Genomic DNA, 121,896 nt, shown 5'->3' with positions numbered 1-121,896 from the left:
CTTATTAACATCTTTTTATGTTTCATGAAACATGATAGGTAAACATATGGACTCCACTCCTTAAACACTGCCAGATTTTAACAGGACTGTCTATAAATAAATAGATAAAATAAGATATGAAAGCAATATTAACTGATCAGTTGCATCACACAAAAGTTGCGAACTGCTCCTTTTTGGCGCCAGACCTTCAGTTGTGTCGGTTTTTGTCGCGTCTGAGGCCATTGTTCAGCAGGTTACTCGCATACGAGAATCAACTTTCCCTCCGTGCTACTTCGATAGAATGTCACCTCCTATCACGTGACCCGTCAAATCAGGGCCTTTGCGTTTAGAAAATCTCGCCTTACCCTATCGTGATACAGTATCATTGCAAATGCAATTAATCGTTCAGCCCTATAGGTAATTCTTAGATTTCTGCCATTTTTCACAGCTACCAGCTGGAAGAGTTAACCCTCTCAGGCTCAAATTAAGTTGTAGTCGCAGGAAAAATCTGATATTTGGAGAAAATGATCATATGGGGTAGTAATATACAATTCAGACTTTTTTTTGAGAGAGAGACTTTCACATGCAGTGAATTCTGGGATGTTGCAGATTTGCAACAGTGGCCCGGAGTGTTAAATTAACACTGAAGACTGAATCTGATATGAACGTTAACTTTATTTAAAGGTCGCAAACAAAATTTTAAATTTTCTCTCACAAAATTAGAGACAACTTTCTCTCAAACTTTTTCTCCACCGACATCTCAAAACCTCTTTGGAAGGTTGTTTCTGTTAAACTGTTGCTCAAAATATAGGCAAACTAGTAGATAAAGCATGTAGCATCCATTGGTACCTGTTTGGGCACACGTTGCAAATCCACAACAATGAAATCGAGATGCCTCTGGTGAAAAACCCAGAGGAGATAAAATCTACTAATTGTCATGTGCCATATCTGCAACATCTGCCTGGAGAGGGTTAAGGGTTTAAGTCTGCAGCCTTAAAATAAAGCATTTTTTCCCTTGTTTTAAGAATTTCTATGTTTTGTTTATAGATTGGATCATTATTATTAGAGACCCGGTAAAAAACATTTTCAGTTTCCTAAGTGACCAGACTAATATGTAGAATTTCCTGGTGTTTCCAGGACTTTTTTTTCCTTTTGCCTTTAGACGGGAAACAGCCGAGCCACATCTTAGATGTGGTACTCAGTAATAGACAAAGAGGTGGTTTCCCATCATGTTTGTGTTTTTATTTTGCAGTTCAGTTCAAGACTCTGAGTTTTGAAATCATTTTAAAAAATGGCTAAAATCCTAGTCAGGTCATAATTATCTCCCAGAGAAAAGGGAAGTCAGGTTTTATTAATAAATACAAATACTAGCAAACACTGGCAGCCATGATTTTTATTAACAAAAGTTACTAATGTGGGTGTTTTGGATACTCCCTGAATATATTTATTTTAAATTAAATGTTCTTTTTTTATTTTATAGTGTCAGTTAATGCTACCGCATCAACAGATAAAGGTTTCTCACGATTTTTTTACACATGTAAAGCAAGAAGTCAGAGTTGGATTTTTTGGCCTAAAATCTAAATATTCTTTTAAGATTAGCTTATTTTAACACCTTTAAAAAAAAAAATATATATATATATGTGTGTATAAAAAATATAGATATATTTTTTTTATTTAAAAGGTGTTAAAATAAGCAATTTCATATATATATATATATATATATATATATATATATATATATATATATATATATATATATATATATATATATATATATATATATATATATATATACACATATATACACACCGGTATATTTTTTTTTTTTTTTGCTGTTCTGTTTTATTAAACCACATTACTGAAATCCACCATAAAATATTCACAGATTTATTTACCCGTCAGCGTCAAAGGGAGCAGTTTGTCCCAATCCTGTTTCTTGAGGTGTCTAACCCTAACCATTTGTATAGAGGAGGAGCAACTTTTTATGCAGCTTAAATATAAGAAATGAGAAGGGAAAAACCGTATAGCAGAGAGCTAGTTTGGAAACTTTCAACGTAAAACAAAAGAACAATAGAAAAAAATTATTTTTTAATGGGACATAAAAAAACGCAGGTACTTCTGACTCATATAGCCTTTTGTTTGATAAAAAACAATGCCTCATAACATATCCAAGTAATAAAAAAAAAACTTTTGTTTTCCTCTCCATGGTGTACAGACAACTACAGAGTCCAGCTTTTCTTTTTAAGTTTTCATCCTTCACCAAAAGCAATGTATCTTTGTGTGTTTTGCAGCATTTATCCATAAAAGAAACGGTCTGAGCCATATTTAAGAAAATATGAAAAGACGAGGTCTTTTTTTTTTTTTTGCTGGGGGGAATTTCTCTGTTCTTTGTTTACATTACATTAATGTTTTAACCTAGGCGAGCGTTAAGCGCTGAGGATTATTGAATGTGCAATGTTTCTTCAGTGCACTTTGAGTTTGTTTGCTTATGTACTTCAGAGCACTCACTCTGCAATGTCTTCTCTATTAAACTTTAGTAAAGATGAAAGTTGTTCATTGACAACAGGGATACGTATCTTGAAAGTCACAAAAAGTTAATTCGACTTAGAAATCCAGATTCCTTCTCTTAATCCTCCACATTATTCCAAATGTTTTTACCGAGAAAACTTCTAAGTAAAACTGGACCTCTTCAATTCATTTAAAATTTAGATCTTTTTTTTTTGTAATGTGATTTATGCTGAAATGTGGAAATGATTTGCGCTGCCCTCCACAATCTGCCATTACACTAGCTTTCTAATTGCTTATATTTATTATTCCAATATGTATTATCCTAACAGTGACCTAGAAGGGTATTGCTTAATAAAACAGTACATTGTGTTGCTGTTAAATCATTTCTCAACTAAATTCAGCTCATGTGATGTGGTTATAACAAAAAGCAGAACTTCTCCGATGTCTACAGGTATCAGATATCAAACATCAGAGCTTCCTTTTGTTTTGCTTAAAATAAAATTGAAAGTACTTGTGATGAGTTTTATGTGAATGTTAATCCTGTTTAAAAGGCAACTGTGTGAAAACATCAGGCTTGTTCTGAATCCACAAACACTTCCTATCAGTCTTTCCTTTCTCATTAGAGGGGCGTTTGCATGACATTTTCTTACCACTTTTTGGTTTGTTTTTCTGGTTAAAAACATAAAAAGAAGCATAATTGTTTTTTTTAAATATAAAATTATTCTAGTTTTGTTAATTTATGCCAAGGTTTCATTTAGGTTTGGGCATGTTTTCAGTGTTTTTGTTAAAGATTTCATTTACCTGCTGCTGATGATGATAATGAGATTACTTGAGGTTCAGAAGTTCTGATGCTTCTTATTTTCATTTCTGACCTCTTTGCTGTTTAAGTGAATGTTGGAGGACATTTTAATGGTTTCCTTCTCGACCTGCAACAGAATTTCTTGTTTTGTTTTTCAGATATTTAGAGACAGAAAGTGGCTCAGAAGGGGGGGCTCCACAGTTCCTGATTTCTGTTTTTATTTATCAAAAAAGGAGCTGAATAAACCACACATGTATTTGAGTTGTACAGTTAGTATGTGTACATTATATATGTAAAGATCGTCATTACAGTAAAAAGTCCATATTTTGTCAAATAAAGTACATCAAATTTATCTCCAGCTCACTGTTTATGCAGATATTTGGTTAAAAAAAAGGTTGAAATTGTGCTCTATAGATGTAATGTGAATATGCTTTGGTTTAGCTTTAGCATTAAGAGGGTAAAAAACACAATAGACTTGGTATAAAAATGTTTTAGCTCTGTTCGCTCCCTGTCTAAACTTAACATTAACATTGTCGCAGTTAGCATGGCGTGCTACTTTTAGCATTCCCCGCTTACAAATACTCCAAAAGCGCAAAACACATATTAGTTGTATTTTATGTGGATAGTTAACACCAAAGTTGTGACATAAAAATGTTTTATGAATTAAAATCTCAAATAATATCATATCGCAAAAAATAAATAAATATTTATATGGCATGCTAACTGAAGCTAGCATAGTCATCATGTTAGCATCATTAACAAAACCTTACATTTTTCAAATGCCCATCTACTGAAAAGTTTTCAACTTTCACTCAACATGCTCAATGTATTTTTTTATTGTTATCTTTTGATTATTTTACAACAGGAAATAATTTCACGACAAAATATTGCATTTATGGTGGATTCTCTCTAATTAATAGTGTCAAAATGCTAAAATGCTCAAACAACTGGGTATTATTATGGCTCAATAATCCAGCGCTCCTCTGGACGAAATTGTTAGAGTGAATTTATGTTTTTGGTGTGATAACACAAACCTGGTCCTCCAGCTAAAAAAAAAAAGGTTTCAGAATCATACACACCCACAGCATGATGCTGCTACTACCCTGCTTCTACAGTGTTCATCTTTGATGACTGAAATATTCAGTATAGGCGCTTTTAAGTAAAGATTATAATGGTACAGATCCGGCATGAGGAATGACTGTAAAGATACTGAGCTCTATTTCTGAAAATATATCTTTTTTGTCCATAAAAAAAATGTTATTTGCTAAAGCTTATTCATTGAATCTAAAAGAGATAGACTGATACACGGGGAGTTGTTTTTGGCCAATATTAGTGTTTATTAACCATAACTTTTCCTTCGTAAGCGCACACAAGGTGCATGCTTTACCGCTCTCTCCATTGTTAAAGCTTTCACTAATTGTTTTTGTGAGTTTCTAAATATACCTTTGTATTTTACATTTACCATTGTGTAATTTTTATCTTGTTTACAGAGGACGAGAAAGTAATATTGTGATAAAGAATTGGCAAAAAAAAGAAGTACATTAAAAAAAAAGTCTAGAATTAATCATTGTGACTCCAACAGTTTCCATCTGATTGGTGAATTAGGAAAAAAATAACCAAAAAAATCTGATAATATTCTGTTAAGACCTGCAGCTTTGATAATTTGACCAACATGGTTTGTTGTGCAACTTGTACTGTAAGTGCAGTGATCATATTGAAAACTCCTGACATGTGGTGAAAATCCAACGCTCTAATCAGAATGGAATGCCTCACAGAGTCCTATAGAGTTAGAGAATGGTTTCTTTCTTTATTTTCTTCTTAAGCAACCCAGAATCAGGGACTTGGAAAACCCAAAGTAAAATGTAGGACTTTCCTGGAGCCTTTATATCTCTACCCTGGCAATAGGCTTTTTTATTGAATGTTCCTTTTTGTAAAACCCCAAAACTGTATGGAAACATTTACAAACAAAATAGTAATGATTAAAATACACATTCAGAATATGTCACAATCCTATGGATTTTAGTTTAGGTTTTGTATTGCATATTTACCGAGCCCATGGTGGGTTAAGAATCTTACGATGTGGAGATTTTATCAGTGTTGCTGATGGAGATGAAGAAGTCAAGATTCACAGGAACATCAGTGGCTTCAGCTTCGGCTTTTAAAGTGGTTTTGAGCCACCATGCACCCTGGCACTTCTTTAGAATCTTTACCACAAGATGGGTTCAGTGACGCACCTAATCTTCTGTCCTGGAGTTCAAACTAAGAAACTCAGGTGGGTCCATCTAATGTTCCACTGCCTGTGTCCAGACAGGGAGTCAGTCTCACCTCACCTGTCATGGTTTTCGTCTAAAGAAAGAGGGATTATGATGACATGCTTTACCCTGCTCTTGGCTCTAGTAGCACCAAACTGGTGACATTAAAACTGGCGGTGTTATATCCGTGGTTAGAGGACTGAAGATCCACCTTAATGCTTACAAATCAGGTGAGATCTTTTTCTAATTCCTAACAATTCTCTTACATTTTGCTTTTCTCCTGAGTTTCAGCATTAACCTGTGACCTTCTAGGCTCCAATATGTAGCAACCGAAATTATTTGCGCTTTAAATTTTGTAACTAATGTGTTGATTTTATAAACTGTAATGCTATAATGCTTCTAGGTTCATTGTTCTGTCCTGGCGAACTGTCCTTTAAGACCAATAAAAACTCCCTAAGAACTGGGAAATCTGTCCTCTTCAGGAGGTGGGATAAGGTATTTTCTTTTTGGTCAGAACATTTTACACATTACAAGAACCTAAACAACACTTCTGAAACTGTGGTTTGTGAACTAACCACACTGAATTCCAGTTGTATTACTAGAAACAAGAAAGTTCCCCTTAGAGTTTTTGCTCAGATGACAAGGCTCAATTTTATTCCTGCAGACCCAGGAGGACAAAGAGGCTGTGAGATCCTCTGTTTTCTCCTGAGCTCTTCTTCTTCTTCTGGTGTTTTATGGTGGTTAACAAACTAATTAGTGCATTACCGCCTTAATAAAGGACAAATTCTAAATCAAATTGGTCCTCAGAGTTCCTAATTGCTCTTTTTTATTGTCACTCTGCCAGTTCCTAATGGTCCTACTCATTTTCCCGTCATATTTTCAACTGTTTTCCAGTTTAAATCTATCACCTCAATGTACTTTTCTGTCGCTTTCTTTATTTCATTGTTGTCTGAGGTGTACGATTGATAACCTCGAGCATAAAAAGTACAAAATTCTTTTGTACAATCAATAAGTTTGTTGCAGTTTTTGCAAAAAACTATTTGATTTGTCTCTTTCTGAATGAGCTGGGATTATTATTGCAGTTTCAGCATAAAGATATTTCTAGCTAGTTTCACTTTTGGTATTTATTCAGATCTTTTGTTTACTTCACATCCTCAATATGCAGCAGTAATCTCCCCTCCACGCTTACAGCTTTACACCTTCCACATCACTTTTTGCCCTCAAATACATACACACACACACAGCTATATGATCGAATTTCTGGCACACCTCAGAGGTAAAGGTTTGTACAGTTTCACATTATAACTCATATATCCAATAAACTTTACTCAGCGAATGCCCCTCTTCGAATTTGATTAATACTTATAAACTATCACACCTTTCTCAATTTCTTGTTGCTTTTAACCATCTAACTTCTTTTATTTTTGCATCACTTATATTCTCTAGATTTTCTTTGTCAGTTACTTTGAGCGTCACTCCTCCAATGACTCCTCGACTAATCCTCTGTTATCCAACAAAAAACATTGAACTATTTTCTCCTCAATCGTGTTAATGTGTATAGCTATTCCCTGTTGAGTGCTGCCTCTAGTCTCCACTAGATGTTGGCACTTCGGACTTCTTGCAGTTGGTTTATGTTCGTTAACTGAACTGGACTCAAATTCTTAAAAGAGTCTCCGTGAGTGACTAGTTTGAAAATTACTTTATAATCTTCATTTTATTTTTCAGTAGCATTCTAATATTGTTCATCATTTGATTACCCTGTGTTCAACTCCTCTTCAACTGGCTTGGCTTTTTCCATTTTTTCTCTTTTTTCATCTCTGCTGTATTCATTTTCACTATTTCCATTTTCCATCCCACCCTCCCACTGCAGAGGGTCCACCTAATTAAGTGCCATCCCAAACACCATACAGTGGTTAGGGCCAGTGGAACGTTCAGCCCTTAAATAGCAAGCCTGCATCAGTTGCAGGTTCGCTGCAGCGGGTGTAACAGCGACCTTATAGTGGAGTAAACATGTGCATTCAGATGTAATTCCGCTGGTTTGCTGCATCTTCATCACACTGATAGATTTATTTTTTTTAAATGACTTCATTAGGTAATTAAAGTTTAGGTTGCGTACGTAGGTTAGTGTTCCTGATAGATTTTAGGCCAGCACTGAAGACCTTGAAGGCCTTCACCACCTACCACTGTTATAATGTTAAATTGTTTTGTTTTTTTCCTTTTGAAGACTCCAAGACTCCTTCTCAGGCTGGGCTGTAAAGCTGACTGTGTAGGACGGTTCTAACTGTGTCCCTGTATTCTGACCCAGTGGTTGAATAAAAGCTGAAATCTTCTTAATGCAAACAGCATTTCACCAACCTCTAAATGTAAAGCAGAGATTTGAGTTGTTCTAATTGCTCCCGTAATTATTCACAAAGCCTGATGTAAGATGATATCTAGTTTTTTAAGCTCTGTCTCAGATGCTGACTCATAAATGTTACAACCATAATCATCATTAACTCTAATCGGGCTAATTAATGTAGATCATTTTCAGAGAACAAACCTTGTTTGTAGAAAAGCTGTTTCTTAAACCTGCTGGTTTTCCTGTCGCCTCAGCATTTATCTGTAGGTTTCTGGACCTGTTATCAATGTTTTCTGGTTCATTACCGGTATTAGACTCCCCTTTTTTCTTTGCAACTTTAGGTCCCACATAGACACAAAACAAATATAGATAAGCTTTTCTTTACGTCAAAAACGAAGAAGTTGTGGGTTTGAAAAAAAAGGATGCTTGTGACTCAGTCTTAAGTTTCGGCATATGAGGAGCTCATGATGTTGCCATTAGTTGATATTTAATTATATGCAATGTCATGGTAAAAAAAAAAAAAAAAAGTGCACAGAGAAACATGGTTTACCAGGGTTTACTTTTTGGTTTTCTTTTAAACAAAATTAAGATAAAGGGTTAAAAAAAAACGCCTTTAAGTCAGAGTCACCCCGACTCAGTAAGTTTTGTTTATTATATAGCATGTTGATATGAAGCCAAAGAAATGGGTTTTTGCTCGTATGATTTTTAAAAATACTATTCTGCCACCTGCCTCTTAGTCATCCTGTGATTCAAAAAAAAAAAGCTCCCATTTTACCATCTCACACAAGTTCTCATGTTTCAGTTGTACTTGTGTGCTGTTCAAATTGATTCACATAACCCATAACCCTGTTTTGTTTTTGGTTAAGTTTAAGGAAACATTTCTTTTGTTGTTTAATTGTAGATTGTATGTGATCTAAACTTTATACTCAAACTGACTTCCTAATTTTATAGGAAAAGGGAACAAGACTATTTCAGCTTTAGTATTTCTCTATTGCACCCTAGATAGAAATGATATACTTAGTTTATGCCAATCATTACCCTGTAACACCAACATTTTAAATTAAATCACACTCATGTTCAGATTAATAATGTTGACAAATTACTTCAGTTCAGATTTTCTTTTTTATGTGTTTTGTTACTTTATATGAATTCAGACGTTTTCAGACATCAAGGGCCGGATCTATCAAAGGTTTGCGTGTATTAAAACGTGAGCTATTTCACTGCGCACGCTAAAAAATGTACAAACTGATCTATCAACAGCGTGCTAAAAGCATTTGGTCTTTAAAACGTGCTAAATAGCGCCTCTGATCCATTTAGTACTTTTTCTGCAATGAATATGCAATATGGGGCGTTTACACGCTAAAGTGCGTCTTGTGGGAGGAGAACATGTAAATATATTAATTTAGCACTCGCAAAGTGATTTATCAAACTTGAACGCAATTTTGCTAACGGTATCTGACTCTATATTTAACACGTTTCAAAAGAAGGTGCAAATGGTCTGTATGCGTAATTGCGCACACATGGCAGCGGTTATTGTCGCAAGAAGGAGACATGGAAATAAAGCAATGAGACGCAGAGAACGCATTTTTTCACTCCGTGTGAATATTTTTGCAATGAACGAGGAAACGATCATCAAAACATATCGTTTATCCAGCATTGCCATTTTGGAGCTGTTGGGGGAACTCCGAATGGATTTGGAGCCAGCCGCAAGGAGGACCCACGCAATACCAGATATCACAAAACTCCTTGCAACATTGCACTTTTTTGCATCTGGGTCATTCCAGCGTACGGTTGGAGCGAGAGCTGGGATCTCCCAATCTCGTTTTTTCAGAAGTGCTGTCCGACGGGGTCGGGGTTCTCCCCCTGCGCCCGTGGAGCAACGTGCCAAATGCTGCGGGGATCTCATCCACAGTCACAGGCCAATACAAAACACCTGTTTTTTTTTTTGTTTTTTTTTACTGCAGCACATACCACCTTAGGGAATAAAGGTTGCCAATTTATAAATATATATATATATATATATATATATATTTACTTATTTTTTTTTTTGTTGGGGGTCACTGTAATATTTAAATTTCTTAATGCACTAGTTTGTACAGACTACAAACTACTTTGCCGCAAACCACAAAACGCGCAAAACCATCATTTAAATAGGGCGTCTCCAACAGTTTTGCACCTTCCACCAGTTACGCAATCACTCTTGTTAAATCACCCGCAAACCATGGTTCAGCCCCTCGCGCAAAATTCCAGTTTGCGAGCGCAAATTACTGCACGCAAAATTGGATCTTGATAAATCCGGCCCCAAGAGTAGTCCTTTCCGTTTGGGTTCATTATATTTAGATGAAACTAGTGTTATTTAAGGAGCATATTTTCAACAAACAATCTAGGTTTGAGTAAGTCTTTACCTGAAACTTTTTTGTCTAAAAGAAAGATAAACATGGGCTGATTCATTTCTTTTTTCAGCATATCAACAACATATTTGTCTAAAGGATATTTAAGTTCAGTGATGGTCTGGTACATCTCTTTTTCTAAACCTGACAGGAAATATGTTGGATTTATTCAAGAGGATTTTTGTTCTCAAAAATCTGATCACTTTTAGAGCTATTTTAAGGTAGAAGCCATTAAACCCTGAAAAATATATATAGATTTTTATTATTATTATTGTTGTTTTTTTTGGAGGGATTATTAGAATAACATTCTTGATGATTCACATGTATGTTTGTATTTATGTTAACAGAGGATCTGTTTTGTTGCCACGGCACTGATCCTGTGACTAACTGTGGTCTCTTCTTTTGTTTTGTCACTTTCACTTTCAGTTTATTTCAAACGTTTCGGTATAAATATATATTTAAAACATCTGTATATTTAAAAATAGGTAAATATTTGTTGAAAAAGAAATTTTATACATTCATGTTTTAACTGTAATTTTAGAAATTTACTTCTTCTAAATGCATAAACAATATTTGACATTACACTAAAGTCAAGAACATTGACAGTGACATTCCTAATTATATATATATAGGTGGTATCAAACTTGTACTCCTAGCTGAGTTCGATATCCATAAATTGCCCATTAAACTATCAGAGTTCCATAAACAAGTGTTACTATACTAGAAAATGATATATGTTCATAAGTACTCCCCACACTCCTCTATCATATGGAATAATAGATTCATATTACATCACAATAAATCCTTATTTTACAAAGAGTGGATGGAGAAAAATAATTTAGGCTATTATAGGATGGATACTAATGTTTGCATGTTAAATTACGAACAATTTTGTGCAAAATATGAATTCTTCCCTCCAAAAGCTGAATTTACCAGATTATTAATGTTGCCTTACCAAAACAATTTATTAATCAGATTAAAAATATAACATGTTATCCAATGACCCCAGAAATACCCAATTTATCTATTAATGGAACATCCATCACTGACCTAAATTCAGTAAATGGCCTAAATGGCACTTACTGAATCTATTTCTAGAAATATGGTAACTTTTGGAAACAATAGAACTCTGTTGTTACCTAATTTTGTGTTTAGCTAAATTCTTTATTCATAAACAAAGAGTGTTGAGATCATTCCCCATCTTTAAAGTTTTTAAATCTGAATTCAAGTTATATTGGGAATCTCTTAAATGTATCAAATCATAAGAACACCTGACTGAAATACTGATAGGTTTGCCCACCGATTCATCAAGCCTAACATGAATCCCCTTGTTACCATGGTAGCAATTATTTTATTATTATCAGACATTCCTTTTATTTTTTATTTCTTATCAATAATGCCTTGTATTTCCATTTTTAAAATCTGCCTCTACTCTGCTTTCCACAGACTTTGTACTGTTGGTATTGCCTTTGTTTAAATAAAGTTTAAATTTTTTTTTATAAATAAAAAAAAATTGACAGCGACATAGATAAAAAAATAACCAGAAAAAAAATAATAAACGTACAAAATATTTTAGAACAGAGCAATAATAATTCAACGGGGCTCCAGTTCATAAACGTAAAACATTGCTTTTACTTTAAAATTCACAGCAGAATTTACTTCCGTGTTTGACGTCATATGCGTAGCGGGGGACGCCCTGATTTACGTCATTCCGTATAATCTATATATCAAGCGTAGTCGCGCAACAGTTGGTACGAACTTGGAAGTCAAACAGAGGACTGTGTTAGATCCACAAGAAGGTTTCCTTCACCTGTCAGACTGTAAGTAGTATTGTTTTTTGGTTTCTTTAAACTTTAAGAAATTTATTCGTTTTAAACTCGATGGTTTAGTTCTATTTTCTACGTAAAAGTATGAAACTGTACAACCGGAACATGACAGCTGAACAAACGAAACTGACATTTGTTTCTGTGGTGGAAACACGTAACCTTCCTGTGGGTAAAAGCAGATTTAATTTAGTGGGTATTTTCTGTTGCCTCTAAACTGTTCTGTAAACATGTCAGGAAGCTTTCGGAAATGTATCAGACGAACCACAAGAGACTTTTAAGCAGTTTTTTAATGTTTCTCTTTAATATGTTTGATTAAAAATGATAAGTAGTTTCTAAAATGGCTGTTTATGGTCTAAAATGTTCTGATTGCTCAAACCTAGACCTGGTTTTTTCAATCAGGATTTAAAACATGGATTATATATATTTTTTTATAGCTTCTCTTGGAAAACTAAGAAATAAATTGTTGGGTTTTATTATCTTAGGGTCTAACGAAAGTTCAGATATTATGTTATTTGTTTATTTAAATGAGTGTATTTGTTTTTTGTTTTTTTTAAGACTTTAGACTGAGGTCACAATATTTTTTGACCTTAATTGGAACATTTAACAGTTTGCTTTACAAAAATTCTTGTTTCTGGGGGAGAATCTACTATAAATCAGAAATACTATTAAAAAATAGTTCAAGAGGACATAAAAACGTATTTTTTGTTTCTTTGCATCTTTTCTGATCATTTCTTTGATTTTATGAGTCATGAAGAATGTATTTTTTTCTTTTAATTGGCAAGCAAAGGGAAAACTTGTTTTGCATCTGAAATAAAGAAGTTGAAACATGCATGTTGGAAGATGAACATTTAACTGGAGGAAAGGTTCTTCCCTGTATATTATGACTAAAATATCTGGTTAGTCAACAAATCTTCACATCTACAACTAGAAATAGTTCTCCTTCATTTTTTGAAGGGCCTCTACAAGTTGTTTTTCTTTCCATATAAAACCATTTACTTATTCCCTGGCATCATACTTTGTATACGTGATCAACCGTTTCTTGTATTTGCAGAGAAAAAAAATAAGGATGGAGGATGGACAGGTTGAAAACCATGTCCCCAAACCAGCCAATGGGATGGAAGTTAACACACACATGGACTCTAAGCTGAACTCTGATGTAGAGAACATAGAGGACACAGTGGAGTTCAAGCTGATGAGGGCCTACGCTCAGAGGAGAAGGCCCAAGAAGGTTGACCCACACAAGGAAAACGGCAAGGCTTTAACAGACTATAGCAATGATGCAGACCCCACACCAGGTCAGACGACAGAAAAGACTGGGAAAGAGGAGGGGAAGAAAAAGAGGAAGAAAAAAACAATATGGAGGCATCTAAAACCTATCCTGAAGTGTGTTAGGCCTCAGACTGATGAGATGGAAACGACACCAACACCAGCAACACCAACATCAGACGAGACACAAGACGATCCCACTCTACGATGTTTTCCTATGGCTTTCACTCTGGATGGTGATCACGGTACGACCCCATGTTCAATAAATAACATTCAGTTGTTACAGAAGCTTGCGTGCTTTTCCAGGTAGAAAGGGATGTTTTTGTTCAGTCCAGAACCAAACATGTCCCAAAGCTGCTGGAAATTATGTTTTTTATAAAGGCAGGAAAATCATGCTTAATTAGAGCTTATTAAAGTTGGTTTAATTTTAGGTCTTCTAATGCTGAGTTAAACGGCTTTAAAGGCTAACCTGCCCTACTAAATTATTTTTGAATTTACAAACATTAATAAACAAATATATCAAACACAGTAACTCCTATTGAGAGAAGAATTATGTAAATCTACTAACAGAATTGTTATAAATGCTGCTGAAACATGTCCAGTTAAGCAAAAATACATTAAAATGTTTTATTTTCTGTAAAATCACAGACTTTTACAGCAGTGTGACTACTTTTGAGATTTGATGACGGATGACAAAAAGTAGTGTATGTTTGTGAAGCGGAGGGAAATGATATGTAGGGGTGTCTAAACTCTTCTGGGACCAAGTGCTTTAGTTAATGCAATAAACATAAGGTTTTGGTACGAAACAATGAGGAAAATCCCCTAGTGCCCACTGTGAAGCACAGTAAGGATCAATGATACTGTGGGCCTGTAGAGAACCTTGGCATTAATGGTGTCATAAACTCCTCCAAAGGCATAATGCGCCATTTTTTGTGTGTAAATGATTTATTTTTCCCATATCCAATCATGCTGGAGTTAAAAAATGACTATTTTTAATGTAAGATTTTGATGCTGCCGTATAAGGAAAGTCTTTCTGGTCTTTTTAAAGGCCGCCATAGATGTGAGAAGTTATGCTGTTAGATTAGTTACTTTTACAAAATTAAAAGACATTTCTTTGACTTATACTTCAATTTAAATCTAATAATTTGTCACATTAGTCTAGATATACTGAAACTACTGTAATCAGCAAAAACAAACAGATTTAGTTGAACTAATTTCTCTTTATTAGCACACATGCCTCCCAAATTACAAGAATGTAAATAAACTGTTGAGCTTTGGTGACTGTTGGTAATAAATAGATGGAGCGTTTTTCCGCACTGGAAACCATCAAGGCTTTGAAACCAGACTTACTTGATCTGCAGGGGATGTTCTCCATGCCTCCTTCAGTCCATGCTCTTTGTTTGCAGTCTCACCCCCTGCTTTATTTAGTCATATTTCTCTCTTTCTTTCAGATTCGTCCAAAGATGAGGATGAGCTAGGGGAGGTGGCGTCCCGTGTGATCGGGCTCGCCGACGAACTTGAGTTAACCGAACCCCCCTCAGAACTGGAGGCGGACTGTCCAGAGGATGCGCTCTCTAAAGGTGCTTTCACACCATATGAGAAAACTGCAAAACTATCCGCTGTTTTACTCGCCTTGAAATTCCTCTGGCCACTGAAAGCAATTCATAGTCCCTGATTTGATTTTGTGATGCGAATGTAAAAAGTTTTAAAACGTTGCAAAAAATTGTCATTTGCCTTGCTAAGTTCACCACCTTCAACTTGCTCAGCTTTGCCCCACCATCTACATTGAGCTATTCGGTGTGAACGTGCCTTACTTAAACCCTTACGGGTTTCACTTTAGTTTGTGGCTTAAAACATTATTTTGTCATTTAAACAATCGTTTCCTCTTTTTAGATGATTTGGAAAAGACTATCGGTCTCCTGCTGAGGTGCAAGGGAGACGACTTAAACAAAAAGGTATGAACCCAAATGAATGGAGCTTTGCTGTGATAGGATAACCTGTCTTTCCTTTAAACTGCTTATATGATGCAATAGGGTTTGCTGTAGAAGTGAATAATAAAACACAGACAGGTCCAGAGTTCAAATGGTTTGCTTTTTTTTTAACAGCTTGTTATGAAACTTGGAAGAACTTTTTTTTTTTTTTTTTTCACCTGAAATTACTTTTTTAAGAAAGGAAATAAGGATTGGATTGTTTGTTTTGTATAAAACTAACCAGAGTTTGTTTGGCTCCCTCCACAGTTTGATGAATTACACATAGCTGCAGACCTTTTCTTGAACTACAACTTCTTCTCTAAGCTTCTCAACGCATTCTTTGTAAGAATCGGATTCAGGAACTCGCAGTCGGACGCCCTGGGACCCCAAGCAGGAAACAAAACCCAGGTCGCCGCCACCTTGGAGGTGAGAGCATCTTTTTGCTGTAGTATTAACAGATTGGTGCTACAATCTATTGGCTGTTTTTTTCCCCTTATATTAATGGTTTCTCCTTTATCAGATAACAAGTCGTCTTTCCTCTGTGGAGGGGCTGCCCAGGAGCCGGCTATTTGAACACGGAGCCCGGTATCTGCAGGAATATTATTCCTCATGGGCTCAGCAGCAGGGCGGATACGTACGTACACCCCCACTTCCTGCTTTTAATAACCAGCTCTTCGCTCTAAAACGTATTTAAAATGTTCCCCTTTTTCTCTCACAGGAGGCGATTTTTCAGGATGACGAGGAAGTTGACTGATACGGACGCAGAAATCGAGCATCACTAAAAGTTTTCAAAGAAACAAATTGGACTCAGGACCTTCATTCTTTGAAATTCTCAAATCAGTTTTCAAGAATGTCTTGAAAGCTCATGGTTTATAAACCTACTGTGATCCAAAGATCTGTTGCAGCCAGCAGTCGGTTTGTCTCTGCAGGGATCAACAAAAAAGAAGAAATCATTTTTATGGAAAATTATTCGTAAAGCTTTTGTTTACTTTGTAAAGTTCTAATTATGTTTTCTTTTCTTTGTACTTCTAAAGGCATTAAATGTCTTATCTCACTAGCACTTTTAGAAAAAAGAGTGGGGGAGAGGGAAAACTTGAGCTTTTTCAATGATGGTATCATTTTAATTTATTTTGTTAAAATATCAATTTTCTAATTTTGTTAAATTTTTATTATAATTTTTTTTATATATCATTTTTAGATGCGCTTGTTATATTTCAATGGTTTTTTTTTTTTTACCCTTTTTAATATGACCTGTGCATCTGATGTTTGAAGTCACAAACTTCAATATATTGTAACTGGTTTAAAATGTTCCAAAGTTAGATATTGTTTTATAAACCAAACCTGCTTTTAGACCGGCACAAAAGAAAACTGACATGTCTGAGATGTTCCTCTGTCTCCACTTTTCTCTCACTATCATTCAAAACTGTAAGTCCTTTACAGAAAAGGTAATGTGCCAAAATAATGAAAGTGGACTCAGAGGTTGTTTCTTAAGGCGGGTAGTTCGGCTTGAATTTATTTAAGGATGTAATCGTGAACTGGACTGATTTTAAAAGAATTATCTTCAAATGAAGGACAGTTTTTAACTCGTATGGTGTTTTTTTTTTGTTTTTTTTTATTGGACCATCATTTTATTAGATGTAGCACAAGTCCTTTTAATGAAAAGGAGCCCAAACTGAAGTAGTTTAAGCTTCAAGCTTTTAAAACATGCATTTTATTTTTGCTCCAGATTCAGTGCACTGCCAAAATGTTGTATTTTTTGTTTTCTGCATATTCTACGAGTTTAAGTCTTAATTACACATATATGATTATAGTAAATTATAGGATAATGTGTATGAAATTCTCATTGAAAGCTTTTAAACTTGTTTTACTTTAATTTGTTTCTCTGAACAACAGCAGCCCCATGTGGTCACAAGAGGAACTGCATGTCCAAATTTGCTCAATTGATACATGATGTACTGTAATTTGTCATGTTAAAAGAGTAATTTGCAATTCAACTGTGAATAAAATAATGTTTGGCCTACCTTTAAAAGATTTTAACAAGGAATTTACCTTTCCTTATTATTTGGAAGTCTACAACTGAAACTACCTAAAGACTACACCCTGAGTTTAAGAGAAGAAAAGATATCTCAATGTTTCAAAATGTATTTTTAAAGATGTTTAGAATATATAAAATATTTAAAATGTGTATTGTTATGAAAATAAAAAATCAAAGTTTCTATACCAGAGGATGGATTTTGATTTCATACGTTTATGTGAAAGCAAACGGCATTAGAGGCACACGTCACCATAGTAACAAATATTTGGTCATGCACAAAAATTCTCACAATATTTTGAAAGATTAGAAGGGGATATTTGGATATATAAATAGTGTACCGTATTTTCTAGACTATAAGCTGCTACTTTTTTCCAGTGTATAAGTTGAGCTATGCTGCCTCTGTGGTCTGGGAATGATAATCCTTTCCACTTCTACTGTGGAAATTACCAGCAGATTGTTTTCCAATGTATTTGTTGTGATGCAGCAGAGAAAGACGTTGAATGCAAAGATTACCCTGACCTGCTACTTGGTTTGGTAGGGGACAGTTCATCAGATAGTGGCTCACATAAGATGTGCTCTGTGGTCTAGAAAATAAGTTATTTAAAAAAAAGAAGCTATGATTCAGATAAATTCAACAAATTTTTTTGCAAAGCTTCTTTTAATGTAAGGAATGTGCCATTTACATAACAATCTGGTATATAAGACATAAAGCTCTAAGCATATATATTCAAGGTATAACATTATAGAGATAAGAAGTTTGGTATTTACGAGTTTGAATGGAAAAAGATGAAAAAGAATTTTACAAGTAAGGTTTTAATCTAAAAATGTAAACAAAAACTTTACATTTTGAAGTAAATATAAAAATGATTCATTTGATTTTCTTTTATTTTGTATTATTGATAGAATGATTGACCCTTTCTTGATGCTACACAACAAAATGTATTTACATTTCAACAACGCTATCATTTTATTATGTTGGGATCAAACTACTTTGAATAAATATCATTTAAATTTTCATTATTTACATGTAGTTTTTTTACGACTTATTTTGTGATTATCAGGTGTTTCCCTGAGAAACGTGTATTAACTCAGTTGGATCTTTAAAAAACATATCGTGAAATAGAGTTTATTTAGAAGTTGTCATAAATAACTTGCATTTGGATTTAGGTAGGTTAAAGGAATAGTACACCCAAAACATGATTAGCCTTCATTTTCTACTCACCTCCATGCTGAACAACACTCTGGAGTACTTTTTTGATATCTCAAATGCATCTGGAGATCTGGGAGGCTTCTTGCTGTCTGCTGACATTCAAATAATGGAGGTCCATGGCGCCCGAGACAGAAAGGTCCATAAAAGTCCACAAAAACGTGTCAATATTCCTCCATACTGCTCGTCCAATGTAATCCAAGTGTCCTGAGTGGGTAGCATCCAGAATTTACTCGAAACGAAGTCATTTAGAATGTTTTTAGAGCATAAACAGTAGTGTATAGGATTTCCTAATAGCGCCCCCATGCGCGCTCACGATTCTACGGAAGCCGGCAGACCAAACCGGAAGGAAGTGCGCATTCAGCGTCTGGTCTGCCGATAATGCAAGCGTAGAAGAAGAAATGTGCTGTTTACCTGTGCAAAGAAAGAAACAACGAAAGAAAAATGTCTGAGGACTTCAGTGTTGAGGAAGAGCATGAGTTCTTTGCCGAGCTGAATGCGCTGGTTTGGTCTGCCGGCTTCCGTAGAATCGTGAGCGCGCATGGGGGCGCTATTAGGAAATCCTATAAACTACTGTTTAGGCTCTAAAACGTTCTAAATGACTTCGTTTCGAGTAAATTCTGGATGCTACCCACTCAGGACACTTGGATTACATTGGACGAGCAGTATGGAGGAATATTGACAAGTTTTTGTGGACTTTTGTGGACCTTTCTGTCTCGGGCGCCATAGACCTCCATTATTTGAATGTCAGCAGACAGCAAGAAGTCTCCCAGATCTCCAGATGCATTTGAGATATCAAAAAAGTACTCCAGAGTGTTGTTCAGCATGGGGGTGAGTAGAAAATGAAGGCTAATCATGTTTTGGGTGTACTATTCCTTTAACAAAAGAACATATTTCAATGGGGAAATAGCTCCCTCATGTGATCAATATAGGAACTACAATCGCTTAAAACCTAATTCAACTTTGAAACAAGTACTGAGATTTTTTTTAAATCTTTTTTTTGGTGGACTCCTTTTGTTAAAAAAAAAAAAGAAATATTTTTTGTTTAGCTGTAAGATTATGTATTGCCTACTTTATTTTTTAAAAAAGTATTCAAAAGAGAGAACGGTTTAAACTAAGAATAAAAGAATGTTAATTATATCAGTTGCCTTTTAAATTGACATCGTTGGTGAATAAAGTTGAGTTTTTTTTTACTTTATAGTCATTGTAAGGAAGTTTCAATTTGCAGGAGATTTTGGAGCACTTCATGCTTCCATCTGCTGAAAAGATTTGTGGAGATGAAGATTTCCTTTTTCAGCACAACCTGGCACCTTCTCACAGTGCCAAAACCACTGGTAAATGGTTTACTGACCATGGTATCACTGTGCTCAATTGGCCTGCCAACTCTCCAGACCTGAACCCCATAGAGAATCTGTGGGATATTGTGAAGTAGAAGTTGAGAGACACAAGACCAAACACTGTGGATGAGCTAAAGGCCGCTATGGAAGCATCCTGGGCCTCCATAACACCTCAGCAGTGCCACAGGCTGATTGCCTCCATGCCACACCGCATTAAAGCAGTCATTTATTCAAAAGGATTCCCAACAAAGTATTGAATGCATAACTGTACATAATTATTTGAAGGATGACTTTTTTTTGTATTAAGAGCACTCTTCTTTTATTGGTCGGATGGAATGTGCTAATTTTGTGAGATAGAAATTTGGAGTTATGATTAGCTGAATGCCAAAATCATCTGTATTAAGACAATAAAACACCTGAAATATTTCAGTTAGTGTGCAATGAATCTAAAATATATGAATGTTCAAGTTTTATCATTACATTATGGAAAATAATGAACTTTATCACAATATGCTAATATTTTGAGAAGGAGCTGTATTTCAATGGGGAAACAGCACCCTCATGTGATCAATACAGGACCTACAATCACTTTAAACTTGATTCAACTTTGAAAAAAAGTTAGATTTTTTAAAAATCTTTTTTGTGGACTCCTTTTGTTTATAAAAAGGAATAAAAAAATATATATTTTTTGTTTAGCAGTAAGATTATGTATTGCCTACTTTATTTTTAAAAAGTATTAAAAGAGAGAGAACGGTTTAAACTATGAATACGTGATTTTGTGTTCATTATGTTGCCTTTCAAATTGACATAGTTTGTGAATAAAGTTAAGTTTGTTACATTTGCATTTTTTGGAAGCGGAGCGTGTCATGCTGCCCGCTGTGGAGTCTGAAATGAGATCCAACCCGTTCTCCAGCAGATCAACCTGCTCTCTGACAGCTGCCGCAGACTTTAAGCGGCATTACCAGGCTCAGCATGAAGGGAGTAATGTTTAACCCCGCACCCAGGATCCGTGAGATCGCCTCCAAGGACTCCCTGGCAATGGATGACTCAGCTGTGGAGCCTGTTCGCATTAAAACATCCCGGCTGACCCAGACGACCGCCGAGGCTCATCTGGAAACGACGTGGCCGCCGCCCGGAGCCAAGGTGCGCATCAAGGCCAACAAGGGCGCGGTGGTGAGGGTGGCCCGGCGGTGTTCCAACCCCCAAGCGTCCAGTTTGGTAGAGGTGTGGGCACCGAGAGAGGAGCCGGAGGAGAAACCTCAGAGCCCTGAAACGAGAAAACCGCCTGAAGCCATGAAAAACGGGGTAGAAGGACACGGAGGAGCGCCACCCAGGAGCCGGAAGAACCGCTTCAGGGCCCCCGATGTGAGGACCATCTTCTCTCCCAGCGAGAAGGACCCCAGAGTGAAGGAGGAGACCGGGGAGGGACACACCTTTGAGCCCGGAGGCGAGAACAACTGGTGTGATGTGTGCTGCAATTATATCCTCCAACACGGTCTCACCTGTGCAGGTATGAAGGAGAAGGTCAAGATAAAATACTAGAAGTTTTAAATATATTGAAATGCAGAGGCGTAGCCAGAAAATCCTAATAGGGGTGACCGAAAGGCACCAGAACCTCAGGGTCATCTAAACTGTTCCAACTTCTATATTTTCTAAATAATGACAAACTATACTTTCCTGCAGCCTTTGCTAACAAATAGACACATATATTTAAACATAAATGCTGTGTAAATAAAAGGTAAAGTGGGACAAAATTCTTTTAGGTTTGAGACAATGTCTTTTATTATCAATCATTCTGCAAAAAATTATATGTTAATCTACTAATATCCACATTTAAGGATTTTTTGAGTTATTATTAAAGTAGTTATCTATGATTTCACTGAAGACTCCTAGATGACGTGCAGAGGTACATAATTTAATATTTAGCCCAAATAATTCAAAATTTAGTTCTGAAAAGAGCATCAATGTATTATCTATCATCTTTAAAGTGCATAATTAACAGCAGTGTTTCTGTTTGTCAAGTACTTGTTAATATATATATAAAAAATATAAATGTTTAATAAGTTTGAACATTCCCCTTCAGAATATTACTGCTGCCACAGTCTGTATTAGAGGGGGAAAATGGTAGGGGTGGCCAATGATTGGCTAAGGGTGGCCATGGCCAATGGAAATGATAGATTGGCTTAAATAAAGCTATTAATCCAAAACCCAGTATGTTTTCATTTTATGAAATATAACCAAAAATAGAGTAACTCTGAAATAGAAGAAAAAATGCACATAAAATATGCATAAACTTCAAAAGATATGCATATATATTAAATTAAAAATTCAAATGTTCATTTATGTGAGGACTCCAGGTCAGTGCTATGTAAAATCACTTTTTACTGCATCCTGAAGGGTCTTTGGATGAGACTTAGAAATGTTGCTTATTCTTCCTTGGTTCAAACTCTAGCAGCCAATTAAATTGGAATTAGGTTTTTACAAATCAGCATGTTAAGTGATCTTGGCTTCTAGCAAACTTTAAACAAACAGAACAGGATTTGTCCTTTCCTCAAAAATACCCCCCTCCCATTATAGATCTGTGTAAAGAGCAAAGACTTTTATTAATCCCACCTGAGTTGTGTTTTTTTGCAACTCCTCCACCATTAGCACAGCCCCAATGGCTACCTCTCCTATTAATACTGCCACAACCCTCTTTATCTTCATGATTATGACTGATGTTGTTTTCCTAATGTGCCTAACAGACCTCTTAGGTGTCCAAATATTAGCTGCAGAGGAGTAGCCAGAAAATCTTTATAAGGTTGGCCATGGGATAACCAATGTACACTGAGGGGTGGCTGAAAGTGGATAGGCGCCAGAACCTCAGGGTCAATCTAAAGTGTTCTAACAGGAAAAATAATGAGCAAAACATCCATATTTTCTAAACAAAGACAAACTATACTTACTCCTACAGCCTTTGCTAACAAAAGGACATATATATTTAAACATTCATGCTTTCTAAATAAAAGGTATAGTGGATAAAATTCTTTCAGGTCACCCCTGGCCCCCTATCTAGCTCCGCCCCTGATCAGCTGCACTTAGATTACATATTAATTTATTATAGAGTCACACTCAGGTGCACTCTGTTTACTCTCCAGGTCTGTTATGAAGCAAATGGTTACTTTAGATTTAAAGGTATTGGTGTAAAAAGGACATTCGTCAGGTTTATATTTAAAGTAAGTCCCAACACCACACAATTATGCTCCACTTTGCATTTATCTACTACACAGAATCACTTTAAAATACATAAAAGCTGGTAAGCCACAGTGTTCTGCTAATGGTATATAAAGTGCAATTAGCTGCAATTTGTATTTTCCACAAGGGGAAAATATCTTCTGAAAAAGAAGAAAACTTGTTTTGTTGCCTAAACAGTTGCTATTTTAGTTGCCAACTAATATAAAACTTATTGTATTAATTCTTTTAAGAAATCTCTCCAGGGTTTTAAAAACCAAAAGGTGTTAACAAATTTTTTTTGGTGTGAGTTTAAAAACAAAATAAGATTACATCAGAAGTTTTCCTAAAAAATAAGTATTACATAATTTGTTGATCTGTGGGAGCCACTTATTTTCATATCCTTTGAAAGAAATGTTTGTTGTAGATGGAACTCATCCTGATGACATCCCAGCCAGTTAGTCTGATTGTTTTAACCACTGCTTGTTCACATAGTTGGAAATGTTAATGGGCAGGGCTGTGAAACACCTCGGAATGTAGACGGTATGCAGACGAACTAGTTCAGCCAACAAGTTTGACTTACTCCTCAACAGAGTACATCCTTCTGCTAATGATGTTATCTGAGAAACAATAGAAGGAAGTTATGTAAAATGTAAAAGAAGTCTTTCCTGATGTCCATATTCCTGTTTTCCTGTCCTATTCTTATCTTTACTTTCAATATATATATATATATATATATATATGCAGAGGCGTAGCCAGAAAATCCTAATAGGGGTGGCCAAAAGGAACCAGAACCTCAGAGTCAATCTACACTGTTCCAACAGGAACATGCACAACATCCATATTTTCTAAATAAAGACAAACTATACTTTCCTGCAGCCTTTGCTAGCCAATAGACACATATATTTAAACATCTATGCTGTGTAAATAAAAGGTATAGTGGACAAAATCCTTTCAGGTTTGAGACATGTCTTTTATCAATAATCATTCTGCAAAAAACTATATGTGAATCTACTAATATCCACATTTAATGACGTTTTTAGTTATTATTAAGGTAGTTATTTATCTATGATAAATATGATTTCATATTTATATGATTTCACACGTTCAAAAGTGTGGGGTCACATTGAAATGTCCTTATTTTTGAAGGAAAAACACTTTACTTTCTTAATGTAGATAACTTTAAAATAGTCTTAACTATAAAGAAATACACTCTATACATTGCTAATGTGGTAAACGACTATTCTAGCTGCAAATGTCTGGTTTTTGGTGCAATATCTACATAGGTGTAAAGAGGCCCATTTCCAGCAACTATCACTCCAGTGTTCTAATGGTACAATGTGTTTGCTCATTGGCTCAGAAGGCTAATTGATGATTAGAAAACCCTTGTGCAATCATGTTCACACATCTGAAAACAGTTTAGCTCGTTACAGAAGCTACAAAACTGACCTTCCTTTGAGCAGATTGAGTTTCTGGAGCATCACATTTGTGGGGTCAATTAAACGCTCAAAATGGCCAGAAAAAGAGAACTTTCATCTGAAACTCGACAGTCTATTCTTGTTCTTAGAAATTAAGGCTATTCCATGCGAGGAAATGCTAAGAAATTGAAGATTTCTTACAACGGTGTGTAGGCTACTACTTCCTTCAGAGGACAGCACAAACAGGCTGTAACCAGAGTAGAAAAAGAAGTGGGAGGCCGCGTTGCACAACTGAGCAAGAAGATAAGTAGATTAGATTCTCTAGTTTGAGAAACAGACGCCTCACAGGTCCCCAACTGGAATCTTTATCAAATAGTTCTGGTTCGTAAGTTTGCTAATGTTTGTTTGCTAGTTTTAGCTGTAACTTGTTGCTGTCAAAAAAAGAAGCATATATTTTATTTCATTAACAATGAATTCAGTGAATCTTTGCTGCCAAAAAATATTTTTCAGTAGGTTTTCTTCTTTATACCATAAAAGGCAGGGATTTCTAAAGACAAGCCCTGCTGTACTACCATCTTTAAGCAGAGTTAGCTAATGATATACAGACAATTAAATTCTGTTTTCTCTGTATAAACCAAATTATATTTTGGATTAATCATATTTAGCTAACTCGATTACGTCCAGATGCAGCAGATGTCTCTGTCCACATCTGGACACAGCCTGAGCAGACAGCTCTGCTGTGAAACAAAATAAGCACATTTGCTCTGTTGAAAGCTGACATGTTTTTCTTTTCTTTTTACAAAAAGATTAATTTACATACATCTGACATATTCATACAGTTTTCCTGTATGCTGTAAGTGTTTGAAACTAAAGTAAAATTCCTCGTTTGTCTAAAGTCAGGCCCAAAAAGAAGAAAATAGGATAGAAAATCATTTTATTTTCCCACAATGGGTAAATTCTGGTTAAAGGCTGATTCAGATTTAAATACTAGCTGAAGTTGTCTTATGTTTTCTGTAATCAATTAATATATGTGTTTTTTTTTTATTTATCTTATTTTACCCTTATTTAAAGACACAGATAAAAGGATATCAGAAATAAATGTGTATTTTCTTTCCAAAGGAAACTTTAGGATTAAATGTAGAATAAGCATCTTCTTTTTATGTGTTAAATGACAGCAGCATAAGGGCAAAAAGCAACAAGAAAGGAAAACACTTTGAGCAAATTCTTTCCACTGGAATATTGATGTTAACACTGGTCACTCATTCATTGGGCATCGCACAGAAATGGTCACCTATAAACCAGATGGTGTTGCAGGTTTTTCTGCAGTTGAACATTAATTTCGACTGAAGAGCAGGTGTTTGATTAATCAAAATATTTTCAAGCAGGTTGTATTTTCAAAGGAATTTAATGTTTAAAATCTAAATGGGGGGAGACTTTTAGAGGCTTTATGATTTTTATTTATGAACATCAACAAAAGGGATAAGAATTCAAAATTAAACTGATTATTTTGATAAAATAAGACATTTTAATCGTTAATGCAAAAATACTCTAGTGAGGCAAGGCAAAGGCAAGGCAAATTTATTTGTATAGAACAATTCAGTACAAAGACAATGCAAAGTGCTTGACATGATTAAAATATAGGAAAATAAAACAGAATCAAAGCAAGTAGAAAAAAAATAAAATAAAAAATTCAGAAACATAAAAGAGTTGGACTAAAGAAAATAAAAAGTTGAACTAATGATGTTGAACTGTTTAACTAGAACAGTCGAAGGCAATCCTAAACAAATGTGTTTTTAGTCTTGATTTAAAGGAACTCAGGCTTTCCGCACTTTTACAGTTTTCTGGAAGTTTGTTCCAGATAAGTGGAGCATAGGAACTAAATGCTGCTTCTCCATGTTTAGTTCTGGTTCTAGGTATGCAGAGCAGGCTGGAGCCAGAAGACCTGAGTGGTCTGGAGGGTTGATACACTGATAGCAAGTCTGTGATGTATTTAGGTGCTAAGCCATTCAGAGATTTATAGACTAACAGAAGTATTTTAAAGTCTATTCTCTGAGATACAGGGAGCCAGGGGAAGGATTTTAGAACTGGGGTGATGTGCTCTACTTTCTTAGTCTTAGTGAGGACACGAGCAGCAGCGTTCTGGATCAGCTGCAGCTGTCTGATCCACTTTTTAGGCAGACCTGTGAAAACACCGTTGCAGTAATCAATTCGACTAAAAATAAACGCATGGATTAGTTTTTCCAGATCATGCTGAGACATTAGTCCTTTAATCCTGGAAATGTTCTTCAGGTGATAGAAAGCCGACCTTGTAATTGTCTTTAAATGCTTTGGGAGGTTTGAGTCTGAATCCAGCACTACACCTAGATTTGGGGCCTGATCAGTGGTTACTAGCTGAAGCGACTGAAGCTGTGTGCTAACTTTAGATCTCTATTGGTCCAAAGATTATTACTTCAGTTTTGTTTTTATTCAGTTGAAGAAAATTATGGCACATCCAGGCATTGATTTCTTCCAAGCATTTCCTCAGTGCTTGAATTGGTTCATAGTCACCTGGTGACATGGTGATGTAAAGCTGTGTGTCGTCTGCATAGTTATGGTAGCTGATGTTGTTTTTTTATTAACTGAGCAAGAGGGAGCATGTAGATATTGAATAAGAGGGGGCCCAGGATGGACCCTTGGGGAACCCCACATGTGATTTTTGTCATCTCTGATGAGAAGTTGCCTACTGATACAAGAAAGTCCATGTCCTTTCAGTGGGATTTAAACCAATTAAGAGCTGTACCAGAGAGGCCGACCCAGTTTTCCCGGCACTATAACATAGTACAGTCTAGTGCAGGGGTCACCAACCTTTTTAAGGCTGAGGGCCACTTCAAGGGTACCGAAACTTAGGAAGGGCGACCATTACTGACCCATGAGCTGCAAGGGTTAGCTTTAGCCTAAACTTTGTCCATTATCAACATATTTTTATTGTTTCTGTTAATTTCTAAGTTTATTTAGACATTGTCATTTTGAAATCTCTATAAATTATTAAAAAGAAGAGCAGCAGAATAAAATAAAATTTCAGACTTAGCCCACTGGTGGGTTGTTCTTTATTTAGAAATCTCTGAGGGCCCCCCATGTGGTCCTTGAGGGCACTGTGTTGGTGACCCCTGGTCTAGTGCAACTGTATTCTGCTACTGTATCTATGCACCAAACAGAGGCATGAATATACACAATCTTAGGTAGGGTTGAGTAAAACCTCTTTATATGAATCTCCCAGTAAAAATGAGAACTACAGTAACTTCTGTTGAAAAGGTGCAGGACAAGATGAAGAGATGGAAATCTCCAGGGTGATTATATAAAAGGTTATTATTACTGTGCTAATTTAGAGCCTTACAAATGTCACAAAATGGAACCAGACTAGAAAACTGATTAGTGAATCCATTTAGACTATTTTCTTTTTTTTAGGATTAGATGCATGAGTTTGTTTTATTGGTTGACTTCAGATGTTTGTGCCTGAGTGTCTTGACTAATGGACTCTGTCCGCGTGGGTCTCATGTCTTTTGTCTGTTTCTCAATGAAGCGCAGTAACAGAAACCAGCAAACAGAGCAGGGGATCTTTGTTTGATTGGCTTTAATGTTGCATTAGAGTGTGCATTCATTAGCCGAGAGGTTTTTGTGAGGCATTTGTGCTGGGAGCTGGAGTTTTATTTCACTCTATCTGTTCTTATATTGATGGTACAACCTTGTAATGAAGCAATTAATCCGTTTGAATTTACTCTCAGCAATAGTTTGAATACTCAACTATTATCAGGACTTTAAGTGATTATTCTGCAATGTTTATTGTTCAGAGTAGAACTATTCAACCAACAACTTTAATCTTTCTGATCTTTAGTTGGACAAAAGTCTCATCTATATATCCACACTCTATAAGTGTTTTTTTGTTTGCAACTTATACCGAAATTGAAGCCATCCTCCAGCTTCTGGCATCTTTCTGACTGGATGGCTTTCCACTCAGAAATGGAAGGGTGTATTTAAAGGCATTCAGTTTCCTCAAACAAAACTGGCTTTGAAGTATCCTCCATTCATTTTCATTGTAGTTAAAGTTAAGATTAGACCTGAATTGTTTTTCCAAAAATCAAAATGGTACATTTTTTTGAACCAAAATTACCCGGTACTATTTTTTTCAAGTTTTGCACCAGGGTTTCATTGTTTTCATGACCTTTAAAGCTTGCTTATCCAGAGTCTACAGCCACTGTTTTGGCTGGAGGGAGAATATCGGTAATAAATGTTAGGTGACCAAAATTAAGTTCCTCTGCGATTTTAAAAATTGTGTTGTGCTAAACTGTATTTATATTGCATATGCAATTAATTGTTCAGCGATAGTTAAGACTTTGGAAAGAATTTTCCTACCCTTATTATTTGCTGTTTTTTTCCACCTTAAACCAGCATTTATATTACTCCTTCCCCACTGGGGGAAAAACCCATTTATACCCAGCAACATTCGGCTTTTAGTGGGAGTGGGAACAGCTCATTGGTGTGTGTCAAAATTGGTCAAACGACTCGGCAAGCGAAGCATGTTAAATTGCCTCGGTTCTGCTCGGCATCCCGTGGGAACACTGCAGCCATTTTTACCGGCTAAAGTAAATTTCTCCACTGTGAGATCAATGAAGTAAATCAATCAATCAATTAAATTAAGTGACATTATTGAACGCAACATACTAATGTCAGAACTACGCGCCAGCCACGCCTGGTCTAACATGCCGAAACAACTCTATTTATGTTCGTTAAACATGGCGCAGTACTGGTAAGATGGATTTGGAAAGATAACAGAGCGAAACAACAAAGCACACAGACTAAGCCCTGGCTTCCTAACATGTTGCTCTCCATTGTTTACTTTCCTGATTTCTGTTGCACTGGTGTCATCATTAAAGTTAAGCCAGCGTGATGATGTCACCAGACATGCAGCCACAGGGGACAGAGGCCACGCAGCTGCCAGCGAGGGGTTAGACATGTTTTTTGTTTTTTTTGCCAATGGGAAGGGAGCCAAATGCTGATTGTTAGTGTTGAAAAACACGCGTTAACCCGGTATTTTCAGTGGGAAAGAGGCTTATGTTGACACTATATACTCTTAGAACAGCTACGCTTCAGCTGTTGATTTGGGATATGGTTTAAGAAACTGGAAATAGTCCTTCTTTAGATCATTATATCACAAAACTTTCCCACAGCATAATAATGCCAACACCATACCTGACAGTTGTGTCGGGGTTTCTTAATTTAAAAGAGTCACACTGACTGATCCATTCATACAGTACTTATTGTAATTAGAGCTAAATAACTCTGTTTTTGCCTTGTCTGACCATAAAACCTTTCAGGAGCAGCCATTTGAGTTTTCAAGGTTGTTTGCTGCTCCTCAAGCTCTTCATCGTGTAAAAACAATTTCACTTAAAATTTCAATACTTCCCAGGTTCTCTGGGAGGGGTGATTGCAAAAACATCAGAGCTGATATTTAGAAAGCTTCCACAACCTCAGTTTTGTTGAGAATTTGATGGAAAATGGTGGAAAACCGCATAATTAAATTCTATTAATTCTTTAAATTTATTTAATCCAAAAGAATAAAAAAAAAGTTTTTTTTAAAGACTTTGTATTGATACGGTTGTATGTATAATTTTTTTTACTTTGTTAGAAAAAAATCTATTATTAATTCAGACTCTGGGATAAATTTGTTGACGTGTAACATTCTACACCAGAGTTAGAATAGTTCAATGAAATAAATAAACAATATTATCCCTAAACAGAGATAGTGAGGACGTCCCACGTCGTAAAAACTCATTTTGAACCCTTGTGAGAAATTCTGAGGCGGATTGTCTGAACCTTTTCAGTAGAATCTGACTCCACCAACTCTTAGTGGGCGTCTGTCAGCTGCCGTCCTTTTGTTTGTTCAGTCACTCTGACAGTTTGGCTCCACAGCATTCACTCAGCCATTGGCAGCTAAAGACCCACATCTATGCCACAAACGTTGGAGGGGGGCAGTGGTCAGTGTGGAGCACAGCACAGGCCGAGGAACATCTAAGGGATGACGGTGGAGGATGATTCTCTGGATCAGGTTGCCTGTCGATGGGAATTATCAACCGGAGGCTAATAGATCACAGCAGGGATTAGTACTGATGGGGTTTGTGGAATATGTTGGGAGAAGGTTGGAGAGAATGTCCAGATTTTTCTGTCGTTTTCCGGAAGCTGTGCGACGCTCCGGACGTCTGGAAGTTGGTCCGATCTGGAGAAAGTCTGGTGAGTTTAGACACTTGATAACCCATATAATCGCCTAAAGATTTCAACGTTTTAGATCTTAACTGGTCTTGTCAGTGTCCAAACTAATTTTTTTTGGCTAAAGGTTAAAAAATGTTTATTTACATGTATTTAATTCTTTAACATTACACCTCCTGTTGCTTTTCTCCTCTTTATCCTGGGCAACTTGAGGTTTATTTGCACGCTTAGATCATCAGAACACATGTACAGGCAAGTAGAAAGCAAGAAAGGAAAAGCAGGAAAGGACATTAGAAAGAGACTTTAGACAAAGCAGATGGCTGCAGCATTTATTCACCTGCTCACACGCGTCTTTTGTCCTTCTAACAAAAACGTGTTGAATTTCTACGCGCTGCCGTGTGCATACAGTAAGATTCCAACAATAAGAACCCGGCTTCCTATTTCAGTGAGCTTAACTTTGGGCGGATGTGTAAAACTACCTCCTTTTTGTATTAGGATTTAGGATGTTTCTGAGCATTTGATTCCCTGAAGAATAAAACAGGTTAAATCCAGTCTAATTTTCCTTCGTTTACCAATTGAATCAGAAACTACAGAATTTCTTTAAGGTGCCTTATAACTTCAGGATCCTCTCAGGTTCCCTAGTTTCAAATGATGAAATAATGCAAAAAAGAGGATCCAACCTTTATGTACATATAAAGAAAGAAAATTAAGCCTCCAAACAATTTTAGAGAATTAAATATTGTTTTTTTTTTCTATTTATTTAGATATTTTATACGGAAAATATATTTTAAGCTCAAAGAAAGGCCACCTGTCGACAATCTCAGCTTAGTTCCCACCCTTCAACAATAAACACTGATTGCATTAATGCATTTTTAATTATTAAAATATTTAAATCCTAAAATGTGTCAATTGTTAGTTTTAAAAGCATTTTTTTGCCTATGTATTTTAGTTTTACATCAAGTTTAGCATTTTTGAGTTGATGCTGTGAAATCATACAACTAGAGGTCATTATAGCATGAATGTCTCATACCTGTAAGTCTTTAGAATCTAATCTTTATTTGGTTATTTTACTAAAAAAGATAAAAGTTCACTGTTCTAATTAGTTTAAAACAGGAACTTTTTGTCTGTTTAATGACAGTGAAGAAAAAGGGTTGTTCTTCATGATAAACTGATGGAGAAGATAAAAACTTGTTTTTTCCCCTCACATTCCTTGTCACTTTTGTTTAATGAGGAATCTGTTTTGTGTTTATGGTCACTCGTTGTTAGGCTTTGAAATGTTAAAACTCATATAATATTTCCATCTCCTGGAATATGAAATCTTAAACTTTGCAGATGGAGTACTTTATTGTTGAAATTGTGTTATCAATAAGTCAATACTTTACATTAAAGGTCGGAGGATGTATTTGGCCGATTCTAGTGTCTTTTTTCTTTTATAGGTCGACACATGCAAGCCAATTCATTCACCCAGATAATCTCCATTTGCCATCTATTGCTCATAATTTTTCTTTTTTTTATTTCACTTGGGACTTATTGTAATATTGTTATTTTCTCCTATTTTTAATAATGTAAATTGGGGAAGAAAGAGCATTATCTGCATAAAATAGTGGCCCAAAAAAAATCAGCAACACGCATGGGGGATTGGTTAGACCAGCCGTCTGTGACCTTTAAAATCCAGAGCAATTTTAGCTTAAGTCCAGCTAAAGAAAAGTCATTTATAGCTTTAAATATTTATTAACCTTTTAATAAAACACAAACTATTTGTGTTAAATACCCGCAACAGGAATCAATAAAGAGGAAGCCTGGGTTTTCTTCTGTAGATTATTTAATGTCAATAATAGTTTTCTTCCCTTTCTAAGCTAACGATGAGAAGAATAGATTAAAAAACGTATTTGTGTTTCTTATGATGTTGTTCTGTTGTAAAAATTGAATTCAAATTTTATTTTAAAAATGTTATGCTTCTAAGACTGTTATAATTCAGAACCATTGGTTAGTTTTCTTTATTATTTTAAGCTGCTATTAAAGCCCATTGAAGAGGGTCCAAAGAGCCAATTGCATCTCCGAAGCCGCAGGTTGCAGACTGATGTCATAAAAATCGGTATCAATATCGGCTTTAACAAACCTTCCTCAGTAGACCTCTATTTTACATGAAAGTAATCATAAAAAAACACTTGTATTTGATATGATTATTTCTGACTTACATATTGGGAATGTTCCAAATTTTATTAAACAAATAGACAGTAAAAGGTCAAAAATCTTTCCCCATTTTTCTTTTTTTGGACTCTGTTCTCTGGATGATCTCCCAAATAGTTTGAGGTCAGAAATGTTTCAGCAGATCCTTGTTAAAGGAGCTGACTCCTGAATGCTCCCCTCTCTGCAAACACAGACTCGATTAGTGACCTGCTGTCAAAAAAAACAGTTTGACACGTGATGATGGGAAAAAAATCTGTCCTGTTTTACAGGTTTATCCATTGTGATCTCTGAGCTGATAGGTGTTTATTTTTGTTGCTGTGTGTAGTAATACAGGAAATGGTCAGGAGGAACAGGTGATGCTTTCATTGATAGAGTATTTTACAAGTTTATCTCAGCATTGATGATTTTTTGCTATATTTGCTGAAATTGTGTTTTGGCCTTCGAGGTTCTGTTCTTCAGTGGTTTTGGACGTACCTATCTGAAAGGAGGTTTTATCTAAACACAGCCCCACTTAGGCCCTGTATTCACTTGATCCAGCGCTCTGGTAGACCAAAAAAAGAAAAACTTTAAAATTAGGTACCAGAGTAGATAGATTTAAATGCCAGTGTGTTTCTCTGTCTGCATGTGAGCCGAACTGTTTTATAAGTTATGATGATGTAGGTCCGGCTGCACGCGCCTCTTTGTCAACCTGTTGATTTAATCTGATCGATTTGCAGCATCAGGAAGTGCTTTCAGCTGAGACAGCTGTCGCTCCGTAAGAGAGAAGAAGAGGGTAAGGAAGAGCAGGAGAGATTAATATGCATGCATCTTAAATTTAGATACACAGAACATTATAGCATAGTATTTATGCATGTAAAAACGATAAACGACACATTTACAGATTAACAATATGACATTTTTTTAAGGTTACAGTTAGGGATGCACGATATAATCGGCCCCCTATCGGTATCGGCCTGTATCGGCCTTAAAACTGAATATCGGACATCGGCCACCCCACCGATATTTAACCCGATATTTGATCAGCTTCTGATTTTCTAAAGTCTAAAAAAAAAAAAAAATACTACTTCTTCCTCTTCCTGAAAAAACTTCTTTTTTACAGACTTAAAAACTTCTAAAGACGAGGGAAAAATATTGATACATTAAAATATCACAATATCTTCATATGCTGATATATTGCCATTTAAAAACACCATATCAATCTCTTTAACTAATGAAATATTGCTATATGTCATCGTTATGCTACGAAATCCCCCGAAAATTCACGAAATCTTGCCATATTTTTATAATTTGATATATTGACGCGGTATCGGTCTATTTTACTAACAAAATCTCACAAGAATTTGCAAAATATCACGAGAGTTTTTAACAGAATGATGAAATTTCACGAGATTTTGAAAGTAAAATAGATCGATACCGCGTTTTTAAAAATCAATTTGATATCAGCATATGAAAATATATTTGAGTATATTATTTTTCAAAGTGTCAGAAATGAATAACAAAACTGCTATTTTCAATGACTACTTATTTTTGTCCAGCTTTAACATCGGTATCGGTTATCGGCTACATGAGTTTTAAAATATCGGCATATCGGATATCGGCCAAAATCCCAATATCGTGCATCCCTAGTTACAGTATTAGAGGCAGTTTTAGGTAATTGGTCAAAAACTGGAACCTTTACAGGCCAGTTTCTGGCCAATAATAGTTTGGTTTAAACTTTGATGGGAAGATGCATTTGGAGAGAGATTAATACAATGTCAGAGAATCATTCTGCCTAATTACTTTAGGCAAAAGTAATTTATACCTCACATCCAGTCAGGTGCTAAAGCTTAGTGACATGATGGCGAAGCACAAACCTACATTTATCTATTTGTCTGGACTGTGCCAGAAAAATAAATTACCTACAAAAAGACAATGGAGAAAAAAATCTTTCATTTTGTTAAAATATAGAAAATGTTTGGTTGTTTGTTTTTAGCACAAAAAAAAGCATATATACTACAGAAAAACTTAGTTTTTCTTTAGTCTGTAGAAATACAATTCTACAAATTTAGAGTTTGATTAAAAGCCACAAATTCAGAACAGTGTGCTAAAATTACATTTGTAATTTGATGTAATTCGAAGTAATTTCTTTTGCTTGCCTTTAATAGAAGTAGTTTTTTTTCACTCTCTCTGCCTGAACTTAAAGTGTAACTCACCCCATGTAAAAGTATAACCCCGCCTCTAAACGAATTTTGAAAAATGCCATCAAAGTGGTCCGTGCTAAGAAACCCAGAGAGGCAGGGCTACTTTTGGGATGAACAGTGCGGGTTTAGTGGGGGTGTGGTGAGGACAACAGATAGAGGTAGTTAGCTTAGCCTATCATAATCCAGCTCAGAAGTCAACATACACTAAGGTTATAATGCCTTTACGTGACTTGGAAAAGCCCAAATGATGATGATGATGAGGTTTTTCATGCTAGATTGATGAAGAAATGACCTTCAAATTTGTTGGGTACCTCTTTAAACCAACACAATGCTGCTTTTGTGACTTCATAATAACATTTAAAGAAATGGTACAAATATCACGGAAAGAAACGTGGACTTCCACTGTTTAATCCTTGGATATAATAGCCGTATTCCTGAAGGAATAACAATTCCTCTATTTAAACAATTAGAAGTAATTATAAACACCATGGTGATTTCCAGATATGACATCAGCAGGGATAAAGGTACTCTGGTTTAAAATTGATTCACCAACCCCAGAACAAAAGGAAACGACAGAGGAGGTAGCAGCTGAAACAAGAGAAACACGAGTCAACAGAGACTGAGAGCCACTTAGAAGGGAAGAAGTCATTACTTTAAAAGCAACATAAAAAGCCTGAATACAGTTTGCAAATATACCCACTGAAAATGACCCTGATTTTTGGAGATATGAGAAGAATAACAAAAACCTCTAAATTCTGAGAGGATTTAGACAGTTTAGAAGAGAACTTCTTTTTTTTTTTATTTAGCACAAAGAAATAATGGTATTAATCCTAACTGACCAAAAACAGAGAGTTTTTTCTGACTTCATGTCAGTCTGATGTGAAATGTGGTTTTGAAAATGAACTTCACAATGAGCTAAATTTCAAGAGTTTGGATAAAGAGTTTTGTTTGTTTTCCTCCATGGATTACTCTCATTGTCAAGAAGGATCTATGATGTTTAGATGAATGGATGGATAGGAAGCCGGGTAGTCAGACATGGTTTAGTTATAACAAACATCTGTGTAAGTGAGGAGAGATGAGAGGAGAGGGTGGCTGGAGATGCCTGAGTCAGCAGTCCTGTGTCCATCCACCACCTCCTCCCTCCTCTCCTCTCCTCTCCTGTCTGTCGCGCTGTGGCCTCCATTTGACTGGTAAATCACCCACTCAGCACAACAACCCAGGGAGGAAGGGAAAGAATGGCAGCTGAGCACATCTGAGCTTTGAGCAGAGGCAGACAGCAGAGTCAGGAGAGCGAGCAGGCACTGGTTTCTCTGCATGAACAGTGATGGTGAGCTTTAGGAGAGGCTAAGATGAAGATGGGAGATGGGAGCAGCCATGTGCAAACTGTCGGATAAAGTTGGACAGCACATGAGGAAAAAGTCGCCGGGTAGGACTGAGGGAGGAACTATGGGATTAATTGTTTAAAGCAGTTTGTTTATTCAAGGGATGTGACTGAAAAAGATTTTCTTTATCATGTATTTCATTTATTAATAATGCTATTCTTTCAGTTTGCATTTATAAAGTAAGAAAATAACTTGTTAATGCTAATTTACAATTTATTTGATTTAGAATTTTGCACTTTAGTTGTAAAATTTCTTTAACAAGTATTTATTTAATGTTTATTTCACCAAATAATACCGAGTATTGTATTTAAATGTGCTTATGCATTGAAGTACATTTTTTTAAACACATTTTTATTTTTTATTTTGTCCCTTTCCAATGCCATTATTTGCTTATGAGCTTATTTTTTATTTGTGTTGATTTATTTTTACAGCTTTTTTCATATTTTTATTTAAATTAGTGATCAGCAGGTTTTGTTTTTTTTCATGCCATGTAAAATAAATATAAAAAACCTCGTAAATCTGTACGGGACTTAAGCTCTCAGAGTCGACTTTTATTTCTAAGCAGAATGTTAGCCATCATTAGGTAAGTTGAGACCATTAGTTTCAATTATGTGTTTGTCTTCCAGATCACTTTATATTCATTCATTTTATTTGTTCGTTAATATTTAAATGTCGTTGTGTCCTGCTGGATTTTATTTTGAAATCTTTCCATCTTCATACTTTGCTTATCTCAGATTTTGCATAACGTTGGTTTAATTTGCAAAATGGGATCTCTGAGCTGAACCGGCAAGGCGGAGATATTAGAGGAAGATTTGCATAAGAGTTGTTTCCACCTGTCTTACTTTCACAAATATTTCCTCCCTCATTGTTTTGAGTCTCTTGTTACTATTGGTTAATCTATCTTATTTCTAAATGTTTCTCTGCAGGTTGTAAATATGCATGTCATGCTGAGTGTCGAGAGAGCGTGTCGCTTGACTGTCATCCTGCTGCGTCGCCCCTCAGTCAAGACAAGCTGAACAACAACACGCCGCTCCATGTGAGTAAAAAATGCACCTTACATGAAGTCCCGTCTGTTTACGTCAGCAGCTGTCCATGTGAACATATTTAAGGTTGTTTCTCTTCAGAGTAGCTACACTATTTCATCCAAATAAACCTTATGCATTTCATGTTCTTTTTACTGGATTCTTGAAAGCATTTTTAAATCAGACTCTTTATTAGTCACTCTGATGTTTTAATGTCTATTTATAGCAGCTCTAAAATGAAACTCTGCAGATGTGAGCTATCACATGCACAGACCTTAAAAAGTAGATGACCTTTGCTCTTCAGGCAAGGGATTTATATTTGTGTAGCACAATTCAGTACATGGACAATTCATAGTTCTTTACATGAATAAGATAATAAAATAGAAGAAAAATAAAAGCAATTTTTTAAAACAATTGAACCACAAAAAAACAAGAATAAATGAATAAAAGCAAGTAAAAAAAGGCTTAAAGATTAGATTTTAGACTTCACATTGTGCAATCACTGCTCATGAGCATAGGGATTGGATGTTCAATAGATTGGATGAATTGGGTGTGAGAATGGAGCTCTGAGGAACCCCATAAGTGATTAGTGTTTGCTTACACGTTTTAATTAAAGTCGTCACCATCTGCCTGGTTCTTAATGTGATCGGAACCAACTAATAACTAAATAAACTTTTCCAATCTATCAATACTTCTAATTTTGATCAGCTGTCTTAAATACAGCATAGTAATTCATACTTTTTAAATTTATTTTATACATTATTTCTAGCTTTACAGTGAGATTATTTCATATAAAATTAGCTGTTAAACTGCCTTTTCAGTAATGTTATCCAACAATGGACCTGTCCTTTTTTAACTCATCATCTAATTATTCAGATTACATGCTTAAATATGTTTGAATGCTGCAAATTCCAGGCAGTGGATTTAGGTTTGCCTTTTGACAAAGATGGTATGTAAACCATCTGTATTCATCAACTTATATTTAAACTACAAGCCTGCTGGGATACATGTTTTATCTCTAATTGTGTAATAATTGTGCAAAACCACAAGGTGGTGCTGTAGTGCAACATTACAGCTTTGACTTTAATTTAAGCAATACAGACATTATACATTACAGAGAGGAAAACATTATTATCATAAATCAAAAAGCAATCTAGGAGGTTTTATTCTTGAACATGATTTGTGGCCAAATTATGTTGCATTGAAGGCTGAAATATGTCAACTTTTTTGAAAACTATTGGTTCTTTTTGGTGTTTTTTGTAGACCCTTAGTTGTTCTTGAATTAATTGAGAGAAACAAAACTACAAAATGGTAATTATAAATGCATTTAAGATAAATAAGCAGAAATCTGGATATGATATCATTGCTTTGCCTTCTGATTTTCCCCCGAGTTTGACATAGATATTATAAAGTCAGAGAAAAGTCGGTTTTACACGAAGGAAATAGTAGAGCCTGACTCATCAAGATGCATGACACAACAAGAATGGTGTTTAATTCCAGGAGGACAGCTGGGCGTGCATCAGTCCTGATTTATCATTGAGTGCTTCAGGAGCCCACACCATATCCAATTGCAGCTTTGTCCTGTAGACGTGTATTTCAATCCGTTTTTCCTCATTTTGACCATTTTTTATGGGTCCGTGCTCTTATATAACCACCTGCTTTCCTTTCAGGAAACAGTTAAAGGATGTGTGACACTGGACAGAATCGCCAACTTTCAAGCAACCATTTAGATGATTATACAACTTCTCTTCCTGTGTGCTTTTGCTCTGCTGACACTACTATTCATATATCAGCTGTTGAGTCCAGATTTATGGTGTCACACTGATAACACTGCTGTCAAGCATCTTCATTTACAATGTATATACAACAAAACGTGGGATTTTTAAAAATCAATTTTTACCTGCTATTAGATGTCCAATTTCAGTTAAATCATTAATTTACCAGCATTACACTTCAGCTCAGACTTAAAGGTTCTGTTTTGTTTCATTTCCTTATTTAAACTCAATAGTTTCACAGGATTTGCATTTGAATCCACCAGTAATTTCAGCAACTTAGTTAGAAATGTCTTTTGCTAGGACAAATGGGTTTTAAAAGCAAATGTTTGAGGCTTAAATTCTGGTAGAATTGACCTTTTCCATGTCTGACTTACATTTTGATTCCCTTTTCAGAAAATCACAAAATATATATCTATTTTTTTCTTAACCTCAAACTAAAAATCTTGTTTTCTTTTGGGACATTAGGGAGATTTTGCAAGGCAGCAGAAGAAAATTGCTTATCCCATCTATATTTTATGGGAAACTTCAACAAACTCTTACATTTCACGCATTACCTTGTTATGTTAGGATTTATCGCCTTAGAAACCAAAACTTGACCTTTGTGTTTACATCCCAGCTGCCCCTTGAATACTTACAATCCGCCTGCGGTTTTGGCTCTGGTGCCGATCAACACCGACATGGTTTTATTCCTCCTGCAGAAGGAGGATCATCTCAGCACATTTCAAACCAATGCTGAACACATGAATAAACCCTAATAGTGCCGAGTAATGCTGAGTGCAGCATTGTGGGCTTTGGGGCGTCAGTCAGCGCATAGAAATATGTTTTTTGTGAAGTGGGTGTGTGTGGTTACAGAGAGCTGTGTAAGATCCATGGATGCCAATGTTTTGTAAAGCTGATCTGCTGCGTAGATGTGCTGTAGAACAGCAAACATTGTGTTTCATCATCGCTAAAATGATTGAAAAATACACTTCTTGAACTTAAAACCTCAAAAAATGTACAGGATTCCTGATGATAGTGTATCATGTCCTTATTTCTAATGATCTCTATTATTTTTTTGTCTATAAAGACTGAAAGCAATGAGCAGCTTACTAAAAAAGATTGATAGGATGCAGTTTGGGGATTTCAGATGAGTAAATCAGCTGTGCTCTCTGAGGTACGCAGACTTCTGTCATCGCTTGAGTATTTAAACATACATGTACCCGCCTCAGTTTACAATGTGATCTACTGTGTCTGTATATGAAACCCTAACCCTGTCTTGGCGCATTCACTACTATGTGGCTCTCACCAATATACCACAGCGTAAGAAAACATCCTTAAAGTCAGGTTAACAGGTTAGATCCTTCCGCTGTGACTAAATACATAGAACTGCTACTGTAGGAACCAAAAACAGCCGCTGTGACAGATAAGGTTTAAACTTTGACGTCATGAAACCTTGTTAGGGACAAATGTCTGCTTAGTATAAACCACTAACTCACAAATAGAATTAGCAGCCAATTGAATCATCCGCCTTAAATGTGCAGCACATGAAACCTGAACACAATCACAACTCAGTGCTCAAGAAGTGATGGATGCTTTGATTGCTTCTGAACTGTAATATGCTGGGAATTAATTCATATTCTGATTATAACTCTTTCTATGGTTTATCTCCCTTAAAAGTATGGGAAGCACATACATAAGGTGTATTATTTAGTTTAAGGATGCCTTAGTAAAACTAATGACTGTACAGCATTGTACATTCCTCTACTGCGGTGTGATTGGTTTAACCAGAGGGAGAGGCTGGAAATGATTGACAAGGAGCAAAACGAGTAAAAATTACTTCCTGTGATTTGGGAAAAACAAACATATGGAGGCCTAATAGGAAGCACATCAGCACATTGAGAAAGGCCCATGAGTCAAAGCGAAGAAGGATTTCAATGAGTTTATTTTTCAGACCTTTTTCTATAAGAAACTCATTAACACTACCTCACTGAAGGTGCTGTTAATTTCTCTGAGTAAGGAAGTGATTAAACAATAGTAAATTCAGGAATGAACAGAAAATTGTACTTTTATTGTAGCTAAACAGCTGCTGTTTAAAAATCAAAACAATGGTTTGTAAGGTCATCACTGCGATAACTTCTGATAAAATAAGCTGGTTGCTGTCGGGTTGCCTTTAATGTCTCGTTAGACCTCACCTAAACTTTATTGCCCGTAATCCTGAGTTCTTTTCATGTGGGAAATAAGCTAATGGTGGGAAAGTAATGTTTATGACTTAATTGCTCGCAGCTTTGACAACGGAGCATTTGGTTGGTTTTGTGTTGAAAATTCTTCCTAGACAACAACACTTTCTTGAAAGTTGAGGTTTCATTTCTCATCAGACTGCTGGATTAAAATAACAGGGATTGCATGAATGTTGATTGAGTAACTTTTACAAACAAGAAAGCTGAAAACAGCCTAAAGATACAACAAAGAAGCTATATTTGTTAAACATTGACAAACTGTATAACTTGATTTGCAAATTATCTCACGATTCAATGCATTTCTTCTATTATGTGACAGTATTTTTTTTTTTTTTGTAAAACTCACTATTATGGTCTTGGCTTAAACAGCTTCTGTTTTCTGCTACGTTCACGCCTAACGTGATTTCAGCAGCAAAAAACCGCCTGCTGCTTCATTTTTGATGCTTGTCCACATTAAGGTCAGACGCGCCTAAAGCGTGTCCAGATGCGTCTGATGCTTCTGCTGCTCCTGCATTTAGTGGCAGAGAGCGGCTTTGCTATATGTGCTGTTATACGTGGGTTGAAAGTAGTTTTAATATATTTTCAAGTGAGAAAGTCCTCCTCAAAACATAATTTGGGAAGTCAGTTCATCAACATTACAATCTTGCTTTCAAATATACACCGGCGGTGCTCTTACACTTGAAATCCCCAGCAACAGCAGCCTCTGACCCGGTCTCCTTTTGGGGGTTTTCTGCTACTGTTCATGGCAGCAGAAAGGAAATGTTAGCCATTTTCATGTACTTAATCCAAACTGCAGGTATCAGAATAATAAAAGCAAACATATTTTGCTGGCAGGTTTTTACATTTTAAGTTAAGTTATGCATTCATAAACTGTTTCAGGGGATTGGTCTTAGCAATCTGCATCAGCAGCGTTGCTCCAGTCTCCCTGGGTGATCCCAGATCAGCTTTTCTGAATGGTTGATGTGACGCGTCCAGCAGCAAAATCCATTTTTCCGACTCTAGCAGCTGCTGTTTGTGCAGCAAGCTCTGAAGCTCATGATCTGCACTTCTTTATCTGCTCGGATGCATTAAGATGCGCTGCTCTTGTGCTCTACACATGCTGCAGGACCTTTTGATGAACCTTGATGCACGTCAACCATTGAGTTTGCATGTAAACCTGCTACTTATGTAAACCTGCTGCTTTGAATCGCGTGCGGTCTGAACGTAGCATTAACCTATATTACATTTCATTTTTGCTTTAGGAGTATTTTTGAAACAAATTAAAAGTTAATTTCAAAATAATCAACAAGAATACTAGGATATATCCTTATTTAAAACTTGAAAAAAATGTATTAATATGTCAGTAAATTCTCTCCTTTTGCATTTTAAAGCTCAACCTACGTCTTGGTTGTGATGCAGCAGTGTAAATGCGAATACTTGTAACTTCCTTCTTACATTTTCAAAAGATTTTAATCAGCAGTATTTATCTAATGATGCTGAAAACAAGTATAATGGGCTTCACCATGAGCTTGTCACAACAGGAGCTTTAATTTAATTACTTTAATTACCTCTAATTTCTCGAAACAGTAAAGTCCCACATATATTGTACACCTGCTTGATGATAATGATAGTAACTCGGTGGCAACCAGCAGAAAAATAAACATTACAGTCTCAGGTTCCTGTGTATCCCTTCATTATCTCTGCCCTTCTCTATCAAACATCTAGATTCAAACAGTTGTCCCTGTAAACAAACCATCACCATGTGATTATCATGCTGCTCTTCCTTTTAGTATCTCTAGCAAATCTTCCCCTTCCTCCTGTCTTCTGATCAGCCACCTATTGTGTCGCACAAAGACAAACAAGCTAGTATTACCTTCTGAACAGGGGCTCTAGTATAACATTTTGCTTTGGTTACACCGGTGCGTCTGACATCTTGTTCTTAGTTGCACTAGCACAGACATTGGGTTCATCCAAATCACTTTTACAGCAGTTTAACAGGTTCTCCTTTTGTTTAACTGCTTCAATGTAGACAATATTGAGCTGTAAATAACTATTTAACGTTCTGGTTGAGATTCAAATTCTTTATTAAGAGCAGAAATTTACAAAACCTGTTGAAAATGTGTCAATAATTAAAGTTAATCTGTAATGTCAAACTGGACATATAAATGCATTGTCCAATTAGCTATCCTCCATTAAAGTTACATGTCATTCACATGTAGTTTGGCCTCATTAATCTCTGGCCTTGGCTAAACCAAATTGTCCCACTCTCTGTAGCATTAGCATTGGCCATTACACTCAGAAGTGTATGTATATCTATACATTAATTAAGAAAAATATTAGACAGCTCTCTTTTTCTTTTTCTGAAAGTATACCATATAATAATAGAGTGGGGAAAAAAACAAACACAGACGGTCTAAATTCTGTCATAATTCGGTCATTTAAGGAAATATTCTTTATTTATCCCTGTGGGATAAATGAATGGGACAGCTAAAGCTTCTCTACCACTGAAAATACCGGGTTAACGCAGGTTTTTCAAGCATGGATGGACCAGCTAACAATTTTGCTTCCTTCCCACTGGCAAAGAAAGCTGGCAGCTGTGTGACCTCTGCCGCCACTGAGTGTCTGGTGACACCATCACGCTGGGTTAGCGTTGATGATGTCACCAGTGGGACAAGAATCAGGAAAGTAAACAATGGAGATTAACATGTAAGTAAGCCAGGGCGTAATCAGTTTGCTTTACTGTTTCGCTCTTTTATCCGTCTGAATCCCTCTCACCAGCTCTGTGCCATGTTTAACGAACGTAAACAGAGTTGTTTCGGCTTGTTAGATCAGACGTGGCTGGCGCAGTGTGTTGACGTCCGTACGTTGCGTTCAATTGTATTATGTGATTTAGCAGGTCAACCCGGTTCTTGTGTTCCCACATGCCGATCAGAGTCACGGCGATTTTAAAAGTGGGTTTCATTTCTGAGTTCTTTACCCGGAAAGACACGCATCAATGAGCTTTTCCTACTGCCACTAAAAGCCGATTGTTTCTGAGTTTAAAAAGGTTCTTGAGTCAGAGAGAAAGGGGTATTACAGGGTGTTCTTAAAAAGATTCAACAAAGATTTATAAATTAAAGCAGAGCAGGAGCAGATTTATAACAGTAATTGTAGTAAAGAGAGTAAAGGATCAAAAACATTGTATATAAGAGACAATATTCAGATCAGTTTGTGAAATGCTTACTCCTAGGCTCAGATACTCTCCTGGAGTTTCCTTAGATTATTATGACATATGAGATAAGTACCACAGAATTATATTTTGTAATAAACACACATCTTTAGAACAAGGGTCATATTGAATGCCTGTCTCTCATCTCTGCTCACATATGTCGCTGATGACTGTAATGGTTGCATGTCTCTGAAGAACTTGGTGTGTTTCGTTTCAGGAACAAACCCATTCTGATTACACAAACTGTTTAAATGAATTTTGCTTCAGGTTTTTTCGATTTTCATAGACAGATTTTTTTCTCTCCAGGACATGAAAGTCTCCCTGTGGCGACATTAATAAACAACACGAGACTAAAATAGTTGTGGTTTTATTTGTGAATTTTTTCTTTTGAATTGCAGGTTGCATTGGTGCAGATTTATTTTCTTTTAACTTCTCCATTGCAAAATAGGTTGACCTCTCTAGAGCCCTGCAAACATAGATTAGGAAATGGAAGAAGAAACTCAAAGAAGTGAGGCTGGTTGAGATAAAGCATGTTTATAGACTGCACAGGTTTCAGATCGGTAGAGAGCGAGACTTAGAGGAGTGTCTTGTAGATCTCTACTCTTAATTTCATTTAACCAAGCAGCATTTCAACTGTAAATCAGATCCCTTGTTTACTTTGTTGCAGGGAAAAGCATTCCATATGCCACACATTATTATTTTTAAACTGAAGCAAACATCAAGACCCCAACATTTCCACAGAAACCAAATAAGCTCTGTCATTAGGAGAGAGCTGGGCTGTTTGGAAATGTTCAAACGGCATCATGCTGGCCTCCTTAAAGGAACCCGTTTCTGTTTTATTAGCTGTTTGAATAGAAGCGGTGTTTCAGCTTGACAGCGTTCTAGTGAGAAAGGTCAAGTTAATTTAAGCCTAGTATTTTATAAATATAGAAATAAGAAAAGTGTTTTGCTAGCATACCACCATGTGTTCTATTTATTCTAACCTTCTGTTACTTTAGCCTGTATTCCTCAGCAGGACTGTTTTTTTGCTGATGCATTTAGTTGTTTTTTTTATGGGACTGACAATAAAACAGAGTAAATCATTAAACTGCAGAACCAGAGTTCTTCATAGAAACATTTTCCGTAATTGCTGATTTCTAAGAGCTGCGTAAAGCTGAATCATAAGCACAACCAAGAGTGATAGAGGGATGAAATATAACACTCACTTTTGAAGTATAATCTTTTATGGATTGTCTGGGATTAAGTTCTCAGTCAAACAGTCAAAGTAGTAGCATCATCAGCTGCTTGGTGTGGAAACAAGACACCAGTCTGCAGCTTAGAGAGCGACCAACAGATGGGTCCCTCTGATTTCTATCAGATGTCGGCAAACATGTAGCAATAGGGCCAACTGTTACTCTGATAATACTGATACTAAGAAAGGACTTGTTTTTTCTGAGACATTTTATTGCAGTTATATACCCACTTTCAACTATGAATAATATTTTGTTGGTTTCAGAAGACGGCACAGTGGCGAAGTGGGTAGCACTGCTGCCTTGCAGGAAGAGGATTATGGGTTCAATACCCAGCCTGGATTCTTTCTGCATGGAATACAGTATGAGTTCTCTCCGCATACTCCAGCTGCCTCCCACAGTGCAAAAACTTGACTGACTGACTTAATTGGCTTCTCTAAATTGTCCTTAGGTGTGAGTGTGTGTGCATGGTTGTCTGTTGCAACTCTGACAATGACTAAGCTGGAGAAAATGGATGGATGGTTTCGTATTTCTGTTTTCTCCAAGTTGCATTGTAACATTCCCCCATATTTATTCTATCTTTGCATATTATAGTTTTTAATCAAACGGTTTCAAATGGTTTCAAATTTAAACAGTTTCAAAGCTACAGGGTAATTGGTGTACTAGTGCAAGATGCTCGATGATAAGATCCCTTATGCCCCCCCAAGTTTGGCATGGTTCACTATTTTCAATGATGGCGTATTTTACTGTTTCATGATTGTAAAGCAAACCACTGACATTTATTTGGGTATAGGAGTAAAGCTGATGGACAAATGCTTGGTGGCCTCATTGCGTCAAGCATTATTTGTTTTGGAAAGGGTTTTTATCATCATACTGTCATGTGTCATTGGAGCGAATTTGTATTTAAGAATCTAAGAATATTAGCTCAAAATTTCTCAGATTCACGTCACTGTACTTGACCTAAATAATTTAAGTCCTTCAGTTAAGTTTGAGGTATGTAAAACACAATCGACTCTAAAGCAAATGACAAATAATTAGTTGAATTGATTTGTAAAACAAACTAAACAGGGTTACATAAAAGCTTTCATAGCAGCTTTACATTTATAAAGCCCTTTATATATATATATAAAATTTCATTTTACCCATCTATAGTAAAAATGTTTGATATTTAAAAAAATAGAAAGATATAATAGAACAAAGAGAGTATAGTAGAATACACAATAGAAAACCATGCAATAGAAATGAATATTTTAGACTTATTTTCTTTAGCCCTTTCGCAGTACTGTATCTTTCTGCTTCCCTTAATCTTATTGGCTTGATGATCCTTTTTCTTGAATTTCTTAAGAATTTCTGTTTATGATGGAAACATACCAGCTAGCATTAACATGGGGCAGCTGCTACAGGAAGCTGTAAAAAAATTTGAAATTAGAAATAAAAAGGAAACTGTTTCTTTCTCTGCTTAATGGACAAAAAATTGCATAAATTATGCTTTTTGATTATGTTGCCTTCAGTATTTATTGTTGATTAGTCAAAATCAGTAATGGCCCAGTATGAGTAACCGTGTTTACATAAATTAATTGCACATTTTCTCAGAGATTCAATAGAATTTGTTTGTCTCAGAAAACCTAGTTATTGGGAATGAACAAACTCAAAAGATCTTTTCGTTTGTGTTTTACTTGCACATGATCACAGTCTAAAATAGGTCTACAGATCTGTCACCACATTTCCGTGGCCAAAACAAAACTCTAACCAGTTCAATCTTTTTCATGTGTTTGGAAGAATTATTTTCTCCCTTTTTTTGCTGGTGGTTGAAAGGAAAACCTAGATACTTATCAGGGTGGGACTCCCCAGTGAACTGCCATCTATTTTGCTGCTTAGCATTTGTTTGTTTAGGTTTATCTCAGCTCCTGTCCTTATCTTTTTGAACGATCTCTATCTGAAAATACCGACCAACTTGGATAAGAGGGCACTGTAAATGACACACTTTCAGCTTTCATTCAGCCTTATTACTCAGTGACCCTCCTGTCAACACCATAAACTGCTGAAAGGACGCTAAGAGGCTTTAAACTGAAGCAACAGGATTTTGATTGACAAAGAAATCGTTGTTTTGTAATAAAAAATGAAGAAAAACAGAACCATAAATTATTCCAAAGATTTTCACTTATAAGGTAATTTTAAAAAGTAGTATTTTAACCTAATTCTTACTGAAGAGCCTTTGGCACTGATAGTAAAACAAAATAGTTTTGGAAGAGTTGGCAATAAATCACTGAGTTAAACAGGGAGTCTGTGTTTGAAATGGGACTTACAGTTATGCTATTTTGCTGTTACCACAGAAAGACTCCCTTATGCTGTTTGAGGTCAAACCAGCAGCTTTTACTCATCTTGTTTGATTGGAAATCAGTGTAAAGTAAAAAAAAAGAAATTAGATGTAGTACATCTACTGTAGACTGTAAAAAAAAAAGTCTGGGTGTTTACAAAGAATAACTAGAACATCTCGGAAGTTTTTTTTTTTTTAAGATTTAGATACAGTCCCACTTTACAAGCTTTTTTTCCAAACAAAATTAAGTTATTTTCAAATCAAATAATACATATAATAAAAGCACCACTTTTTAATGCAAAATGCAGAGAGAAACACCAAAGAAGAAAAGTTTTAGAGTTATAAACATCCGTTGGCCTTTGAATTTGTTGGTTCCAGTCCTTCCATCTGACCAGAAGACATCCAGCACCTCGGCATGCCTACTGAGAAGTTGCTTTTGAGGCATTGCATTACTGAGTTCAATGCAAAGCATTGGATCAAGTGGTGTTAAACATCTGTGCATTTAAGAGTAGAGGAGATATTCTACTGTGATCATATCTTTCACTGACTCTCTTTACGTCTGGAAATCAGATGGATGAATCTGAGTTTAGCAGCTGCAAGGAGATCAAACACCTGCTTTACTGCAATTTGTTAGGTTTAAAGATTGATGGAAAGAGAGATTATAGAAAGTATGGTTTGGGTTCTTGATCTGAACCTATATGAGCTTAGGCCAGATGAGCAAATACATGAGCTTTATTCTCTAGTTAAAACTCTACCCTTCTTCATGTTGTTGAAGGTTGTTCCACTTTGTTTAAAGTTAGCTATCAGTTCATGACTCGTTTCTGATAACGGTAAAAAGTCTCATCACTTTCTGGCATATTTACTCCCTTGTTAGTTAACAATCCATCTTCTTCTCCAGAAGCTGCCGGGGTAACCTACCCGACTCTAATGTTTGTGTTTAATCCCTCATCCCTGCTCTTGCTGTCTGTCTGCGATTATGTGATACACCGGGGCCTGCATGTGATCCTCCGGCAGCATTCTTCTGCTCTTTGATCATGAGACACTCTGTGTTTTGTCTGTCAGGGTAAAACACGGGGCTGCACACCCTGCAGTAGACAGCAGTACACCGGGACACGTTCTGAGGAACCCTCAGAAATCATCATCTGCATCCAATTTCATCTGCTGCACCTCATATCTTCTCATGTTGGACTCACCATAAGCATTTTTCTTTATTTCAGCTTTTCCTTGATCTGTTTTAGTGATTAGTGATCAATTAAGCTTTAAGGCTGTGAAAGCCTCACTGAGAGCTGCTGCTTCCTGTTGTTATTTTCTCCCAGAATGTCAGCCAATAGTAATAATCCTGGGCATGTGCCTCTAAGTCCTGCAGAGGGGTCAGGGAGCAGGCTTATCTAGAAAATAAAAAAAAGAAATTTGTTAATTTCACAAACTGAAGCTATTTTGAGACATTTGTTTCAGAATCGTCTAAATCTTAAAGTGCAGCGCATTTAACCTTGAAAAAAAGCTTGACCCACTTTCAGTTCCTCAGGATGATGGAATACAGTCATATTGGCAAACTTTTAAAACAGGTTTTAGTAACACTTTAAAGATATTCAACTTCAGAAGTCAATATTTTGTCTATCTGACCTATTTTCAGTAGTAGGTTGTTCTTTTAAAAGAAGAATAAGGAAGGATGACCACAGCCTTTTAAACAGTTTTAGGCTGATTTCCCCTTGGAGATCTTTATGCAATTTTCTTATTTTCAGCTATTTAAATAGGGCTTAATTTCATTTAGTTTGTCTTTAATAAATAAAACAATTAATTAAGAAATAAATGACAGAAAAATACAGAAAAGTTTTAAAAGCAATCTTGTTTGCTTTTGATTTTCAAATCTTTTAAATAATATCCCTTTTTAAAAGTTAAAAATTAAACTATTAACTATTAATTGAACTATTTCTAGTTAACAAAGAAATAGGGAATATGAAAAAATATTTATTTAAAACAATGCAATTAAAAGAAGAAGCAAACTTAGAACTGCTTTTAAATGCCGCTTTCAACTGATGAAAAGCTTCATTTTCAGAAGGTTTTATGCAAAAACTCTTTTATCACTGCACCCGTTTAGTGGAGCTTTAAACAAATCAGGTTCAGACTTAAATTTAGGGGGGAAATAATTATTGTTTTGGCTCTATCTCTGTGAGGCTCCTCCCCTGGAGGCCTATAGCCATTATCATAAAAACTTAACCCCAGCTGTTATAATAAAAACCTATATTTATGATATATGATTACATGCTGTTTGTTTTAAATTGTAGAAAATAAATGGCAACATTTTAATTATTGACAAAAAAAATATATGTTTAAGGGACTTCCCTTAATAAAACCCTCCTGTGTTTTTTTCTACCTTCAAAGAAGCTGTGAGGAGCTCTTACCTGTTAATTAGACCAGAGAAACGCCCTCCTGCAGAAAAAAGGAACCACTCCTCACTAATAAATACTCCTGTACACATATACAGCCTTCATGAGGTCACCTACTAATTCCTAGGGGTGTAAATCACATCCATCATGGCGATTCGATTCAGTATCGATTTCCTGACCCAACGATTCGATTATTTTCGATACTTAAGAATACACCACGATTCGATTCGATCCGATTAATCGATTAATCGGTTAATTTTTTTTTTATTATTATTTATTTTTATTTTTATTTTTACACCTTACAGGCTAAACAAAGTTTCAAGTTTGAAATAAATCAATGAAAGCTGTAATATCATTATGCATTTTCTTTAGAAACAACAGCAAATAACAGAAGTAGAAAAGTTGCATCAAAAAATACTGCAAAAATACTGCACAATATCAGTGTAATGAGTTCAATGCAATACCTCGGCTCCAGAGAAACTGTCCAACATATTTTTTTAGAATGTAATAAATATATTCAGGAAAGAGAGATGTTGTGTAGAGAGTTAGACAGGAATAAAAATAAACTACATATAAGGGAATTGTTTCAAAGGTCATCTGGGGATGTAGTTTTTGGGGGTATTTTTAATTTTCTAAGAAGAACGGGTATTTTAGGGAGAATATAATAGTTTGTCTGGTCCATACTCCATTCTGGAAGGTGGCGGTAATGCACCTATAAGTTGTTTGCCAACCGCCATTAAAAAAAAGAAGAAGAAGAAGAAGGCTCCAGAGTGTTGACGTCACCGCCCCTTGAGAGACGCTCCGCTGCACCTCTCCCAGATTGTAGCTGACCGCAAACAGTGCACCAGACAGGAGGCCGGCTAGTTTTGTTTTTATGACCGAAATTGCGGAAAACAACTCGTGAAGTCTGACCCGCTAGAAGAGCGAGGTGCGCGAGAACGCTGGGAGCCTTTTTCCAGCTGAATCTCCGCTCTTTTTGCCCCATTGTCCCTCCGTCGTCGGACTAAACTCGCCCCCACTTCCTCATCGCCTCGGCCGTATCTAGACCCACAGCGTGTAGCCCAGACCACGCTTCAATACTGAGCATAATTTAAAAATGTCTGTGTGAAGCTTGCTGCAACAAACTGCTGTAATGCTGCGTTCACACCGGGGGCAGCTGGCGCGACAGAAGCAGCGAGTTTACATGCAAAGTCAATGTTGACGCGCGTCAAGGCGCAGCAAAATGTCCCGCGGCGCGTTTCGAGCAGCAAGCGCAGCGCGTCTGAGCAGCCGAAGCAGCGCGTCGGGCGATTTTGGCATCTGACGCGCGCGACGCGCCGCAAACGCGCTGCTGCTCGAGATGGAAAAATTGAATTTTTGCTGCTCGACGCGCCGCGTCAACCAATCAGAGAAGCTGATCTGGGAGCTGGCTGGGAGAGAGACACAGCGCTGATGACACAGACTGCTCTGATCACTTCTCTTAAACAGTTTATTAAAGCATAATTAACTTAAAATATATACATCTGCCGGCAGAATATGTTCGCTTTTATTATTCTGGTGCCTGCAGACCGGATTATTTAGATGAAAAACACCTACCAGCCACAGCGGTAAACCGCGAGGAGGCGACCCGGCCAGAGGCTGCTGATGAATGGATTCCTTCTGTCGGCGCACCGCTGGTATGTGGGGGTCTGAGCGGCTCCGACAGAAATAATATTGGGAGGCAGGATTGTAATCTGGATGAACTGACTGCACTGATGAAGTTTTCAGGTGTATTTTCTCACTTAAAAACATATTAAAACTACTTTATTCCCACTGATCACAGCAAATATACACTATATTGCCAAAAGTATTTGCTCACCTGCCTTGACTCACATATGAGCTTAAGTGACATCCCGTTCCTAATCCATAGGGTTCAATATGACGTCGGTCCACCCTTTGCAGCTAGAACAGCTTCAACTCTTCTGGGAAGGCTGTCCACAAGGTTTAGGAGTGTGTTTATGGGAATTTTTGACCATTCTTCCAGAAGCGCATTTGTGAGGTCGCACACTGATGTTGGACGAGAAGGCCTGGCTCTCAGTCTCCGCTCTAATTCATCCCAAAGGTGTTCTATCGGGTTGAGGTCAGGACTCTGTGCAGGCCAGTCAAGTTCATCCACACCAGACTCTGTCATCCATGTCTTTATGGACCTTGCTTTGTGCACTGGTGCACAGTCATGTTGGAAGAGGAAGGGGCCAGCTCCAAACTGTTCCCACAAAGTTGGGAGCATGGAATTGTCCAAAATGTCTTGGTATGCTGAAGCATTCAGAGTTCCTTTCACTGGAACTAAGGGGCCAAGCCCAGCTCCTGAAAAACAACCTCACACCATAATCCCCCCTCCACCAAACTTTACACTTGGCACAATGCAGTCAGACAAGTACCGTTCTCCTGGCAACCGCCAAACCCAGACCCGTCCATCAGATTGCCAGATGGAGAAGCGCGATTCGTCACTCCAGAGAACGCGTCTCCACTGCTCTAGAGTCCAGTGGCGGCGTGCTTTACACCACCGCATCCGACGCTTTGCATTGCACTTGGTGATGTATGGCTTGGATGCAGCTGCTCGACCATGGAAACCCATTCCATGAAGCTCTCTGCGCACTGTTCTTGAGCTAATCTGAAGGCCACATGAAGTTTGGAGGTCTGTAGTGATTGACTCTGCAGAAAGTTGGCGACCTCTTCGCACTATGCGCTTCAGCATCCGCTGACCCCGCTCCGTCAGTTTACGTGGCCTACCACTTCGTGGCTGAGTTGCTGTCGTTCCCAAACACTTCCATTTTCTTATAATACAGCTGACAGTTGACTGTGGAATATTTAGGAGCGAGGAAATTTCACGACTGGATTTGTTGCACAGGTGGCATCCTATCACAGTTCCACGCTGGAATTCACTGAGCTCCTGAGAGCGACCCATTCTTTCACAAATGTTTGTAAAAACAGTCTGCATGCCTAGGTGCTTGAATTTATACACCTGTGGCCATGGAAGTGATTGGAACACCTGATTCCAATAATTTGGATGGGTGAGCAAATACTTTTGGCAATATAGTGTAGCTGCAAGGCAGAGAAAAGGATAGTGAAGCTCTGCCCAACGCGCGTCAGAGCCACTTTTGGACCGCGCAGCGAGAGCAGCAAAGCTGCTTCAGACGCGCGTCAGAATTCACTGGTACAAGCAGCAAAAATGAAGCAGCAGACGCGATTTTGCTGCTTTTGCTGCCCCCGGTGTGAACGCAGCATAAGAGTATAACCAGGAAGCGCGGTAGGAGGGGAAAATAGGTTTAGCGCCACCGCAGCACGGGAGGAAGAATTACGCCCAGGAGCAAATGGATAAAAATAGACCGGAGGGAAAAAAAAAAACATTAATCGATTATCTTGCGGACGTGTCGATGCATCGGATCGTCGGCTTTTGGATCGATGCATCGATACAAAACGATTATTATTTACAACCCTACTAATTCCCCTGTTTGTGTGTAAATGTGGCCAAACCATTGATAGGGTTCAGGTATTTCTAGAAGTTTAATATTAGCCGACCTCAAGCCTTTTTTTTGTTTGTGTTTTTTATTAAATAATTTTGCTTGCTGGAATTAGCTCAACTAACCTCACAGAAATCCTCAAATTTACCCCATGCAGCCAAACCAACCTCTAAATCCTAAGTTGTACTGGCATCTGCAGGAAAAATAGTTGAAGATCAGGTAATACATGATATAATCTCCTACATTTTTAATCAATCCATAAATTCAATGCATAAATATTAGAATGCATTCATTGTAAGACATGTTTTTTGTTTAATCTACACATGCATTTGATGATTATATGTTGCATTCTGTCCCATCACAGGGGACACAGTGAGGTCTGTTGCACAGCGTCTCTGCTTTTAAACTGGATTAATTTTTAACCAGACATTCAGCTGCTGTCTGCTTTTCCCACAGGACCCGCTTTTATAACCATGCAAAAGCAGAATCTGTACTCTTTTACTCAAATAAAATCCAAACTAAAGCTTTTAGAACAAGTTTTAAAAGTTTTTTTTTGTCTACTTGCTCCATATTAACCCAACCAGAGTAATTTAATCAGGCAGCAGATGCAGCAGACTAGATAAACTTAATTTAGAAGCACCCAAATACAGTTAGTGACCTCCATCTGCTCCTGCAGCCTGAACAACCTTCTGTGCTTCGGATTATTTAGATTTTTCTTTTGTCCTCTGACGTGTTTGAATTTTCGGAGGCCTACATTTAAAAAGTTTAAGAGAGAAAATAACACTAAGTAGATTTTAACATTGTGTAGTGGAAAAAAATTTTCTTTTGTGTGTTTACATACATTACATTTTTCACTAATAGGAATAAATTGATGTTTTCCAAATATGCCTGCACACAGTGAATGTCTTTTAAGCTCAGCCAGTTTCAGGACAAAGATTAATAGTGACAGCAAACCTTGAGGAAGTGATTGGTTAGTGACTCACATGTAGCTCTGGTGACCCTCCTGGTTTCACCATCAGTCGCCGTGATCGGAGCCTCAGGCTGGGTTGGAAACACTATAGGTTGTGTCACCAGTGGAATGTGTGTAATGTGTAACTGGTGGAGCTACAGATCATCCATCTCACCCTAACAGCATTCTTATGTCCAAACCTCTTCATCGCCACGTCTCTGTATATGTGGCTGAAGCAATGTTAAGCATGTGCAGAAGTCATGTGTCCTTTCTCAATGGCACCTCAGACTGCATGAAGGTCTTTCATAGATTGTATTTAAAAGTATGGAAAACTGTTGATTTGTGTTTAAATAACTTCTTTTGAGAAATCCAAAGGTGACTTCAGGCCAGATGTTCGACACCTGGATCTTTCTATCTGTTTCTCCTTACTTCTCTATGGCTAAAGCAACCTTATTTTAGCCCTCTCTGTCCAATTTATTTTATATTGTTCAAGATTCAGAATGCTAAAAAAAAAAAAAAAACTGACCAAGAGAGTGAAAACAACTATTTAAAACAGCTTTTTCTTCACGCAGCCCAAAGTAAAGCCTTCAGTGCTGCAGATTTAGCCTTGGTAACAAGATACTCGATCTCTGGGTGAGCCAGACTGGAAGGTTGAAACGGCCTCAGACTCAGAGGAGCTGACTCACATCCCAGCCAGCTTCATGCTTGGCTGAAGTGGCCGCCGAAGGTCGATGCCTGAAGATGCCAATAGAACCATATCATCTGCTAAAAGCCACACGGACTCCTTGTTTTATTACATCCCACACCCTGCTAATCTATACTTTAATATCCAGGATAATAATACTGGATATTAACGTACAATTATGCAAACTCATAGGTAACATAAGGTTCAGTGTCTTTCAAATGGCACATTGACATGCAGCTGCTAAAAGCTGTAATCAAACCCTTAACTTTCTGACTACAAGATGACCCCTATTTCCACTAATCAACAGTAAACTCTTTAGATTGCTATCTTGGAAGAGTTTAGAAGCGTTACCGGTAGTTCTTTTTCTGCCTTAAAACTGTTGTCAGATTATTAGGTCTTCACCAGGACTCTGCAGTAAAGGGAAGTTTGCTGAGGTAGTAATTCTGCACAATTAGAATCAGGTAAGTTGGATCTGGGGTTTCTCTAATAGTTGCAGGACGCTGACCCACAATGGCTGGAGTTTGAAACACCTGCTGTAGTCTGAAACCCAAGTTTTGCTACATTTATATAATTCTTTTCCCCCTCTTTAATCCTGCAAAGTGTCAGAAAGGTCTAGGATTAGTAGGTCCCTAGATAGGAAAGGTCTGTTAAGCCATAATTACTTTGCTGTTCCCTTTTTATGTAAAATAAGCCCCCAATCTGAGGGTTACATGAAGATTAATGGGTTTTGCAGAGGTTAGCCACATGTGGGAAAAGTTTAAATTGAGATTTAAGAGGTAAGTCAACATTTTCAAGCCACTAAAGAGTATTTAATAACTAGATATGGTTTGACAAAATGACTGAGAGGCCACAATAAATACCAGAGAGGTCATTTTCTTCTTATACTGCTTGCATCATTTGTATATTGTAAGAAAATAAGTTAGTTTAATCAAAATCTCACTTATTTTAATAGTTCAGGTGGTAATTATGTTTCCAGCCATCCATCCATGAATGCAGTTTTTGCAAGACTAACCAATAAGCAAATAAGTATAGTATATACACTCACCGGCCACTTTATTAGGTACCCCATGCTAGTAACGGGTTGGATCCCGTTTTGCCTTCAGAACTGCCTCAATTCTTCGTGGCATAGATTCAACAAGGTGCTGGAAGCATTCCTCAGGGAGTTTGGTCCATATTGACATGATGGCATCACACAGTTGCCGCAGATTTGACGGCTGCACATCCATGATGCGAATCTCCCGTTCCACCACATCCCAAAGATGCTCTATTGGATTGAGATCTGGTGACTGTGGAGGCCATTTGAGTACAGTGAACTCATTGTCATGTTCAAGAAACCAGTCTGAGATGATTCCAGCTTTATGACATGGCGCATTATCCTGCTGAAAGTAGCCATCAGAAGTTGGGTACATTGTGGTCATAAAGGGATGGACATGGTCAGCAACAATACTCAGGTAGGCTGTGGCGTTGCAGCGATGCTCAATTGGTACCAAGGGGCCCAAAGAGTGCCAAGAAAATATTCCCCACACCATGACACCACCACCACCAGCCTGAACCGTTGATACAAGGCAGGATGGATCCATGCTTTCATGTTGTAGACGCCAAATTCTGACCCTACCATCCGAATGTTGTAGCAGAAATCGAGACTCATCAGAACAGGCAACGTTTTTCCAATCTTCTATTGTCCAATTTCGATGAGCTTGTGCAAATTGTAGCCTCAGTTTCCTGTTCTTAGCTGAAAGGAGTGGCACCCGGTGTGGTCTTCTGCTGCTGTAGCCCATATGCCTCAAAGTTCGACGTACTGTGCGTTCAGAGATGCTCTTCTGCCCACCTTGGTTGTAACGGGTGGTTATTTGAGTCACTGTTGCCCTTCTATATGCTCGGTTTGAACTGCAGGAGATTGTCTTGACCATGTCTACATGCCTAAATGCACTGAGTTGCCGCCATGTGATTGGCTGCTAAGAAATTAAGTGTTAACGAGCAGTTGGACAGGTGTACCTAATGAAGTGGCCGGTGAGTGTATGTTAATAAACTATTGTGATTTTTCTTCAGAATTAAGGACATGAATTAATGGTTCAATGAAAATGTGCCAGGAAAAGTGAAGTTTTTACACAAAATGTAATAAAGTTCACCAATTTTTATCACATATTTGTAAAACCTGGATTTTCTGATACTAATTTTAGCCCATTCTAATTTCTTTTTAAAAATTACAGTAGTTATATGATGTCAGATGGTGTTTGTTCAAGCATTTTTTTTTATTTTACAAGTACATGATTGTTTACAGACATAAGTTTTTAGATGAGCAGAAGGCAAATACGTCTTGTCATTTACATCTTAAATATTAACAAAAATAAATTGAATACATATATAATAAATTATTTCTAATATCTTCTCCATATAAAAATGAGGTATGAATACATACAGCAGCAATCTAACATGTTTTATTTGTAGTCTTTCGTAGGTTGTCAAAGAGTCAAATGAAACTGCATCCAAAATAAACACATAGCAGCATTTCTGTTTGTTCCTTTTACCCTGAATGGTCCAAAAAAGATAAATATCATCATTTCCAAATCCAGCATTTAGCATAAAAGACAGGCTCAAAGCTCTGAAGGATAAATTTAGAAAACTTGCTGTAATACAACCAACCTTCCTGTTAGCATCTGGTGGTCTTGCTCTCTCTAGCACCATAAATGAACCACAGAACTCCCCCAAAATGTATATAATATATTTTTTAAAGCTTTTTCCATATCTTCCATAACTTTATCTGACTTAATTATTTTAAATACCTTTCTGGTACTAAAAGGAGCTTTTCCTCAGAGTCACCTCTAGACAGCCTGGTGGCGCTAAATGTAGGGCTGAAACTATTAATTGTAATTAATTATTTATTTGAATAATTTTAATCTAAATTTGCCAACCAATTAATTAAGTGGAGCATAAAAACATGCAGTTTGATAGAGTAACAAGCAATTCAGCGCATTAATTAAGCCAAAACTGTACACAATACCTATACAACTTATAAAATGAGAAACCTTGTTTGTCTGTATATATGCTCCATTCAGAACCCTTTAAGCAGTTTCATTTTACCTTCAACTAGTTGAAAATCTGTAACAAATCTACACCCAGAACGTTTTATTATGATATTATTAATAGATTAATTGAGAAAAAATATAATTGCGTTAATCTACTAACAAAATGATTGTTAGTTGCAGCTCTTGTTGAGTGTCTAAGAAAAAAACAACTTTTTTTTGTTTTCTGAATGATATTGGGTTTAGAGATGGAGTTTTCTAGTGTGTTCTAGTTTAAAGCTGTCTTTACAGGAATTGAGTTAATATTTAACCTGACTGGCTCCAAGCCAAAAATCATTGGCCGACCGATTAACATAAGTGATCGCACACATACTATTACTATTAATCTCAGTGTGTGTTTGTTGTTTTTGCATCTCTAGTTTATTTGTGTAAAATCTGACTTGTGATGAAACACTAGCAGATTTATTTCATGCACTTGAGGGCTTCCTCCAGGAATAAGAGCCAGAATCGTAACGTTTTGTGGTATTGCAGTTTTGTGCACAATTTCCATATCAAACAGGAGAAATATGTTCATAATTGCATTACAGTTGTGACTTTAATTAATGTTTGATTATAAATGAATCTTTAATGAGAGTTTCATAGACTGATGCACACTGATGATTGTATCCCAGTTTAGATGAAAAACTATCTATAAAGCTCTATAAATGTGTTAAACTCCTGGATTAAATTCCTAAAAGTTATGAATTATTAGATTTTTTTTTTATTCCATTAACAGGAAGAATTTCAGCATAGTTTAATGTCCCACAGGACTATGGACAGTCCAGTAAAGCAGTGCTGATCCGTGCACTCTGATTGTTTTGAAAGGCTCTCTGCTGTGTTGTATTTCAAAATATCAGATTTTGGTTTGGCTGACCCGCATGTGGCATATTTATTTTGGTCTCTTCTTTTTATTTTTTTCCCCTCCCTGGTTTGAAATTAGTGCTCTTATACATATAACTCTCCCTCTGCTATCTGTGTGTGAGTGTGTATATGTGTGAGGCTGTGTTAGGCTTGATTTAATGCAGATGTAGCATAGGTTCCACTCTGCAGCGGAACCTGCTTTACTGATTTTTGTGGCTTTTTTGCAGCTGGGTGGGCTATTTCATGACCAGTTTAACACGAAGAACCTTTAACATCACTTTCTGTAGTGAATGAAAGTAACTGAACACAGAAACACTTTAATTTACCTCAGTTTGGATCATGTTTACCAACTTGCTTTATGAAAGTGTTATATAAGAAGCTTTAACTCAACCTGCTTAGTCATAAATAAATCTTTTGTGTGTTTTATAGCCATATAAACTCGACAGTAAACCTTTCACTACATTTGATGTACCTTTTCCCTGCAAATTCAACAAAAAATATATCCCAGCAGAAGCTTAGAAAGCCATAACCTCATCTTTTAGGGCTTTCCAAAACAACTGTAACTAAGGAAAGTAATAAAGTAAATAATAAAGAAGTTTGGTTACCCTAACTGATCTAAAGCAGACAATGTTTTTTCTTTTTTTTAGTTTTGATGTCAATCAGCTATGAATAAATGGAATTTATTTCAGACAGTTTTGACAAACAACAATAAAAAAAAAAATCAATGAATCAACAAAATACACACAAAAGAGACGAGTTAACATCAACCAAATAAAACACCAATTTTCAAACATAAATAGAAACAAAACCCTAAACCAAATAAACCTGTCGTTATATACAGAGAAGTGAAATCAATTAATGGAAATTGTCTGAAAAGGTGTTAAACGTTTTAGAAAGTGTAGATATTTGTTCTTCATATCGTCTAGCTGCAAGTCTTGAAAAGCAGCAGCTTTTCATTCAGAGATTCTATTTCTGTAAAGAAAACCTTTTCAGGGTCACATAACATCCCAGAGACACAGCCTTATGAAATGTAACGACCCTGTAATAGAGATACAATCATGGCTTTTATCTTTTGTTGTCAGCCTTTCGTCCTGTGAAGTCTACTTATAAAGGACAACTCAAATGATGGTAAGATGGACATGAAAGCTGTTTGAGTGCCTCTCAGTGCCTGCAGGCCTTCTTCTCAGGTTTGCAGATTAAATTAGAGACAGAGGAGAGACTAACTGAACGTTAGAAAAAAACCTTAAAGGCTAAAGGGAAAGAAAGATGTTCTTACCTGCGTAAAGCCAAACAAATAAATATTTGGGTTTTTAAAATGGTTTCAAAATCATCCATATGACCTTGGAATCCAAAGAGCGATTATAGATTGTGTCATAATTGGTTTTAAGCGATCTGATCCACATGCAGAGAACCACTAAGAGACCAAGGGAAAAAGTTTAACAGGTTTATTGAATGTTGATGAAACACAGAATTAGGAGCTGGAACTCAGTGGACTGGTGAACTGGAACTGGAAAGTCTGAAGGAGAGGTCACAGTGATCAGTTCAGGGACCGTAGGAAAATTGACTGAGGCTTGCATATAGCTGGAGAGAAACTCACGTTTGAGGGGGCTCTTGTTAATCCTTGAATCCAGTTTGTGGGGAATTAATCCAGAGGAGAGGGAACTCGTTGGAGAGCGGACAGGTAGACTTACGTTGGACCCAGAGGAGTAAAGGAGCGGACTGTCACTTGGTTTTCCGATGAGGACTTGAACGTATCATGTGGAGGTCTACCCCTGCTCAGTGTGTACTCAGTAATCCTTCCAGGGGGAGAAGGTCCAGGTTATCCAGTTACACAGGAAGGCTTCCTGCCGAAGAGCAAAGACAAAAACAAGATTAGACTCAGAGAAACAAAGCTTTGGTTAGACTCTGCTAATCTCAGCTTTGCTAGAGTACCCAAAACTGGCAAACACTCTGGCGTCGAGCTAGTGACAGCCCACTGCTCAAATACTCCTCCGGTAATGATCCAACGAGCCGCAGGTGTGCAGGGAGGCCCAACGAGGAACAGGGCACCACCTGGTGGTGGAGGGAGAAAAACACAAAAACAACCCACACAATCTGGATTCCTTACAGATTGAGAGTTTTAAATTTGTACATTTTAAACAATAAGGGGATTAACATAGCTTGCTTCAGAAAGAAAAAGAACAAAAATCAATGTAAAGATGCAATGGAGGCAAAATGAAACAAGATTTTTACTATTATTTTTCCACACATTAGTCTTCCGGCTGCAGCATCCTTCTTATATGTCCTGCCTCTTTTTTTTTGTGGGGTTGGTAACTTTATACTCTGTTGCAAACCATATGTTGGCTTTACTGAGGTCTCAGTGAACCTGTTGAAATGAGCAGAAGTAAACTGCTTTTTTCTTTTGCATCTGAGTGCAATTCCCTCACATACAGAAAGAAAAAAAAAACATGAGCAATGGATGTCTTTTGGTTTACAGTTCTGCTTTTAGCAGATGGTTTGCATTGATGTCTAGTCATTTCTTCATAACAGTGTGGTTGTGGCTTCAATATGGTGTAATGATTTAATCTTTGTGGGCAAATGTTTTATGTCTTCATCTACTTTTTTGCAGATTAGACCATTTTTGCAATTTATAGTCCCAATAGTTTATAATTATAAGCTTTACAGCTGCAATGCTTTAGAAGAGTACTGATTTCTTTTTATTTTTTTTTTTACGTATTTTAACTTTTTATTTCTCACATCTACATGTTTGATTGGAGTTCTGAGCTTAAAAGCAAAGTTTAGGCAAAATTGTAGGCAGCATTTCAACATTTGTTACAAGTTTAATTTGTGATTGAGTAAAGTGTGGCATGTTTTGTACTCATCTCCCCCGAGTCAGTGCTTTGTAAAACTACATTGCTGCATTTACTATACAGCTGCAAATGTTTTTGGGTGTGTCTTTACCAGCTTTACACATCTGCTGAATAATGACTTTATAGCTCTTGCCATAGGATTACTGTCCTGCTTGAAGATGAACCTCTGCAATCTCCAGCTTTTTACATCCTCTACCAATATTTAGATATGAAGTGCCTCCCTGAAAGTTCGTTGATGGCCTGATACTTCCCCTACTATGTTTATGTGGGTGTTGAGTGATGTTATCCTACATAGGGCTACAGTGTTCAGTGCTGCTCACATCAGACTGGATTTTTTTTTTATACATTTGTCATGTGACATACAGGTGCTGGTCATAAAATTAGAATATCATGAAAAAGTAGATTGATTTCAGTAATTCCATTTAAAAAGCGAAACTTGTATATTATATTCATACATTACATACAAACTCATATATTTCAGATGTTTATTTTGTTTAATTTTGATGATTACAAATGACAACAAATGAAAATCTCAAATTCATCATATCAGAAAATTAGAATATTGTGAAAAGGTTCAAAATTGATGGCCCCTGGTGCCACACTCTAATCAGCTAATTAACTCAAACCACCTGCAAAAGCCTTTAAATGGTCTTTCAGTCTAGTTCTATAGGCTACACAATCATGGGGAAGACTGCTGACTTGACAGTTGTCCAAAAGACGACCATCGACACCTTGCACAAGGAGGGCAAGACACAAAAGGTCATCGCTAAAGAGGCTGGCTGTTCACAGAGCTCAGTGTCCAAGCACATTAATAGAGAGGCGAAGGGAAGGAAAAGATGTGGTCGAAAAAAGTGTACAAGCAAGAGAGATAACCGCACCCTGGAGAGGATTGTGAAACAAAACCCATTCAAAAATGTGGGGGAGATTCACAAAGAGTGGACTGCAGCTGGAGTGAGTGCTTCAAGAACCACCACACACAGACGTATGAAAGACATGGGTTTCTGCTGTCGCATTCCTTGTGTCAAGCCACTCTTGAACCACAGACAGCGTCAGAAGCGTCTTGCCTGGGCTAAAGAGAAACAGGACTGGACTGCTGGTGAGTGGTCCAAAGTCATGTTCTCTGATTAAAGTAAATTTTGCATTTCCTTTGGAAATCAAGGTCCCAGAGTCTGGAGGAAAAGAAGAGAGGCACTTCATCCACGTTGCTTGAAGTCCAGTGTAAAGTTTCCACAGTCAGTGATGGTTTGGGGTGCCATGTCATCTGCTGGTGTTGGTCCATTGTGTTTTCTGAGGTCCAGGGTCAACGCAGCCACATACCAGGAAGTTTTAGAGCACTTCATGCTTCCTGCAGCTGACCAACTTTTTGGAGATGCAGATTTCATTTTCCAACAGGACTTGGCACCTGCACACAGTGCCAAAGCTACCAGTACCTGGTTGAAGGACCATGGTATCCCTGTTCTTAATTGGCCAGCAAACTCTCCTGACCTTAACCCCATAGAAAATCTATGGGGTATTGTGAAGAAGAAGATGCAATACACCAGACCCAACAATTCAGAAGAGCTAAAAGCCACTATTAGAGCAACCTGGGCTATCATAACACCTGAGCAGTGCCACAGACTGATCGACTCCATGCCACGCCGCATTGCTGCAGTAATACAGGCCAAAGGAGGCCCAACTAAATACTGAGTGCTGTACATGCTCATACTTTTCATGTTCATACTTTTCAGTTGGCCAACATTTCTATAAATCCTTTGTTTTTATTGGTCTTCAGTAATATTCTAATTTTCTGATATGATGAATTTGAGATTTTCATTTGTTGTCATTTGTAATCATCAAAATTAAACAAAATAAACATCTGAAATATATGAGTTTGTATGTAATGTATGAATATAATATACAAGTTTCACTTTTTAAATGGAATTACTGAAATCAATCTACTTTTTCATGATATTCTAATTTTATGACCAGCACCTGTATATGCCGTATGGCAAATTGTAAAAATAATTTCTCATTATATTCTTTTAAAGATGACATCCTTCTTGGTATGAGATGATGTTCTCTAACAAAGCAGCTAGGTCTTCACAGAGCAGTTCTAATCATATTTAAAATGAATTCCTATTCCTATTCCTATTCCTATTTAAGTTGAATTCCTAAGGCCCTTTGTTATCCCAGATGTTTTATTAGAGATTATCTGAGTGAAAGAGGCCGAATAAAGATATATTGGGGACAATCTTCAGTTTATAAGCTAAAGAATGACTGCACCCAACAAAAGGTTTGTGATGTTTATGCTATGCCAGCAGGGGCAGAGCTAGATGGGGGGCTAGGGGGGGCCATGGCCACCCTTAGACAATCAATGGCCACACCTACCATTTTTTCCCCTCTAGTACAGATGGTGGCAACAGTAATACTCTGAAGTTGAATATTCAAAACATTTTATTTTTTCATATATTAACATTTACTTAACAACAAAAAACACTGTGAATAATTATGCACATCAATATACTGACATTAAAGATGATAACTAAAGAATCCATGCTCTTTTCAGAACTAGATTTTGTGTTATATGGGGTAAAGAGAAAATTATTTGTCTCTGCAAGTCATATAGGAGTATTCAGTGAGATCATAGTTAAATATTTTTAATAAAAATTTATTAAATAATAAATTTATGTAGATATTAGTACTTGCTAATGTATTTTTTTTTTGCAGACTGATTATTGGTAAAAGTAACTAATGAAAAGGAAAGATGATCGCCCCAGAACTCAAACCTGAAAGAATTGTATCCACTATACCTTTTATCTAGGAAGATGTTTAAAAATATGTGTCTATTTTTTAGCAAAGGCTTTAGAAAAGGATATTTTGTCTTTATTTAGAAAATATGGATGTTGTGCTCATTAATTTTCCTGTTGGAACAGTGTAGAGTGACCCAGAGGTTCTGGCACCTATCAACTTTCGGCCACCCCTCAGTATACATTGGTTATTTCCTGGCCACCCTTGTAAAAATTTTCTGACTACGCCCCTGTATGCCAGCAATTTATCTAATGCTTTATCTTAATACAATGGTTATGGTTATTTCTCTCTTTTTTTGTTTTTGTCAAGTATTGCTCTCTTTATGGTTTCTAAATAATATCGGAATTAGGCTGCTGAAATAAACTCTTGGAAATTAAAATAACATAAAGATCAGAGGTGTCAAGTAACGAAGTACAAATACTTCGTTACTATACTTAAGTACACTTTTTAGGTATTTACACTTTACTCCATTACTTTTTTTTTTCCTACTTCTGACTTCTACTCATTACATTTTCACATAAGTATCTGTATTTTCTATTCCTTACATTTTTAAAACAAACGTTACTCGTTATTCTTTGCTTCAGTTTAGTGAAAACTAGTGTCTTTGGATGAGTCATATAACGCAAACACTCATTGGTTAGCCAATGGAAATCATCGAAAGCAAGCAGGTTTTCTTAAAAACTGCAAAAGCGAATTGTCCATGCCATGCTACAATGTCAGATTCAGAAAAAGATGTTGAAATGTCTGAAAGGTCGGACACAGGCGAGAGCGTATCGGGAGATGGAGACGGAGACCAACAAGACCTCCCTCATCCTTGGCCCTGTCTCAAAGAATTATACAAAATAGTCAAGAAATAATACAAAAATTGAGCTTTCAATTCATATAGTGGCATCTGGCTGTTTTTTTTTTAAAGATTACTTTATACTTTTATACTTTATGTAGTTTTTGGAGCAAACACTTTTTAACTTTTACATGAGTAAAGAGGTCAAGTTGAAACTTCAACTTTTACCAGAGTGTTTTTTAAACTGCAGTATCCATACTTCTACTTAAGTGACAAATGAGTGTAGTTTTGACACCACTGATAAAGATTAAGGAATTAGTTTTGAAGGAATAGCCTTAATTGTGGGATATTTCTACAGGCTTTTGGGTTTAATTTTTAACCAAACTTAGAAAATCGTAATTAAATATCTGATTGGCTGCTGATTATACAGGGTGGGCGTACTTAAAATTTGAAGACAGATGATTGGTTAATTTCTTGTAGTGGGAGGGGCTTCACTGTAGCTCGCCTGCTGTCACAGAGGAGCCACACATTGAACCGTGGGGCAGAGGCGTCGACTGACTTGTGGACCTAGAGGGATATATTTCGGTTATTTCAATTAATTCATTAGACTTAATTTAACCAACAAAATATACTTTTTTTTCTTTAAGAAGTAAGTGGGGTTATTTACATTTTAAAATGGAGCAATTTAAACGAGTTTCAGCCATACCGGTGGACTTATTCCAGTAAACCAAGAAGAGGAAGGGAGACAGTTGAGCGGATTTGAAAGAGGGAATCACCGGATAACAAAGACTCCGGCGGGGTAATCTCCGTGTCTGGCCTGTTTTTATTACGTCAGCTGCATACATATATATTATTTATTTTCGGAGGAGGAGGGGGGATTTAATGCGACCGGGTCCGCGTCGGGAAGTTTGTCCGCAAATGACGTGGAATAGCACGATGAGCAGCGGCTACAGCAGCTTGGAGGAGGACTCCGAGGAGTACTTTTTCACAGCCAGGACCTCTTTCTTCAAAAAACCTTCCGGGAAACTTACAGACAGCAAGGTAACCACTAAGAAAATAATACAACTTTTATCAGATACATGTAAAAAAAACTTGTTTTAAATGAAACAAATGATATCCATGTTAAGTGTCCACCCACCTGTTGTGTAAGATTTGTTTCACCTGACAGTCAGGTGGGAACCATCTTTAAGGTTTTAAAACAATTTCTTTTTAAGACAAAACGGTTTTATGCTTTTAAATTCTAACATTTTCATACAGAGTGGGGTTTGGCAGCTGTTGGAGCGAGTTTTACTAGAACATTAGTCACAAGAACACAGTTTTTCAAGTTTCACCAGGAATTTGACAAGAGGTCCAGTTTGGCAGGAATTTGACTCTTTAAAAATCCTGAATGTTAACAAGGGGGAGAAAAGCTCTAGAATGAATGGGCCACAATTAACATGCATTGAGAAATAATTATAAACCTTTTTGCTTTTTTATTTATTTTTTTACAAAGACTGCAGCATGGTGGTGGCAACATTATGCTGTGGGATGAGTTGGAAAGATTAATGGTGTTAATTATAAGGTAGTCGGTAAAGAAACCTCCTTAATTTTGCTGTGGAAGAATGGACAGAAAACAACCCTAAATATCTTTGTTCTAAAGGTTATATTTTCAGTCCTAAAGCCTTTAAGTATCTGAGGCAAGACTTGTAAATTAAAGTTTGCAGAAGCTTTCCATCTAAACTGATCAAACTTTAACTCTTTACATAGAAAAAATGACAATATTTTCAGTTTAATTGTGAGAAAAGCTGCTTAATTGTCTTTACAACTGTTGCAAAAGTTGTTTCTTAGTAATATTTGACTTGTAGGGTTTAATGAGGGTAAATTGAATAGATCTGTGAATGACAAAGCTTGAAGAGTGAGAAATACTGCTACAAGGCACCACATGTCCTTCCTTTGCCACTCGTCCTTAAAAGTCCACCAGTTCATTTCAGCTTTGCACACACAGCTGGTTTGTTCCCTGCCCTGACAGCTCGGCATACTGTAGCACAACCAAGCTCTTCATCCTCTCTCTGCCCACTTAACATTTGTCTGCTTCTGTCTTACGAATCTTGCATCCAGAAGCTATAGCCTTACACGACCCTTCACTTTTGTGTTTTGGCTGATGGACAATGTGGCCCTTGCAACGCTGCAGTGAAAGGTTGTGACCTTAAGCTGCGGCCCTGGAGCTGCAGTGGGGTGCTGCTGGTTTCCTAAATGCCAACAGTAATTACAACTGGAGGGGAGAGCGGCCCCCTGGGAAAGAATGTGTGGCACCGCCAAACAAAACTGCTGCTTCTATCTGCACAAAACGCAGCGTTAACTAGAGTGGAAATGTGTATTTATGTTCAATAATGGGTTTAAGTTTCTCCTTTGGTGGTTACTTGGAAAAATAAGTTATTTTGTAAGTTTTTAAGTAAAAGATTTCTCATTCACTGTTTTGGTGAATAGTTGTTATTTTAGTTGGCATTTGTTAACACAAACATGGAACTTTTCCAATATAATTTTGGCTAAGTAGCTAAATGTGGGTCACGCTGAACAATATAAGCACTTTAAATGGCTCTAATCGAGCATAAAAAGTGTGTCAGTTATTATATCCAGACTGGAATAGATTTTTTTTTTCCTTTAGGAAGCTCAATTTAAAACCTGGGAGAGTTTCTCATATTTCCGTCTATGCAAACGAGAAAACATGGATGTAATTGTGTGAATGCATCTCAGTCTGGCTTTTATCCCAGAGAATCCATGCTGTCACAGCCAGAACATTAGCAATATAGATCCAGGCTATTTTAGAGTTGCTCCATGGAGATGTGAGTTATTTCTCTACAGGGAGAAAGTGAAGTTTAATAAGTTTGGAAATACAAGAAGAGGACAAACTGAAATACAAAAGGACTGACAGCTGACTGGCTGACTGACACTCAAACAGAGGCTGACACAGTCAGGGGGGGATTTATGAACACAAACCCTTTTTTAACGACCTCTTGAGTGTGTGAGTGGATGTTTCTGTCCAGAAAATGTCATGCTGACCACATGAAGAGCTACAGCAACCCCCCCCCCCATGATTTCTGCAGTGGACAGCTGAAGCAGCCCATGTTTAATTCAGATCACTCTGACACACTGTAGGCTTACTGTGCAGTAGATGTCAGGAGCCATGTTGCTGTTCTTCTAACATGCATTTATCTAAAGGGTAATAATCTGATAGAGACTAGCTCAGTCTGTTTGATACTGCAGAGTGAGCCGGCTGTGTGTTTGAACAGATGATGTGATGTAGTTTGCTCTGACAGTGATTGTGTTGTGGTTTGGATGGATGTCAGCAGCTGGTGCCTCGTCTCACTACTTCCATTTGGCCATGAATGGATTCATGACTGGGAGCCAGGAGTTAGTTGATTTTTGAATATGTAGATTCAATTTGACAGTAATTTAATTCTATTTAAAAGTCAATATGTTTATTTGACATTTTTGTGAAACAGGAAACCTTTTATTATAAGATTTGTCTTCTTTTAAAGCCTTCTTTGTCTCCTGCTTTGTTTTTGGGTGGATTACTATAACATAAGACCTAACATTACTTTTTACCTCGTTTAAAATGTATTATTTACAATACTTCATACTTTATCCAGGTAGAAAAAGGACATCCCAATAACACTTAACTTTTTATGTTTATTGCAAAATATTCAAATTTAATCAGGGGTTTTTAGTTGTTAGTTCCTCCGATTATTCAAGTAAAACCATAACTTAAAAGAAGAAGACTAAAACCACATACAGTGTAGTCTTTATATGCATTTTTCATATTTTTGTTTTTATTGAAATAAGGATTTTATTACAAGACTAAAGCTTATATTTGATAAAGGATAAAGTTGTTTGTAAATTCAATATTTTTCAATAAAAAAAATGAACTTCTGACCTCTTTGTGCTTTAGATTCCTGTCTGTTTGCACAGGTGCGTATCCCCAGGTGTTGGAAAAATGAGCTTAAAAGCAGCTAGCTGAAAAATAAATTTAAAAATTATGAGTTTCAAAACTAATACAGGAAAAATAAAACAATCCAAGTGAGTTTAACATTGTCATACTGCTGAAATCCCCTCCATTAATCACGCTTCATCCCATCCCTCACTGTAGATATTTTCTGCTTCTAAAGCAGCTTATGGTTTCAGGAGCAGTTTTAGTTTTGGGAACAGATTTTTCTCGAATGTGTTTTCTGTAAAAGTGGTATTTCTTCCTGGGCTGAATCCAAATGATGAGCAAAGGGGAAAAAAAGGAGCCATCATGTTTACCTTTTTAAATGATCCAAGACGACTGACATCATTGTGTACTTGACGGAGTGTGATAATAGATTTGTTTGCGGATCCTTTGCCGCTGCATATTGCGTTATGGTTGAGCATTAGTAGCTAGCTGCAGCCCGTGCTCCTCTCAATGTGTTGCATTCTCTTTTCCGTTTGTTGTCACAATCACTTTGTGTCCTGTTAGACCGGTCTTTGTGCTGCCTCAGTGCTGTCATTAACCTTAATTAGGATGAGTGGAGAAGTTCTTTTGAATTTCAGCTGGAGTTAAAGTGAAAACCTGCTGTGTTTGGAAGCTAGCTTCCTTGTGCACTGCTGTGGGAAAATTTCCATTTAGGTTTTATCTCCACGGGCATTCTGAAAGCAGGCTGATCGCCATTGTGGTAGAGAAATGCAGATCTTATCATTCCCTGACTTCATCCCTCTCACACAAGCTTAAAATAGCTCCAGTACTTCACTCCATTACCTACTGGAAGTATTCTATTTACCAACTGATTTAAGCTATGTTTGAAAGACTTAATTTGTGTAATACATATTTTCTGCATCACTTTGTTGGTTTACTTATTCCATTACTAAATATTCAACTTGTTTTGGAAGTTTTGCTATCAATAATGACTTCAGACTTATAAAGCATTAATTTAAGCAATGTTCAAAAAGCAGGTGTTTGAACTTTAGACAAAAAAAGCAGCTTAAACTACTGAAATTAAGTAATTTCAGCTGGTTTTTCCTAAACATCATTCTTGGTTTTAGTTCCCATGTTGTTTTCAGTCACTAGATTTCCTTCCTTTGTTCTACTTTGACCTGTTTTCTTGCTTCCTGAAGCTTCACTTCCTCTCCGTTTTGGTTTCTGTGTTCGTTTTGCTTATTACAGGGATAATCTGAGATGCAGTTTGGAAAAAGTCTAGAATTTATCAAAGTATTTAAAATGTTAATAACCATATCTCCAGCCTTTATTCAGCATCTCATCCAGAGACTATCCGTCCATCCATCAGTAATGTCTGTTCTCTGTCCATCCCGCCATAAATCTGTCACTCTCCATTAATTTATCCAGCAGCATCTCAACTTTTTATGTTATAAATTATTAATTCACAGAAGTCAGGATTTTCAACATGTGGAAAAAGCCCAATCCCTCTAAACCGAACGACATGTTTTTAATTTTATACTTTACTCTTCATTCTGCATAAAAATAATTGGTGATTTTCTACTTTAGAGATTGAGCAGAATCAGGATCCACTGATCCTAATAGATGAGCAAGTGGCTCAAACTGATGAGGCTACAGCCTACTGGGCTCCACAATCCGGCCATCAACCGTTGATGATGAAGCTTGGCTGAAGATTATCCACCTGAACAGATCCATCTTCTATCAGTGTCCCTCTGCTTCTCACTGCTCCTGACCACGCCCCCTTAATCCCCCCCTGCTAATCTATACAACAAACCCTGCCCCTCAGGTTGTTTTGGCACCCACCAGTTTGGTTGCATATTTAAAATTTTCAGTGGGGGTGGAGTTACGTTTTGACATGGAGTTAGTTAGACTTTGTCTCCAGAGTTAAACCACTTCTTCATTCGCTGTTTTGACTTTTTCCTCTTAAAATCTGCACCAAAGTTTCATTGCCTGTTGCCAGTTTCCAGTTTATTCAGTTTTTATTTAACTAGATTAATGAGATCTACACTTCTTTAACAATTTCTAGCTTGGTTTCCCCACATATCTACTGTAGACTTTATCTTAGTTTTAAGTGACATTTCCCTCATTGTAGAGTTCTGATTCTGCCACAAACTCCCAACATAATCAGCAGAGGTGGGAATATTGTTCGAGACGTAGGAAAATCATATTTAAATGTCAAATCATTCTGGCTGAAACATGTATATAAATGTTCTTTTTATCAGACGATATTGTCCCAAAATATAGAACATTTCTATTTAAAAAAAAAATCCTGTCTTAAAATCTTAAATTTTTTCCCCATTATATTATGCAGACCAGTTAGTTATACGTCAGCCTGAACACCTAAATTCGGCCAATCGTATATCAACGGTCATCTGTCAATCAAAATTTTACGGTCATAGCATCTTGATACATATGTCGCAGCTAATATACGCAATGGTTGAAATAAGAAATCGGAATCATTTCCCTTCCCATTGAGTTCCGTCCCAGTTTTCAGGGGGATGGACGTCTATGTCTTCGGCAGGTGTAGAGCTAACAGAACTGGCAGCGTTGCGAGGCAAGGGCTCAAACATGTACGGCTGTAAGCCTTCTACACCAAACCAAGCTTCTGCCGCCCTGGCGTCCTCTTCCACAACATCTTCGTCCCCGCTTTCCTCCTCTAAATAAAAAATGGATGATGGAGGAGACTAATCCACGACCTCAAAAGACTAACCTCTCCTCCTCTTGCCTGTTTCCTCTGTCCATAGCGTTCCTTGACAGCGTCGTTTCTAAGTCACCAATTTAGTGCTACTTGGTCCTAATAGAATTTCGCATTGGGAACCTACTAGCACTAAGTCGCTAACTGGTTAGCAAGATGCTTCTGAGAAACCAGCCACAACTAAAATGCTTGTGAACTTTCCCCCACAACAATCCCGCCCCCTTGATAAACAACCAATCACATTCACTTTATTCACTTGTGTAAAGTTGGGCACCACTTGGGAGAATTGCAACGGTTGAAACAGAAGTTTCCCTACGACTTTAAATGATCGGAAATGATGCTTTGCAAAAAATAATGTTGGTTATGTAGTAAATCTACTATTATTCCGATCCTTCAAATTTTCAAAGGCAGGATTATTATCCAGACTGTGACCTCAGCTATCTAAATAAAAGACTCAGCTGTTTTTCTCTTTCAGACATTGCAGTTTGTTGAAGTATTGGAAAAACATAAACTGCATTTTTTTAAACTTCTGAATAACTTTGGTAGATTGCTGTGAAATCTAGTACCAGCATTCAATCATGCAATAGGTTGGATCCTGCTGACTATGCTTGGGATATTTAGGGTTTAAGAGGCCAAAAATAACAGCTGCTGGATGAAGTGTGTGTAAAATGTTTAGTCTCATTATTAAGCTCTTCTAACCCTCAGGATTTTGGGTTCAGTGGCACCTGTCCGCTGTAAAATAAAATAAAAACCTTTATCAGTTTGCTTTTTTTAGATTAATTTAATCATTGTTACATAAAGAACCACTTTTATTAACATGATTTTATGGTAAAGCAGAAGCCAGGGGCTTTTTAGGCCTGGAAACACAGACACATTAGCACAGCTCCTTTACAGAGACATCTGTTGTGTTTTAGAATAAGATAAATCTGCGTTTGAAAGTAGCTACCTGCGTCACGGAGAACACAGTCAGTCCTGTTTTTAAGGACTGTGTTTGGTAGAGAGGGAGTAAATTGCTCCTAAACACAAGTTCTTAGCCGACTTTTAGGATTAATGTCTGAACAGCAACGATATCATTCACTTGATTACGTTTAAGGGTTTCAATTGTTTTTCTGTTTGGACTTGGCCTTCCCTTGATTTATTCCTTAAATTGATGTAAAATTGATGGTTTTCATTTGAAAGATTGCATCTTTTCTCTTGTTCTCATTCTCCCATGAGTCTGCACCGTCTGGTGGCCTTTATGTTTAGTATTTTAATGCTGTTGCACTCATTCTTAGGTGCTAGATGGCTTCTAACAAAGGCTGTCAGCATTGATGAATCACTTCAGCAGCTGCCTCTACTGGACTGTAATGTTTTTTTTCCTTCCAAACTCTATGAACAGGTGTTTCAGTGGCTTCTGTAGCCCCAACAACTAGATGACTGGGAACGTGGTGAGCTTGGTGGTCAGAGTGGTCACCTTTGTTCTTCAACTGTATTTTTATGCAGAGCAGTTTGATCGTTAATCGAAGTGCAAACGCTTTTTTCTTCAGCTGTGTGTTTGAACAGTAAAGAATAAAACTTTCCCTAACGGTCTGCAACTGATTCCATCTCCCCCAGAACTCATCTGGGAGCAGTTTTACTGATCTCCAGGTTGCCATTATCAGCAAACCACAGCGCTGTTTGAGGCGGTCGGCTGCCTGCTTTGATGTGTGCAAAGGAGGGTGAAAGTCGTACAATTACTGACAAAAAAACTGTTCAGAAAGTGACAATGCTTCTCTGGAAATTTCAAAGATGGTGTTGTTGGTGTTGTTTTACAATTTTATTGAGGGAAAACATGTCTTATGTCTAGTATTATTTCAGTTTTATTTAGATCCAACACATGTTTTGGGTATTTCCATGTGATGTTTTGCAGAAAGTGTTGAGCAATCGTACAGTAGCTGCCTTCAGCTTGTCTTCATTGTTGCTTTTGCTAGACTTCGCTTCTCAATTTTCTTAACACTGTTATTTCTATTATTGAAACTTTTCTAGTTTTCTCATTTGCAGAATATTTATATCTTTAGCATTTTTGTCAAGCTGAAAACTAGTGCGTTTTTTTTTTTTTTAGAAATAAAGTACTCCCGTTTAATTGCTACAGGCACTTTGCTGTGACAAAAAATTATTGACGGTTAAAGAGCAGGGAAATTAAACATCTGATTAGATGATCATTCGTCAGGCTTAAAACTCCTCGATTCACGTCCCTCTCTTTGCACATCCAGCTTTATTGTCTCTATTGGGCTTCAATGCTAAAGCAGATTGAACTTAAAAATATCAAAGCATCAGCATTAAAGTCAGTTAAACAAACATTTCAGTAACTTTAACTCTAATAAGGCTAAATTAAGTTTGCGTCTTTGCAGCAAAAATGTGTGGTTACCCTTTAATTGTGGTAAAGGGCATCCTGCACTCTGTTGATAATTTAAAACCTGCTTAATTTTAGGTTTCTACTTAATGACAGCATTTCTGTTCTCACAGCTGTAACCCGTCATCGTGTGTGTGTGTCATAAAAATAGACTGCGGGTTTTTACTGTGAAGTCAGGGTGTTATTCTGCTCTGTTTCTCAGGGTTTGGCTCATCATCGCTGATTATCACCCTTGTGTTTTGGTCAGTCGTATGATAATCAGTTGGGGGAGTTAAGGGATTTTCCACTCTAGCTGAGGTGGAACCTGGTCTGACAGTGCGCTGATACAGTCATCATTACAGGCATTGTTTCCGGTCTCCTTATTAGGAAGCTGCATCCAGACACACCTTCCTTTGTCACTATTATACACCTGCAACAAGTACCAGCACTCTGATACATCATGTAATTTAAAGCTGCTTTTCTACTGAGCTCTGCTTCCTCTGAAACCTAATCTGAATACAATGATGGAGATTGCTAAACATCAGAGTGTTAGATCCCTTTATTTGGAAACTAAAGCTTACTATACAGCAGGTTTTTTTTTATTTTATTACCCACCTTCTGTGGAGTTAAAACCCTGAGCTGAATCATAACTGCTTTATAAATGTAGATTTTTTTTTCCAGCGACATTGAATGTTAAAGCTAAAGAACCTTAATTTTAGGGAAAAAAAAAAGATGGATCATATGGATGGAGTAAAACAGGAAAATATTTTGGTTCTTGTGCAACAGAAACATTGCAACTCAGGTGACGTAAAACATAAATTACAGCTGACAGTGGGAGGATAACCTTACGACACACATCAGATATTTTTTACCCTGATCACCCTCCTTCAGGCTAAATCCTACATGTTTTTTAGAAGATTGCTGCCAACGTCATAAGAGCAACCTCTAACCCTTCTGGCAGCGGCAGGTTTATTCAGTAACCAAGTAGAAGATAAGCTCGATGGTTACTCGCTGTGTACAACTCACTCTGCTGTGAACTTTGCTGGCGGTGCTCTCCAATACGCCTGATGTGCTTTACCTTTCAGTTCCTTTTTATGGTGCCATGAAACATGATCCAGCTTGTTGTAAACTAAATTATGAAATAGTAAGTCTTTTTTAAAGCATATAAAAATATCAAATATTATGATTTACTAATTTGCTTGGTATCTTCTTTGAAAATCCTCACTCTAAAGTCTTGCTTGATTTTAAAAGAACAAACTGAAACACGATTACAATACATCAGAAGGACATAAAGCTGCTGAGGAGTCACCAGTCTGCCTTGTTTTTGCCTCGCTGTCTGCCATGATCACAACTTTATTTACTCTATCTTCCTCCAAGGTCAGAACCATGAAGTTTCATAATGTCAGCTAGCACATATTTGCTCACACACACACACCTCTGGCTGAGTGTGTTGCACAACGTTCATGTTAACAGATCATTTGTAGGCCTCCATGGCTTCAGAAGTAGCAGATAAACTTGAACTCTAGGTTGGTTGTATAAATAAAGCGGTCGTGTTTGTATGAAGAAGTTTGTTTTAAAGAAAGCTAATGAGACAGTTAGTCTGCCAGCTTTTTAAAGGTATTTAATAAACATTGAAATGGTTCTGTGGTAGAAATGTTTTATTGAAAGTGAAGTCAGAAAGAATACAGCTTGGAAGGAGTAGTTTACTGTAATTTTAATACCGGTAGGTTCCCTCATACTTTGGTCTGTGCTGGTTTCTGTTTGATTAAGCCATGTCTCTTCTTATTTGATATTTTCTCTTTCCTTGTTTCTCATTTTTCCCACACTCCTCCTGTCTGTATTGTTGGTGGTGTTAGTGGACTGAGTTTCATCTTTGGGGTGGCCTCTGCAAACACTACAGCCGTGGTTTCTTCACAGACTGGATGTTCTATGTTCTGTTCTTCAAGCTATACAGAATGAACCACAGTGGGAACATGAACACAGCTCTGCAGCTTCATGTCAGTGTGGTCCTCATTATTGGGTTGAATGCAGGCTCCGGTCTACTTGTGGTCTGGCAAGTTTAGTCTGCAGGTTTTACTTGTTGGTTTCTTAACACAAACCTCTGGTTTTCCTAAGACAAAAAAAGTCAGTTTCTTTTTCTTGTTGTAAATCGTATCTTTTGATTGTGGTGAATTTAGCCATTTGACACCCCAGTAGAAAACTGTTCAAGTTGCTGGTAAAGATTCTCAGTTATCAATTCAATTCAGTTTATTTATATTGCACCAATTCACAACACAAGTCATCTCAAGGTACTTTACAGTTCAACCAGATCATAAAGTCAAATTGATTCAAGGTTTTCTATCTAAGGAAAACCAGTTGATTGCATCGACACACTGACTCAAAGACAATCCCTCACACAAAGCATACTTGTAGCGACAGTGGAGAGGAAAAACTCCCTTTTAACAGGAAGAAACCTCCAGCAGGATCAGGTTCAGTGTGAGCGGCCATCTGCTGAGGCCGACTGGGGTTCAAGGAGACAGAAGTAGAGACACAAAAAGCAGCTGTAAAAGGCGGCCCCTTCCAGGAAACAAACAGCCAGGCAGACGAGCTGCGAGCCAGCTCCCATGTCAGAGGATGAAGAGAGCACATCCAGCCAGTCACGGTCAGAGAAACAGGACTACACCGGAAACAGGCCGATCTCCAGCATCTATAAACAAGGGTGTTGATGGCAGCAGCACAGCTGATATTTCTCTCCAGGATGGCGTCACAGCCAAACGGGAACAGACCAGATGAAGCTACTCTGAGAAAAAGCAGAGAGAGCAGAACGTTAGAGATTGAACTAACAGATTCTCCAGAGTAGAAGAATAGAGAAAGAATGAAGCAGAATGAAAAAATGGGGGTCCCTATGTCCTCCAGAAGTCTAAGCTTATAGCAGCATAACTATAGAGATAGCTCAGGATAACCTGAGCCACTCTAACTATAAGCTTTATCAAAAAGGAAAGTTTTAAGCCTAGTCTTAAAAGTAGACAGACTCCAGCTAATAGTCCTTCCAAAAAAAGTAAAAAAAAAAAACAATCCACTAGAGTTGGTTTCAAATTTAAAAACAAAGTGCAGTGGTTGTTTTTCTTAATTTTTGAACTGTTCAACTTGTTTCTGCTTCTTTTAGGTGGTTATGAAACTGAGTTTATATTGGTGAAAGGACTCTGCATCAATAGAGGTTTGCTCTAAGATGAACAGCTTAATTATCTAAATCCTTTCAGATCAAGCCCTTCAGTGTTACAATAATTCATTGTGCCCACACAATGGCTCTGTGTGACCGCCTTACATCTGTACTTCATTCAGCGGTGCATGTATCCCTCAATCCTGATTTCTTTCAAAAATCCTGCAGTGTAAACATCGTAACTCACAACTGCTTTATATACATCACCAATAAAAATTATAAACAAATTTCACCAAATAAATCTTGATCAAATGCTTTTCTTAAGCTATTCTGAATATTTTATTTACCACTGTATTTGTAATGCTTGAGTTTGTAGACTGTAGAGTGCTGAATCTGATTTGATAAGCTATTCATTTGGTATGGACAAAAAAAAAATCTAACTTGGTGCCCTCACAAAGAGGTAGGAGGCGGTAGCATCCTCTGTATTTCAGACTTTTAAGTTGTTTAACATGCACCATAAAGATGCAAATGTGGTTTATTTTTTTAACTTTTGAAATAAAACATAGATATGTTTGACAAACATCCATCCTTATCTGGGCAGCAGTGTCTATAGATAATATGCTGACTAGGCTTTCCCTGCATCAAAGCTTTCTTCTACATGACCTGCTGGATTTGATTTTAGAAACAAAAAATGTCCTGAGTGAAAAGTATGCCTTTTACAAAACAGCGTTTTTACTTCATTTAAGAAAACAGAGATAACCTTTAATTGATTTATCATTGAATGCCATTTTACTGAAAGTAAAGCAGCATTTACTGTAAGTTGCATCTGTGGCTCAAAGATGTAACTAGGATTTACGAGTGTCCTTGAAGCCCATAAGCAGCTCATTTAAGAAGTTTTTCAAGTGTCTATTTCTCTCTGTAACAGAGGAAAGGTGATAGCACTTTAAAGCACATTGTTTTGATTTTTCATGAGGCCGTGTGGCCCCATCAGTACAGGAATGCTGAGAGGAAAGGTGTGGCTTGAGTAGACTCACCCCTTTGGATTCAACAGGAAGTTGCATGCAGAGAAATGGGCTGAAATCCAGGAGGGTTAGAAGGAGGAGAAAAAAAGATCATAATGAGGATTATTAGTAAAGCAATCTAGATCAAAAAATTATTTTATTCCCTTTTTTAATCAATGAATACCTTTATTTATAGCTGTCTGATTTCCAATGCTGATTTAAATGTTAAATTGCTGTTTGTTTTGTTGCAAAATGAATATTTGCACATTCCTTTGGTTTTAATTTACAAATACAGTAAAAAAAAAATAAAAATACCTCAAAATGCAGATTATTACTTATTCCCTGAATCAAAAATAGTCTCCATGGGTTGATGTTTGTTAGAGCTGCTTTAAGATATTAAATCAGATTAATATGTTTGTAGTATTTCTGGTGCGAAGGATTGCTTGGATGCAATATTTTGTGCGATAGTGTTGTTTTAAATTTGTTTCTCTTTTTTGTGCCGTACAGGTAAATTCTCTGTAACACAGATTTGGAAACTTTATTAAAGGGATGCAAGGAAAAGAGTTAAGAGGCAGTGATTATAACATATTCAGCAGAAAATGTTGCATGCATGTTTTCATCAACTGTGCTTCCCCATTTTTAGATTTTTCTGCCAAATAACTTCATTTTTGCAAATATTGCTAAGGATATTCCTTCCTCTGCATCCTTAATAAAGGCCTAATAAAAGCCATTAAAAAAACTCACCAGATAAAGTAAACCAAATTTCTCAGAACCTTTTAAAAACGTGTTTATTTGCCCCAGTCTGAAGCTGTTAAGGTGTAGCTGTCTCCCAGTGAAGAATCAAGCACAGACTTCCCTGCAGTGATGTCACATATTTACAGACTGGGGGAGGATATCAGACGAGCGTGACCGTTGTAAACAAAGACAGGAATGCAGCAGGTGTGTGTGAGATAAAAGGCTAAAGAAAGAAAGTGTTGTCTCTTTTAGACCAAACTATGGTGGCGAAAGGAAGCAGAGACTCTGTCGCTTTCTGTTCTCCTTTTTCTGTCTCCCAGAGTTCTGCTTTTTTTATACAACAAGTGAATGAATCTACATCTAGTCACTCTAGATCTGGGACTGCAGTGTTTAAGGAGCTTGATGCAGTCACTAAAGAGCTAAATGTGTTCATGATACATGCAGCACATGTAACCTTTAATCAAGCTAAAGTCAAGTGGAAAGAGGCCTTTTTAGATGATTATAATGTAGTTCCTTTCTGCTGCTGGTTCAGTGTTGATCTTTTGCCTTCAGTGGGAGGATTCGCTTTGTTCCTTAAAAGGACCATGATCTCATTGTGCCGCAGCTCCTCTCCTGTCCTGTTTGTTTAAATCCGGTCTCTCTCATCCTCCCAGTTCCCTTTAACCCCGTCTGCTCTGAGCCAACAGCCTTACAAACCATGCTGTACATTACAGAGGTATTTGCACCTCTGGAGTCTTTTTAAATGTATTACTACACCCTCACAACCTTCACTGTGTTTGTATCGGGGATTTTATGTAATGATGCCAACACAAAGTAGTACATTATACCAAGACTCAATCAAAACGTTGTATAATTTGCACATATTTCCATAGATAACCTGAGGGAAAGGGAAGCATACTGTTCTTTTTCCACCTTGAATCAGTACTCTCCTGTTACACAATCTTCTGTGTATAGCGGCTTAAGCTCAGTCAGATTGGATTAAGAGCGTCTTTACACATCAGTTTTCAAATCCTTAAATTGACTCATGCCTGGACTTGGTTGGGTCATTCTGTCTCACTTCAGGGTGAATATCTTTTCCATCCTGGATGAATAAAAATATTCCCTGAACATGATGCTGCCACCGCCAGGTTTCTCTATGAGGTTGATGCGTTTAATGTGATGTGAAGAGTTACGTAAAACAGTTGGACTTAAACGGCGACTGATCTGATCACGGATTGACAGACTAGTTACCAAGTAGATGACTTTTTTTTATATTATTTGAAAATCTAAAGGATGAAGCTTCTCAAAGCTGCTCTTATTCCTACTGTAAGATGCTCTGATAAAGGACCACTCCTTAGCTGCTAGTTGGACTTCCCCTTTCCTCACGAGGATCCATAATCTCCTCTAACTGCCACTTCCTGGTGAAGAGATTTGTCCCCTTAGAGCAGAAAGCCGCTTATAAAGGTGAGATTAAACCGCGAAGGAGAAAAAAAATAGACAGTTTTACCAGAAAGATGAAATCTAGGAAGCAGATTCTATTGTTAAACACCTGATGGATCAGGTCTGAGCGCTGATGCCTTCATGTTTGTGTCCCTTCGGTAATCCTGCTGAGTCAGCGTCTTCTTGCCGTATGGGAGGTCAGCGAGGGCTGGAGGAGCTGCGACAGTTATTCAGCTGCTTTTACACGTGGTTATTTGTCAGGAGCTCCAAGGTATATGAGATAGGATGATAAAATCTGGCATCTGCATAAGAATTTAAAAAATAAATGTGTAAAAATTATTATATTGCTTTTAGGGCTGAATAAAACAATTGGACATATATTGATTAATTGATTATTGAAATAATCGTCAACTAATTTAGTAATAGATTAATTGTTAAATGGAGTGTAGAGACTGTAAAAGATGCCTTTAGCTGACAAAGCGACCATCTTAAAGCAGCAATCATACCAAAATTGTAAAACAATATAAAAAAAGATTTTAAAAAAAGATAAAAAAAAAACATTTTCGTATATCAATATGTTCAATCCAGAACTCCTCAAGTGGAAACGTTTAAGATTCAGCTGGTTTAATTTAGTAAAGAATATTCTTTAAGGAGCCTTTGGTTATCAGATAATTAATCGATTAATTAAAAATAAAAAAATCTATTTGCAAAATAATTGTCAGTTTCAGCCCTAATTGCTTTACAATGACAGCAGACAAGAAATGTGCATTCCCTCTGCTTAATGTTATTATGTTTATAACTTTTTTATTTAAAGCATATAACAAAGCAATAATAGTGATTTATTTATTTATTACCAATCCCAATACAACTTAAATTGTTTTCAAGATATTTATGTGCAGAATACTTTGATTATTACTATGGTTTGCTTTTAAAAGTACCAATAATTTTTGTAATCTGGACTTAATATTGCCATTTTAGGAAAAAAATAGGTGGTTGTCTTTTTTTGCATCATTTATTTTATTTCATCTGTAAATATATAAAATTATGGTTTGGTCATAGATTTTTTTTATTACTTTATAGATTGAATTTACTTTTTTACCAGGGTTTGATCAAATGTTTGCTAACAGACGTGTAGTAAAAAGCCTCTCCAGGTCGTATAAACAGAGGATGCAACCAAAGCCATATTAGTCTCTATTGATGCCATGCCTTTAAGATCGGATAATGAGGAAAACATTTCCGTGTGAACGCCACTTTGTTGTTTTGATGGAATGCCGCTGCAGAAACTGGCATCCATATTGTTTCCCAAAACCGTAAGCAAACCTTCAACTTCCCCCGTCTGCACTTGTTGCATTGGCACCTCATGTTATTCCAGCTACATTGTGTGTGTTATCCATATAAGGGTGCTCGTGCTTCGGGGCTGCACTGGATTCTGCACTGCGTGGTTTTTAATAGATGCAGAGCGCTATGCCCATGTAAGCACAGGATACATCAGGGAGGAATAAAGAGTTTGCACTGGGGTTTAAATGTAAGTGACAGTTTTATTGAATTTAAAAAATGAGTCCCTTTTTAGTTTTAGGCCTAAAAGCTAAAAAGAAGGGCTGCAGTTTGACAAAAACCTTTATTTACTAAAAGACAACTTACATTTCTCTCTTCATTTATTATCCAGCACAAAACATTTACCTCGTCTATGGATATTTTCAACAACATATTTATTGCTGTGTAAACTTTGTAAATGATTCTGCATCATGTAATTTATTTTCACCAAGCTCATTTTTTCATATGTTGATGTTGAATCTTTAGATGTTGTGTGTTATTTTCTTTTTTAGCATCAGAGTGAGGATCATTTTAACAAATTCAGCATCAGTTTGAGGGCATTTTGTACTAAAGTGAAAATCATTTTACTGGTTCTTAATACTAACGTTTAGGTTTAGCACTAAGACGTTTAGGTTTTAGTATATTGTCAGGGTTATGGCGCGGAGAGAGTCAAGAATGACTGAAAATTAATGGGACTCAACACACAGTCCTCTCAACATATAGCAAGATGTGAATGTGTGTGTTTGAGTCCTTGAGCTTCATGGAGTCATGTTGACTGCATAATAAAACATTTATTTGCCTCTGAGGTCAGCGAGCTGCCTATTTACAACTGATACAAACACTTGCCTGCTAAATGGGCCCTCAGTTATTGTGTTCTGTGTTTTTGGTCTCATGTTTGTGTTGCAGGTTTTAGTCCAACTGAAGAAACTTTTTAGACCTGTATTTCCAATTACATTCCTTTGAAGCTGCTAAAATAAGCAGTCAGTCTCTTAGCATGAGACTCTGGTGGATTAAAAAGGAGAGGATTGTCATGGGCTGACCCTGAAGCAGGGATGCTTTTCACATGTTTCCTCAGAGCTCTGTCTAATGCAGAAATAACTCAACTCACAGTCAAACTAACTTTTTTTTTTGGAGTGGTATTGGGTGTTGAACCTCTGATCTGAATGTAAAAACTCTTTATTCTTGGATACTGTTGATGTACATGCGCTCTAATGCCGTTGTCCAAATAAATACTTTGTTGCTTTCCTTCACTTAACGTCTAATGTTTCCGTTTTTTCCCCACCTCTTTATGGAAGGATGTGGAGAAGGAGCGATGGGGGAGAACGGAGCTCAGCAGGGAGGAAATCCAGCAGAGGATCGAGCATTACAACTCCATGACCAAAGACTACCTTAAAATGACTCTGGTGAGTTGATGCAGGATCACATGACGCTAAACATCAATGCATGAAGAATGATGTCACATTGACTGAATAGCCTTTATATTTAAATAATAGAATTTATTTCTTACAATGCCTCCCTGAACTTGATGTTGTTAGAAGAGTTAAAGTTGCTCTTTGGAAGAAAAGAGAAGGTACAAGCACTCCTGACACCATATGTTCAAACAACAGATACTCACAGGATTAAGGTTGGGAATTGATACGATTTTCACGATTCCGATTCTCTTATCGATTCTGTGAAACAATTAACTTGGTAAGTGCACGGTGACATTCGTCTACCTTCGCCTGGGACATTCTATTTCTGCCTGCCTCTGAGCCAGCCAGGCTACCAGTCTTGTCACAGTCATCTAAATCTAATGGAGTAGGCATCCGTTTAATGAAAAAGAATTACTGTACAACTTCGGGAAATAATCTCATCTCCTCCTGATTTAAATAAACGAGCGTCACCTTTCTCTGTTTAATAACCCAAAAGAGAGGTAGCAAATTGGTTCCTTTCCAGTAATGACATATGATTTACTAGGAACCACTCCGCCAGATGGATTTGCTCCGCATATCCATCTGGAAACCTTCTGTTGAAGTAATTTTGGGAAGGGGCGAAAATACTGGTTAGCTGATTGGCCTATGTTGGTGATAGAAGGGCCAAATAAACCAATCAGATCAACGAAGCATATGACGTACTAACAGAGCGACGACGAAAACACAACCACAAGCCAGGCTACTCTTGCCGAAACCAGCCGGGAGAAGAGCAAAAACATCTTTTCCTCTGAGAAAAGCCTCCAGAGCAGTGTTTTGCTCTTCTTTCAGTGAAGAAATACTCTGTAATTCCGATAAAACTTGCTCGATAGCCACGCTAACGCTAGTTTCATCGGCTGAAGCCGCCATGTTCTTTAGACTGAACTGTTGCGCTTCTTGTTGCGTCACACCTCAACCCGCCTCAAAGCCAACGCTGATTGGACGTTCGTTTGGTGAACGGCTCCAAATTTTCTTTAACGGAGAGTCTCCAGACTGATTAGCGAGTGAAATCTTGAAGCTCGTGAGATCAGGATGGTCTCACGAGGCTAATTAAGCACAGCCACTGATATAAAACTAGCAGAGTTGCCTTCCATGCTGGTCGTAACTTTAGCTTCTGTCTGGAAGCATCAAAAACACAGCATTCATTAAAATGTATGCCATGTTGTTTGCATGGAATCATTAAGAGAATCGTTAAGCGAGCTGCCAAACGGTGCCATGGAATTGGAACACACGGAACCGATTCTAAACAGGAACCGGTTTTCGATTCCCTTATTCCCTGACCGTAACTTAATGATGAGCAGATAAATTGGGAGATATAACTAGTAGCACCTGACTTCTAGTTTCTCTGTTGAAGCTGCAAGGGTTGGAAGATTCTCCATGAATATTTACTGCTCCTAATCTGCCTAAGTTGAACCAGTTTAAGTTCATCAAGGAGAGCAGATGCCTTTAAGAGACAAAAATACTAAATTTGCACATGTAACATGTTAAAAATGCGCTTAAGGAGTGTTTTATTAGCATGTGTATAAAGTGAAGCTGCTCGTAGGTGTATTTATTGAGTCTGTGGTCTTTTGGCTGAATCCTGATTTCTGCCTGATTTTCCTAACTGTAATCAGGTAAGACACAGATTACCTAGAGCTACTCCAGACAACCACATTAAATGTAAAAATAAATCTCTATAAGGTTGATCTGCCATAACCTGCTAAACTCATTGCTTTTGATTGGTTCTGTGCAGAAGGTAGAAGTAGTTCCCACTCTACGCTCAGGTCGCTGTGGCTGTTTCAACATTAAGACCGGTTCCCTCCTGCTCTCAGCATTCCCGAGCGCTCACATCAGACTGATGTGATGTTATTCCTGCTATTGTTCTCCCCCACAGTGTTTCCCTTGGCACTGAGGTCTGTGTTTGAAGCTGAAATGGTGTTGGAAAATGAAAAAGCCTGACACATTTTACTAAACTTTACAAGTTGTGCCTCAGCTCTCAATAAAGAAGTATTTGGATTCTCTTGGACTAAAAGAATAAAATCATCTCTAGTCTTAATAAGCCCTTCATTTTCATTGATTAACCTTTTATTTTGTTTTATTTTTCTTCTTTTCTAACTTAAAAATAAAACCTGCAGATCCTCATAGCTTCTTTGTTCCTAAAAGTTGAAAAATTCAGACAGGATTCTTTTTCACTCTGTTCACAGAATATTTACTTACATCAGAGCAGATAAAATCCACATTTAAGCTGCCACACCTTGGTTTATTTTGTCTTTAGTCCTTTTTTTTTTACTTCTCTAATTCCTTGTTTTGTCTTGCTATCATGTCTGGTTATGGCTTATGAGGTCAGCAGCTGCAGTGAATCGTAACAGAGCGTGACGTTTGTCTTTTAGAACCCTACTGGTGTCTACACGGGTTTCATCAAGGTTGTGTTGGATCTAAGAAGGCCGGTGACGGTGCGCGGAGGTCAGACAGGAGCTGGAGGAGAAGCCGTGATGCAGGAGGCCTTTTATCTGCCGCAGGAAGTCAGCAACACGCTCCACATCAGCTCTGAAAACACCGTCAAACAGGTGGGAAACGCACGACCCGAAATGTGTTGCTCTGAGCGTTCAGGAGTGTCTGAGTTTCTGTCGTTTTGTGTCCAGGTGATCATGGCGCTGCTGAATAAGTTCACGGTCGCTGACAACCCTGCCAAGTATGCGCTGTACAAACGTTACCGCAGGGAAGAGCAGGGTGAGTCTTCCCCTAAATGTTTCTGTGTGAGAGAGGGAGAAGGTGAAAACGACTGCGATGCAGAAGCAGCTTCGTGCCGATCGTGCCAGTGGCAGTATCAGATGTTTGGGCTGTGATGCAGCGCATGTGTCGAGGCCTCGCCCTCTCGTTGAATACCACAGGGTTCACCCAACAATGACGACACAGCAGGGATACCCAGGAATACACACAGGCTGCATATAAATACACACACGGTGCTGGATTTCACTGATCGTCTAGTTAACACCTCAGACCGACATGACACTTTATCAGAATTTGGAAAAACTATTTATTTCATTTATTTTTATTTATTTCCAGGCATTTGTAGAGTTCTCTTTCCCCTTCTGGTTGTGTTTACGTTTATTACGAGAATGACGCTGTCTCCTAATTAAAGACTGTCTAGACGGGCAGATGTATGTAAAATTTAACGGCTTTTATTTGGCTTTTATGAGAAAAGTCTAGAATATTTTAATTGAGTTGTGGTCACAACATGAAGCAATGTTTAAAGGGCGACACAAGGAATAAATATTTAAACTTTTATAGATTAGTTGCTAGTGTTTGGGCCTTTAGTGTATGAAGAAGCCACCTCACTTTCTGATATATAAATAAAGTTTCACTTTTCCTGGCTCACATAAAATAAATAATTTGTGCTAAATGCTTGAATAAAATTAGATAATTTTAAGAAAACTAATTGAATTCAAACTTTAAAATCCATTTTGGGTATCTGTGATATTAGTTTGCTAAAACCATGGCCTGTTCCTCCATTACATACATTTTACCTTCATGGAAATCGTACTCACACACAAGGCATACGGCAGTCCATGATTAATATCTGAAATGTTATCTTATCTCGATCCTGCACTAAAATGGTGGTATCGGTATCAACAAATAGGGCAAATAGGTTTAACTATTGTCACCCATTCCAGGTAGGCAATAAAAAGTTCTACTGGATTTACTTTCTATTAGTCTATATTACTTTCTATATGCTCTTTGTAAAGTCTTCCTGCTTTACAAAGGCAGGCAGCAGCTTGACGACGCCATGATGGCAATGATTTTACGTCCAAATAGTATGCAGCAGTGTTGTAGTAGTCTTGGTCTCCAGACCATTTTTTGATTGTCTCGTCTCGGACTTGACCGCATTTGGTCTCGGTCTTGTCTCGGTCTCTGCCGCTGAGGACTCTGCCTTTTTATTTCAAGACCGGTCAAGACCACAACTGTGGAAATAACGCTAATCATCAGAATATTATCAGTTTCTTTAAGATCCTTCTTTTTATTGGATGCTTGGATTCAAATCCAAGCAATAACCTGTCTCATTGGTAAATGCATGTTTTTTTTTTGTTTGCTTTTTTTTGGTTTTACTGCTGTCACGCCCACCCCCTTTCACCTGCGCGCGGGCTGCAGCACAGATTGAAAGTCACAAGTGGTTGTCTGAGAACGGGATAACATGTTGGCCAAATCATCAGTTATAAAATTCGGCCATTTAAATCACAAAGAATATATTGGTAAAGCAACATTGAGAAAAAAGCATACAGCGCAATGTAAGTTCTGCAGTGCTTCACTATCAGAGACGGTAGGGACTACGTCCAACTTATTACTTAAAAGGTGTTTATGTTTATTCCAGTTCTGTGTGTTAAATATCTAGGTGTTTTTATGTGAATGTGGGTCTTTTAGATCAATTTGAGTGATTTTGATCATGTTTCTATTTTATTGTCACATACTGGTGCTGGTCTTGGTCTTGACTCGGTCTCGAATTCCCTCAGTCTTGGTCTTATCTTGGTCTCTGGTTAGGTGGTCTTGACCACAACACTGGTATGCAGTTCTTCATATATACACACATCAAATTCAAACAGATGGTATGGGTATCGGCTAATACTGCACCGCCAGGTATCAGGGCCAAAAGATGGCATCGGCGCAATGCTGCTTATTTGTGTTGATGTTTTCATAAAAGTCGCACAAATAGGCAGTGGTTTTCAGGTGTTGCTTTTAAATGCAACCTAAGGTCTGCCTCCAATGAAGTGAGATGACATCACCTCAGGGATTTCCCAGCTTGTTTAAGGCCCACACAAAGTCAAAACGAACACGAAACGCTAATATTTTCCAGAACGTTTGTCGTAAAGACGGAGACGTAAAATAAATGTGATCGACCACACGAATGCATGAAATCGCTGCAAAATGTATGCTAGGCCTGTAAGTGGCGCTGTGGTGCCAAAGCAAAAATATGCGAAAACAGGCAACGAAATGTTGGGCATGCGCAGTAATATTTATACAACAACCAAACCGGAAAACCGGAAAATGGCCCTGCGGGTCCATTTTCGTGGTTCAGTCAAATTCAGGTGCTGAACTATGTCGTCTATATTGCTCTCTTCTTTCTGGAGATATTCCAGAAGAAGAAGATTCTGTTGTAAGCCCGACAGCAGGGTGAGTAGCATGAGCAGCAACCATTTAACACAGTACGGCGCCATTGTTGTTGTGATACTGTGTCGCGCATGCGTGTAAGAAAAAAAATGCGGCTAGAGCTTAAAGATGGCAACACAAAAACGGCGTTTCAAAATCTTCCCACTCTAAGGGCTTAATAAAAAAAAGATCGTTTACAGACCCTGAAACGCCGGCTTCGTATGCATGAGAGGCTGGTTTGGTGAAAAATTTGTGCGTTTAGGCCAGGGTTTGACTTTGTGTGGACGGGGCCTAAACCTTATTTACCTTTATAAACAATAATAAAGTTCAAATAATTATTTTTTTATGATTTAAAGGAAAATATAGTTCATTATATCTTATCTGACCTTTAAAAAGGAAAATTTTTGTTCAGATTTGCTGACCTAAAAAATTAAGGTATATTTTTTATAGTAGGTTTTAACAGGTGCTTTCTGTTCTATGTTAAAGTTTAACTCCAGTGTCTAGTTGTTAATAGGCCACGCCCATCAGTGCATACAGAGCGCATAGAAGCACCTGTATGGATGTCTGCCGACTTGAACAGTCTCTGTGTTTTGCAGTGTATGTGTGCAAGCTGGCGGATGGCGAGAAGCCGCTGTTCCTCCGTCTGGTGGCTGGACCCAACCTCGACGTCCTCAGCTTCGTTCTGAGAGAACAGCAGACAGGAGAAGTCATGGTGCGACAAACTTCATGCTCCCGAATTTGTTTCTCTTTTCTCTGCGTTTGTCCCCCTTTATGGTCCTCCTGGATTTCACTTAATCAAAAGAAATAACACAAATTTAAATAAATCCTAAAGCCTAGCTTCATGACATATTAACTTTATGATATAAACTTATTATTTATACTTTTAAACTTATTGTCACATTACAAGAATATTGTTGTTGTTTTTTTTATACAAGACCAATACAAAGCAGTGAATGATTGTGAAGTTCAGAAAAAAATATGCATTGTTTTAAAATTATTTTATAGCAAATGGAAATCTGAAAAGTGTGGCCTGCATCTGTTTAAGCCCCCTATGCTGGATATGTGGTCGATCCATGTTTGAAAGGTTCAGTTTAGGCAACTGGATGTGAAATTTTATAGAAGATGTCTCATCCAAGACGCTTCTAGAAAACTTCCAGTTGCCTAAACTGAACCCTTCATGCTTGACTATGACCTGGATGACTGAGAATCCTAACAGATACGGTTAGAGCCATCTTTCTAAAACAGCGCTGCACCTTCAGACCATCTTTTTCAATCCCACTTGGAGATTGACAAAGATAACACCTTGTTTAGCATGTAGATCATAAAGTTAAAGTAATGTTTTTTTTGTTACTAGTCTTCCATTCAGGCAACAGCTTCTCTTACTGCAGCTCTTCCAGAATTACACACAAAACCTCATAGATGCTCAATTAACTTCTAGCTTTGTTAGAAAAGATTTTTTACAGAATTAAACCAGGTGAAACTAAACCTTTCCACTTGAGAAGTCCTGGATAGAGCATATTGATAGAAGGAAAAGTTTATTTGATCTTAAATGCAAATTATTTATATATTTTTCATCTTCTTGGTATAATTACTGCTCTAAGTTGGTCTCTGTCAGCTAAAGGCATGTTTTACAGTCTCTATACCCCATTTAATTTAAATAATGGCTGACTAATTTAGTTGACGATTTTTTTTCTTTAATTATCATGTTTAATCCGATTGTTTTAGTCCTAATTATATCTAATACTGGACAAATACTGCACATCTGCCTACTTTATACTCATTAGCTTCTGTGTGTTCCTCTCCAGTGGGACGCCTTCTCCATCCCTGAGCTGCAAAACTTTCTCCGGATACTTGACAAGGAGGAGCAGGAGCAGAGAGATGCAGTAATTCGTCGCTATGAAGCCTACCGGCAGAGACTGCAGGAGGCCATAATGGAGGTCAGAGGGCCTTCGTAGAGGATTTCCCCTCCATCAAACCAAACTGCTGCTCCTCCTCACAGAGACTGAGGATGTGCGTTTTCTATCTGAAATCTCCTTGGAGGAGAAACGGGGTGTAGATGTTGGTAGAGGGAGGGTGTGGAATGGAAAGCAAGTGGAGGGAACCAGCGCCTGGATGAAGGGATGGTTTGGATACACGGAGGACCGCTTACACATGAAGGACTCGGAAGACAATAAACTTTCAGACGTCTGCACTCGCCAAAGATTCACTCGTGTGCCATATTGTTTCCTCTCAACCATCCCTCCTCCTTTCTTCTGCTGTCTTATAATTTATCTCAATTCCTTTTTGTTTCTTTCACTTTATTTTAACTTGTGAGAGACTTGAGGTTGTATTTTTATTTAATTCCTTTGTTTTAAAGGTTTGTACATATGTTTTCTTAATTTATATGAGTAAAGCTTTATCCGTTTTTTTTTTCTTTTAAAGCAAAGTCTTATTTCTTTTTCATTGTTAAGAGAAAGACTTTTTTTTTGGCACAGACAGGGAATAGATTATCGAGGCGGTCACTATATGATGCGTACATCAGATATCGCTGATGCAGTGGTAATTTATATATGCAAAACAAAAGCTCTGAGGAATGAGGCATGTTAACTGGAAGCGCTGTAGCTGGAAAAGGTGATGTACTTCTGAAGAAAAGTAGATATCTACTAAAGTATGGAGCCCTGAGCGTGCCAAATGTAGAACGATATCATGAATCATGAAGATCCACATGTTGAGTCATAAAGGCAACATATAGTTCTTTTTGTGGCATTTATTAATATTAAGCTAAAAGTATTATGTTTAAAAAACTCTCTAAAATTAGTCTACCCACTTTTTGAAAATTTTTATTTTCTAAATTTGTTTTGCTACAGCAAAACTTGGGAATCACTAAACTATTATCATTTATCATTAGAATCTAAAAGATAAACATAATTTTTAAATATTTTAATTGATCGTTAGTTTAGGTCAAAAATGATTTGTCTTTACTTTGGAATATTGTTTCGTTGGAGGTGCGAAGACTTAAAGAGATTAAATATCACAGTTTTACTGTAAAACTCCATCTTTACACAGAGTTTTAACCTCTAGTTTTAGATATGGAAAAATGTGGATTGCAAAGTATTTCATCAAATAGTTTTTTTTAGAATATAGATTTTTGGCACATCTTGGGCTCCATAAATACCAATTGGAAGCTAAATTGAGCAAATATATGCAGGCAGTGTTGTGCCCCTATAAAGTTTATTATTATTTTCATGTGGCTTTTGATAAATATAAGTGATAACATCATAAATTAGACTTTCACTTCTAAGTTTGATGCTCAATGTCATAATCCTATGAAATGCCATATACATGGAATGTCAGTTATGATCTAATTTTTAAAAGCTATAATAAGATATTCAGTTTGTCGTGTTTTGATATCGAAATTAGACCTAGAGAATTTGGAAATATGAAAAAAGTTGAGTTTTAAGTTCATTATTTCAACTTTCTAAATCTTAAGTCTATGATATATGGTCACTTTCTATTGATAATACATATGCTGTTTTGTTTTTTCAGCTGGGAGGAACGGCGCTCTATACTGGTAGAGAGAAATCTACTCTAATTTGAGGCTAAATGAAAACTGCTTTTATATTGTGGGTACAGAAAGTTGAAATGTTTTAATGGAAGATGTTATTCTTATGAGCAAAGAATTATATTTTGTACAGATATTTTTCTGTAAATTGACTTTCGGAGTTCCAGTGTTTGCAGGGAAAGAGTGATGAGATGCAGTTGGTTTCTGGAAGTTGACCGAGTGTTTGAGGAAGTAGAAAAGAAACGCAAGATGTTTGCAAGGAGGAAAAATAATAAGATTGGCACCAAGCAGAGTGACTGTGGCCTTGGGGACGACAGGGTTTTCCTTTAGCCAAACGTCACTGATAAAGTTTGTCTGCTTTGTGCATTAATGAAAGCTCACGTAGCGAAAGGTCTGTGTGTGCGGATAGCTGGCAAACAAAGAAGGCTGCTTTGTCCTGACAGATTGTCCTGTTTTTTCAGTATTCTCTGTCTGCAGCTATGCAGTTTTATCTTCATTTGAAATGTCCAACCTTGACCTCTATTATAAAACTGAGCTTGGATTCTGTGAGATATTCTAGAGGGAAAACAGAAAGTGAGGATGGAAGAAATACTAAGAGATTTTAGAGAGTGGAAAACATGCAGAAGGTTTCGCTGAAATGTTTTAAATGAAAGAAATATCAAGTTTTTTTTTTAGCTTTTTTTGTCTGAATTTATTTAAGTATTTAAAAAAAAAATACAAACTGCTTTTAAACGAGTGTCAGACAATCATTTGGATAAACCAGAACTTTGGAATTTAGTGAATCTCGTTTTGTTTTTTCTCTGCTGACACTGAATGATGTCACGCTGATAGTGCTGCAGAGGGCTGTACAATGACCCCATCTAGTGGTCAGTTAATGCATTATTTTTTTTTTTTAGATCTGTGTCAGACTTGCTTATTTTACATGTTTATTCTGTTTTTATAACCAAAGATATTTTTGTGTTGCTGTCAGGAGCAAAATTATACCAGAGGCCTCTTGCCAATGCAGGGAACAATTTCTAACATTTAGAGTTTTATTTAAAAGGGGAAATTAACCCTGATTTATTCTTCTATCAAACACTGGGTTTAGTTTATGGAAGGAAAAAAGGGCTCTAGGAATATGAATCATTATTGTACCTCAGTTGTGAAACTGAAGAAAACTTGTTGGATACATGCCATGTTGCATTAAGGACTGTTAGGTTACAATGATTTTTTTTCTTTCTTTTTTTGCAGGTTAAAATAACTGTGATAACAATGTTTTTCTGGACATTTTGATTCAAAATAACTTGCTCTATCTTTACAATTTTAAAACATTCGTTTTACATTCATTACATAAATTGGACATTATGGTCTAAAAAGTTAAGTTTCTCTAATTTAGGAGTAATCTTCAAACAAACAAGCAAAAGAGTTTTTTGTTGCTTTTTTTTTGAAAACGTGTATTTTCGCCCTTTCTTGCCTCCATATTCTTTGATTGAAAATGATGTGAAAGTCTGCATGAATAAAAAACAAAAAAAATCTGAAACATTTTCTGCACTTTGCTTTATATATATCTATATCCTATAATTTAATGCCTATTTGATTATTGATTTGTCAAAAAATATACATTTTTAACTCATTGAATCCGATTGGGCTCAACAAAGTTTGAATCCAACCTGTACACTACTTCACTGCTGCATATTTGACACACGCCAAGGATTGTTGTTGGTCTTTACCGCCATCTAGCGTCTAAAATAAAAAACGGCACGTCGAGGGATTTCCGCTGAAAGGTGTGAGGGGACTAACTGATAGCAGTCTCCTTTCCATAGTGACCAAATGGATCGTGAATGGCATTAAGAAGGACAAAATGTTGCTTTCGGTGAAATAGTCACTGGAGATGGCGCGTGTTTTGAAGCTGCTTGTGGAGAGATGTCCTGGGCCGTGAGTAGTGAGGAAACAGGAAGCGATTCTTGTGGGATGGAAGAGGGAAATAGTGACAATGAAGGTTGGAAGATAGCAACATCAAAAAATGAGAAAAAGCGGAAAAAACAGAGATCAGTTAAAGGGGAATCTAGTTCAGAACAATCCAGTGATGAGCAATCCATACATTCCACAGCACAACGAAATGAATTCAAAGTCGTTAATCAGGCAGACTCTTTTACAAATTGGAATCCGGTTCACTTAACAAAAACCATCAATAAACTTGTTGGAGAAGTCAGAGGTGCCAGAATTCTGTACAGTGGAGACCTGATAATTAACTGCAGAGACAGCGCCCAGCAAGGCAAAGCAATACGAATCAACAAAATTGACGGGATAAGAGTTCAGTGCAGCTTAATGGAGAACAAAAAGATCAGCAGGGGAGTCATTGGAGGAGTTCCTCTAAAAATTTCTGAAAAAGAGATTCTGGAAAACATAAGCGGTGCAAAAGTAAAAGAAGTAAAACGGTTAAAAACAACAAGAAACGGAGAAAGATCTGACAGTTTATCAGTATTAATTAAATTTGAAGAGCAATTACCAAGCAAAGTATTCATCGGTTACATCAGCTATAATGTTAAAATCTACAATCCTCCACCACTGAGATGTTTCAAATGCCAAAAATTCGGTCACATTGCAGCAGTTTGTAAAGGGAAACAGAGCTGTGGAAGGTGTGCAGGAGAACACGAATATGGTAAATGTGGAAAAGAAGCTAAAATAAAATGCTGTAATTGTGGTGGAGAACATACTGCTGCTTATCGCGGTTGTGAAGCAAGCAAAAGGTCTGAGGAAATAAAAAAAATGAAATTTGAGCTCGGAATAACCTATGCTGAAGCTGCAAAAAGGTTCCCATCTCAGTCAGAAAAACCCAAACCTACAGTTCAACACACGGCAAATTTCAGACCTCTAGAGAAATCTCCAAAAATTGATGAAGACTCACTAATTGTTAAAAAGACAAATTTTGTTCTTTTCATGGTGGAAGTGATTAATTGTACTGCACAGACAACAAAAAAAACTGAAAAAATCCAAATAATAGTGAAGGCTGCAGATAAATATCTGGACATTAAAGATTTGAACTGGGAGATGGTTGGAAGCATGATGGGAGGACCGATGGGATCATCAGAAACTGGCAAAGTTACGATGACCTAGAGTTAAATTAAAATTATATGGGCAAATGTGATTTAGTATTATGTTGGTTTAAGTTACACAGGTTTTTTTTTTTTTTTTTTTTTTTTTTTTTTTTTTTTTGGGGTGAATCGTTTCCTGTTTTCTTGCTTTTCTCCATATCAGTTGGTGGCGGTAATGCACATTTCACAAGTTTGCCAACCGCCATAAAATCTCATAAGAAGAAGAAGAATGGCATTAAAAGATATTCCTCTCGATGAGCAGAAAATTATTAGAATAAAAAAAAAAGAACAATGAATGAAGGTTAGACGAATTTTTTTATACTCTTAAACCTTGTTTTTAGGAATACCGCACGGTAGTACAGCTGAATGCTAATTAGCATGCTATGTTGTTTATGCTTAATTAAACCTAGTGTTGGTGGGATCTTCATGGGACCAGAACATTCATATAACACACGCAAATCAACTTTGCTTTAATAATTAGGCTAAGTAATATTTATGAAGCTTTTAACTACTTCTTCAACTTCTGCTGTTGTGTAGATTGGAAAGAAACTTGCCATTGCTATATGGCACAGGTACAAATTAGCTTAAACTATCAATTGAAACTGAGTTTCAAGCTGTGTATTTTGCATTTTCTGCTTGAAGATCAACAATTTTTACAATAGATGTTTTAAAGTAAATTTTTACAACTAAAAAATGAGTTTGAACGGCTACTTTTTACCTTTCTAAATCAGTTAGCCACATGCTAACTCACGGCTAAACCTGAAACAAAACTGATTTAGAGATTTTTAGCATCTTTTATTTCCTTCCCAAAAGGATTGGAAACAAAAATGCTATTTTCTAGCAATGCTAAACCAAGTTTTTTTTTTTATCAGTCCAGGTATTTATTTTTCTAGTCTGGAAATAATATTCCCTTAATTTTTAGCAAGATGTTTCAGAAAAGCATGTTCACATCTAAAGTTGTTTATTTAACAGCCCTAAGTACAATGTCCCTAGTAATAGTGGCATATGACCAAAATATTATGGATCTGTATCTCATGATAAAGCTTTGTGTTAAAGTGTATTAGGGCTGCAACTTTCGATTATTTTAATTGATTAATCTGTTTATTTTTAATTAAAAATCAGATAGCAAAAGGTTCCCTAAAGAAGACTTTTTTTTTATTAAACCAAGTGGAAATAAAGCTTTTACAATGGAGGAGTTCTGGAAAGATCATATTGACAGATGAAAAAGATTATTTTAAATGCAAAATGTTCACACATTTTTTTAATATATATATAAATATATATATAAAATTTTGGTAAAGTTGCTGCTCAAAGTGATAAATGCACATTTAAAAGTCTCTGCCCTCCAGTTAACGATTAAATGATTACTAAATTAGTTTATTATTTCCATAATCGATTCATTCGATTAACTGTTTTCACCCTAAAGTGAATAAATTCTTATTATGAGATAGTTTTCATGGCATGACTTCCTTTATGCCAATGGGGATTGATCCATTTTCTGCATCTTCTTTTAGAAGAAATCTGTAAAAGGGTCGGTATTTCAGGTAAGAGAATTATTAAAGTAGGTCAGTGAATGGTGGATGTGTGTGAATAATCCCGCCTGAAACAAAGTGTCTGATTGCAGTGAAAGTAGGACATCCAAAGGAAAAGGAGACGCCAGATATCTTCTGACAACCACATGCTGTTATCACAACATAAATGTTAGGGCAGCTTTTGCTGTACTAACAGCAGTATGTAGGGCATTTAGCAGTTAGCTAAATAATAATGTTACATTAAAAGCTAGATTATAATTTGACATGAATTTTTTCGTTTCTATTTTACTAGGATTTTAGTCTGCTGACCATCCGGGTAGCCATAAGTAGTAAAATAAAAAATATCCTTAAACCAACGAGCAAGTTATTGCAATTCACCCCATTAAACAGGAAGCGGAGCTGTTTTTCAGAGGTAAGGGGACGAAGCTTATGACTCATCAATGAAAGTCCTGCAAAATATGTTTGTTTTATCTTCTAGATATGCACAGGAACTAAGATCCTGCAACCGATGTTTGTGCCGATGCCAAGAGAGGAGCTTTCATCTGAGTTTATGGAGGGGAGGAAACTTTCATCACAGGTCAAACAAGGTGACCATCTAAGGCAGCAGGAGTATGGAGAGCCATTTCAGCCAAAATTAAATAAATGTGGTTAAATTAAAAGATAGATTAATGAAAAACGGGTAAATAGATAAAGAGATTAATGAAAAATGGGAAAAATGAAAAATAGATCAAAGAAAATGGGCAAGTAAAAAACGGGATATATGAGAAATTGATTAATGAAACTGGGAAATAGAAAATCGGGTTAATGGAAAAAGGAAATTGAAAAATGGTTAAATTAAAAATAGATTAATGAAAAATGGGTAAATAAATAAAGGGATAAATGAAAAATGGACAAATGAAAAATAGATAAATGAAAAATAGATAAAACAGAAATTTAGAAATAGATAATCTGAAAAAAAAAAAAAAAACTGGCTTAATGAAAAAGGGAAATAGAAAAGTGGTTAAATGAAAATTAGATTATTAAAAAATGGGTAAATGGATAAATGACAAATAGATAAATGAAAAAGAGAAATTGGGAAATTGATAATATGAAAAATAAATAAATTAAAAATTGGTTTAATGAAAAAGCTAAATTATTTAACAATTTTTTTATTTATTTCACTCATTTTCTTCATTTTTTTTTAATTTATTTTACTAATTTTTTATTTATTTCACCCATTTATTTATTTATTTAATTTTGGCTGAAATGGCTCTCCATACAGGTGTGGAGAAGTGTAATATTATTAATTTGTTAAATTAATTGGTTGCATTATTGGGCAAGATTTGCACTTTTAGTTTGTTTCATAATGATGGTATAAGTGAAAGTCTAAAACATAATTAGACTTCAGCCAGGAAGTAAAAAACACTTTTTGTAAAACATAATTTAGATAATCACATTTAATTAAGCACTTAACTTAAAAGGTGAATTAATTAAAGTTTATATAAAGCATTCAAAATGACAGCTTATATACAGGCATCCTTATAACGAGATAAAGCAGTGTCATACTTTATGTTTGTGTCAGTTTTATGCTTCCCTATGCTTGAAAACACATTCCCCACTTCTTATGACTTAAATTGGCTGCTAGCTGTTTTTAAATTTTAAGTTGAGATCTTATCCATAATATTTAAAGCCCTAAAAGCTTGATTCCCAGTGACATCATGAGGTTTTTTATTTTTTGTTAGAGAAACTCCTTCCTTTTTTTTAGACAAAGCCTGATTTTCTACTCCTTGTTCAAGGTTGCAGTCTACTACTTTTAAAAATGTTGTTATAATTTAGCCCTTGAAGGACCGTTTGTTGTCCTTTCTTACCTCCAGCCAGCTGCTATTTCTTGCAGCATTGGTGCTCTTTTCCCGGCTAGATGCTAGGAAGTGCTGCATAATCCAACCATCATCCTGTCGCAGCTCTTCATGAATCAAAGTGATCTTTTTCCGTTCTCCGGGGCTTTCCCAAAAATGTATGGTCTCCACAAGCCGATTTGAAAGTACATAGAGAACAATTTAGCAGCAGTCCGTAATGTTACGTCACCTATGCTTTTATTGGGAAGTCTTGACAGTAAGCTCTTGAGAGGAAGTGCTGTGGTGTTGCCAGGGGTAACGTCAGATCCAGATTGACGAATCTGGGATGGTTGATAACTACTAGATATTGTGCAATAATAATTCCACCCACTAAAAAAGGTAAACTTATGTTATGTAATAACTTTATATTTGAAGATGAGCGTAGCACTAGCTTCGGATAGTGACATCATCAATCAAAATGAGAAATTATTCCTAAAAAAATCAAAGGAGCACAAACAACAGTTTTACCTGCACACATCTTCACTAAATTAGCACTAAAAAATTAAACCACTTTGCTTCTTTTGGACTTTAAATAATCTTTATTATCTCTAAAAAAAAAAAACCCAATTTATTTTTCTTTTTTTCTGGATTTTGATTTTACCTGCACAAATCCAAACCTGCACTAATGAAGCTCCAACCACTCAGTATATTTTTTTCTTGTGGGTGGGGGTGTCAGCTTCACGAAGCTGCAGCTCCTCCTATTTGAAGATGCGGTCTGCTGTGTAAAACGCTGCACATCTGAAATGCACATGGCGTTCGGTGTGAATACACCTTAACTCACTATTATCACCGTTTGTTTTTTATGTCACACTTTTGAACCCTCTAGCAAATTAAATCCACCTCTTCTGTCATATCCACTTGTCAGAATCATAGAGCATTCTGACTAAATATGTGTCAGTTGTGGTATTATCTGTTTAAATAAAAGCCTCTTATGTTTTCATGACTGATGATGACCCGTTAAATACATGACAATATGTGTCATTGGCCAGAAGATGGCGATAATATCTAAAAACAGGCCAGCTCTCCCTGTAGACCACACACACTGAGCACTTTTGCAAAGGGGGGCGAGTTTAAAGAGAGATTAGCTCAAACATTTGAAAGGAATTCAAGCAATAGGACTGATTTTGTCACCTATGCTGCTGTTGCATTTAGTTACTTTGATTAATGAGTTTAATTGATTAAATGAAGATTATTTTAATTGGTTTCAATCAGACTGTCTTAAACGCCTTTGGAAGGAAACATGTTGGGGCTGAAATGGCTCAGTGTTTCATGCATTTGCTGATATTTCACCAGGCAGCAAGTGTACTCAGTCAGCCACAGAGCATAAATGCTCACTACAGAGCTGCTGAAGTTTCCCACTGACTTAGCCAAGAGTCTGGGGACCATGTGAAATGGTTTCTGTGTGCTGCAGAGTGGAACATGTCTGCACAGTGCCAGAGGCGGCAGGCCCCATGCTTAGTCATCTTTGTAGCAAGTTACTCAGTTTGGAGGTATCTTCTCACATTCAGAGCAAAGCGCTTTGAGAGATTTTCTAGATCTGAGTCAGCTGTTTTCAAAAGAGCTTCTGGCTTGAGATCTGTGCTGCTCATCTAAAACTTATCTGCGAGTTGAAACCATCTTCACACCACAGTTTACTGACTCGCCGCAAACACAGTTTTCTGTGCTCTTGTAGTCAGTCAGAGTAATACTCAAAAGTCGTCAGCTTTTCATTTTATTTTGCATTCAATATGTATAACTTAATCTTTAAGGTATAGATTCAGATTACTTTCCAAATGTCTAAGGTCTATATACAGTGTTTTCTCTGTTGATCATACTATGTAAGTTGTTTTGTTCCATAGAGATAGAAAAGAAGACTGGAAAGAAAGACGTCTACATGAAGCAAACTTATATTTCCTAAGGACAAAAAAATTTTAGCTTTCCAACGTCCGAAAGAAGCTTTAAAAGTTGAAAAGTTGTTGATCAGAACCACTGTAAATTATTACAGGAAACTCTGACTAGATAGGAGGTTTAAAACTTCTAGATGACTCTGTAACTTTAAGTTTTCTTGTTCCTCATCCCAAACAGTATTTTATTTGTATTAAACATAATGTGGCAGCTGTGGATCAAAACTTTCTTAATTATTTATATAACAACATATCAAACTGACATACTTTGTTTACTAAACACCTCCAGCAGGTGCAAACCTTTAGATTAGATAAAAAATAAATCCAGCTTTTTCAGATGTTGATTTAAACCCTCACCTTTTGTTTATACTAACAATTAGCTCCCAAAATGTAGCAACAAAACACACTAATGCGGTTTCCTATCTTTTGCTATGCATACAAAGAAAGCGACCAATTCTCAGAAACGGATCCTTCTATTATAAACTGTTAATGTTTGAACCTTCGCTTTAATGTTGCTCCTTAAGGTGGAACTAATACTCTTCATATACTGCTGTGTAGCTTCATTCACAACATGCATCACTTCATCCATCGGTTAACTAAACCCTTGTAGTTGTCAGTGTCTTAGAGTGGATGCAGAGTTCAGGTGTAATTTAGAAAATAAGCATAATAAATGTGCTTTTTCTGTCATTTTCATTTAGTCAGATAATGTTTCTCAGTGCACTGCCGGTTGGATCCTGGAGAAGATGATGTAAAAAGAAATAAAATGTTTATAGAAGACATGATCTCCATTTCCAAAGGGTTTATTATCCCTCTCTGTGATTTTTAGTCATATCCGCTGTGTTCTAGAATATAGACAAACACATGCAGAGATGCTGACCATGCAAATGCACGGCTCAGACTTCACACTTTGCGGCTTTGTGAAATCGATCTGGACGTCTCTTTAAGCAAAAGCGGGAGGTCTTTGTCTCTATTGTTGGACAGAGCAACGGCCCCTGGGAATGATTACGTCCACGCTTTATGGCACATCATAACATCGGCAATAGCGCCCTTTATCTCGGTCATGTGTTAGCTAGTCATTCAAGGACACCCTATGTTGTTTTGTTTTAGCATATTTTTTTCTCCAGCAGCGATAATGATTGACACCGTAAATCAGTAAAACCACAAGTGAAACAGCTGTGAAATGGAGGTCATGTAGGCTGTGGTTTCCATACCCTACCTCAGTTCAGCAACATGCCATTGATTTCTGATGAGGGGGGGGTTTATTTGTTTTCCCCATTTCTGAATGTTTCCTGTTTTACTGATTCCCAAAGTTGGGGTTGTGAACTGACTGGGGGTCCTTGATCAACAAGCATGGGGTCTTGAGATTCAGTACAGAAATGAAACTCTGCAATAAACATCTGTTAAAGTGCTTAAAGATAGAAAAGCATCACTCAGAAATGGAGAGAACCAACTACTTTGGGGGTTGATGGCGTTTATTGCTTGGTAAACCAATGGTTTAGGTCATGAGTCGATCATTTTTCGGGTCAGAAGCTGAAAAGGTTGGGAACCTCTGGTCTAGTCAATGCTGTTATGTGTTTACCTGTTACTAGGTGATCATATCCACTGTAATCCCTGGAATCTGCCTGTTTCAAAGTGCCGTATTTTCACGACTATAAGGCGCACTTAAACGTCTTTTTTTTCCCTCAAAATGTGCGGTGCGCCCTTTGGTGCGGTGCGCCCTATGTGTGTTGTAACTGCGACTTTTGAGACCACCTCATTGAGGAGATGATGAAAGAGTGGCTGAATGTAAGGAGACCAGGTGTTTTTTTTCCACCCCTCACCATCGCTGTTAATATGTAACTCCATACGTGCCCATCTCACAGCTGATGTGAAAAACATGGGGAAACAAATTAACGCTGTGCTCGCTGTTCAACCGCTCGACATCGGTGTGAACCGGACCCAGCAGGTGCAGCAGAAGCAGCGAGTTTACATGCAAAGTCAATGGTTGACGCGCGTATAGGTGCAGCAAAAGGTCCCGAGCGCGTTTTGAGCTGCAGGTGCAGCATGTCGGGAGCGTTTAAGCATCTGAAGCGCCGCCAACGCGCTGCTGCTGCTCGAGATGGAAAAATTGAAGTTTTGCTGCTGGACGCGCCGCTTCTACCTATCAGAGAAGCTGATCTGGGAGCTGACAGCGAGACAGACACAGCGCTCTGATGACATATGATATTAACGCAAATGAAACGGGCTGGATGGGTGAGGAGATGATGAAAGGCAGGTGTATGTGAGGAGACCAGGTGCTTTTTTCCACGCGTCACCATCGCTGCGTGCCCATCTCACAGCCGATGTGAAAAAAAAAGGTGAATCAAATGAACGCTGTGCTCGCCGTTATCCCGGGGGTCTGACAAAGGAGCTTCAACCGCTCGACATCGGTGTGAAGCGGCCGTTCAAAGTAAGGCTGCGAGCGGCGTGGGAGCGATGGATGACAGACGGAGACCACAGTTTCAGGATAAGTGGAAGGCAGCGCCGGGCAAGTTACGCCATCGTTAGCGGATGGATTGTAGATGCTTGGACTAACGTGTCTGCTGGCTCTGTTGTTCAAGCTTTCGCAAAAGCCGGCATTATTTCTGAGGAGCTGCGCTGCACGGAAAGTGACTCTGACAGCGAAGAAGGGGAAACTGTCATGTCTGATTTAGCGCAGCTGTTTAATTCAGAAAACAGAGGATGATGACTTTGATGGGTTTGATTAATAATTTGTAATAAATACATGAATAAAGCACAAACATACTCAGTTTTGCTCCCGCTCTATTTTTCTCCCTGAAAACTTAATTCAACAGCAGCCTCTGGGCGGGTCTCCTCCTCTTCACCGCGGTGGCTGGCAGGTGTTTTTCATTTAAATAATTTACAGTGCAGGCACCAGGATACCGGCAATAAAAGCGAACATATTCCGTCGGCAGGTTTCAGGATTTTAAGTTAATTTAGGAGTAATCACAGCGCTGTGTCATCTGCGATGTGTCTGTCTCATGGCAAGCACGCAGGTTTGATTAATACTTTGTAATATATACATGAATAAAGCACAGTCATACTCAGTTTTGGGCCCGCTGTATTTTTAAAATACGCAGTAGAGCTATTTAAAGGTAGTAGAGGACATGTACCTGTATATAAAAAATGCGCCCTATAGTTCGGTGCGCCTTATGTGTGTGTTAAATACAGAAATGGGACACATAACTGAGACTGCGCCTTTTAGTACGGTGCGCCTTATGGTCGTGAAAATACGGTAGTAGTTTTTATGTGGATTTCACAAGATGAACTCCCACGTTTGACTTTATCTTTTAGCAAGTTCTAACTTCTTGCCCGAATAGTCATCACCACTTTGTGTTTGCTATGAAAAAAGTAGATCTTAGTTCTCATCTATTATAGAAAAGATAGACACATAAGGAAGCAGCTGAGTAACCTTGTAAAAACATGTGAAAATTTGCTAAATCCTCCAGTTTTGTGTACTGAGGTAAATATAAGCACTGCACAGTGACATCAGAGCTACATATACGGATGTGAAATACTTAAATAAGTGTTTCTCAAAAAAGGATTTTGGAAAACTGTCCAGTGCTCAAAATAAAGCAGAATTTACAGCAACATTTGCTTATATCGAGGTTCAGTATTTTTCTTGGGATGTTTTTGCTTAATTAAGGATGATACAGCCAATTTTGCATGTTTATTAATTCCAATTTTAATAGATGCTATTTGATCTATCTGATCTAATTTAATGTCACTTGTTGCATTTACTCCTATATTTTAAGGGTTTTATTCTTTTGGTAGTTGTCTATTTATTTTTTTTACAAAATGTTATAATTTAGCCATGTTTAGTCTTGTTTTGCCCTCTATATGCTGCTTCTGTTCTTGTTAAGCTGCTGGAATCTAAATTTTCCTGAAGGAGACATCCCAAGTGATGAATAAAGTCAAGTCTATGATGCCTGGCCAAAGATAATAAAAGGTTGCACAGATTAATATGTCGTTGGACCACCTTTAGCTGTGATTACGGCACACGTTTTCTATGGCATTATCACGATAAGCTTCTGCAAGGTTTCCATTCAGTAATGGATAAATTTTTCACCAAGATCTTGCATTGATTAGAGTCTGAGCAAAACACAAAGCCTTCTCCACCAAATCCCAACTATTCTTGATGAGGTTAAGGTCTGGACTTTGTGGTGGCCAATCAGTGTGTGAAAATGTCTCATGCGAACAATTCCAGCTTATGAACCCTGGAATTGTCATCTTAGAATACGGCCATTCCATCAGGGAAGAAGAAAATGCATTATTGAATTAACTCGATATTTCAGGTAGTCAGCTGACTTCATTCTTTGGGCACATATTGGCTACCGGTACGTTTACATGTGCAAAATCTCCCTGATCTGATCTAAACCATGTTTGATCAGAAATTCTAAAGTTTACTTAGACGCTATTTAAAAAGATCTGATAATGACGTGTATGTACATGTACTAAGTGTTCGATCAGATTAAATCATTTAAGGATGTGTGAAACTCTGTAATATTCTATTATGAACACTGGAAAAATGCCACGTTGTGGCTACACATATGCACAGTGGAGATCTATTGACCTCATGATCTGAATGGATATGTACATGTAGGCCAATTGGAATAGCCATCAGCAAAAACACCTCTCTCTTTCAGAATGAAAATTCCTTCCCAAGCGAATCTGATTTTTATCTTTGCTCTGACATATTTATTGAAACATTTATGATCTGATCAGGCCTTCAATCTAATTATTTGAGTGCATGTAAACGTAAGTACTGTTGCAGAACCTTGACCTGACCAACTGCACCAAATCAAGATCATCTTTATGCTTCCAAGCAGATGTATGGGGCCACATGTTGTTTAGTCCCAATCCCTTAAAGGTATAGTGGAGGATTTTCTTTCTCTGGGTGGATCATCAAAATAAGTGGTCCTCCTAATTGTCAATCTTTCTGGTGATATGTTTATGTAAGGCCGTCCTACGTGCTCGTCCCAATTTTCACTTACCGGTGGCGAGTCTGACATAGTGGAAAAATTGCAAATCATCTATTGGAAATAAGCTTGTATGAGCGATGCAAACAGCAACTTTTTGACGTACACAAGGAGAAATGGGCTTTTGCACACTCTCTCACGTGTTTAATAGGTGTTTCCTATTAACTTACCTTTAAATTTCTTTTTCATTCCTTAATAGCGTGTACTATTGTTTTTCTTCAAATTGATTTAATCATTTCACCCATTTCTATATCTGTATCTTTGCTAACAATTTTGATAGCAATTCCCTATTATCTTTTTTATACTTTTATTATCATAAAGCCAATTCATATCCAGATAAAATCCGCCTGGCTCCAGATTTTTATTTTGATCAGTTAATTTTTTATTTCAATTACACACAATAATGTAATCCTAACCAGATTCAGTTGAACTCTGTCATATATGTTCCAGGTTGAGTCCTTTCAGATAATGCTGATTAAAATCTAATCAATCACTGAATCGATCTGTGAAACTGGAAATGATCCTCAGTCCTGAACAAGTACTTGACAGTTGGGAGGAAAAAAAAAACTGGGAACTGTCTCTGTAAATTGCCTTGAGATGATGTGTGTTGTAAATAAACTAAATTAAATTGAAAGTAAAAATGTAAAGCACCAGGTTCAGGATAAGTGATTATCTGTTCATATTTGCTATAAAGCACCTGACATGAAGTTGTTCTTTATTTAATCTAAAAACAAATCCATTAAAGCGAGAGAAACAAAGCTAAACTCTGATGCTCTTAGCCAGGTGTACCGTCTATGGCAAGTAAAAACATAATTTAATCTAAGTTAATTGCAGTCGTAGCTTCTTTACCCGTAAAGGAAGAAACTTGGCATTAAAAGAGAGGACGTTTATAGTATCAATAGCCACAGACATAGCTCTGCAAGGGAAAGAGGCACAGCCAAACACAATTGCAAATAGCAGAACTTTCCAAGGAAAATACTGTCAAATAAAACATTTCCATCCAGATGCAGTTAAAAAAAGAAACGGCACCAGGGGTACTTTCTATAGGGAAGAGAACAATGAGTGCATGCACAGTTTTGGCAGGGATGGTTCCTCTCATTGAAAGCAATTCATCTCTAAAGTGACCTGCTAGTAGCATTTCTTACTGACATTCACAACAATATAGGCCTTTAAAGGAATAGTACACCCAAAACATGATTAGCCTTAATTTTCTACTCACCCCCATGCTGAACAACACTCTGGAGTACTTTTTTGATATCTCAGATGCATCTGGAGATCTGGGAGGCTTCTTGCTGTCTGCTGACATTCAAATAATGGAGGTCTATGGCGCCCGAGGCAGAAAGGTCCATAAAAGTCCACAAAAAACGTGTCAATATTCCTCCATACTGCTCGTCCAATGTATTCCAAGTGTCCTGAGTGGGTAGCGTCCATAATTTACTCGAAACGAAGTCATTTAGAATGTTTTTAGAGCATAAACAGTAGTGTATAGGACTTCCTAAACGCGCGCGCATGCGAGTTCACGAGTCTACGGAAACCGCGGCAGACCAAACCAGATGAAAGTGCGCATTCAGCTCGGCAAAGAACTCATGCTCTTCCTCAACACTGAAGTCCTCAGACATTTTTCTTTCGTTGTTTCTTTCTTTTCACAGGTAAGCAGCACATTTCTTCTTCTACGCTTGCATTATCAAGAGCAGACGCTGAATGCGCACTTTCATCTGGTTTGGTCTGCCGCGGTTTCCGTAGAGTCGTGAACTCGCATGCGCGCGCGTTTAGGAAGTCCTATACACTACTGTTTATGCTCTAAAAACATTCTAAATTACTTTGTTTCGAGTAAATTATGGACGCTACCAGCTCAGGACACTTGGAATACATTGGACAAGCAGTATGGAGGAATATTGACACGTTTTTTGTGGACTTTTATGGACCTTTCTGCCTCGGGCGCCATAGACCTCCATTATTTGAATGTCAGCAGACAGCAAGAAGCCTCCCAGATCTCCAGATGCATTTGAGATATCAAAAAAGTACTCCAGAGTGTTGTTCAGCATGGGGGTGAGTAGAAAATGAAGGCTAATAATGTTTTGGGTGTACTATTCCTTTAACATCACACAAGCTCTATTTCTACTACAGGAATATATTCCCTTTGACCCATTACTATTTTTTATCTTTCACCAGACATAGTCTTCTAAAAAAAAACATCCCATAGTCCTGGAGTGATTTAGAAATTTTTTGACTTAATTTTAACTGATTGTCTTATACAAACTTCCATGATTTGGGGCAAAGGATTGATCATTAAAAACTGAGAAACAGCCATAGGACATTTGTGACAGATTCCATGTTCAGTGGCAGTTGTCTTTGATATAAAGCGTACTAAAAACCAATCTAGTCTGAGCAAAGTTCTGAAAAATAAAACGAAACAAGCCCAAAACAATAAAACAAAGGTTAGGACACTTAAGTAAAACTTTATAAAGCAATTAAAGAAACAAAAGGAAATAAAAAGAGGCAAGGCAATCTCTCGGATCATGGATTATGTAAAAGTGCCTCGTTTTCTGCTATTAAACTGGAATAAACATGGTTTTAAACCTTGGAAACTGTCAGTAATATCTTTAAAGCTATTCCTTTACTGCCAAGAAGTTCATGGAGAGAGGCTAACACTGATCTAACCTGCACATTCTTTTGACTTCTGTTCATAGATGGACAGATGTCATGTGAGGGTCTTACATTACCAAAATATGAACAGATCTAATGACCTGTAAAGGTCTGCATAAAGATATTTTTGTCACCTAGCAATAAAGCTAAGTGGTTTGTCTCCAAAGAAGAAACTATATTAAGTTCATTCATTTGTTCCGTCCAGCCTCTATTCATGCATTCATTTCTTTATCCATGCATGCATCCATTCATTGCTCCATAGCTCATTCAGGTGTTTGATGCCTGGCCACTTCAGAAATAAATGTCAAGTATTCTCACTGAGGGATTTTATTTATAGTTCAGCAGATGGTATAGATGAGACTGACTCTGGGGAAAAATGTGGGAATTGAACAATGTGGAGGAACTCTGCTGTCAGGTATTCCCCTCATAGGGTAGGCTTCAATGTGCATGCCTATTTTCATCTAGAATTACAAAGACAGTAGATCAAGCTTTAAACAGAACAGCAGTGCGTTTTGGCCTTTTTCATTCATAACTTCCCCCTCTTTGCATTCTCACAGAGTAAAGAAGTAAATACTTCCTCTGTCCCTTTCGCTTCTCCTTTGCTGCATTTAGCTGATTGTAAAAAAGCAGTTTCATTTGTAGCAGTAGCTAAAAGATGAATGTTTCACCCACATTGTAAAGACAGAAACCTTCTGCAAACCCAATCAGACTCCTTGATTTTTTTTTTTTTTTTTTTAGAAAACACTTTACAGCAAAACTTTGATTGTTTAAACGGTGGTGAGACCTTTTTTAGTTACATAATAAATTGGAAAAGAATCATTTTTTCTTCAGCATGCAGGGCCGGTGACCATGGTGCTTTTGTAAATACCAAACAAGAACAGGAGGAAAATCTCTGCTGCATGACTTAGATTTTTCCCCCCAACATAAAACAAAATTGGTAAATCAGATAAAGCACATGGAAGAGAGAGCTGAAAACCGAGTTCTCCGCAAAAAAGAAATCCTGATAAAGGGCCACGATCTTTTTTGGAAAATGTACTAAAAATGATTTCATGTCAAGTAAGATGTTTGGTCTTTTCCGTGAGCGCATAAAATGTCCTCTCAGGAGTCTTCAGGCTTCCCGCGTTCACTTGTCCTCCCAGAGATTCTTGGCAGCATGAGAGTAATAAACACAACATCTGCCGAGTTTTCTAGGAATCGGGCAGAGTGGATTGAGATGGATTGAGGATGAGATTAGCCCGCTTTAATCTGACTTTAAATGGCAAGTAATGCTCCTGTAGAGTACTTGATAAATGGTTGCTCTCAATTATTTCTTAGGATATATAATTATAAAGTAGCCATCCAGCAGTGTGGAGCAGATGTTGACCTTGCAGGAGGTCACTGCAGGGCCCTTTGGTAATGATACGTAGGAATATATGACCTGATGCCCCACCTTGCCTTTATAAATCTCTCATTACCCTCCAACTAAAACCTTATCTGCTCTCCTTATCTTCAGGCTCAGAATCTAGGGAGGATCAGCTGTTCATTCTGCACTTGAACTTACTTTACCGACAGATTTTTATTAATCTCCGAGTGTTTTTATTTCCGCCTAAAGGAATAATAATAAATTGTTGGGTATTGCAATTTTTAAAAATGCAATTTCCAAATTTCAGAGGAACTTGCTATATGTTTTTTTTTTTTAAACACTGAACAAGTGTGAGACACAAAGATCACATTTTTAACAAACATCACATTACATCACTTTTTTTCATCACAATGTTTTTAGCACTTCTGCTTATCTGCACTTTAAAAAAAAGAAATATTCTAGAGAGCTGTACTTAACGAAATTTCTGTTTGTTTACACTTGTGTACCAAATGAATCAATAAAATCTAAGTCCAAACATTCTCACTCCAATCCTTTAGGTGGTGGTAATGACACATAGTCTCTGCTGCTGCACAGAGAGCAGCAGAGGGCTGCAGCTAGCAGGCTGATCTATGCAACCTAGTAGTAAACAGCATACACCTATAAAGCCAGTGCAGTCCCTGCCTTTTTTTCAAAGTTATCCTTGTTATATCTTAGCTATATCTCAAAGAAAAAAAAAATCTTAGGAGCGACAAATTTCTTGCTTGTTTAAATTCTCGGTTATCCAGCCGTTCAGTCAGAAGTAAACACAGAGGGAATGGTGGATGACCCCAGTGAAGAAGCATCTTACACATCTGTAAACCAGATTACATCAGTTAAGGCTGATTTATTTTGTTTCTCAGAAACTAGGTCGTCTGCGTGAGTGAATGCAAATGAACCCCCGCCCCCTCCGCGGACACTCTGGTGCACCTCTCCAAAATTGTAGGTGACCGCAGACAGGAGGCCTCTGATTGGTCAAATCTACATCCGCTCTACACTATGCATATTTCCTGTTTGGTACCTTACCAGCTTGTTTTGTTTGTATGACCGCCATTGTGGAAATAATCGTTTTGTATCGATGCATTGATCCAACAGATTCATGTTTTTTTTTTTCTCCGGTCTATTTTTATCCATTTGCTCCTGGGCGTAATTCTCCCTCCCGTGCTGCGGTGGCGCTAAACCTATTTTGCCCTCCTACCGCGCTTCCTGGTTATACACTTACAGCAGTGTGTTGTAGTGAGCTTGACACAGACATTTTTTAATTATGCTCAATATTGAAGCGTGGTCTGTGCTACACGCTGCGGGTCTAGATACGGCCTAGGCGGAGAGGAAGTGGGGGCGAGTTTAGTCCGACGACGGAGGCACATGAGGGCCAAAAAGAGCGGGGATCCAGGTTGAAAAGAGGGTCCCAGCGTTCTCGTGCACCTCACTCTTCTAGCGGGTGAAACTTACCGAGTTGTTTTCCGCAATTTCGGTCATAAAAACAAAACAAGCCGGCCTCCTGTCTGCGGCACTGTCTGCGGTCAGCTACAATTTGGGAGAGGTGCAGCGGAGCGTCTGTGGAGGGGGCGGGACGTCTGGAGCCGAGGTATGGAATTGCACTCATTACACTGATTTTGTGCAGTATTTTTGCAGTATTTTTTGATGCAACTTTTCTACTTCTGTTATTTACTGTTGTTTAAAAAAAAAATAAAAAATGCATAACGATATTACAGCTTTCATTGATTTATTTCAAACTTGAAAGCCTGTGGAAAAAAGCCTGAAAGGTGTAAAAAAAAAAAAAAAAAAAAATTAATTAATTGATTAATCGAATCGTGTCGTGGTGTATTCTTGAGTATCGAAAATAATCGAATCGTTGGGTCAGGAAATCGATACTGAATCGAATCGCCATGATGGATGTGATTTACACCCCTACTCGTGAAAATTTACCTCTTAGAAGAGCGAGCTGCGCGAGAACGCTGGGACCCTTTTTCCAACTGGATCAACGTTCTTTTTTTCGCCCTCATGTCCCTCCGTTGTCTCACAAACTTGCTTAGACCATGCTTCAATATTGGGCATGAATCAAAAATATCTGCGACAAGCTCACTGCGACATACTACTGCGGAAGTATAACCAGCCTTTTAACCCCGTGGAGTGCAGCGAGCGTGTAGATGGAGCCGAAAGAGCATGTTGTGAGTTGAGCATGCGGCTGAGGGGTTTGAAGCATGGGTGTGCGAGTTTAAATAATTCACATAGTTCTCACAGCGCGCTCAGTTCAGTGGCACAAAAAATATGCCATAGATGTTGAGCAAAAGAACATGAAATGCAAAGTTTTTTGGAAACTGTCAGGACTACCCAAAGTAACACATCCAACCTCCACCACCTGCAGCATAACCACATTGTTGAGTTCAAAGATGAGCGAAAGGCTCTATTACCTTTGAGCAAAAATGTTTACAAGAGAGGAAACCTGTTCATTGAGACATTGTTGAATGTTAAACTTATATGGTTACAGGACTTTTATATTTCATTGAGAGTGATATGTAACGTGATTTGGTAAATAAATAAATGAAAAATAGGTCATTAGTATTTCCTGCACCTGCATTAATTATGGCCTGAGTTAAAAATCCCAATTTTATCGTGATATTGACTTGAGGATATATATCGCCCAGCCTTAAGCCTCCTGAACGATTTGTAGATGTTTGAAATCTGAAACTACAATTACCAGTGGCTTCCTTCACCCCTCTTTCAAATCATCAGTCCTTTTTGCCAAAGGTCAGAATATTTTGGTCATTAAAGTCATAGGGAAATCATATTTAAATGTCAAATCATTCTGGCTTAAGTATGTATATAAATGTACTCTTTATCAGACGATATTGTCCCAAAATTTGTTTATTTTTCCGTTGTCTTATGCAGGCCAGTTAGTTATACATCAGCCTGAACACCTAAATTTGGCCAATCATATATCAACTGTTATCTGTCAATCAAATTATTTTGGTCATAGCATCTTGATTCATACGTCCCAGCTCATATACGGAACGGTTGAAATAAGAAACTTTTACTTTTCCATTGAGTTCCTTCCCAGTGTTCACGGGGATGGACGTCTGTGTCTTCGGCAGGCGTAGAGCTAATAGAACTGGCCGCGTTGCACCAAACCAAGCTTCTGCCGCCCTGGCGTCCTCTTCCACAGCAACTTCGTCACCATTTTCCTCCTCTAACTTAAAAAATGTATGACGGACTCATCCACGTCCTCCGACACAAAACTCTCCTCCTCTTGCATGTTTTCGCTGTCCGTAGCATTCCTTGACAGTGTCGTTGCTAAGTGCTACTTGGTTCCAATGGAATTTCCCATTGGGAAACTACTAGCACTAAGTTGCTAACTGGTTAGTAAGATGCTTCAGAGAAACCGTTCACAACCAAAGTTGCTTGCGAACCTTTGGCCACAGCAACCCTGCCCCCTTGATAAACGACCAATCACATTCACTTTATTCAGTCATGTAAAGTCGTGCACCACCCGGGAGAATTCGGAAATGCAACGGTTGGAACAGCCGCTTCCCTACGACTTTAAATGTGTGTACCTTTGTTCTTGAAAATCTTGCTCTGGCTTTCCTTCCATGCGTTCGTGTAGTTGTTTGGTTTTTCCAATATTGATGTCCGGAAAGTCCTTGTTGCACTGGGTGGCATAAACAACGCCGCTCAGCTTTGATTGCGATGCTCTGTGTTTGGGATGAACCAGTTTTTGCCTGAATGTGTTGTTAGGTTAGAAATTCGCTGGTATGTTACGTTTAGTGAAATCCTTCAGTTTACCAAATTTCTTTTGCCTTTGTTTTTTAACTAAATTTTACAGAAATATAAATAGTACAACATATGATATGAACATATGACAGAATGTAAATTAACCTAAATTATTCATGAGGGATCTTAACTTTTTTTACTGACTGGTCTCCTGTAAAAAAATCCATAAGATCATGCCTTCCACATTCTGTGGTTTTATTGTCAGAGAGCTGGAGAAAAGGATGGTCTATTATAAATGATAAAGGTGAAATATTCAAAAACTAATATTATGTAGATGGTGTTTGACCAGAACAAAAAATGTAAGATAATAAAGTTTAATTTTAATCCACAATTTTGAGGTGAAATTGAATATTTTTGGATGGATCCTGAATATTTGCTCCAATTTGTATATTTAATCCTTGAGGAACTGAAGAAGTTTTACCATAGTTACAGGCATGTGTTTAACTTTATTTGCTTACCCTGCTTGGGAAACGTCTTGGTGATTGTCTGCCGGATATCTGCCTCGTCAGCAGTCTGACCCCTTATTGCATAAGACCCATCATAGCATTTTTAAATATAAAATATTTTCCAAATTGGTAATATTTAATTTTTTAGTCGTTAAAACTGATGCTTAGAAACTGTTACTTGAAAACACCAGGAGGACTTTCTGTTACTTCTAATCCTATGGCAGCTTTAACAACATTTTGCGTTTAATGATTGTTTACCACCTTCCTTTAAATTAAAATCTTTCGCTGTCTCTCTCTCAGTAGACAGGAATGAATGGAATTGCACCTTGAGGCTAACCAATACCTCACTGTGTCAGCCTTCAGCCAGCGATAAGCTCAAAGCAGGCTGTTAAATGCTTCAGCTTGTGTATGCATGCCAATCCGTTGCTACATCACTGCTCCAGTTAATAATTTGTACTGTAGATACGGAGAGTTTGTAGCAAAACTCTCTAAGATGTGAGCGCAGCCGTTGTGCTTTGAACAACTCCTTGTTGAGCCTTTTTATACTTGACCCTGGCTCTTTTGTTTAATCCCTCTTTTATTTGTGTCGGCCACCTTGAGAAGCCAGCCATCCTTTTGTCGGACCTGTTGCTTTGACCTGCCCTCTCCTTCAGCCTCTCCTATTTCCGCACAAAGACTCTCTAATGCCAGGTAGCTGGTACTGGCATTCCTGTTGCATTCCAGTATGGGGAAGTTGCTGGGATTGGGTTGAAAAATGCTAGAAACAAAGGCTTACTCTCATTCACAGAGTTTAGAGTTCTGTGGGAAAGTCCAGGCCGGACAGAGGTTGGATGGCAAAGGAATGCAAAGCGGGACATGGCGCAGTCCCTGTGACACGGACCTAAAGACACATTGACAAGGAGGAGGTCTTCTTACACGGAGGAGTCTGCAGACATGAAAGGGGATGATAGGATTCAGGATAAGAGCGCTGCTTGCTTCCTTTCTCAAGATTGCACATAGTTGGGTGGTACATTTTGCAGTATCAATTAAATGGTGTGGGAGTGAGTTTGGACCCAACCTGCACACGTTACCCTGCAGCAGAAAAGCCGCTGGTTTCTGAAAATGTATGGATGTATGAATCACGAACCCTCAAGTTTTCATTGTATGCCAGCGTTAGGAAAAAACACGGATTCATTTATCTGAAAACTTTGTAAAAAATCTGGTCAAAAAATGCAATAAATGAAGGTTTTGTTTTTTTTATTTATGAGTACATGTAGTAATGAAAGTATGTTTATTGTGTAACTTGCCTTCGGGGCAGAGACATAATATGTGGATGTTGTGGTTAAAGTCTGTTTGTACTAGACTAAAAACTTGTGATCTTAAGTTCTTCTTTGATCCTTTCTCAGTTAAATTTCAAGATCAAAGATGCCACCAAATGCAATCTTTATTTCAATGCTCTCTAACGTTTGAGAAGTATCTGCTGCTTCAGAAGACATCCCCACTGTGGACATTCGACTATCTGCCTCCAGGTTTAAAGTCTCTGGTTTATGTCATGAAATGTTGCTCAAGTTTTCTTTCTACCTTCTGTTTTCTGATGTGCATCAGGGTTCCTCAAACACCCACCCAACAAACATAATACTTCCACCTCCGTACTGTTGAACTTGGATGGTGTTCTAAGGCTAGCAAGGTATCCCATTATTCTACCATACAGTATGTGACAAAACTGGTTATGGTGTAAACTCTCCAAGTTTAATCAAATCTCAGACCATCTCTCCAAATACGAAGATCTTGTTTACTGTGTGCATTTGCAAAATGTTATCAGCCCATTCTGTTTTTCCTTTGAAGTAAAGGCTTCTTCCTCACTGACTAGCACGTCAGTACAAGGTTCACCTCCCTGTGGATATCCACATTATCTTAACAGCTTTAGGGAGCATTTTCACAATGTCATTTCTTTTTGCTGCTGTTTTTTTTCCACATATAGCCCATAAAACATGCCCATCTCTGGAAATCCGAGTATATTTTAATGTTTAAATAGTCAATATATGTTGGGTTAATTAATTGTACATAAGTTATTCTACTTTAATCATATTATACTTACACATTTTGTTATCTCTATCTTACTCATATTACAAAGAGTGTTAAAACATTTAGTTTTGTTTGCTGTGTCATTAATGTTTTTTAAGTCTGTGCAGGAGGGATGTTGACTGCGACTGCTGTTAACAGATGTCGTTAAGGGTGTGGAGGAGAATGGAGAACTGTGCAACTAGATAAGGAGAGGGGTTCTCCTTATCCTCTGATGTTGTATGATGTTGTACGAAAATTCTGGTTTCAACTGGGTTCTGTTCCCTCCCCCTTTAGCGGTTGAAACCACATTGTAATCAGGGCGTTTCTTCAATAAAGGGCTTGGAGAGCAGATACTGCTTCAGAGTGGGTTTGAAGTTGTAACTGAATGCAGTTTCTGATCCCCTCTCCTTGCAAGTAAAATATACTAAATTCTCTGTGTCATTCTTTGTGCAGGTTGCTGAATAAGGTGTTTGGTGTTTAAACCTAACATTAATTGGTCCTTCGAGCCGGATTGCAAGATACCCGACGACCCCCAGCAGGTGAGTGAGATCCAGATAAGCCTGCGGCCGCAGCAAAGAGACCCTTTACGGGACTGGTCTCTCCCTTACAAGCTGGGGTCCGACGGTTGAAGCATTTCGAGGACGCAGAGAATTGTGAGTAGTTTTTCTTTTAATAAGGAGTGAGTGAATTATTGGAAGAAAAATATATAAAATATAAAAAATTTATAAAAATATAATAATATAAAAAAAAAAGAAAAAAAGATCGAAGTGAAGGGCGTGGGGTCACGAGATTCCCCTTTTGAAGTCCTCTCAGCGTGGGGTCACGAGATTCCCCTTTGCAAACAGTTTAAACCTCGTGAAGGACGGCGGTGTCCTCTATCTTAAATAGTTAAATTCCGCATGGGGTAACGAGGTCCCCCTTTTGTACTAAAACCCTGACAATTCTAGACTCTATCAGGTAAAATAGAAATTTTAAAACAGTTAAAGTCCGCGGGAGGGCAGGCTCCCCTAGTTTGTAAGGGCAGGCTCCCCGAGTTGTAAACTAGTTAAATTCTGCATAGGATAGCGGCGTCCTCTGTGTTTAAAATAAGTAAACAGAAATAAAGTAAAAGTTAACTGCGCAGTGAGTGTGTGTGTGTGTGTGTGTGTGTGTGTGTGTGCGTGTGTAAGGAAATATAGATATCACTAGATATCTGTATTTCATACCAAAAAGACAAGGGTTAAATGGTGAGCTTTTGTGGATGTTTGTAGACAAGAAAACTCCACCTGTAAGGGTTGAAGTGAGTTTTACCACAAAAAGTCGTTGATCACCATCTTGTCTGAAGCCCCAGTGTTTAGAACACGACAGGTGTTGAAAACCCACTGGGCCCAAATTTAGTTCAAAATGGGAAAGGGGCAAAGTAAAGAAAAACAGAAGTTATTGGAGGAACTCCAGTGTAAAGACTGGAAAGCAGTTGAAAACGATGACCCATGGGCGGTAGAGCCGTTGTGTTACTGGATAAAAAACTACGGTTTTAATGGTAAATTGAGCACCACAAACATAAAGGAATTGCAGCAAAAAAATAAAAACAAAAAGCAAAAATAAAGACACTTTGATGGCAAAAGAAGGTTACATGCAAACCATGGGTTGGATGAAATTAGCAGGACAGAGAGAAGAGGGAGAGCGCAGAGCTAAAAGAGAGAGAGAGGAGAGACAAAGAAAAGAGAAAGAAGGGAAAGAAAGAGAAAGTGAAGAAAGAAAAAAGGAAAAGGAGAGATCAATAATGTTTCATAGAAAGGAAGATGATGAGTACGTAGGGCCCTATTCTGACCTGCTACATCAAATACATAATCTCCTACAAATGGTAGGTGCTGCCGCTGCAGCCGATCCCTCAGCTCCCCCACTCACGGGGGATCCTCCACAATATACTCCCCCACAGCATATACCTCCTCCAGAAGGATCATTGAAAACAGCCCCTCTTCAAGCAGCTTCTCCACAAGCTAATACCTCCCAGGGATATGCTACTAGGTCCAAAGGGTCCGTAGGAGATTGGTCAAAAACTTTAGCGACAACATTTAGTGACATTCTGTCCCCACAGGCACTCCGAGTGATGCCTGTAAAACAGGAAGGTGTAGGAGAAGTCCTTACGCTTCCTTTAATAGAATTACCAAACCCCTTAGCGGGCCAGGTTGAAGGAAATAACCGACAACCAGCCACAATAATGGTATATAGAACCTGGACACAGGAAGATGTTAGAAAAGCAGTAGAAGGAATTCCCCCTCCAAAGGAGGATGTAGAAGAATGCATAATTCAAATGGAAAATCTGAGAAAATCTTACCATTTAAATGGTGCAGAGGTTCAGCAAGTCTGGATGTGCCAATTAGGATCAGAATGGCACCATGTTAAAGGGAATTTTGTGCCAACTACAAACGCTGATCCTCCTACCCCTTTGCAACCAGACTCCACAGACTTAGGAACAGCAGTTGAGCATTTGATTAATCGTATCAGGGCCAGATATCAGAAGAAAGCAAATTATACAGAGATAGGGAGATGCAAGCAAAAGCAGGACGAGTCTTTCGATGAATACAGGGTAAGGATGGAAAAAACATTCAGGGCACATAGTGGACTGCTCTTTAATGACAATGATGATGGGGCATTTAAACAGCAGTTGAAGAATGCACTGCATGCAGGATCATTACCAGAAATCAAAGGATGGGTTGAGCGCCACCACATAGACATGAGTGGTGGAACGCTCCAACAATATCTAAATCACGCCCTGCATGCAGAGAAAGTCATAAAAAGTAAAAAGAATAAAAGTAAAGAATCCACTGTGTTTTATCAGGAGGAGGAGGACACTGTGTTTTATCAGCAGTCCAGAGGTAGAGGCCGAGGCAGAGGTCGTGGAAGGGGAAGAGGTTTTGGATCACGCTCAACTGATAATTCCAGAGTGTGTTGGTCATGTGGAAAAGAAGGCCACATGGCTAGGCACTGTCGAAGCAACCCACAAAATTCAGGGAGCTCAGCATGACTAGATGAGCAGCCATTTTCTATTAGAGAGAAAGAGGATGAAAATATGGATGTCTTAAACCTAGAAGATTTGTTTTTTGAAGAAAAATATAGACCTGAAATAGTCCTCATGGTCCAGGGCACTCCTGTGAAGTTTTTGTGCGATACAGGAGCATGCAGGACCACTGTAAAAGAAACCATACCACATGCGCCTTTAAGTTCAAATTACTCAATAGTGCGTGCGACCCAAGGTGTCACAAAAAAGGTTCCAGAGACTGAGCCGTTGTGGTTCAGAGACCCTGAAGGAAAATCATGTCAGCTGCCTGTTTTACTGTTGCCTGAATGTCCAGTTAACCTATTGGGCAGAGATGGCCTGGTGGCGCTTTCCCTAGCCATCATGCCAACTCCAAAAGGCTTGAAAATCATCAGACAAAAATCTGAAGAAGTGTTTGTTCTCAGGGGAACTGGAAGCCCAAAATACTACTACGCCTTAGATGTTCCGAATAAACCCCCCACGTCCACTGGAGCTTATCTTATGGAGGAAGGTAAACAGGCAGTCAGGAATGTACAAGATCAAATGCCTCCTGATGATCTGCATGTAACCATGTGGTATAGAGGCCAACCAGATGCCCAGTATAAGCAACAGCTAGATAAAGCTACCCCTGAAAAAATCACAGTCTCTTATGTTTACTCTGATGTGGAGTCTAGCTCCGCAGCAGCAGTACTCCTTCCATCATCTTTGCTTCCCTTGTTCCACCAACATTGGAAGCCACACATTTCCTTATGTAAGGCAAAACAGGACAAATGGCAAGACCTGGGGAGATTGGTTGAGAGAGGGGAACGAGCCTGCGATTGGGTAGCAACCTCTGTGAACACATGGTACAGTGCATCAACAGAACTGACAAAGAAAGCTTTGTTCTGGACAGTAACTGTTCAGGCGGGAGTCCATTTAGATGAGGAACAACAGTGACAGATATATTTCACAGAAGCAGAGGAAACACTGCTGAAGCAGGTTCCAGCTAAATTGTGGTCTCAAGGACCTACAGATGTAGGCCTAGTTAAGAAAGCATTACCTGTGATAATAAGACCTAAAACAGAACACCGTCCTAGGGTAAGACAGTATCCATTGAAACCAGATGCTGTAGCTGGCATAGAGCCAGTCATTGAAGATTTAAAGAAAGCAGGAGTGTTGGTGGAATGTGCAGATTCTCCCTGTAACACACCAATATTTCCTGTTAAAAAGGCACCCCCATCAACAGGATGGCGAATGGTTCAGGACTTACAAGCAGTGAACAATGCAGTAATACAGAGATCACCATGTGTTGCAGACCCTCACACATTATTGAATTCCCTAAATCCTCAAGCTAAATATTTCACAGTAGTGGACATTAGCAATGCTTTTTTCTCTGTTCCAGTACATAAAGACAGTCGGTACTGGTTTGCTTTCACCTTTAAAGGGAAACGATATACATATACGCGTTTACCCCAGGGATACTGTGAAAGTCCTACGATATATTCCCAAGTGATCTCTTCCAGCTTGTCCTCCTTTGAACCACCTAGACAAAGCCAACTATTAACATATGTTGATGACATTTTGATAGCATCTGAGACTAAAGAAGGTTGTGAAATTGATACAATCGCATTACTGAAACATTTGGCAGATGAAGGCCATAAAGTTAGCAAAAACAAGCTACAATTTTGCCAAAAACGTGTAAAATACTTAGGACATCAATTAAGTGCTGGCGGCAGAACCATAATGGAAGAAAGAAAAGCAGCAATACTGCATGCGCCTAAGCCACTTACAAAGAAACAAATGATGTCCTTCTTAGGACTCACTAATTATTGCAGAAGCTGGGTACCAAATTATGCAGAAATAACTGCACCGTTAAACTTACTTATGTATAAAGAGGAACTGAAAATGTCAGACAACCTAAAATGGACATCTGAAGCAGAAGCGGCCTTCTGTAACATTAAGCAGGCTATGGTGAGCAGTTGCACGTTAGCACTCCCAGACTATGAAAAAGAATTTGTACAAATGGTGGACTGTAAAGGTCATTTTATGACCTCGGTCTTAACTCAAATGCATGGGAATAAATTACGGCCAATAGCATACTATTCTACTAAATTAGATGCTGTAGCATGTGCACTTCCACACTGTGTGCGAGCAGTGATAGCTGCTTCATTGGCAGTAACGTCCAGTGCTGACATAGTATTATTCCATCCACTGACATTAAAAGTTCCCCACTCGGTGTCTGCTTTGCTTTTACAAACTAAAATGACTTTTCTATCCCCAGCCAGACACCTCTCATGCATGTCTTTACTTCTGTCACAGCCGCATTTGAAAATAGAACGCTGCACGGTGCTGAACCCAGCAACACTTATCCCCACACCAGATGATGGGGAATCTCATGATTGTGAGGCTCTGGCTGAACAAACTGCTAA

General features: G+C 37.5%; 2 protein-coding genes across 5 annotated transcripts; both read left to right on the top strand.

Moving 5' to 3' along the window:
* Positions 1-11,987: 11,987 nt before the first annotated feature.
* Positions 11,988-16,556, top strand: LOC119793167 (apoptosis facilitator Bcl-2-like protein 14). Its single transcript, XM_038300188.1, has 7 exons — positions 11,988-12,086; positions 13,144-13,603; positions 14,810-14,938; positions 15,252-15,313; positions 15,596-15,754; positions 15,849-15,962; positions 16,047-16,556. The coding sequence occupies exons 2-7, from the start codon at positions 13,159-13,161 to the stop codon at positions 16,080-16,082; spliced, it is 945 nt and encodes a 314-aa protein (XP_038156116.1). The 5' UTR covers positions 11,988-12,086; positions 13,144-13,158; the 3' UTR covers positions 16,083-16,556.
* A 4,268-nt stretch (positions 16,557-20,824) lies between these two features.
* On the top strand, positions 20,825-93,484 carry rassf3 (Ras association domain family member 3). Of its 4 annotated transcripts, none has more exons than XM_038300216.1 (7): positions 20,825-21,417; positions 37,454-37,563; positions 84,011-84,118; positions 86,533-86,709; positions 86,785-86,872; positions 89,881-89,996; positions 91,090-93,484. In XM_038300216.1, exons 1-7 carry the CDS (start codon positions 20,880-20,882, stop codon positions 91,237-91,239), a joined length of 1,287 nt encoding a protein of 428 aa, XP_038156144.1. In that variant the 5' UTR covers positions 20,825-20,879; the 3' UTR covers positions 91,240-93,484. The 4 variants fall into 4 exon arrangements, with proteins under 4 accessions (XP_038156144.1, XP_038156146.1, XP_038156147.1 ...); XM_038300218.1 differs by lacking the exon at positions 20,825-21,417 and adding an exon at positions 30,495-30,799; XM_038300219.1 differs by lacking the exon at positions 20,825-21,417 and adding an exon at positions 36,466-36,571.
* The last annotated feature ends 28,412 nt before the right edge of the window (positions 93,485-121,896 follow it).

Source organism: Cyprinodon tularosa, unplaced genomic scaffold (genome assembly GCF_016077235.1).
Source record: "Cyprinodon tularosa strain WSP-4 unplaced genomic scaffold, ASM1607723v1 ctg442, whole genome shotgun sequence".
NCBI lineage: Eukaryota > Metazoa > Chordata > Actinopteri > Cyprinodontiformes > Cyprinodontidae > Cyprinodon > Cyprinodon tularosa.
The sequence above is the reverse complement of the archived record's forward strand: the minus strand, read 5'-3'. Positions and strand labels throughout refer to the sequence as shown.

What these genes read in the sequence shown, in the direction of transcription:
- LOC119793167 (XM_038300188.1), top strand. Translation starts at nt 13,159, where the DNA reads ATGGAGGATGGACAGGTTGAAAACCATGTCCCCAAACCAGCCAATGGG. An exon ending in GAGACGACTTAAACAAAAAG is followed by an intron (nt 15,314 to 15,595) that starts GTATGAACCCAA and finishes CTCCCTCCACAG; the next exon opens with TTTGATGAATTACACATAGC. An exon ending in CTCAGCAGCAGGGCGGATAC is followed by an intron (nt 15,963 to 16,046) that starts GTACGTACACCC and finishes TTTCTCTCACAG; the next exon opens with GAGGCGATTTTTCAGGATGA.
- rassf3 (XM_038300216.1), top strand. Translation starts at nt 20,880, where the DNA reads ATGAAGGGAGTAATGTTTAACCCCGCACCCAGGATCCGTGAGATCGCC. An exon ending in ACACGGTCTCACCTGTGCAG is followed by an intron (nt 21,418 to 37,453) that starts GTATGAAGGAGA and finishes GTTTCTCTGCAG; the next exon opens with GTTGTAAATATGCATGTCAT. An exon ending in CTGAAAACACCGTCAAACAG is followed by an intron (nt 86,710 to 86,784) that starts GTGGGAAACGCA and finishes TTTTGTGTCCAG; the next exon opens with GTGATCATGGCGCTGCTGAA.